Source organism: Chiroxiphia lanceolata, chromosome 8 (genome assembly GCF_009829145.1).
Source record: "Chiroxiphia lanceolata isolate bChiLan1 chromosome 8, bChiLan1.pri, whole genome shotgun sequence".
In the NCBI taxonomy this organism is placed as follows: Eukaryota; Metazoa; Chordata; class Aves; order Passeriformes; family Pipridae; genus Chiroxiphia; species Chiroxiphia lanceolata.
In genome coordinates, this window is record NC_045644.1 from 25,554,969 (window position 1) to 25,667,026 (window position 112,058).

General features: G+C 40.2%; 4 protein-coding genes across 8 annotated transcripts; 2 read left to right on the top strand and 2 right to left on the bottom strand.

The window, feature by feature from the left end:
• Window positions 1-10,681: 10,681 nt before the first annotated feature.
• On the top strand, window positions 10,682-33,371 carry ANXA11 (annexin A11). 2 transcript variants are annotated; one of them, XM_032695106.1, is made up of 15 exons: window positions 10,682-10,794; window positions 19,698-19,758; window positions 20,847-20,959; window positions 22,299-22,640; window positions 23,160-23,247; window positions 23,644-23,738; window positions 24,177-24,290; window positions 25,401-25,491; window positions 25,608-25,687; window positions 25,861-25,917; window positions 26,823-26,916; window positions 27,676-27,771; window positions 30,383-30,441; window positions 31,039-31,161; window positions 32,307-33,371. In XM_032695106.1, the coding sequence occupies exons 2-15, from the start codon at window positions 19,707-19,709 to the stop codon at window positions 32,364-32,366; spliced, it is 1,464 nt and encodes a 487-aa protein (XP_032550997.1). In that variant the 5' UTR covers window positions 10,682-10,794; window positions 19,698-19,706; the 3' UTR covers window positions 32,367-33,371. The 2 variants fall into 2 exon arrangements, with proteins under 2 accessions (XP_032550997.1, XP_032550998.1); XM_032695107.1 differs by having other exon boundaries at window positions 10,721-10,794; window positions 22,299-22,625; window positions 32,307-33,023.
• Window positions 33,372-33,971: 600 nt separating this feature from the next.
• Window positions 33,972-47,113, bottom strand: PLAC9 (placenta associated 9). The gene is made up of 4 exons (XM_032695108.1): window positions 46,922-47,113; window positions 36,316-36,416; window positions 35,288-35,408; window positions 33,972-34,155 (listed from the first exon to the last, which is right to left on the bottom strand). Exons 1-4 carry the CDS (start codon window positions 46,977-46,979, stop codon window positions 34,145-34,147), a joined length of 291 nt encoding a protein of 96 aa, XP_032550999.1. The 5' UTR covers window positions 46,980-47,113; the 3' UTR covers window positions 33,972-34,144.
• A 10,899-nt stretch (window positions 47,114-58,012) lies between these two features.
• On the top strand, window positions 58,013-91,483 carry LOC116790402 (putative threonine dehydratase). Of its 4 annotated transcripts, none has more exons than XM_032695298.1 (12): window positions 58,013-58,188; window positions 62,478-62,504; window positions 65,783-66,125; window positions 71,178-71,294; window positions 72,199-72,440; window positions 76,690-76,855; window positions 77,311-77,407; window positions 78,307-78,382; window positions 79,091-79,216; window positions 80,452-80,619; window positions 80,930-80,987; window positions 88,824-91,483. In XM_032695298.1, the coding sequence occupies exons 1-12, from the start codon at window positions 58,088-58,090 to the stop codon at window positions 88,920-88,922; spliced, it is 1,620 nt and encodes a 539-aa protein (XP_032551189.1). In that variant the 5' UTR covers window positions 58,013-58,087; the 3' UTR covers window positions 88,923-91,483. The 4 variants fall into 4 exon arrangements, with proteins under 4 accessions (XP_032551189.1, XP_032551191.1, XP_032551190.1 ...); XM_032695299.1 differs by having other exon boundaries at window positions 58,093-58,382; XM_032695300.1 differs by lacking the exon at window positions 62,478-62,504.
• A 5,736-nt stretch (window positions 91,484-97,219) lies between these two features.
• Window positions 97,220-102,848, bottom strand: TMEM254 (transmembrane protein 254). The gene is given in 5 exon segments (XM_032695401.1): window positions 97,220-97,401; window positions 97,403-97,457; window positions 99,836-99,895; window positions 101,113-101,216; window positions 102,700-102,848. Coding segments are annotated over 5 exon segments (390 nt in total). The 5' UTR covers window positions 102,805-102,848; the 3' UTR covers window positions 97,220-97,335.
• Window positions 102,849-112,058: the final 9,210 nt, after the last annotated feature.

Sequence of the window (112,058 nt, forward strand, 5' to 3'; positions counted from 1 at the left end):
AGAGACATGATTCAAATTAATCTCAGCAGGTGAAAGCTATATCATTATTTAAAACTGAGTAAAGATTTGACTGAAAACAGATATTTTGCTCCAGAAATTATCTCTTCTGGACCAGACCAGTTCTCTGCTCTATGTAGTTTTGCACCTGTCAGGATGGACTCTTGTCCTGCACAAGTACAACAATAGGATTCAAACCCTTTTCCTAGCAATATCTCAGGTCATGTTCTTTGAAATACAAGGCCAAGGATTTATTTCATATTAAACTAGAATTAGGGGAGGAATATACAATGCGATACCCCAAAATCTACATTCTACTTTCCATAGAAGCTAAAAGCTACAATAATTCTTTTTCAAAGGGCCTGGGAATAGATTTAAACTTAGAAACCTTGTACACTGTGAAAGTTTTATATATTCCAACTATAAAGCCTACTACATAGAAATGTGCTAAATATTTATGGACAGACTAGTATTAATATCTTCCTTTAAAATTTTGGTCATTTCAGTAGCATGTGTCTTCACCTACTGATTGAAAAATATTACTTTAGCAGCCTTTCTGTTAAATACAATGCTGAAGTTATTCACTGCAACATAAACATTTAGCTCTGCAGTTTAGTCTGTAAACACTTGAAAGGTTGGAATGTTTATCTAAAATGGCTAGACGTCCAAAACTTGCAAAGCTGATCTGTTTGCAGTGTTAAGAGAAAGTAGGAAACAAAGAGTTTTACTTATTTGAAAGCGAAGAAGAAAAAAAAATCTCAATTTGGCTCCCATTAACAATTACATTCAATTTTGTTGCAGTTTCCTTGGCACTAGTTTACCTATCCTGAACTAATTTCAGAAGATAATTGGGTGGGAAGAGGACTGCCACTGAAATTTCAGTGTAAACCCAGGTCCCAGTGAAATGAGGGGAGGGTATGGGATGATACAGGTAATACTAGTTTTGTATTTTTATTTTTTTTAAAGGCTCACTGGGATACATCAAGCTGAAAAAAACCTAGAGGTTTCGGAGTTGTTTCATGAGCACTTCAGTCTTAACTACCATAAAAATGTGAATTTCTGTGAGAAGGGAGGAGCTACTGTCCCACAGATATGAATATAACCTCATATTTTTGTCCTTATGACACTGCTAGTGATCATCATACCTCTAGGCAAGTGAACGGGATCGCTCCTCAGTTCTTGGTTTGGTTTCTTCATATTTCACAAAACTCTGCTAGCCTAGGCAATATATTGTAGTTGTAAAGTGTTTACTTTCGTGTAGTCAGAATAAATGCTATTTCTGCCTTTTTTTTCTTCCTTAAATACACTAAGATGCTGAGTCCAAACTAATCTGGAACAGGATTCATGTCATCACCAAATCAGCTATTAAAATGCTCTCATCAACTCGAAAGGGAACTGGCCCCTGAAGCAGAAACAGTAACAATCTAAACAGTGGCTCCAAAATACTAAATTAACATTTTCATAGTTCACAAGAAAGTTTGGTTTATGCTGTGATGAAAGAGCAAGCGAAGTTCTGAAGGTCTTACTGTATACGAGTTAGTTCAATTGTGATAAAAATTACATGATACTTTAATGAAATGACAATGTAGACGAAAAATTTTTTTTTAATTATTTTTTTCCCTCTAAACTACAGCCCGAATAGTTTGTGTTTGGCAATTGATAGCTGCAACAACAGGAAAGAACTCAAAGGAGTGTTATAGTTAAACAATGATTTGCAGACATAGGGGAACTATATGTTTATCTGGCATAATTCTTCTTAATGTATTTTAAAGTAATTACTCTCATAGATGTTTCATTGCTGTACCCCTAGATATAATTGCTGTAATAACACAAACGGCCACTTGAATCCTCCAGTGCATTTCTAGTCATTAGATATCTGATATTACCCCACATTTTGATCTGCTAAATACCCTGAGGTGACTTTATTTTGCAAACCTTTTTCATTTTTGCAATTCGTGGGTTGAAAGCTGCACAGCAGGGACACTGTCATTATTTGAAACCTCTGTGAATATTCACTTCGATAAAATTTTGGTAGACAGTAAAAGAGCTCCCTCTGTTGGGAAATCTATGTGTAACTGTGAGATAAAATTAGAGTTATTGTGTGCATGTATCTTCCTAGGATACTTGAATTTTGTGAAATCTCAGCAATTCGATTAATGCTGTTGTGATCAAACAAACAAAAGCAACCAGCCACAACTGAACTGTAAACTTTGACACTGCATAATTCTGGTCTATTTACATCTCAGTATCATATTCAGAATTTTCTCTTACACATTTTTTCATTCCCTGCTGTAGAAGCAAACCAAAATCGAAGGAAGCAGGAATGTCAGTGGCTCATATCTGTCAGTGTTAAGTATTTTTGAGGTGAAATAGCACAACTATGTAAAGAAAAGAAAAAATTCCTTTCTTTATTTCTAGGAGAGGGCTCTGACTCATCATGAAATGTATTAAAATAGACCAAAGTTCTGAATCTTAAATGTTAGCACTGAACCGTTGTTCCTTTGTGCTTTGAGCCACCTTGGATTCCAGGCTCTGTTTGTGGCAGCTGCTTTGTAGAAAATATCTATTTCTTTTTTTTCGTATTGCTTCTAAATACAAAAATGAAAGTCTCTAGTTCAGGATACAATGAGGCTCCCTTCCCTAAAACTTCAATCAAAGCAGGGCTTAAAGTAAGGGTGAGGGGTGCAAAACAAACAAACAAAAAAGCATTTGAGGCCAGTTGTAATCACCTGGGACTGGCTGAGTTGCAGAGAGAAGGAAAGAGAATTCCTCGGCAAGGGTGAATTACCATTGTACCTGAGCCTGTGTTTTTCACGTTTCCCTGGCTCCACAGCCAGAGCTGCAGTGAAAGGACACAGTCGGGGTGCTGGGTGCAGCTGCAGGAAGGACCTGTGTGGTGCAGCGGGGCCACCCAAGGCTGCAGAGCCGTGCACTCCCACGCCACCAGGAGACTCTCACTCCCTGCAGTTTGAAGGCAAGTGAAGATGTGCTGATTCAAGGTAACAGCTGAGGAGGCAGTATTTGTTGGAAAAACTCTGAATTTATCTTCTTCCTTTTACACAAATGCTGCCTCATTGCTGTCAATACCAAGAACATAAAACGAATTTTATTCAGTTTCAGTTAAATACTGTGTCATCCAGCTCTCTCAGGATCTGGAGAGCTCAGGTGCTTGCTTTTCTTAATGCTTGCAGAATATTTTAAGCAATCTTGGTTAAAAGGTCAACCGTGCTAAAGATGGCTTGAATTACAGGGTTTTCCCTAAATGTGGGAAAGGCTCCTGGTGAGTCAGGGCTGAGTCATGGGAAGACTATGCTCCTTCTATATATGAGACCTAGCTTATTATGTTCCAAGAGTTATGCCCCAAAGAACTGTTTCACCACAGCAGGACACTGTGCAGCTGGAGGCAGAGTTTGAGGAGGTGCTGACTCGTATCATTAATGAGGTGAAGGAGCCCCTCAGAGCTTGCTGTGCACAGATGACCCCCAGAGGCGTCAGATTCAATGATCAGAAGCTCTGACAAGTTACACTTTTAGCTACAGTTTGTACTGTGTTTTGGTAGTCTTGAGAATTTTTATTAAGCCTTTCAATTTTGACTAATAATTACATACAAGTGTTGCACATGTAGAATGTTTATCTTTGTATGGTCCTCTTGGTTTTTATCCTCGCATTGAGGACAGATTTATGGTATTTATCTCCAATTTGAGGGAAGGATATCTGAAGAATGGACAGGCTAAAATCACCCAGATCTTGATGTTCACTGAGTAGTCATATTTTCAGCTCCATGATTGTTTTGACATACGTAATATATGAATAGGCTACAGGCACTCCTTTCCCTAAAGAATCACCACACAAATATGAAAGAGGGGTATATAGTAGATGAGGGAAAAGAAGGATAGTTAAATATGGTGTATTCTGACACTTAAAGGTGAGGAAAGAAGAACAGAAGGTAGGGGAGAGGGTTCAGTTCTAGTAAATAGCCCAGGAAAGGTGAACAGCTGTGGATGTGTGACCCCTGAAAGGAGGACCTAAAAGGTGTCAAAACCAGATTCAAGGCTAAATGGAGCTTTATAAGCGACTCCAAATCCCACCTTCTTCTTTTATCAGAAATGCAAAGTGATAAGAAAATAAGGAGGAGGCAATAATAGAAACATTGCTTTAAGACAGGAGTATTGAACAGTTACCTCGGAAGCAGCGGGATATAAGAATTGAGGTATTTGTTTTCCAAAATTGTTTCCCAAACTGTATGGTGTGATGGGCACACCTGCTCTGACGTAATGGTACATCATTTGTTGGCATCACCAACAAAGAGGCTTGGCTGAAGCCAGCCCTGCTGTGCAAACCTTGAGAAATTATGCTAAGCTGTATCTTGGGAACCTAAAGAATTTAGGTCAGGTCTGATCAGGAGTCAGCAGGACCAGCCTGAACCGGGACCGGACAAAACTAAAACTGCTACAGCTGCACACCTGCACATACATCAGAGAGGAGTTTGACTACAGACCAGTCACTTTGCACTACAAATATCTGCAGCCCCCAGAGCCTGTGGAGCTCTCCTGCACGGGCTGCACAGCGGTGATCTCCCCATGAGCAGGAAATCTTTTCAAGGTTGCTCCTCACCTGGCATCTGATATCTACAACAAGGTAAGTGACATGTTAGATCTAAAGCATACTGTATACAAAGCCAGCTTAATTATTAGAAGTGTAGTAAATTAGTAAATTGTGGAGTGTTTGACCACCTTTTCATTATTGTTTAGTCATCATTAAATCATCATTTAATAACACCTTTTGGTTAACCCTACAGTGATGACTTCTCTCAATAGTTCACCTGAGACATGGAAATCGGGGTCAGGTAAGAGGACAAAATGTCACTTGCATGACTACACAAAACATTGGCACTATTGTTAATAATTTCTTCGTGTTTTTGGGATAGTCTTTTTCTTCCAAACCTCTAGAAATAGGGAGAGATGGTATCTGTAAACACAAGGATTGTGAAATCTCTGATATTGTAGGTATATGTACTCGTAACAGCTCACATTTTCTCAGTTTACATACAAGTCATAACGAAAGTCATTCTTTAATACTTTTATCTGCACTTGCAGTATGGAAAATACCAAAGAAACAGGTACTGCTTAAGTAATAGGAAAAGCAGTGCAATAATTTGCCACTGAAAATGATGGCAGACCAGTAGTAAACAGAATTAATCTAATCTAATACAACATCTAAATCATAGATGTTGTAATCACTGGAGTTACCTGCTGCCAGCTCAGAACAACCCTGCTGCCTTTTGCAGACTATAATAGAGTATAGGAAGTGCTAGAAAAACTGTCTTTATTTAAATTTGGCTTACATTTTCACAGAAATTCTGCTGCAACCCAAATATCCTTTAATTGAAAATGCAAATTTTGAAACATGCTGTTGAAATACAATATATGGTTGGATAAATCTCTTTCGCTTCTGTGAATTTATCAGAGAACCTTGCTCTTCTTCTGCCCTAGAGAAATCATCTGCTCAACTATTGACCTGGTTTGGAAACTCTTTGATTCTGCTGAGTGTTGGACTGCCCAAGCTGCTTTGCTCTATACTTCCTGGAGATGGAGGATAAAAAAAAAAACAAAGGTAGGTATGTGAGTTTACGTCATATAAAGCTCCACCCAGAAACTTTGTGGGGCTGGAAAGTCATTTACAACGATGAAGCAAACAGTTCAGAATGTTATTACAAACTGCCACAATTGACACATAAGGATAAATGGCTCATCTAGAACCCATTCAGATGGGGTTCCCAGTCACCCCAGTGTATTGCGTTCAGAAGTACTTTAAATTGCAAGCAAATATTTATCTATTTCCCCATAGTGGGAGCTTCAACTCTGCAGGTGTAGGTGGAGTGTATGCGCCAGGGCCAGCTCAGTCTGTTTCTGTGAGTTCCTTTTCCTGTTGGCTAACTCTGCTACTTAGAATTAAATGTTGATTGGAGTTCAAAATTCAGTTTTACACAAGATACGACTCAAAGCAGAAAATCTAAAGAAATAGTAGAAAATCTGACTTCTAAAGGGCTGAACTAGTGACTTCTCTGAGTGTGTGTGGTGAAGTGTCAGCCCACCAAAGTAAGCTGGGTTATACCCACCGAGCAGTAAAACACAGAGCTGTCCAATTGTAATACTGTAAGAGTTTAATAACAAATTTCTGTTAATACAAAATGGAAATTAAAGCACTTGATCTGTTACTCCTTGATACAAATGTTTATTTCAAGGCTATATTCTGCTGCATGTGAAGGGTAATTTTTTACATACAAATGCATGCTCAACACTCCATAACTTGCACAGCCTGGAAAGCAGAATTTGCTCTTACCTTAATGTGAATGCCTTTAGTAATAGTGGAAGGTGCTCAGATTGAAAGACTCAGAGATCAAAGCTAACAGCATAATTGTTTTGGGGTAAACACAAGACAAATGCAAGAAAATTATTTCAGCAAAAATCTTGTATGCTGAAGACCTACACAGGCCTAAGGTAGATGCCCTTTGATAATGCAGTCTGCACAGTCCATCACAAGTTCTATCACCTTTATTCCAGACTAGTGGCAATGCATAGACATTAAGCATTGCAGTCTCCCATTGCAACACCGATGCACCAGGGAAATGAAGCTGGACTGCAGAAGTCAGTTCAGCTAAGCTTGCCTCCAAGCAATGGATTTTAAGCAGCAGAATTTTCTCAGGAGTGTAACACCAACTGAGGGTAATGCTGCTACCTAAATATCAGCAAGCCTAATACACCAGCGGGTACAAAGAACCTGTGGAGCAACAAGCAGGGGAGAAAAATACAAGCACATGATATTGTCTTGCAGGGATCTGATTTAACAGTTATGAAGAAGGGAAAATGTGCATTGAAGAGTTGCAAGCTGCAGGAGTTAGAAACCATGTGCAAAAACCAGTAAATATAAAACCTACAGAATGCTCAGGAGTGGTAAAAAACCAAGGAAGGGAAATAAATGACTTTTGTCACTAAAGCAAAGTAGAAATATTTGGGTGACTGTCTTTCCAAAATCTCCATCACCTAACAGGACTGTAAAGAAGTGAACTACAATCTAGAATGACTGTGAGAGAACTCCCTTTCTTGTAAGAGGGAGTTGACAAATGATGCCTATCAGTTCCTTAGGGCTCAAAATGAATGTAGGCTGTAGGGGCATGTATCTTCAGAGCATCTGAACCTGATCAAGTTCATGCAGAAAGCCTGTGGGGTAATCTGGACCATTCAGATTCCAGGCTAGAACTCCCCAAAATACACCACAGCCTGGCTGGTACTCTACATTCCTAGGCTGCCTGAAAGACGGTGTTATAATACTTGCAAATTTTATTTTATTTTTTCTTTTGTACTTTCTTCTTGCTTTTAGTGCGTAAACACTCAGTTTTTTGTTGGGGTTTTGGGTTTTTTTTGAGTTTTTACCAGTGGAATATTTTAGCAATGGAAATGAAATAATGCAAAATAAATATGGAAAAAAGGAAGACAGTGCCTGTGAAATTGGGAGTGTTGATGGTGGTTATTGTACTAGTTTCCATCACTTGGTTCTGGTTTGTGTCCTGTTATGGCACAAATCCACTTGGAAATGTACAAGGTTGGAACTAAAGTTTGGAAGGGGCACTAGGAAAATGCAGTGCTTGCAGGAAATGCTGCTGTGATTTTTGTGGTTCTTCCACAAAGGCTTCTCTGTTTGAATTGGTACTGAGTCAATATCAGCACAATGTCAGTATGACTATGCTTGTGCTTGAGATGACATGCCAGCTCTCACCTATCCCAACACCAAGAGTTCTAGGCCTCACCTCTGCTGTCTTATCCTGATTGTGCCATCACTGTCCGCATGCACTTGATTTGAAATGCTAATATAGAGTGACAGTTTTTAATATGAGTAAATATAAGCCTCTGTTCAATTGCATGGCACGTGAGGTTTGGCTGTTCTGTCGTGTTAAATACCAGTTTAAATATTAAACCCCAAAAGGCTGAAAAAATTAAAAGTATATTAAAACTTGCTGGTAGGCTTCTTGTAACTTTAACTGGTGAAAATATCCTTGTTTTCCTCTCTGTATTAGCTGCACAGCATGGCTGCCACAGTTACCTTAGGAACTCTGTGCTGGAGTGGTTCCACTTCGAGGCTGGGTTTAGGACTCCTAAACTGAACTGACTGAAAACCAGTCTTAAAAGGTATGTATACAATATACATATAATAAATACAGGTAACACCGTATGTTATACTGCATGTTTCTGCACTTTTCCTCTTGTAAACTCTTAAGGAAAATGCCTGCAGTTACATCCTGCTCTGGAGAAATAGTCAGTCCACTTGTGACTTTATATTTACTTCACCAATAAATTGTTCTAATGTACTTTTGAGATTAAATGTGTTACAAAGATATAGAGGACAGTCCTAGTCAGAAACAGGAAGGCTCCTAGGTAGGAGCTGCTGGTAGGAAACCATGATACAGTTAAGCTGATCTAGTAAGGGTCAAAAAAGCCTGGCTGGAAGTGAAGGGTGGAAAGGAGAGGGTGACCTTGTCACTTTTTGGCAGCAACTATTCTGTGAATGTCTCTGTGGGAGTATCAAATGTAATGCTGCTGAAGATGAGCAGAAGTGGGCTTTATGCTGCCCATAACAAGTTCTGCAGGGAGAGGGATTTGCTCTAGCCAAAGCTCCCAAAAAGTGTGGGCTAGGAGGTTATCATTCCTGTGGAAAAAATTTTCAAAAATAAAATAGATTAAGCAAATGCCTCATTCCCTGACTGTCTGAAAATGACAGGTAGTGAGGTTTCTATACACTGATTCCCTTGTCAGAAGAATGTTCCGTATGCTGCCGTAGCTAGTCCAGTTTTCTGTTTATGAATGGAGCATCAAAGGTGTGGGGCTTCCAGTCACTGAGGCTGGATAAATAGAGGGATTCATAGAAGTAAGCCAAATCTGGACCTTGGTTAAATCCATGGAACATTGCAACTGACTTTAAAGTGAGCACAACCTGGTCTGGAATGAATACCAGGCTGGTTGCAGCAGTACAAGCTTCCTCATACATCCCTTCCAGCCTAGGCATGATACTCAAAGGGCTTTTCTACATGAAAAAATAGCAGTACTGAAGTTGCAGAAATATGGGTTTGGTTTTTTTTTTTTCTTATCCTGCTGGAAGAAGAAGTAACCCTTTGTGTAGGGTCACTGTGTCCTCATCCAATGGGAGTAGCAGCTCCCCTGAATGGCTCCTAACCTGTTTCAGTGAAAATTACTCTAGTTAACAGAACTCTTCTGTTAGAGCTCATGTGGCCCCTTTTGGCTGACACAAGTGAGAGGAGTTAACTCCCCAGAGAAGCAATACCAGCATACTGAGAGGACAAGATCCCTGGCCTTCATTCGATGTGAGCTACTTTGTGGGCACGTCTTCATTTTTCCATCTGCATCAAAACCTGTGTCGATGTTTAGCTTTGCCTATTAATCAGAAGTGTATTTATATCAGTAAGGCTTAAAATAGTCTGGGTATAAATTCATAATTTGTGCTAAACCACAAAAAGCCAATGTGCTGGTTTTGGCTGAGGTAGAGTTTACATTCTTCACAGTGGCTAGTATGGGGCTGTGTTTTGGATTTGTGCCGAACACACTGATAATACAGACATGTTTTTGTTATTGCTGAGCAGCTCTTACATAGAGGCAAGGCCCCTTCTGCTTCTCACCCCACCCCACCACCGAGGAGGCTTGGGGTGCACAAGGAGCTGGGAGGGGACACAGTTTAGCTGACTGCAACTGACCCAAGGGATATTCTGTACCACACAGTGTCACACTCACTGTATGAAGTGGCTGAACGGGAGGAATGCTTTAAGAGGCATGAACACATCTATCCAAATTAGTTTCATTCTAAATGAAATCACCTGTTAGAATGCATATGTATTAAAGAAGCAAGTGCTGTAAAGGAGGTTCTGGACTCTGTTTGCAAAAATCCCAGCTGCAAGGACAAGTTCATTCCCCACCCAAGTTGTATAATGCTCTGATTCAGTCAGATAATGCTGTGCTTGCTATTTTGATTAGTGTCTTGGCAAACAAAATGTAGTTGGAAAATGCCCTTTTCATTTTTCCTTTTTATTATTTTGTTTTGTTCCTCTAAATGCTTCCATGTGAGCAATTTCACTCATCTTTAAAGAATGCATGTAGGAAAAAAAGATGTTTATTGAAGCCTTTAGCTAGTACTATTTGTACTAGAAAAGGTCAACATGAACGATCTCCTTCCTCCAAATTTTTGGTAGAATTTTACTCAAGGAACACGTATGTAACATATGACGAAAAATGGGGGTTTCTGTCCCATCTTGCCTGGAGAGCATGTTTTCTGAAAGGTCTTATGAATTCCTGGTGAGAACAGGCAGTTTACGGGTTTAAATCCGATGTCAGAACCTTGAGTTGCACCGTAGCGTCCTTGCTTTAGCCGTGTCACCCGCTCCCTGGGGAATGCCCAGGCTGCCCATGTGACGGGCAGAGCTCCTTTCTCCCCCCCTCCCCGCCGCGTGTTTTCTTTTTATCAAACGGGCCCCTCGCTGGAAGCCGCCTCTCGGTCGGACTTGCTGTGCTGTGTTTCCAGCCCCGGCCGGTGCCGCCGCCTCCCGCTGCCGGCCCGGGCGCCTCCCCGGCGCTGCCACCGCCCCCGGCCCGCCCCGCACCGCGGCGAGGAGGGCGAAGGAGCCGGGGCCGCAGCGGCTCCTCCTCCTCTTCCTCCTGGCACTCCCAGGCCCCGCCCGCAGCGCCACGAGCAGCCGGGACGGGCGGCGGCCGCAGCGGCTCCCGAGCACCCGCGGTAGGCGCGACCCCCGCGGCGGGACGGGACGGGACGGGGCGGGGGGCGAGGGACAGCCCGTGTGCGGGGCCGGGCGGTGTCCCCGCCGTGTCCCCGCCGTGTCCCCGCGGTGCTGGGGGCCGGGCCGTGTCCCCGCAGGGGACGGGGACCTTGGGGCGGCAGGAGCCGGGGTGACGGGCAGCGGCCCGGGGCTGGGCGTAGGGGAGGTCGGGGCGTCCTGGAGCTCCGCGGTTGGTAGGAAACATCTCCTGTTTCCTAGGGAAATGGGGTGGTTTCGGAGGAGAAGGGGTGTGTTGCTGTCGTCGTTGCAGTTCGGTACTTTGCCTGTGCCCGGATCTTATCTCGAGCTTGTAATTTAGATGTGTACAGTTAGAAAGCAGCCTAAGATGGTAGGCTGGACATTACGCAATGCTTTTTTTTTTTTTTATTCCCCCCCGCCCCTCGAAGGTCTCATTTTGCAAACTGCAGAACTTTACTACCTCGTATACTTTACTACTTCTTATACGGCATGTACTTAGAGAGCCTTCGAGACACTTAAGTGTCTTAAAACCAACACTCTTCAACTCTTGCTATGTGTGTGCGACATAAAACCCCACAAACATCTTGAAGAAAGATGGAGTTCCCTCTCTGTCCCCATCCTGTTTCTGGGCAGGGATATGTTTTTCTTTTTTTCATAGATTAATGGTAGTTCCTGGAAGCTCCTTCCTGATAAGGAGGGACAGCTGACGGACAGCGTTCTGGAGGGAGTGGCAGAAGCATGTAAGGCAGCTCAGCCTAAAACGGAGTCAGATGCACTGAGGCAGAAAGACTGAGGTGAAGGTGTAGAGAGAAAGCAGACTGGCGAGAGAGAAGAAAAAGTGCTGGTGCACTGTGTTTTGATGAAGGAGCTCGTTATTAGGGTTTATGCATCTAAAAGCCTGGCTGCTGTAGGAGGTGGGAGGTTTGTTCCCTGGCAACCCCAGCACAGTTATTTTCTGTTGAGTGAGTCAATGCTTTACTGGAGCAGTCACAGTAACATCAGAAACAGTACAAAACTAGTATGAGTGTATACCTGCTGTAAGGCTTGAGTGTATGAACGCTTTCCCCCTAGCTTGGCTATTTCTATAATTTCCTGTTTTGCAAGCTGCTGTGAGAGTCATGTGGACCACTCTCCTCCCACTGATGCAGCAGGGTAACTTGCACTGAGCATTGCTTCCCGTTTCACCTGTGGCCCTGTCCCCACTGCATTTCTGCTGAATTTTTTTCTTCCTGAAAGTGCCTCTGTAGCTACTTTTTGTGACTTCTTTCCCCCCTGCTCCCAAAGCACTGGGAGAATTTGTGGTATAGAACACCATAAAGATTTGGCAAGATTTTGAAGGGCCTAATGATTTTATGTCAACAATATTTATACATCTTTCTCATCTGACCTCATGAGGTCAGAGGCCAAAATGTCTCTCTGAATCTGTACTTAAAGTTTCTGGAGTAGTCATCGCATTCATTCATATGCTTTGTCACTTTATTAGTTTGTTCTTTGTAGTCCCCAGAAGTTTTGACTCATTAGACTGGAAATTCTGTGAAATGTTAGAAGTCACTAAAAGATATAATGAAATGAGCAGTGGGATGAATATATTTCATGGGGGCCTTTAAGTAGTCAAATAAAAAACATTGTAGAGATGTAGTGTTGGGTAACAACTTAAAATATTGAACTTGATCTAATACAAAAAGTCAAGCCAAGAAACCTGTCTGCTTTGAAGTTCACAGGAGATGCTGTTTCCTAGACCTCTAGCAAGTTTCGGAAGATGGAGCTTCCAGAGGGTCTGTTCAGTAACATTGCGTTAATCAGAGCTAAGACAGAGGTTATATAGTTCTAGTTCTGTTCTAGAAATCTAGGGATAAAAAAAGGAAGCTGAAGTTAAAGTGGAGTTGTAATTGAAAACAGCAGGTGGTTTAATTGTGGCTACAGAAATAGCAGGACTTCTGAACAATTTGAAAGTTTCATTTATGTTTAGCCAAGGCTTTATGTAATCATCCATAGAAACTTTTCTGTCAGCTTCAAATTGCAGTTAAAGGCTTCCATTACATTAAATATGCAACTGAATAATGGCACCAGTGTAATTCCTTTTTTTATTTCATACATTTATGTCAACTACCTTGAAACATGTTTCTTATTGGATATATTTTAAAAATGTATTATGTAAACTGTTGGAAATAAGGACAGAGACTTGTTAGCTCTCTGTAGTGACTTTTGTTTTGAGTTTCCCTTGAAGAATGTGGCAAAAGACTTTTTTGGAGGGAAAAAAATGGAGGAAAAAGCTGCATGTTTACCCTTCAGTGAGCAACACTTTCACCTATTTGAAACTGGAGTTGTTCTCACGCACAGAAGTGAAGGTCGTCCCTTTGCTTTTTCCAGTTTGTTTGAAAGCAGGTGTGTTTGATGTAAATGCTGAATTTCCTTCAGGCAGTTGCCCAAGCTGGGAAGAATGTAATGCAGTGGTAAAAGCAAATCAAAGGACAGCAATAACAGTGGAGCTTCTATTGTTGCTCCATGTTTGTTCCAGATTTTATCAGAGCTCGCTGCAGAATCTTGATAAGAGGTTAGATGCTGGTTGGGCCAAGCCTGAAGTCACTTACAGGTCAGAGTTGGGACTTGCTGGTGCCCATCTAGGACACAATTTTTCTTATGTGCTTGTGATTGACCGGGCAGCCAATCCTGCCTATGCTTAGCAGCTGTTTTTTTGTTTGTATATGTGAAATTGTATCCATACTGTTCAGCTGTCACAGATGCTGAGTGTGGACCAGTGCTAGTCACTAGATTGTGTAAAGTTAGCCTGAATAAAACAAACACAAGCCCACACAGCCCCACTACTTGGCTGTTCCCTGTACAGTGCAGAGTGTCAGTGGTGTCTGATACATAACAATGTTCTTTTATAAGATACACAAAGAAAGTGAACTAAGTCCCTGCTAGATACTACCTTCTTTTTTCCCTTATGCTTTCCCTGACTGAGAGAGGAGATACTGTCTTATTCTTAAGGGAGGGTTAACAGTGTTTTAGTTGTGGGGTTTTTGTTTGTTTGTTTGTTTTTCTTTTAGTACAAAGTGTGGGTGTGGTGGGGTTTTTTTGAGGGCATTGGGGAAGTGTCGCTGGTAGGTCATTCTGTTCTTTAGCTCAGCCGTTCTCTTGAGGAAGCACCGGGCTTCACCATTTCCTTTCTTTTTTGGAGTCATTAATTCAGTTCAGCTGTAGGAGAGTCGGGCATCTGATTCAGGCTTTTGGATCTGAACTTCTGGCAGGCTTAAGAACTGTCAAACAAATCAATCTCATATTAAAAATATAAATGAGTTTTAAAGCTTCTGAAGGCCTGTGTTTGTGCTAAAACTTTACTGTAGCCATACAGTCAACATGCATATGAAGTGATACTCTCTGTGATTAATTTCTGCATCCCAAAGACCTCTGGCTCGGGTAAAAAAGCATGTTAGTTTTGAACTTTGGACTTGCCAGTTGCTCTAGGTTAGGTGCTTAAGTTACCTGAAACAGACAGCACAAATATCCGTGTTATTGTTGCTAGAGATAACAACTTTAAGCTTGGAAAATTGCACTTATTGTGTAAACAGTGCACCTCTCTATAGTGCGAGTAACTGGTTATTGGCTACATTTGACAGTGTTTTAAAAATACTCAGTTTTCTATTAGCTAGGAGAATAAATGCATCTTACAAATGTTAGGATTTAGGGGTAAGAATAGTTACTTTTCAGTGGTACACTTTTAGGACCAAAGCTTGCTATATCAAGTGCAGACTAGGTTTGAAGGCCATTGTCTTGCTTTCTTTTCACAATGCTTGTTTATGGTTGTTGTGAAATACCTGTCTTTCTAGTTCACTACCCTAAATTCGCTCTTTCTTGAGTAAGTCTGTTCCTGGAAAGGATTAATGAGCTGTATCTTTACAGTCTGGAATGAATGGGGGTGTGTCCATTTACTCACTGATGAGTGGTAATCTTCCTGGTGTTGCTGGACAGCAGCGTGTGTAAGCCTTCCCTGTCCAGAAAGCATGAAAGCCATCGCCTTTGTGAAAAAGCTGATGTATTTGCACACTCATATTTACCTGTTTTTCATCTGTGGTGTCCCGAGGCTGTCAGCCTGGTGCTGGGCACAGAGGTTTTGTGCACAGTGTATGGTACATGCATACAGCCTTTAGCTAAGGTCCTGTGCAGGTCCTGCCAGTGTGCCTGGCTTTGGAGAGTTGTCACTTGAACAACTTGCTGTTATTTGGCTTCTTCTGCAGCCCAAACAGCGTAAATGTGGGAAGTATTGTCAGAGGACTTTTGTCATCCTTTTATTCTGTTGCCTCGCAGAGCTGGGGAACACTGGAACCCTCCTGCTTTTGCAGTGGGGCCACTCCCTGGCTCTGTGCTTCAGGCTTGGGCACAGCAACTAATTAAAAATCGTTGGTGTGAAATGAATAATCAGGTATTTTTCTAGTAATTGTTTTAGGGTACTGAATGTTACACTATTGCTTTAGTTCATGCAGGAATTGGTATGTACCTATTCTGACTTGCACAAACGATTTAAAAGCTTTGTTCTTGCATAGTGGAACTTAAAATGGAGGAGCATAAATCCCTGAGGCATTAGTCAATTGGGAACATAATTCAGACTATTTATAGCATGACTGGTTTTTGCAACAAATTATTTCTATGACAAGTTATGAGTTTGAAATAGAACAATCCCATTCCATTGTTTCTTCAAACATCTCATAAACTTAATTTGGTATTATTTCTTGCTTCTTACATTGTTTGGAGAGTGTATTTGTGTTGTCATATATGTTTTGACTTGCAATACTGTCCGTGGAATATTTACACTACAAGAGTGTGCTACAAAAGGAAACACTCGGATCAGGGCAGAGTAGGAAGCCAAAGTGAAATCACCCTCTTGGAATTAACTCATGTTTTTGCTGCACATGCATCCTGAAAGTCCTTGCAGCTCAATTAAATTCTTTGGGTTTTGTTGCCTTGAGCATACGTGTAGGGCTTCTATCTCTGAAAAAGTTGCACGAATGTTCTTATTCAACATTTTTGTAGCTCAGTTGTGGCTTGTGTGTCTGTCTTCCCATTCAGCTTTTCTTTGTTGGACTGGCAACTGCTCTACTTTACTTTGACTAGATTTGCAAGTGCTACCTTTCTGATGCTCTTCCCTGTTCCCTGCTTATGCCAGCAGGTCAAAAAGTGCTAGATTATCTTCCAGTAAAGTATTTCTGTAATACTAATAATTATGATGATATGAATTAGAAGGATCATTGAAACTGGCAGTGCTCCTGAGTTGCAATACTAGCAAGCAATTGAAATGGACAGTTTTTTTAAAAAAACCTTATTTGAATTTGTTTCTGTTTTGCCATCTATTCAGAGCTGGTTAGGGTTTTTTTAAGGAAAGTTTTTCTGTAGGAAGTGGATGATATACTAGTACTCTTTAAATATATGTTCTTGGATGAAGCCCAGTAAAGGTGAGCAATGAGTGATAAGATCTGTGTAAAAGAGTTTTCCTGAGTTTTGGGTGGCATGAAATTAACCCTGTTGGAAGAGGAACCCATTCTACTACATTATTTTTTTGATAGTGAAAAGAAGACTAGACAGGGAGTCACATACACAGAAGACTTAATGAGAAACAAAATTGCAGGGCTTTTTATCTGTCAGGATGAAAAATATTTCACCTGGTACAAGAGAGAACAACTTGTGTGCTGCAGTGCTTGAGTCAAAGATGAATCTTGCTCAGGCTCGTAAAATAGCAGTTAGCTGGTATGATGCTGAGACTGTGGCTTGTCCTTGTCTTGCAAAAGCACGGTGGTGGATGCCTCAGTTCATATCTGATGAAAAACGACAGCGTATTGTAAGGTGATAAATTCTGTTCTGCTGGTTTCACAAGCAGGGATCAGTCTCGGAGCAGGCACTGTAATTTATAGCTTTAGGCTGCCTTTTCTACTGTATCCTGGTAATTAACCTTGTGGAGGAGTAAAGGCCAAAGGGTTTCGCTTTACTCGATGTTCCCTGTGAAATGGGCATAATTAAACTAATTATTTTTGACAAATAAAGGTCACGGTTTTTCATCCGTTTTTTGTCCTCAAATTATTTGAACCTTGGCATAACTGGACCCTGAACAGCAGTCACTAAATAAATTCCAGCAATGGGCGTGAATGCAGTTGCTGATCTTATTTCTGTTGTACCTTGAAACAGAAGTTTGCTGGCAGCCTTACAATTTTAGTCTTTGCTTCTGCCATCGTTATATGTAATTTGTATTTTTGATACAAATTTCTTCAGTTGTCATCCTTTTTGTGCCGTGCTGTGTCTTAGAGAAGCATATTTTCAAGGTTCCCACTGAAAGTATATTACAGATTTAATCTCTTATGAACAGGTCTGTTTCCCCTTACCTTTGCCAAACAGCAGGAAAATGCTGAAGAGCCTGAACACTTCATGGCTTGCAGTGTGAAGCACGATAGCGATCAGTGTTCACTGTGGGAGTAAAACCTCAGATCTTTATTTATAGAGTCCTGAGGTCAATCTCCAGGACTGAACACTGGGAATAGGGAGAGGAGCTTAACAGTATTTGTTCTGTATTTCCTTCAGGGCACTCCTTCTTTCCATGTGTGGTTTGGTTGTTTGGATTTTTTCCTCCACTACTTTTTTTATGACTGAGCAAACACAGACCTTGCTGTTCCTGTATCCTCCCACGCAATATTTGTATAGCAGGGTGGATTTCTGTATCTTCTGTTCCCTGGCCTGTGTCACCACTTTATTGTCAGCAACCAACTGCTGCTCGTCACTGACAGTTTTAGTAAGATGTGGATGTAGCATCAGAAAGTTTGGAAGATGGGATTAGAAGATGAAATGGAGACAGGATTGTGGGAATGGTTGGGAAACTTACCTTTCTATGTTAATATTTCTTAAGTTAGAAAGTTAGCCAACAGAGACTTGGTGAACTACAGAAAAGATGGTCATCAGGGAAGTTTTTGAACACGAGAAGTCAGTGTGTTTGTGTATCTAGTTTGCCTGGAATCAAACCAGTCTGGGAAAATTTCCCCTTGGAAAGGTCCTGGATAAATACAGTGTTTGAAAGAAGCAAGTGGAACATTTTTATATAGAAAGTAACATTTTTTTTCAGATTGTTGATGAAGTTAGCTGTTACTTCTCAACCTCAGCTTTAATTACCAAAAGGCTCTTTTAATTTTTTTTCAATTTAAAAATTAATATTCTACATAGGATTAAAAGCAAGCAAATGACCCTACTAAGAAAAACAAGGTCTATCCCACCCTCTGCCACAAAAAAAAAAAAGCCTTTTGCTTTAAATTTGTACCTAAAGCTTTATTGAAAAGGCATCCTACAATTTTTTTGAGTATCCTGTCATTATTGTATTTGCATGTGAAGCTAAAAAATAAAAAATAATTATAGTTGCACCTAAAGAAATGAAATTCATTACAGTGCTGTAATAATTTGTATCTAAAAATGTACACACTGACATTATGCATGCTAAGAACCTAGATTGTGTGGGGGTTTTTTGCTTGGTTTTTTTGAGTGACTTGGTAATAATTGTCTTTTATTTTTTATGCTTTATTATGTAAAGCCTATTACTGAATTAGAGAGGCTCTGAAGTGCCAGGCTGCCTTCTCTTGAATTTTTTTTTTATCTTTTTTTCTTCTGACCTCTCTCCTGTCCCATACACCTCTATCTGCTGAGAAGCTGTGTTTGCTTATTGAGTCTGTTAGAGACTTTACATACTTTAGTAGGTAAGGTAGGGTTATAACTTCTGGTCTCCTTTGTTCATTGCAATTTCTCTTAGATAATATCTCTCTCTTTAAATTTAAATTAGTGCATGCAGCATGAAGTCCAAACAGTTTTTAAATAAATTGAAGATTCCCTAATTGTATTTTCTTTACTAAAAATAAAAAAAAAAAGGTGTTTTTCCATTCCACTGTTGCTGTGCAAAAGAGCCATGCAAACCAGAAAGGAAAGTTAATATGATCATGCAAAATGCCAGATGCAAAAGGTAGTGCTTTAGGGGAAAGAGGGGGGGGAAAAAGCAGAGGAACAGTTTGCACAGCAGTTCTAAAAATAGACAATAGGAATTGTCACTAAAAATAACCTCTAAAAAGTTAAGATTCACTGTGGATGTTTTCTTCATCTAGAACAAGCTCCTTGAGTTACTTTTACCATTGTTCCTGGGAGTTGTTCTGTTTAAAATAAGGCCTTTTGTATTCTGGAAGACAGTTTTAATTTTGTCCTTCATTTAGCTGTTCTTCCTCTTTGTCCTCCACTTCTCTTTTGAACATCTAATGACTCTGTGCACTTCTGTGCTGACAAAGGCACTATCCATTTTGAGAGATCCAATTCGTTCTAGTGATCTTACCCTGTCAGGAGACCTTTCATATTTTATGACAATGCTGTAAGCATGAAGGTGTATCCCTTGTGCTTCTTACTCTGACCTTGCACGTTAGCAGATGTCTGCATTTAGATGCCTTCTAACACTTCTCATGCAGTTACTCACTTGAGATGTAGCTTGTTTGTCAAATGATTTTCTACTCTTGATTAATCAGACTGTTCTGTATGAGCTGCAAACTTATGCAGATTTTAATAGCTCAATAAAGGAAGCGTGTTCAAGTAATACATCCTAAACAACAGAACAGACCAAGTAAGCAGTAAGTAGCAACTGGAACAAATAACTGAAGTAGTCTGAGGAGTGACTCTGCAACTACTTAGCTATCTGAATATGTTTATTAGTCCAACAAAAAGAATGGTAAAGAGGTTTCTCAGAGGAAAGCCTGGGCAGAGTGGGCAGTTTATGTCTAAATTTTGGTAATTGGCTACTGCATACATGTTGCCTCTTAGTTGTATGTGATGTAACGAGTGAAGCATTACAGAAATTAACTGTATCACACGTGCTTTTCAGATCTTTGCAATGAGTTACCCGGGCTATCCCCCAGCGGGTGGATATCCACCAGCAGCACCAGGTAAGTTGCTTAGATGAAGTAAACATTAAATGGCAGTGGTGGTCTGGAGTGGAAAGGTGGCATGGACGAAGAACAAGACTGCAGGGTGTTTTCTTGACTCACCAAAGCTCTCTGTGTGCTCTTGTTAAGTCCTATTTCATCTGCGCTAGGGATTCTGATTTATCTAATGTGTGTTCTACCATGTGCTCATATAAAGTCCATTTTCATTCATCTCAGATGAAGCACACAGCACTAGGAGATGGTCACAGTTTGAAAAAATTCAGAAAGTGTCGAGGATCTGTTGGTACTGAGTCGTGAAGGTAGCTGGTGAGAAAAACAAGTATGGGGAGGAATCAGTCACACTACTTAAAACCATATCCCACAAAGAATTAGAATTTTTATTATGAAATTATCCTTAATTCACTATTCTTAGGGAGATGGTTGCATATGGAAGGCAGAGTGCTGTTAAAAAGGATAGCAATTATAATAATACCAAGCTGATGAAATATGTGACTACTGCTTGGTTATCAGGGTGAACTTTACAGTTTTTGGTATTGTTGGTAGAAAGAAAGTGGCCAGTTGGAGTTGGGCAAGCTAACTCAGGAAGGGGAAGTGATGTACAGTGAGAAGCCAGACTACTGGGGAGGATAAACTCTATTTCTCAGCAGAGCATTCTGGCTTAAGTTGGACCATACTGCTGTGTGCAGCCAAGTTTTATGACTTGGGTATCTGGGAATGGACTGTCGTGCTCTGTGAGCATCTTTCACATTTGCAGCATCAGTGGAATTAATACTATCTTCCTACTGGAATACCTGGACAACTTGATAGTTAAGTGAAACTACTCTCTAGTGAAAATATGGCGTTAACAGTATTAAGTCCTGAGTTTTAACCTTGAAATAGGATTAGAGTTGTAAATGAGACCTTACAGATTTGGACATGACTAGAAATATCCAGTGAAATTTCTCTTTATATAATAATTGCACTGCTACCCTGCACCTCTTCAGTTGATTTTCCTGTAGCGTTGAACACATATTATATTAGAAATTTAAGTGGTAAGAAGTTTAAAAAGGTGTAGCTTTTTGTTTCACTGCAGCTGTGTTTGATTTCAGGTAGCAGTCCTTGGGGTGGTGCTGCCTATCCACCTTCAAATCCACCTCCAATTGGTCTGGAAAATGTGTCTGGCTATGCCAACCAGTTCAATCCCAACCAGATGGCTGGAATGGTAAGTTTGTTTTCATTTAATGTGTTTTACTGTGACTTCCTTAAGTGCAAAGTTGTGTTTCTGGCACTGTCACTGTCAAATTTATCACTTGAATTCTGTGCCTTTATGTCTAATCTGTTTAGGTAGTGAGCATTCAATATCATCTCTTGAAGAAAACGGTTGCTGCAAGCTATTCCTTGTTTTAAGAAAACAGAGCACTAGTTAAATGTTGATTTAAGAGTCTAGCTTCAAAAGTCACGGGCATAAAACAAATATAACTTGGCTTTTGCTGTGTAGAGGAGTGGGAGAAAAGACCATTAACACAGAGTATCCTCTGTTAATATATTCACATTGGCACACACAGTCCAGATTTTGCCTACTACCTGGATTTTTCCCAGTCACAGTAAGGAGATATCAATGACTCATCCTTGTAAAGAATATAGGATTGACTATCTCTTATAAGCACTGATGTTTAACAGATGGAAGTAAAAACCTTTTACATTGATTGAAGAAAATGCAGACGTTTCCAGGATGATTTTTTTTTTTGGTAGAACAGAAGTGAGTGACACTTCTGACAACTTTAGTCTTCAGAAATCCGTTCTGCTGCATAACGAATGCAGTTTGTAGGAAGACATTTGCATTATAGGTGCCTTCCTGAGGCAGTGATTAAATGAAGCAATTTGGCAGCCAGCAGGCAAAATGAGCAACAAACTATCTGGGGTGCACATGGCAATATCCACAGCAGGTAGTTTTTGATAATACTACAGTCACTAAATGTCAGTTCTGGTCCCTCTGTAGAAGAGGGGTCGAGCGTGTCACGTGGGGAGATGATATTGATGTGATGTATCTTTGTGGCAGTTTCTGCAGAAGTCTTTCCAAATGTAATCTGTGAAATCCTGCAAGTTGTAAACTACTAACACATCGAATGTCTATAAAACAGCCAAAGGTTGCTCAGAGGGGGTTGCACTCAGGGGATGCTGTGATCATGGAAGGCAACCATGGACAGAGAAAGATTAAGCATAGTTTTGTGTTGCTGGGATTATTTGGGTCAAGTTTTTAGAATCAGAGGTGTGTGGCCATGGATGTGCTTTGGTGTGAGTGGTGTGGGATGCAGTGGCAGTTATGTGTCTGGCTCTGCTTCTTTATGCATGGCAGCTGATGGTCACAGTGAAGCAAGAGTCAACTGAACACAGGCAGGTTTTATCCATCCTCCTTGCTAGTGAGGCATGATCAGTGCAAAGTTCTTTTGTAGATGTGTGCCTGTCTGTGTTGGTGAGGGGGGAGGTTGTATTGAGCACATTACTGAAACTCAGCTGTTTGTACCCCTTCCCTTCTCTTGCTGTGTTGGCTGTCACTGCAGGCATCCAACCTGGCAGGGACCTTTGGAGGAAATGCACCACAAGGCATGTATCCTTCAACACCTGGGGGTTATCCACCAGTCCCTCCAGGTGGCTTTGGGCAACCTCCACCAGGACAGCAGCCCTCCTATGGGGGGTATCCACCATCAGGAATGCCAGCTTACCCAGGATACCCAGGCCAGCCCGCACCACCTCCTGGTCAGCAGCCTATGAACTACCCAGGACAACCACCAGCAGCTTACCCAGGGCAGCAGCCCATGCCAAATTATCCACCAGGTCCAGCTGTGAATCCATCTATGCCCTCTTACTCAGGAACTACAGGGCCTGCAGTCTCTCCTGTAACAGTAAGAGCATTCACTGTTTTGTTTTTTTTCCGAGATGTATATGTTTCTCTACATTTTCTTCATTGTAGTAGTGTAAACCAATCCTCAAATGGAAAATAAAGTTATGAAAAGAAGTTTGAGTGAAGAGAGAGAGAGAACCTTTTCAGATGGAACAATATAGGAGCATATGACTGGAAATGAATGCTATTTTACTGCATTATTCAAGAAGAAAGATTTGATGTGAATTCAGATTTAATGAATCTTGCCTTTCCTTTCTTTATGAAGTATTGCCAGTTATATGTACAGTATCATCAAACCTTAATTATTGGACAGCAGATTTAATATCAATGAACCTTCTTGACCTTGCATTAATTCATGTGTAGAAATGAGCAAATTTTTTTAGGTAGGATTGTTTTGAGTTTTCTCTATTACTTTACTAACAAAAAGAAAATTGGTAATGGTGGGCATCTTTCCAAAGTAGTAAAACACAGTATTTTACTGTTTAATGCTAATATGCAGCTCCATTTGATCTCATTGTAGCATGGAAACCGAGGCACAATCACCGATGCACCGGGTTTTGACCCCCTGAAGGACGCAGAAGTCTTAAGGAAGGCCATGAAGGGATTAGGTGAGCAGTCTGTGGATTTACATTTCAGTTAAAAGTGGAATTGCAGCTTGATTCAGCACCGATCTTTTTCCATTGTTACACGTGTACTGAGTGGGGTAGTTCACCTGTGATTGTCTTTGGTTATTAGAGAAATGATTGGAAGTTCATGTAGGCATAAACAACATAATGAGTTTGGTTTAGTTTTTTTGTTGTTTTTTTTGTTGTTCTTACTGTGTTTGACTGGGGGTAGAGCTTGCAGTAGTGCTGTGGCTGTAGGCAAGAGTGGATACTGTAGATGAATTAAAGGTATACATGACCTTCAACTGGGTTCAGAAGAGTTTAGGATCAAATGGAAACAGAAAGCTGAGTCCTCACATGACATGATGCTCATTCTGTGGTGTCTGTGTGCCTGTACAGGAACCGATGAGCAAGCCATTATCGACTGTCTTGGAAGTCGTTCCAACAAGCAACGGCAGCAGATAATGCTGTCCTTCAAAACAGCTTATGGAAAGGTAAATACATTGGGAGAACAGAGGGGAGATGGAATATGAGCCTACATTCCTTCAGTGGAAGTCAGAAGGCTTAGTGTTGGGGAAAAAAAGGATTGGAAAGAGCTTTAGGGGAAGATGGTTTGTAAGCCATAGCCTGCTCAGGGTGCTACTTTTTACCCACTCTTGAATTCTTCATGCAGTGTTTCAGATAAAACATGTAAAGCAGTTTCTCTCCTTACTTTGACTCTTTGATCTGTGCAGTCTATTTAATTGGACCTTAATTACCTCAATGTACATATTACATTATTCTGATTTTAATGTTAAGTGGAACAGCTTTACTTTGAAGATACATTATTGGTGCTTGTGCATAAAGAATTCTAATTAAAATGCATATTTTTCATGTTTACTTTTGTTAAGTTTGGTCTTTATGCACTTTTCCTTGTTTTTCCTTGTCATTAGGATTTGATCAAGGATCTCAAGTCTGAGCTATCAGGTAACTTTGAGAAGACAATCTTGGCAATGATGAAGACACCTGTCATGTTTGATGCTTATGAAATCAAGGAAGCTATAAAGGTTTGTATAGGAGATAAAAATTTATAAGATAGAGGAAATAGTTGAGCTGATAAAATATTTGGTTGCCATTTAAAAGCTTGGACTTACCTTCCCTCCTCTCTATCCAGATGTTCAGCCCACTGTTTGACTGTTCTGTACTCTGTTTCTTGGAAGTATATGATAGTAAAATGGAGAAATGTTGTTCCCATAGGTTAAGGGTAGAGACTTATTTAATAGGTTTGTGTTGTAACAAAAAATATATTGGTAAAGAAATACTCAGAAAGGGCAGAAACCAAGTTCTAACACTCTCTGCAGTTAACTGTTACATAGTCTTGAGTAAGGCACTGAGGCACCTCTCTTCTAAGCCAGCCACTGTATGGGGAGCCTTTATTTCTGGGGTTTTGCTTAGAGCTGTAATGGAACTGGTTATAAACCCACTCAGGGGTTTCCAGGGGCTTTACACTTCGTACTCAAAAGCAGTTCAGAACATTATTTTCACAAACATTTTGGTCAATGTGTACCTTTTTTTTTGTCATTTTGCCCACCTCAAAAGTGTGTTTTCCTATCTCATGCTGAACCTTCTCTAAAATATTTATGGAAATTTTGAGTACTTTATAGCAATCAGACTATTTTATAAACATATAGATTTCTTTAAATAAAACCAGGTCAAACATTTGTATTTTAAGACAATGTTTGAATGAAGGTCAGTACATATATTTATGTGATCTTTAGTCAAAATATTAAACTATCTGTGAGGATGAAATAATATTAGCTGTATTTTAATTGCAACTGCTATCTATTAGTTAGTGATAGTTACCTGTTAGAATTAACAAATTAATCTTTAATGGTAAAAAAAATGGATTCTTAAAATGTCTTAAATCTGGGATGAAGGATGACATTTTTTAAATGAAAGCTTGTTATTATAATTTCAATTATCTGTTCAATTTTGTATCTTTAATACATATCTGTGTTTTAGAAACGTCATTAGTAACATTTAAATTGCTTTGTCTTTTTCTATACAAGGTTATATTCTGAATTTTTTTAATATAATTTTATTACATTTCTTTTATACTAGGTTGTAGGAGAAAGATGAGAATCTGAAATCTGTTTTCTCCTTATGCTTTGTTTTAGGGTGTTGGCACAGATGAAAATTGTCTCATTGAAATCTTAGCTTCTCGCAGTAATGAGCATATTCAGGAACTCAACAGGGTCTATAAAGCAGGTTAGATTTGCTCCATACAAATTTTCTTCCTTTTCTTACTTAATCACTGACTGATAATATGAATTTAGGAAATGAGCAGAGATGTATGATGATTCATGATTGCATCTCTTTTCCAGAATTTAAGAAAACTCTCGAGGAAGCAATAAAAAGTGACACATCTGGACACTTTCAGAGGCTTTTAGTTTCACTTTCTCAGGTACTTGCCTGCTGGGATTTTGGAATTTGGTTTGTGTGTGTGTTTGTAGGTGAGGGGTTTTTGGTTGGTTGGTTTTGCTTTGTTTTTGTTTGCTTGTTTTTGTTGTTGTTTTAATTTGAAAGGATCCCATCAAAGCCCATCAGTAACACTTCTGTATCTTCTAATTCTTTCAGGGAAACAGAGATGAAAGTACAACTGTTGACATGTCTCTTGTCCAGAGAGATGTGCAGGTCAGTAGAAATGCTTCATCATTTCTAGGTACAGTGAACTCAATACACTGAAATTTGACTGTGTGGTTTCTGCTTACCGTTAGTTTTGGACACCTTGTGACTTCTCCTAATGTAGTGCTTAAGTTTCAGTGGATGGTAGTGATATGAAAAGCCCTGACAGAGCATTAGAGCCATGTAGGTGCATTACAGGGATGAAGCTCTTGGGTATAGAGTCCATAGGATATTTTACTTCCATTCTGTCAGCTCTCTGGGTTTTCCAAGTGTTGGATGATGCCATTGTGCTGTTTATTAAGGAAATTGCCCAAAGAGATTTGAGGTGATACGTGTATGCATTAAATTTTGATCTATTTAACACCTGCTTTAGCTTTTGTGTGTTATTTAAGGAACTCTGAATTTTTGCAGCAAATAAGGCACTTGTATTTGGTAATGCTTGCCCTGTTATTTTTCTTGTATGTTCCACTTCCCCACATAGCAAAGGGAAAACTTGGTTCATTTTAGCTTACTACTGTCGTTTAAATAGCAATGTAATTAGCTTTCTACATAGTATGCCTTAGCCAAAAGACAGGAATGTCCCAGAACACACCTAGAGGTGTAGAAAAAAAGCTAGATGTAAGGACTACTAGGAAGAACAGTTTTCAGGTACTTTTTAAACAATTTCCCTTCTTTTGGTAATCTGGAGCTTTTGTGTTTGAGCACTTATACATCAAGATGGAAATGCAAGCAGAACATATTATTGGAAAGTTAGAATTAGTTGCTGTTTATTGCTTGCTCCTGTTTTCCAGCAGTACATATGCTAAGAAATAAGTATAAAAAGTGGAGAGGCTGTAAAGAAGCAAATCTGTAACTCAGCTGGTCAACCTGACTAAGTTTCTGAGTAATGATGTGTGAATTCCCTCCCTGCTTAGGAGTTGTATGCAGCTGGAGAGAACCGTCTAGGAACTGATGAATCCAAGTTCAATGCCATTCTGTGTGCAAGAAGCAGGGCCCACCTCAGAGCAGGTAATGGTGTCTTAAACAAGCGGGAACTTGATTCTGTTGTGTATAATGGTGAAAATGTACAACATCGCTCTGTCCCTGAATTTCCCCCATCTGTAAAATGAGCACAATGAGATATCAGTGAAAAGCAGGGTGAATTCTACTTTGAAAAGGCTGAATAAATGCTGCACATTGTAGTCATCTTGTTTAAATATCAGAGCAGGTAGAGGTCATACTTGTTCAAATGTTTCTCTGACAAAAGAATTGAAAAACTAGAGTTGTTTCAGTTTTGCATACTTGTATGTGCACAAGACACTTGCAACCTTCCCTTCCCTTTTTACTTGTTAGTATTAAGTGTTACATCAGTCTGTAGTGGTGGGAATGTTTTAGTAACTACATAGAACTTTTAAAATGTTCTATTGGGGTATTGAGGTACTTGAATCTAGGAAAGGGGTGTGTATGAGAACCTGAATATTTTCTTCTTAATTTTATTGACACCCAAAGCCTTTCCTAGAAGAATTTTCACTATTTCCCTTACAATGGTTTCTTGGTCTAGCCCTTTAACCAGAAGGACAGAACTAGACAAGCTAGAAAGACCAAGATAAGGTGTAAATGGAACAATATACTTGATAGCACAGTATGAGTCTTTTGAGACCCTAAAACTTGTGTGAATGCGTTACAGTATCAAGTTGAGCAACACGATTTAAAGTGAAGCCATCCAGCATGTACCAGCACCACCCATTTTTGCAAAACCAACTCCTGAAAACTCTCTTTTCTTAACAGTCTTCAACGAGTACCAGAGGATGTGCAACCGGGACATTGAGAAAAGCATATGTCGCGAAATGTCTGGAGACCTGGAGAAGGGCATGCTGGCTGTAGGTATGTGTCATCTCAGCAAGTTCATTTCTGGTATTCTGCTGCAGCTGAATTGGCTCACATGACATCTGTGGCTTCAGATAAGGATGTTCTTGTTGGTAGTAATTCCAGTTTCCTGCTTTTCAGGTTGAGCTTTCTGTGAAGTCACTTGTGGTTGGTAAAGTGGGGCACTTAATTCACCTCAGAATGACAGATCAGGCTTTTGCTGCAGGCAACTACAGAATTTAAATTTCACGTGTTAAAATGAGGAGAGAATAATTAACTGTAATTGACACTGTTTTGAGAAGTGAAGAGAACCTGTACCAACTGCTGGGTCAGTGAGAGTGGAGTATTTGGGACAGCCTTGGAAATCCAGCAAAATATAGGCATTGACTCTCTGATTAGTTACCTCTGCCTCTTTTTAATAGAAAGAAAACTTAAATTTGATCACAAAGGGGTTATTTTTTTCACATTTCCTGTGTTTACAGATTTGTTAAATCTTTGTTTTTAATTGCCTCCAGTACTGAGGAGTGAAAAATCTTACCTCAGATCTACTGTTGTCCCTTCAGAGGTTGTCATTGATTTTCATGAGGTTGGGGCAAGACCTCCAGTTGTTGTGTAGTAGTTTTATCTGAAATGTTTTATTCTAGATATAATTGTGAGCCACTTTCCTGTCTTTTGTCTTTACATCTCCATTTCTTTTTCTGTTTATTACTGTAAACATACTATGGTACCTAGAGCTCCTACTTTAAAGGTGTTTTTCTTTGGTTTTGAATATGATAGTGATGTAACAAAAAACCATTAAAAAATCCCAAACCAAAAACCAGACACAATTCCCCCCCCCAAAACTCCTACCAAAATAGGAAAAATGAACTTTGCATCACTTGGAAATAAGATACGAGAGGATATTTGGCTGAACCACAACAAATTTTTTTCACTGAAGTTTCCAACAAAATCTTTCAAAATGGGATTCAGTTTTAAAAGCCTAATTTTTTTCTCACCTCTTTTGTACATATGTGAGCTATGTAACTGCTGTTCTTACTCTGCTTGCCACAGTGGTACTATACTGGTCTTTTAATGACCCAAACTGAGTTTAGCTCATTGTGTGTGATACATTTTCAGACCTTTTCCAGGATTCAAAATTTGTCACCTCAGAACGTACTGTTAGAAAACCAAGCTTAGGGAAAAGAGGTATTTCACAGTGTTTATAGTAAAAGATTGCCTTGGGAAAGAAACTTTGTTCTCAGAGTTTGGAAGTCATTTGACTTAATGGAGCTGTGCAGTGACTTGACAGGTCTCCATGTAGATACAGATTCAAAACTGAGACTGTATCTTGCACACAAGTCAGTAGCCTTCAGAACAAGGCTTGTCATTAATATTCACTGAATAACTCCCTTTATTGAATAGATTTTGTGGAATTTTTTCTATTTATATGTATATACACATATCTAAATCAGTCAAGGATGTTAACATCATTTGTTCTGTGAACCTTATTTGCAGGAAAAAAAGGTTTTCTAATTGAAAATATTTAATTTTGCTTTCTTTTAAGCTTTCTGGATTGTACAACTGGTAACTAACAATAACATCTTTAAACATCTTAAAGTGCAAGTGTGTTGTTTTAGCTAAATACAGTGATACAGAAATGTGCATTTCATTTTGTCATTCATTTTTGAGTAGTATTATATGTATCATTGACAGTTGTGTGATGAACTGCTCTCATCTACATTTTCTTACTTAGAAAAGTACTTCCTATATAGAATGTGTGTTGCCGTGAAGTAATATTTAGGTTTACCCCTTTGGTTCTGTATTGACTTTGTGTGATTGATTTTGATATCCTTCTGTGCTGTAAAATGTCAAGCGTGGTCTGTGTTCTCTGTAGTTTGCCACAGATTGCATGATTGTTTACTTGTAACCAACATTGCATCAATGTGCAGATTTCAATTCTGATGAGTGATGGAGGATTCTTTCATTATCCTGATTAACATGACAGTGATTTGGTTTTAGATTTTGCTCTTTCAGATTTCTAATGAACTGTGCTAATTAAATATAAAATCCAGTCATTACTAAATGAGCATATTAAGAATTTTTAAGTCCTAATGAACTTGGTGGCTCAAATAGAACTTTAAAATAAGGGTTATGGCAGCTCACCCTTAAGAGGAAGGAAGCACATAAGATTCTCTGCTATCATAGGTGGCTACCGAAGTTATATTAGGCAGCACTCGAATTGCCACACTTTGCACACACATGGCTTGAAAATTCAGAACTAAGAAGCAGCTAGGGGCACTATATGTTCTTTCAAGTCTTCTGCCACCTTCCCATCCCCTCTTTTTCCTTTGTAAGCAAGAATCTGGTCATTTGACTTTGAAGGTTCCTTGTGGCTGCTTCATACTAGATGGTTTCTAGTGACAGAAAAGCTAGCTTTGAGCCATGTAGTGTAGGTTCTTTAACTTTATTGCAGCTACTGTTTGGATTAAAAAACATTTCAGTGACGAACAGAAGGAGTGGAAGCTGCATTGTATCAAGTGTATGTTTATGTAAAATTAAAACATGTGACTGTGTAGGATAAACTGAAAAAATTACTGAGTTCTGATTGAGGAGGAATGCCTGATTTCTGTAATACTGTTTCTTTTTACAGTTAAGTGTCTCAAGAACACACCAGCTTTTTTTGCAGAGAGATTACAGAAGGCTATGAAGGTAAGTGCCTGTGACAAGTTACATAAACTTATAGTGTGTTTTTTTTTTTTAATTCTTGTACAACTCATTGGAATGAACTGTTCATCTTGAAGGGATTACATTTTTTAGTGGGCAGATGACTAACACGATGCAGTCATTATTATGAAAGGCTGGAAAAATCTAGCTAATTTAATCCACTTAACAGAGAGATGAATACAACCATACATAAAACAAAGTCTTCACTTGGTAAAACATAAATATGCTTAAAACTAATTGAAATTGGTATCTCTTAAGTAGGAACATCTAGCAGAAATAAATAAATAGGCCATTAAACTCACTAAATTTTCCTGTCCCCTTGTACCACTGCCAGTCCTCTTCTTTTTTTTCAAATTGATCTTGTGCAGAGAAATTACTTAGTGTCCTACCATGAAATTTAATCTGTTGAAGCATGATAGGCCAAATTCTTTTCAAGCTTATTGAAGTCAGTGGGGTTATGCTGGTAAACAGGCATTTTTTTGGGGGGGGGGGGGGTGAGTTATTTTATTTTTAACCAGTGCTGTATCATACAGCATTTCCACCCATCGTTAATACGTTCCATTGCTGGTTGGTTTGTTTCAGGGAGCAGGAACAAAAGACAGGACTCTGATCCGAATCATGGTGTCGCGCAGCGAGGTTGACCTGCTGGACATACGCGCAGAATACAAGCGGATGTACGGCAGATCTCTCTACGCAGATATCACTGTAAGACTTGGAGATTTTTATATTCCCTGCCACGACATCCTTTATGGGGGTAGAATGTGGATACTGATGCTGAGTAGCTGTTAACTGCTCTGAGTGTAGCTGTCTGCGTTGGCTTGCTGCATTCATGGGGAGAGCGGAGGCTGATGTGCCAGAGAACAGACAGCACTTGCTTTTGCATGGGGGTAGATGAGCTAGAAATGGGAAGGAAGCTAACAGACAAGGAAGGAAAGGGAAGGGAAATTGGTCCAGAGGGGTTTCAGAGACCTGGTTTCAAGTCTGGTCTCTGTCCCAGCCTCTGAATATGATCTTGTAGAAGCCACTCAGTCCTCCAGCTGAGTAACAGTGGTGCTCTACTTCATATGTGCGTTGAAAGAACGTAAAGCTCCTAAAAATCTTGTAGAAGATTTTTTTTCTCTTGAAAATACAAGATTTTGGAAGGAGACTAAACTTCAGATTCTTTCACAGTTGATCCACCATCCTACTGTTGTTAAGAGCCGTAGCAGCAGTCAGGAGGGTGCCTGGAAAATGGCAGAGTAGTATGAGCTGGAGGAAAGTGACTGGTGCCACTTTCATTTACCTTGTAATGAGGGTGCCAAATCTGTTAAGCCCCTTTTTATTACTTCTGCTGTTGACACTGAGAGGCTGTAACTTGGTGGCATTTAGGAAGAATCCTGCAAAGATTCTGAAGGTGTGTGCCAAATGTCTTGATTTGCTTGCCAGCAACTATATGGTGTTGCTGCCATTTGCCACAGAGGATTACCCAGCAGGAGCTTTTCCCAAGTGTGTGTAACTGAAGGTGTGCTTCTATGACAATATTTGCATGCCCTGTAACCACCAATGTATGAGTAAAAAGCAGTGAGACACTGGTGGGAAAACTGTGCATCTTTCCTCCCCACACTTCTCCTTTGTTCTGACATTCAGAAACAGAACAGGCCATACCCATTTAATGGATTGAACTTAGTAAAAAATTGGTTTCAGTAAATATGGAGCATGCATGTGCACAGTTATGCGTATGTAAACTCTGCTTCTTATTTCTGTAATAGTAGAGCCCAATCATCCCTGGAAAGAAAGTTCTTAGTTCTTCAGCCCTGGCTTCATCTCTTTTGGTTGTTCTTTAACTTTTCTTTTTCTGCATTCCTTTCCAGGGTGATACTTCAGGAGACTACCGGAAAATCCTACTCAAGTTGTGTGGTGGAAATGACTAAATGGAGCATTGAACTTTTCTTAAAAAGCTTCTATTTTCATGTTTTTGCTGTAAAGCATCTTTTTTTCTCCAAAAGTAAATGTGTAATGACCTGTTTTTTCTAAAGCAATTGCATTTTAAAAGATAATATTGCATATATCTTCAGTTCAAAAATAGTAGGTAATAAATGCCAAAAACACCCAAAATACCAAGCTTATGTGCCATCTGCTCAGGATTCTGTATAGCACTCTCAGCAATCCATGAATGGCAGGTCATTATTTCTTTTCTGCTTATATCATGCTGAAATACTGTTTGTTTTATAAAACAAAAATCACAGTTGTATGATTTAAGGTGTTGTCATTGCATGCCATTTTAATGCGAGTTTTATATATGCAGTATGCAGAGCTGGTTTCAGGCTGTCTGACTCTCGGATATGGGGAGATAGCAGCTTGAGTTTTTGTGTCTAATTAAGACACAAAAGAAGTTTTAAAGAAGTTTTGTCAAGTTCTGTTTTCTTTCCTTGATTCTTTTCAAGGAAGATGTGTTCCACATTTCATTCTTGCCAAGGCAACCTGTCACGAGGCAGTAGTAGTGTTTACAGCAGTAAGGATTCTCTGGTTAATGTTTAAAGGTTTTGCACTGTGCCTTAAATATATGTATGTAAGAAGAGATTATGAAATTAAAGCTGTCTAAATCTTTGCAGATTATGCTTTTTGGTGTTCATGTTGATTTATTGTGTGAGTAATGACTCACTTTATGTCACTTTCTTTTTCCATTGAAGTTCTCTGCTTGAATCTACAGGATTATTAGGAAACTGTTGTGTTGACGAGAGCTTGGTACTTATGTGCTGTTGATGAGCAATTGTCTGTACATGATATATGTAATCTGTAGTTATTGCTCAGTATTTTCATTTTTGCATGTTGTATTTTATCTTATTCTTGGAACTCTGAATTTCTATTCTCTGCTAGCATGGATGGCATCTATCCAGCTTGTCATTCTCAAAAATAGAAACATGAAGAGGAAAAAAGTACAAGGGGGAAGAGTTTCTTCTAACTAGGTCAGTGAGAATAGGCTGCTTATTAATCAAGAACATGCAAACTCCTCTTATTTCACACACATAGGCATGCACTCTCTCTATTGTGTAAGGGCCAGGCAGGTCCTTTATCCTAGCAGTTGTGTTGCTGTTTGTCTTGAAAGAAAATAGTGATGTCGTGGATTTAATTCTGGATTGTATTGTTACTATGGCAAGGGAGAAGAGTGTAGAGATTATAGAATATGGTTGCTGTGTGTCCACATGACAAATTCTGGCCAGGATGTGCTGACAGGACTCCTGTTTCAGTCAATGGCAGCAACGTGACTTATGTCCAAAGCCAAACTACTCCATACACTCATTTCTGTCAGACAATCTGAGCATGTCTTGAGTGGAAACTGCAGCTGAAAGTGTATCATCATTGGTTAGCACCAATAGCAAAAGTTCATTTCTTTGCCAGGGAAGAAGGAAGCTTTTGAATTCAGGGAAGTTTGTTAGCTGTGCTGTAGTCACAGACACCACCTGATCTTGTTTTCTTACTGACAGTGCTGTATTTGAAATGCAGTTTTGATAAACATAAAGCTTTGAAACACTGTCTAAAAGCAAATACCTGTTTATTATAAAGCACAGGAACACAGAAGGCGAACTACAGCTGAGGATGGTTCATCCCTACACGAATTCTGAAATCGCAAGCTTATTAAATGAGCAAAAGTGCAACTGTTGATGACAACCACACTGTTACATTCGGGTGTCTTCTGTCTTTGCAGTGCTCAGCTGGTATCTGTATAAAAAGAGTTAATGTAATTATTTTTGGTTATGAGATCAGGATCCGTCTTTTTTGGATAAATCTCATTTAAAGTATGCTACTCTAAAGTGGGGAATTGTTACTTGGATTCATGAAATCATAGAAGGAAGATCCGATCTGTAATTCTTGAGCCGTTTGGCAGTTGTTGCAAGCTCCGTCTGAGCAGTACTTACTATAGATGTGCTGCAGATGTGCTGGGGTTGACCCAGGATTTCCATTTTAAATTCACTGTTACGCTTTACTGGAATACTTTTTCTCTTTTTTGGAATACTATCTTCCATTGCAGGGGAGTAACTTAATTACTTAGTTACCTGTTTACTGCCCCTCAGAGAAAACTGGAAATTTTAATGGGTAACAGAGTTGGTGAGGACGTATCAATCATGGTGACCAGATCAATATAGCAACTGCAAGAACTAAAAACCAGCATCAACTCTACTGTCTAATTTGAGCCCACCTTCTGTCATGTAAGTGAACTATGGCATGCCCATGTACAGCTATCACAAATAAACAAACAAAAAACCCCACACTGACAAAACTGACTTCATAAACATGTCTGTGATGCTTATACCTTTCCACAAGTGGTTTGTTTTCCACCAGGAGTGTGTCTCGCCTTGTTAAATGCACTGTTGATATTTGGGCAGAGAAGGAAGAAGCTGTGTAGAATAGGTGGTCTCATCCAACTAATTTCTATTGTGGTTTAATTTATTCCAAAAACATCTATCCAGAAGCACATTAAGTGTGAAGGGCTTGCATTTCAAAGTTGGATTTAAGATATCAAAATGGTAATATCTCCAGTACTTTTTTCTAAATTTATTTTGTTACCCTCCTTTATCTTGTCATACATGAAGCTAAAGAGTCACAGCATCTTAAAAGTGTAAGAGACCTTGAGATTGCTTAGTCTGTCCCCCCCCCCTTTTTTTTTCCAGCCCTTTCTTCAGTGGTTGTTGAAACCTGGTGTTTCAAAGTGGACCCAGTATTTCAGCTGAGGCCTTAACTACCCTAATTGAACGAAGGAATGAGATCATCTTGGGGAAGAAAAGATGGCATATTTGGTAGTAACATATGTAACACTTCTTTCAGCTTAGGTTACACTCAGCTAGATACTGACCATCAAAAATGTCTATAAGTGGAGTTCCTGGAACGATGGGGATGTTCGATGTTGTCTCGTTGATGATGTTGAGGAGTGATTTGACTTCTGATTCCAGGTGCTCCACTGTTTTTATTACTTTCTAATGGAAACAAGGGAGACAAATGGATAAAAGGAGGTAGTCAAAGGGTCAAGTGAAAGGAATGTGTAAACCCAGTGTCCCATAATGCTGACAGCTAGTTTAATTTATATTGCGCATTGCAGGTTTAAATATTTGTTGTGTTCTGCTGGCCTCTAGTGGCACCAAGTATTAGCACTTTGTTTTGCAAGAGTTGCATTACAGCACTCCTGTATGAAGAATAACCCATCATTTGACTTCTTGGAGGGAGCTTTACATTAATTTGGTTTTGATTCTTTATTATTTCTGAGCCACCATCGTCTCCAATAAAAGAATCTGTGTGGAAGACGAGAGGATCTAATGAGGTGTAAAGAAGAGGGCTGGGACTAGAGCAGAAGAAAGGTAACATTGCCATTTTAAGAACCAACAGCATGGAGTTTGGCAACTACCCAGCTGAGAATAGTTAGCTTGTATCTTGGGAGTGCTTAAGACAGCAGGGTAAAAAACCCGAACTTGGCAGCTTTCATAGAATCCCAGTCATAGAATTCATTTAGCTCTTGAGTGTCAGCAGGGGTGAGCAGAAACTCCTCCATCAGTCTTGAAGTCACCTGCAGAACCAGGTGTGAAACTTTACCAACATCAATTCTGAGATTGTTGGATTAAAGGCACAATTATAAACATTTTAGAAAAGTCTGATATACAACAGTCAGTGATTGGTTAATCAGTTTTTTGGAATCATCAAGATTATATATTTCTAGTGATAATGGCTTTATAGGTAGTTACAAGCTATGACATCTGAAAAAAAATTGTCTGACTTTGACTAGAATGAAGTAATGAAGGGATGCTGTCTAGAAATATTATTCTTTTTCTTGGGCCAAAAGAATAGGGCAGAGGTCTGGTAAGGTTCGGGAGCCAGCACAACTGCTCTTACCTCTTCAATAATATCTAAGCGTTCGTGGATCGTATCATGTTCATCGCACCAGCTTCCCCTTCCCAAACTTCCGGGTAACGCGTCAACAGGATCTGCAGCAGCTGGAAAAACAGACACAGGTGAATAGCAGGAGCTTTTAAATAGCAGTCCTTGCCTTTCTGACTTCTGAATTGGAATTTTGCATGCTAAACAGCATTGTTTATGAGGCAAATGTACGAACTGAACCTCTCTTCCGATGCCCCAGCGCTGTGAGTGTCTCCCTGCCTGCACATGTCACGGTTCATTAGAACAAGGTGTTTTCTCTTGCCATGGGTGTTCTTGTTTATCTGTGCATTTGTTTTACATGATCTGCTTTTTTCCTACCTGTGTGGGGTAAGTTTATAGACTGTAACTCTGTGTCTGCAAGTATAAAATATAAGTGTTGGGAAGATGTGCCTTACACAGCAGTTACTCTTGGACTTTCTTCAGAAGCAGCTGGTACAGTAAAGCTTTGAAAAGTAGCTAATTTTGTCCACTTTCCCAAATGGATACTGATGATGGCTGATGATTCCTCTGCCAGAAAGCTGTCCCTGACAATCTGACTTTGCAATGTGAAGGGAAACAATGAAAGAATGTACAGCTGATGTTATTTGCTGACCAAGTCACTCATATATGCTGCTATACACAAAATCACTTATCTCTCGCTGACCTGTGTTTACCTCTCAGTACTCAGGAGCTCTTGCTCTTTGAACTTTTCATTCTGCTGGCTCTGTTCCATGAAAGGTCAGTACCTGCTGGTGTCCATGATTTAGTGGAGCCAATTTCTTTTCCATAACTTCTGTGCAACATTCAGTAACATTTAGATTTTAATACGTGTGTAGAACTGTTGCAGAGTATTTTAAGCCTCACTAAAGTGATAGCGTATCTTGCCCCATGTAAAGTTAGGTCTTGCTCTTGTTTGAGGCTTGGAGCAGCTATGGTAGTGAGAAAGCAGTAGTAACTCATTCTGTCATCATTTGATTGTAACAAAGAGAAAACTATGAGCTTGTGTTATAACAAACAGTAAGAAACACAAGAGCAGCAACTTCAGTACTGTTGTGCCAGAGCAGTGGTTTGGAACTGCTGCAGTGCTTCACTGCAAGTCTGTGCCAAGGTTTCTGGAGTGCGGGTGTCAAATGACAGCAAACACATTGTCAGGAAGGATTGTAATCATTGCAGTTTAGTGGGATGAGAGATGTACTCTGAGTTGGAATGGCATCCTTGGAATTGGAGGGCAGAGAGGAGGAGAGAATTAAAATGTGACCTGATACACTGAGTATTATTTAGAAATTGGTTTGGCAGAGGTTTGGTTGGGGATTTTTTAGGGCATTCACCAGGTGGTGGTGCTGTTAGGATAGAATCCTGAACACTTCATCTACTGAAGAGTGCAGAAATACAGCAGGTACTTCAGCAACAGCTGCTTTGCAGTTGTCCTTTTTTTCTCCTTTGCTGCTCGTGGTAGTGGTTTATGAGTGTTGTTACCACCTAACATAGTGGTAATGAACCATGCTACTTCTCAAAATTTTTATTTCTTTATATTTTTTTTCATGACTGCAACAGTGTGGAGAGACTGAAATTGTGTTAGAAATACAGGTTACAAAACAGTGGCCAGTTTTTGTCTACAAACCTTAGTTTTCCTAATAATAGGACAATAGTAAGGTCTATTTTGCTGTCAGAGGTGAATAAAATTTCCACCTTTCCAGTATTCCCAGCCCTAGCTCTCAGTGTCAAGTCCAATGGCCCAATTCAGCTGTATGCTGAACTGCCACTCACTGTGTTGGAGACAGAACCAAGGGCAAGCAGAAGGCATGGTGATGAGGTAACTGTGGATCAGTTGGCTGCTGGGAGCATTCCCAGATCTAACTACAAATGAACTGTGAAAAGAGGCAGCAGAAATCATTATGTGGACTGAGAGCAAGTGGATGAATTTAACAATCTGCCAGGATTTTATTTTTCACGATGTTACCCTAGATGTAGATGTCTGGATCACAAGGGTATAGGTAAAGTTTGGGTGAAGGCCAGCACCAGCTGTATGCAGATGTTAAAGGAGCTTTTGGCCAGCATAATCTACATGCCAGGCTTGCTTAGTTTCATCCTTTCCCTAGAAATGGAAATGCGAGAGAGTTAATGTTGGCTAGCTCAAGTTAGTGTTGGCCACTTCTCTGACCATGCACCTTATACCATGCTCATCCATTAAAGAAAGCTCAGACCTGTGCTGTAGGAGAAGCAGAAGTGTGTCCTGCTCGAGCCAGATTGACCCAGAGACTCTGGCCTTTTGAAATCACCTAAAGACATGGTTGGCACTCTACTGGGACTTCTTTCACCTTGATTCTGATACAAGGCCTTAAATTTGCAAAGTGACTTTTTGAAGCAGAAATTTTATATGGTCTTGCTCAAAGTACTTTAGTCATTAGCTTAGCACTCCTGTTCAGTACAAACCTCAGCATTGTGATGGCTGATTCTCTAGGCGGGTGTACATAGGTGGGTAGGTGAGATATGATGGGTGGCTGCCACTTGTTCAAAGCAGGTGTGCCACGATAAGTATGTATAGCCAACATAAGGTTGTTGCATCTCACTGTGAGGTTAGCAAAGCACTGACAGCTCTGTGTGCATCTAGAGACCTGGGCAAAGGGGTTGCTATGAGATGCAGGACCCAGTAGTGCTTGGTTCCTTGGGCTGGTTGGTTCTGTGGGGTGGTTGGTTCCGTGGGGTGGTTGGTTCCTCTCTTCTGAGACAGAGGGAGACAGCTTTCTGGCACTCAGAGCACATTTTTGCCCTATCAGCTGTAATGGGCTTACCACAGAAGGACAAAGTGTCTCATCCTCGTTTGACAGGGCTGTAAGATGTCACTCAGAGCCACAGAACTAGTGCAGCACCTAAAAAATTTAACGAATAGCCCAAGCCTGTATCTCAGGAAGCACCTGATAGCTGATCTTAGCAAGACCTAAGAGTTAGTATAAACCAAAGCATGTCTGGTTCCAGAACTCACAGTATGGAGCTGGCTGAGGGCTGACCTAGCAGAAACCCTTTCAGGACCTGCACCAGAACAGGGTACTTCAGGTAGGTGGTTGCCTTCCTGGCTGGGCAGCAAGTGCTTTGTCAGCAGTGTAGATTTCTTCTGTTTTCTGAGTTCTAGCTTGAGGCTTTGGCTACTCAAAAACCTCACTGCTGCTTTGTTGTCTGGCTTCAGCTCTTAACCCACAGCTTTATCTGTGAGATGGGCTGTTTGCAGGACACATCCGGTCCCTTGTAAATACAGCACACATCTGGGTCACTATGGTCAGGCAATTCAATCCAAGCAATAATTTCCGTGTGTTCAAAGAGAGTCACATGTTGCTTATGAGCACTGCCCTTCTCTGTATTGCAACTGGTGAAAGAAAACGACACAATATGCCTTTGGCACTGACCTTACTCCAGCAGCATCTCTACCTCACATAATAGTAACAGTCACCATGTAAAGGAAGTGAAGAATGGAAGGCTGCAAACCATGTAAGCAAAAGGCTAATGGCATTTTAGGATACTTCCACGTGCTTGCTTTCTCAAGGTGCTGAAAAAAATTTATATGTAAATTGGAATTTTTGCTTGCCTATGTTTCAAATCACATGCATAAATACAGAAAACTTTGGTAGTAAGCTTTAAAGCTAACCACTTCTAAAAGTGAAATGTTCTTTGTATGCCATGTAAATTACATATTTAAAATGTGTGGGTGTTTGCAACTTCTGACACCTTAGGCAAGTGTGTAGGAGGCATATTGCAGTGTCTTAAATCTCTCATTTGAAACTTAATAGATTATTTTGCTCAGACAGTTGTAACATTTCAGTATGGCAGAGAGAACATTACCTTTCAGTTAACATCCCATCTGCAAATTTCCCCCTGATGTTTCCTGCAAGTGAGATATTTAGTTAAATTCTTGAAGTCCATTTCTATTTGGTATATGGATGGTTATTTTTAATCAAGAACCGGAACTGTCTTGTTCAAGATAAGAAAACCACCTGTGCCTTTTTTCCTCTGATTAAGTCCTCTGTGCAACCCTAATGGTGCCCATAAATCTGGGTAGTTCTAGCTACCCTGTGCTGTGATGCAGTCAGACACCAGCAAGGAAATGGAGCATCTCTGAGTTGGTTGCTAATAAAGGATATGTTTAATAGAAGAACATACCTAAAGTTTGAAAGTAGCATGATGAAGAGTAAGGATCTATGTACAATGGTCAGCCTGACCATAAAAAAGCTGATCTTATAGCAGGGGATAGACAGAGCAATGAAGGAAAAATCAAAACAACCTTAGCAAACGGGTTAAGAGCAGAGGCCTTAGACTGATAATATCTCTCAGTTAAGCTCCTCTGCCTCCTCTACATTTGATATATATTCCCCCCCCCCAAGATATTGCTTCTACATGCTCCCTGAAGATGTCCCCTTCTAGGACTGTCAAGATTCTGTGTATCCAGATGCTGCAAAGTGGTTCATTTTTATCATCCAAGCAGTTGCTTATGGTAAATATCAGAATAAACCTGAGCAACTGTCTCTTTTGCTGTCATTTTCTGCTCTTAGTAGGACCAACAGCACTGAAGTATGTGATCATACAGATCTGGTAGGTCTTTATGAGTATCCTTCCTAATGACACATTGCTGGTCAAACTGAAGTTACAGGCTCGATCTAGAAATCGCTGGTTCAGGTTCATCGGTCTGTGTGACAGAGAAGGTCAAGGTGAGTGACCACAATGTTCCCCATTGGCCTTAAAATCGGTAAAATTCCTTTTGCCTCATTGTATGATCAGTGTGGTTTTGAAAGTTAACTGCGAGTTCATGTTGCTCTCAGTGGGGCGGGAGGGGTAAAACAAAGCAGGCTACAAGCCAAGTGAAAGGCATGTGAGATTGAAACAGGAACCAGATGGCAAATGAGGAAGCCTGGAAACATGCGATAGAGCAGGGGGAATGAAGAACATGTATAACTCTTCAAGAAAACATACTATGCTGTGTTCTTGTTTGCACTGCCTTAGGTTCAGCAGTATCTTTTCATTCCTAGAGCATATAGCATAAGGTGGCCAGGCAGCTTTTGATGAGAAAATGAATGGGAATCATGAACTCAAGGTCATGAAATGGAGTATCAGGTCAAATAGTGAACCCACTAACCAGTTTGGGAAGAATGCAAGAGTGCTAGATTCCACTTTAATATGTGCACATAAGTTTGAAATGTTAGCTCAAGAAATTACGTAGTTTATAAAAGTAGTTGGTGAAGATAACTTTCAGCTGAATTCAGGAAAGGTCCAATTGCTTTGAACCTGAGTTGATACTTATACTATCAGTACTAGTGCTTTCAGACCGAAGAGCATCTTAAACTAAGACTGTTGGTCATATTTAATTTTGGGGGCTGTTCTTGAAGACATCAATCTTAAGTCAGCCCTTAATTACATTGACATCCTTAGATATGGAAGTACTGAATTAACTTTCTGTAGCACTCCCAGTTTCATTATCACCAGTGTGCCCAAATTCATTTTAAGCTGTGTTATATATAACTCAAGCCATATCAAATTTTGTTGTTAGGACATCAAAAATAACTGTGTGGATAACAAGTGTTTTATGGAAAATGTTTTTTAATGCACAGATTCCCTTCAAGTTCTTATCCACTCAGGAGTATGTCTTTAACTGGACATAGAGTATCTTTCAGGCTGTAATCCATAAAACACTAATGCTTAGCTGTGATTTAGGCATCCGTGAACCTCTTTTTACAGTTTAGAGTCTCTATTTGCTTAAAGGTAAGGGAATTCTTGCCTTTAGTAATTGCATTAAAGACTACAGGAATTGTAATAAATATTTAAAAATGTCTTATCAGCTTATACACTGCCATAGGTTACTATGCTTCACGTGTTTGCTTATATCTGGATGCAAATATATATGTATATACATGTAAATATTTAAATATACACACACCATTGTTAGGCTCTAGCTTTTATGGCAGAACTACATTGCAAATTTCATACAGGGTAAATATGGTCTGTCTAAAGTGGGAGATGGAAAGTAGGCATTGTATATTAGACAGCAAACTGATGGTAGAAAGATCTGAAATTTAAGGGTTGTGGTAAGATTGGTTTGTTTAGGTTTTTTTAAAAATTATTTCAAGAAGGTACATTGAAAATGTTTAATGCCTGATTGGGGGTTAATCTGTAATCTGTATATTCACTGAATACTTCAACTGGTGCCTAAATGCCAAGTTTTGGAAAGATTTCAGACATGGAAGAAAACCCAAGGGATTTTCTGGTATCCAAGATTCACAAGCCTCTGATAACAGAAGCATCTTGAAGTAAATGTCCTCCATGAAATTAATTATTTTTAATGTTCATTTTAGAAGCTAAATAACCATATCAGAAAGTCAAGTTCTGGACTTCCAGACTGGTTCATACTGTGTTTATCAAGATGTAGAATATGCTACTATGAATATTATTTCAGATCTTGGATCGGTTAAGATTGTACTTATTTTAATTCTTTTTTTCCCTGAAAGAGAAGGACCAAAGGGGAAATCTCATGCATTGTAGAATGTGTTAGTGAAGGTGGGTCAGGTATCAGCCTACCAGTTCTCACATCTCTAATTAGTCTGTCCCATCCATCTATGTGAGATGTCATGATATGATGTGTTCTGGTCCTACTGTGCATCACCTGTGCTCGTGCAATATGCACAATCAGAAATGAGACTTGTTAGAAGTTGTTGTTTACATATTTCTGTGTAAAATTATCTCATTTGGAGGAAGCTTTTGGTATAGTGATCCATGTAATTCTCATTTCATAAGGGAGGTTCATCTCTCGCTTACCCAGCAGTGGGGACAGATTGCACAAGGCCAGGGATGGTTCATGCTGCCAGTGGGCACCATTTTTTTCAGGGACATCAGAAGCTGGCCCCCTGCCATGGCTGTCTGCCAGAAGCAAAACTGCCACTTGAAAAACTACTTTCCTCTTTCTGCTGTGTGACTGTATTTATGATTTTAAGAAGCACTTAAGTTTTGTATATTTTCATTCAAAGGAAGAAGGATAGCAATTAAATGTTCCCGTGAGGGAGCTGTTGGCTTGGAGTATGATTCCAGCATGATGGTCTTCTGAACAAGCAGCCAGGAATATCCTCTTGCACTTGCTGCTGCAATGGAAAAGGACTACAGGGAATTGGATTGATAAGAGACATGAGCTACGTAATTTGCAGGTACGTTCTCTAATTCATGGTGTAACTTACAATGATGCTTTGGGCTGCAAAAAACTTTGCCTTTATTATGTGTTTATTTCTGTGTGAATATATATTTGTCATGGAGACTGAAGCTAAGTGTTAGGAATATGATAGCTAGTAGCTGTAGAAGACTTACCTGTGTGTGGAGAAGGGAAGGAAGAAAAGGTGTTTTAGGAAGAAAAGGTGCTCTGTCTTAATATACATAAAAAACTCAAGTTGTGTAGAATTAGTGAACTTAGGGCTGGCTCGAGAGTGGAGGAAGTGAGATGCATAAATATTGGATGCCACCATCAATTTGAGGGTGACAACTGGATCAGGGAATAAACAGTTTTTCAACTTTGAGGACATGGCTTTTGATCTGCGTTTAGTCATAGGAGCTACAGTCATGGGGAATGGGTACACAGCTCTGTGATCGTGTAGTTTGCATATGGCTAAGTCACAGTAGTAGAAAGAGGTGAGTACAATGAAATGATATTGTAGGTTTTTTTCTAATACTTAAGTCTAAGAACTTTTTTGAAGATATTTTGTTTGGCAGACAGTTCATGTGTTTTGCAACAGCTCAAGAAGTAGAATAGTGAGAGAGGGGAAGATACATTTACATACATATGTACGTACTAAATCTTGGCATTCATGGCCAAGATTCACGACTGTTTCAACCAGAGTACATCAGCTGCATTTGTGAATAGAGCCACATCCTGCAGGTGAATAGCAGGAGTCCTGTATTTCTCAATTCCTGTGTTTTTTTTAAGTTTGGTATTAACTTTTGCTTTTACACATGGAGGTTACAAAGTCCTCAGAACTTAATAAATTCCTTTTACCTAAATGTAACAAATCATAGGGTTTTACAGATATGTAAAATCTGTAAAAAAGCTCACTTCTATAGAGAACCCTATCTTCAGATGTTTCATGGTCTTAACAAACACACCTATTTCTTGGTACACTTTGTTGTGACAAGCTTTATGTCTCCTTCCTAGCTGGATCTCAGAGATGAGTTTTGCAAAGACTGTAATCCTTGCATTGGAGACAATAATGCTGTAAGGACAGAAAACACCTACAGTGTGGAGTATAGGTTATAAACCATTACTACTTTGTTAGTAGAGAAATATGAGTCCAAGTATGATTTAAGATAGGACATCTATCATAAATTTTTACTGTGGCTTTAATTCTACAATGCATTGGTTTAATCTCCTGGAGACAAAATGCTCTTCTGTGAGAAGACAAATGGTCCATTTTAGGGAAAAGCTGACTGTTCTGAAGGGATTTTTTTCTTTTCAGTTTCTAGGCAATGCTCTAGGTTATAGATCTTCCCAGCTTTGATACTGCATGTAAATATCAGAGGATTCAAAATATCCTAAGAAGTCATAACATGTTAGCTGAAGAAAAACATGAATACGCTTGTTTTACTCTAACTTGTAATTAAAACCGAATGAAACTTCTGCCGTTTAAAAGCAAATCACAGCACAGTGTGGAGTATTGAGCAGCAGTGCCTCCACTGAGGCCCTCCTGTTGCTGCCTCCCTAGCAGAACGCTCAGAGTTTGGTTTGCTCAGCTGAATGGCACATGTCAGTGGGGTCACCCTGCATGCCAGGTACTTGTTTACCCGAGGACTCCAGGTCACCTCTCTGCCATGGATAAACATGGAGCAAAGACTTTGCTGTTGGGGTGCTGCACCCCTCGGAACAATTTGCCTGGAGGTTTTTGTAGGAATGGAAGCACATTTAAGTGGGGCAGGTATTGTTCCCCAGGCTATATTGTACACTATGTTTGGGCAGCACCCCACAAACTAACCCAGCACCGAGAGCAAAGCACTATGAACTGTGGCCATTAGGCAGGAGCACATGGTTGCATCCAGAAGGGCCCCTATGCCAGCCTCTTCTCCTGAATGATTTGGAGGCTGAGCTCTATGAATATGAGATTGTTTATATTAATGGCTGAATTAAAATGTAAATTCTGATTTGGCCAAATCTGAATAATTTCTAAGAGGAACCTGCAGGAGTTAGTATAGGGGGATCTGCAAGGAAATCAAAAGTTAGATTTCCCACAAGTCAAAGGTAGCAAAGGGAAAGTGGGGATGATTTTCTTAAGCCTGTCAGCCAGGCGGGGTACTCCCCTGGCCATGACAGACACAAAATTTTCCGTCTTAGATGAAGTATACCATTGAGACAGCAAAAGTGATTCCCTGACTGAATAGCTACCACTTGGTATTATATTGGGTACTAGTCTCCACTGCAGTTATTATTCAAGTACTATTCTGTTTAGCTGGATTTTATCTGATTTTGCTAATGATTTTAGCTTAAAACCATACTTTTTTGGGGAATAAACCCAAACATTCTTCCAGGTATTTTTTATTTTTATTTAGTTTCACATTTATTTTGGTGAAGCTTGCAAAACTCACAAGAGGATAATGAATTCTTGTGGAGTGAAACCAAGAATGCATTTGCTGGGGCATTGATATTTCAGTTCATCACTGATAAACATTACAAAGCCGGTTAGGTGGGAGGGAGTCAGGGCAAGGAAGAGGACCAGGACCTGGGGGCAGAAGGGGGTAACAGTTTTTCAGGAAATGTTTTGAATGTAATAGGATCTTACTACCCTGCCATGAAATACAACCTTTGTGTTGTCACGAAGTAGGAGCAGAGGGAAAATAAATCTGGGCCTTAGCTGGAAAAAAAGATGTAGTACAAACAGGCTGGGAAGCCAGGTTTGTGGTTACACGGGGACTATAAACCCTTGAACTAGCCAAACTGAATGGTCACACTAATCAGTGTGATTACAGGTTATTCGAGCACTAATCTCGTGTTAATGAAAGTAGAATTCAGATGCAGGCTTATCAGATATTCTGTGTTTATGCTTTGTATTCCCAAGTTATTAGGAGAAGGCATTAAGTGCCTCAAAATCTCATGAATAAGTAATCCAAAGCAGAAGAAAGAAAAATGTAGTGCTGTTACCAGCAAATTTTAAAAGAAGGGTATGACTAATGGAGAATCTTTCTCTAAGCACCTTGAACTGCAGTCTCATTTCTGAGTGGATAAGTTAGTATGTTAATAAGGTTGCCAGAACAATAATGATGGGGATTCAGAGCACTGGCTGCCGCACCTCAGTGTGGTTCTGAATTTCTGAAGATACAGTGATAGTATCTCCTGTAAGAAGTAAAAAATCTCTACCAAAACAATATGCCTACAGGGTGGAGTTTAATAGCATAAAAATTGAGTTTTTCTGTTAAAAACAATATTCCCACAGAATTTTGACACATACCTGTGTCACCTTCATATAAAACCAATACAGCTAACAATTATTGTCCTCCCTCTCCCACCCCATGCAAAGGCTTTAACAATGCTACGATTAAGCTGTAGTTTCTGCTTTGCAAGTTCAGAATCACTTACCTAGATGATCTTGCTCCTGCAGGACTAAAATAAATGCCATTGCCCAAAGGAAAAGCATGGTTTCAGCCTCGCTGGGCTCTGCTGCAGTTCTGGTGGAGAGCCCTGCAGCCTCCCTCCCTCCCCAGCTGTGTATCCACTCCTCATCCAACCGTTCGTGCTGAGGTTTAGCCAGAGTTAGGCGGAAATATGCCCAGGCTGAGCCAAGATTCTTAAGCTGTTCTCTGCTGCTTCCCTCCTTTTAAAAAACACCCTTCCAGCTCCATGCACAGCCCAGCTATCCAGGCAAGCTGGCAGCGGTCCAGTCTCCCCAAAGTTGTTTTTTTACCCTTGTATTTATTTACCCAGACTACAACTGGAATGCAATAAAAAGCTTTGGATCCTATAAAATACAGCAAGTGGGGCAAGGAAAGGAAAGGAGAAAGGAGGAGGAAGGGGTGCTGGTTATTTCTTTCCCTGTAGGTTTTCATCTAGGGCAGGGAAAGCAGGAGCACTGGAAAACACAATATCTTTAGGTCTTGTGAGCTTACAAATTTGAAGAGTGTGGAAACATCTTTCTTGGGCAGTACATGGGAGGTGGCAACTGTCTGTGATGCTTTATGTTTGGAGAGTATCATAGGAGCTCCTGAGGAGCCATTTGAGCTCTCCTCAGTTTGGCAGATTTTTGAAATAGGTTGGGCTTTGTAACATCACGTGCAAAAGTAGCACTGCTCATGGTAGTCTGACAATGTGTGTGATTTTTAGCAGGATCTTAATTGGATGTTGGTTTTGTCTTGTGGGTTCCTGGGTGCTGACTGGATAAGCATCGACCTTTGACCCCTCTAGACTTAAGGTATCTCCTTCCTGGTATTGTTCCTCATATTCATTTGAGTTACCTTTTTCAAAATGTTGCAAGGAAAAGGTGAGAGGCCATTAAGGCATCCTACTTAATCCCAAAGGCCATTGTCCAGGATAAACAGTGTTTTAACTATTGAAAACAAATCCTGCAAACTAGAACAGATTTCTTTGGTCATTACCACCTCCCAAACAGTCAGAAAATCAAGTTATTTGAATAACTGAAAGTGAGCCTGTAGAAATGCTATCTTAGAGTTCAAAGTATAATCATCCTCAGGGACTGCCATAACAAATTAGGTTGTGAGCTCAGTTGCAAGGCAAAATAGCCTTGGTAATAGGGATTCTGTGATCTGATAACTTGAATGAGGCACTGAGCAAAACAGAGCACAGAACAACCTCGGTGTTTATTGACCTCTCCGGGTTGGTGTGAATGAGTTAACATTTTTGTGAAATGAAAATTAAATTAGCTATGAAAATTGGAGTGGCAGTGTTTTTCTGGGTGTTTTGGCTTTTGGCTAAAATCGCTGTGTAGCAATACTGCAATTTTAATTCTTGTTTTGAGAATAAATTTGATCATGCCTGGTGAAAAGTTACATAAATCTTAATTTTGTTACAAATACACCTTTAAAAGGGAACTGCAAAAGGTAATGGTGAGTCCACCTTCAGTTTTGCCCTGTGTTTGAATGCGAGATGCTGAAATGGTAGGATATGATTTTTGAAGTGGGATATTCTCTGTGTGTTGCCTGTGCTTTGAAGAGAGGAAACTTGGGAGCAGAAGAATAATATTTGTGAATAGCTGGCTGGTGTTTTCTGAATGTCTTTATCCTTTACCTTTGTCCTTCCTTAAGCAGAATCACCCACTGCATCAATGCAAAGGGAGCCTGTTGTGGATGCTTTTCCATGTGCTCTCTCTACCATCCTCTATGCCATAGTATTAAAAAGCAATGAACGTTCATTGAATCAGTTTTCCCTTCAACACACTATAAAAAAAATAAGGCAATTTCCATTCCAGACCACCTTTCCTGAGGCTGCTCACCCCCTTTACAGCACATTTCCTTGAGGTTCCTCCTGAATTGCTCTCAGGCTTCTGGAACAGTTCAGTCCCTCTAAGGCACTTGCTGCATATTTTTGTGTACTGTGTTATGTTTGACCATAGTGAGGTGCTGGTCTGACAGCCATGGAGAACTAAACAAAATAGTGTGGGTTTTCCTCTAGTGTTATGCTCCAGGGGTTGTTTCTGTAAGCAGAGAGAAGTTTTTTCCACTGCAGGGAAATGCAGCCAGAAAGAATACTTCTGCCAAGTGGGATTCTGGTTTTCAGGAGGATTACCTGTCCTGTGATTTTTAGTAATCTTGGTTAATTACCTCAGATTACTTTTGTTATTTATAAATACTCAGAATGAAGCTGCAGGGTAAGACAACTTAACTAGCAATTGAAGTATAAAAAATCCAGAGTGTGTGACAACACCCATTCAATTGCAAAACAGATTTTTCAGTGTAAGACAGAAGAAAGAGTATTATACAAATGTCTTTGGTTTTGGAAAAGTTAGTAACTGATTATCATCAGAGAAAGCATTCTTCAGCACATTCATCTTGGAAATGGCCATATATGAGAACACAATGAGATCATATGAATATAGGTTTGCACAAAATCCAGCTGTTGAGATGTTCCCAAGATACCAGCAGCCAAAAAAAGCATACCAGTGAACAGGGATGTGAATTTTTGCCAGCAGGCAGTTTGGTGAAAGGGAGAGCAAACATAAGGATTAAGTCTATTTTGGGAGATGCTTTTTTTGTTTGTTTTTGGTGCAGTCTTTCTGTATCACTTTCTTGGACTAGTCAAATGCTTGGCAAAAGCAATGAATAAGTGCACAGTGATCCTACAGAGTGCATAGGGAGAAGGAACAAAATAAATAAAGGATATGTGTCAATAGAGGACATAGGTGCCATGTGAAAAAGATCATATTGTTATTGGGCATGGAATCCTGCAGCATGGGCTGACAGAGGATATAGCTGAGCAAATACTTGGCAAAAGTAGGAGTGTACTGTACTGCAGTCCCTTGGGACTTTATGTTAGACATAGAGAAAATCAAGTGGAGATTACTTTGGGAAGAAAAATATGGTAGAAAACTCATCCTTTTAGGGAGAGGAAAGTGCCTTACCCTGAAGAGAAGGAAATGAAAGAGAATAATCTCTATCCTGGATTTAACACTGGTGGATGACGAAATCAGTGCAAGGTTTGTGTGTTCTGCCTACCTGCCCCTGAGAGAAGATTTGTCTTCATTACAGACTGTGGAGATTGCTTGAGCTCCTATCACAGGCTTGATTTCTGTCAGCTGCTCATGACCAGTTCTTGCTACTTGGAGGCTACTGAACACTTGATGTAAAACAAGGCCTGTTTTGTGATCAATTTAGAAGAGGTCAATTATTTTCAGTCTCTCAATTCACTCAGTTTCTGGCTGCTGGATTGTAACAGTAGTTGAATGGACATAGAAGCAGAATTTTATTAACTGGAGAGGTTGATTTCCACAGAGCAGGTATGCAGCTTTTGGGCTGCTTCTCAGGGCAGATGAAGGGCCTCTTGCAGTGGTGATTTCATAAGAATGAAGTAGACTTTGCCATTTAAAGCTTTTGATAGTAGTGACTCTTAGCACCACATGCCTGGCAGTCTCTACAGAGCCTCCATCCCTCTGTTGTTCATGGGGCAGATTCTGCTGGTGTTACAGGTCTTGTGGGCCACAGCCTTCAATGTGTGAATACCTTCAGGTTCTGTGCCAGGGCGATCCCCTCTGTAGTCTGTTATATATGAACTTGTATTAGTGTTTATTACCTTGATTTGCAAGGACATCAAAAAGCATGAAGTTCTCCTGCTACTGTCATAAAGGCATAATCTTTGATGCTGTAAAAAACCCCCATGTCACACGGTTCATAGTGTGAAGTTCATAGTGAGACCAGCTCTGTCTCTGTGGCCTCCCTGGAGAAGTTAGCAAGCATATGTGTCGTGGAGCAGACAACTCTGGTCCAGCCTTCTTCAAAACAATACATTTTGTACTATGCCTAAAGCCAACAGTGAGTCAGCTGTGGGAATTGACTCTCTGGTGTCCTCTTGGTGCCAGCACACTGGGCTGGATTCTATTTGCCAGCATTAGGTAAGCATCAGATGGCTTCAGCTTCCTGAGCACTCATCTGTCAGGAAACTGACTCAGAAACCTGAAGGAAAAGGTGGGTCACACGGAATGTTAGTGAATTATGTTTGTTTCGTATTTTTAACTAGTTGTTATGGCCCTCCATTTGGACAGATTTCAGGCTGGCCATGTCTCAGGACCCCCTACGAAATATGGTATGCAGTGCCTACCCATTTTAGAGAAAGGAAACCTTTGTCCTTACAAAGGCGGATTAAATGTATTCCCAGCTAAACTAGTGACTCAGGAATAGACTTCTGACTCCCAGTAATGGATTTCACACACGGTGATCTGAGAATATGTGCTATATTTTGTATTTTACAGGGCTGTGTCATTTTGCTGTTGTAACTTTATGTCCACCCATCTGAGTCGCATAAAAATGTGAAATAGATCTGTGAGTCTGTGGCGGATAATATTCGAGGAAAATAATACTCATGGGGGAAGTACTTGATTATTCCCAAATTAGAATTACTCATCTAGTGTCTTTAGCAGATCAGTATTGCAAACCACACCAATTAAATGAGATAATTACTTGAAATTGAACCAACAGTTTCATTCTGTGAAGGAGCAGCTAATATCTGAGAAGCTATTCATCTGCTGAATAGCACCTTGCTGAACACAAGTCATGACAAACAGCAGTATAATAGAGGTTTGTTACTTAACAGCTCTGTACCTTTCTCTATGAGGGAATGCATCAACCATGTATGTGAAGCCTTTGAGTATGGGTACTATTTGCCATATGAGTGGAGATGTTTAGTGAAACAGAGAAACAGTTGGAAATAAATCACATTTTTGGTTGCTTGTCAGCCTATTCTAGTTTCCTCTTAATTACCACAAAGTCATGGAAAGGTGCAAGGGGAAGAATGACTTGCTAGAGAGAGAAGCCAAGCTAATCATTCCATTGCAGTTCCTCTGAAAATTTACAGTACATGTATAATTTTACAACCAATGTAGTAAAAATCCCTGGTTAAGACTCCTTTTAAAATATGCGTGTCAGAGAATATACAATCCTGTAGCAGGATGATAGTAGTTCCTGTGTTATTACAGATCCCTCACATCTTTAGCTGCAATTTTTCTTCAAGCGTGCTTCTGATACATGCTTCCAGGCAGAGAGTGAGCAAGAATGTGTATGGATTTTTTTCCTCCTGCTGCCTGTGTAGTTAATCACGTGGTGGACCCTGTCCAACAAGTACAGCTAGTTATTACTGTATGGTACTGGCTTCTCACCTCTTTAATTCCAGCTGCAAAACTGCATTAAAAGACAACTTAAATACTTTCATAATGCCACTACTTAATAGGAGAATTTGTGGTAGTTGCCACTGGGAAATTGTGTAACCATAAGAAGGAAGAGAAGTGCCCATGAAAAGAGTTCTATTAAAAGTTGATCCAAGGCATGAAAAATCTTGTGAGAGTATGAACAAATGAACAGATTAGCCGGATTGGCACGCTCCACACACTCTGGAGGCAGGGCATTAATTCTGATTGTTAGAAAACAGATGTGAATTTGACTACTGTCTTTTACCTATTATTTTTAACTTTTTCCTAATGAGATCCTTAAAGTGCAGTTGGCTCCACATTTGGGGGGGGGGAGGCTGATATTGGTTACACCTGCTATTAGTTTGCTGTGTCTGCATGCATGATTTAGTTAGTGTTAAGATGAAACAAGTAGGAGAGAGAATTATCACCTGAAGCAGCATCCTTGTAGGAAATCAGGATGGCATGGATGGTGTTTCTAATGTCAGATTTTAGGACATCCTTCCTTGCTTTAAGAGACCAGTTGGCTCTAAGGAAGTTGAAATATCTGTTACAATATTCTGTCCAGATGTAGTAAAGTGCTTTCCATTATCTGACCCAACCATTCTTTAATTTAGACCCACCACTGCAACTCATTGTACTAACAGAAATCTTATGTCTTAATGCGGATGTTAATCTATGTAATTCTGTATTTTTACTTCTGTAAATGCTATCTGTTTTTTCCTTCTTGAATACTACTTTTTGCCATCTACATAGTAATGAAGGGATGACTTCTTTTTTTAATGTCTCTGCTTATTAACACTGAGAAAAGAGGAAATAGAAGATTAGAGGATACAAAACATGGAAGGGGAATAGAGGGCTCATTGCATGTGTTTGAGGAATGAGAAGCATCAGAGGTGAGGACAGAAGAGCCAATTGAATTGCAAGATGCTATAAATATTCCAAATTAATCTCTTTATCCTTAGGAAAGTGAATTAGGGCAACCCGATAGGGCAAAAGCTGGTGGTTTGAATTTAGAAGAAAATATAGCAGTCCAGGGTGCACAAAGTATTTTGCTGGTGTTAGACACCAAGTCCGGGAAATGACTGCTGGGAGGAACTGATTGCACAGCTTCGATGGAGTTGGTGGAAGGAGAGCATAGGAGCAGGCAGAGGGAGGCGAGATGGTGGGAGCAGCCCAGCAGAAGGGCGGGGGAAGGGGCACGGGGAGCGGATTGAAGAACACGGGTAAATGTCCGATGGCAGCTGGGGAGCCGCCTCACAGGTGGCCAGTGAGGTGATCTATTTCTGGCCACCAGGTTACCCCAGGGGCCGCTCCGTCTTTGACTCAGGCGGCTTCTTCGCTTTCCTCTTCCCACAATAGCACTGGACAAAGCTGTGGGCAGGGCTGGGTACAGCCCAGGTGAGCTGATCTCCGGCACAGCGTGAACTGCAACCGAGAGTTCAGTGTTTTAATTAGGCTCAGCGGGAGGGGAGGGAAGAGGATTTAGATCAATGAGTGTCTCGGACACAAGTAACAGAGCCCGACTGTTACGTACTTGACCTTGACGTGCTTAGTCTGTGGGGAGGCAGAGGAGTTCAGTCAGTGAGGATGCTGAGAGGGGCTGGGAGTGGCACCCCGGCAAAGCGGTGATTTACGTTCGGCAGAAACCATCATCTGTTCTTCACTGCTGTTGGATATCTAAGCAGTGACATGCCAAACACCTTTGAAAGCTTTTTAAGCCTCTGAAAGCATCATGGAGTAGTTATCTACAGATTGTGGCAAATCAGAATCTCTTTGGCAGTTAAGTCTGTTTAAAAAAAAAAAAAAAGGTTGTGTTTCAGCTCACATTCACTTGCCATTTCTGTTAGTGAAAATAACTTTAACGATTACAGTAGTACTTTGGAATTATACGGTACCACTGTGATGTTCTAATGTGTCTGAAAGGGAGAAGTGAAGCTGCACAGTTGCTGTGCTCTGCACAGACAATCCAATATGGATTTTCAGTGACTCCCTGGGTGGGCTTTGGCCGATGCACTTTCACTCTATGTGAACACAACTGCGTGACGAATACTTTAGACCCAGATGGACAAAAACACTGGAGTCAGTGACAACATAAGGTATCTCATGTTATTCAAAGGTATCTAGATACACTCATTAATATAATTTTATGAGATGGGTTAGAATAGATTATTGGATACTTTCATGCATCTGCAATGCTAATCCACTGCCTCTGCATGTATTAAAAATGTTATCCTACCACTTGAAACTGAGATAAGCAGATATCACAGAGTTAGATATCCCAAATAGCAACACGAAATGTTTTCATGGTCCTTATCAGTTATTTAGTCTCAATAGTAGAGAATGAGGGGTTTTTTGGTAAGAGAAAAACATAAGCTTTGTACTGGAATTCCCAGTGCTCATCTGATGCTATTGGTCCAGCATCTTAGAATTAGACCTCTTATGGATATACTGTTTTGAGGACATAATTTTTGGACCTCTAATGTAAACTTTTGCTCTTTGTCTTGAAAAGTATCTCATCCTTTCTGCAAAATGTTTACCTGATAAACAGACACAGTCTGTCCCACATAGTAACTTTACACAAAGCACACCCAGGCTTCTCCCTTCCCTTTTGCTCCAGAAAATATGTTCTTTGAATTGATGTGCCTGCCCTTTCTTTCAACCACTGCAAAATATAGCTTGAGTAAGCTAAATCTGTTTCCACTGATTTCAGTGTACCTTGTCAGCCTTTTCTCAGCTCCCTACAGATAACAAATGGGAATGTGAAATTCTGCTGCCATGGGTCAGCTGCTATCTGACAAATACAAACACTGGAGGGTGAAACTCTGGTTTGCTCTATAAATATTGATTTATGAAGAACCTGAGATGGAAGTTAAATTATTATCCTAAATTAGAAGGAAACGTGAAGCTTTTTGGTGTCTATTCCTTTTTTTCTTTTTTTTTTTTTTTAAATTGTCAATTCTTTATGAATTGTCTGTATTTATTTATCCATACTGATTATCATAGTGGTTTACCACCGCATTTACAGCAATACATTGCATAATCCTAAATGATCATTTTGGTTTTCTGGGTTGCTCTTCTCTGAGCAACTTTTATTGCTTTTCTTGGCTTAACTGCAGACTGCCTCCACCCTCTTTCCTTCTGCAAATGATCAAATTCTGTAAAGAGTTCTCTACTTTGGATAGACTGTCGCTTCCCACCCATGCTGTTCTCACTGAGGTTGGAAATGTTATTAATCTAATTTAGTGTGGGGAAAAACTTGGCTAACCCTTCAAAACAGTCTTTCAAGTCCTGTAATTCAATAAAGTCCTTATTTACAATGGCAATAGCTATTTCTCCCGGAGATGTCCAAACTGAGTTCTCTCTTGTTACAAGAGAATGAAGCATTGTTTTCCATTTTCACAGCAAAATGGTGCTATTTTATTTTTCAGTTTGGGAAAAGTGCAGCATAACAGGTTTTCTAATGAAAGAAGCAGCTGTTATTTTCCACATTATGCTATCTTTTAACAGCTTTTGCACCAGGGACCAAGAGAGGAAGGCAGGCAGTCGTATACAACCTGAGGAGTGTAAAACTGTTATTCTGAAACTTGGATTTTCCACTCCTTTCCAGTTCTAATCATGCTTGTTCTTACACACCAACACATGAACATTGAATTTCAGTTTTGTGCGTTGATTAAAGCATGTGGTGTATTTCTTTCTTTGTACTCAAAATTCTAAGTACAAGATAATGTTGTGTGATGATGTGGATAAAAGCACTTCTCGAGAACTGCCATTTCAGATGTATACAGTGCCCCTGACCAAGGGTGGTTTTACTGAGGTCTTGGTTAGGTATGTCTAAAGCTGATTTCCTTACGCAAACACGCAAAGTGTGAGTGGTGGCAATGTGGAAGTTCTAAATGAAACCTTTGGAAAGCAATACAGCACTGAGGTGTTGGCTGTCTTCCCTTAGGACCACCAAAGAGCAGGTGGGAGGAAGTAAGAAACTCTAGATTTGAAAAGAAATGTCATCTGGGGTGACCTGTAACTTAGTGTTGTCCTTGATGGTTTCATGGCAATTATCTTGGATATCACTTGACCATACCAGCAATGCAATTATATCTTACCTATCCCCTTCTTCCCCCCATATAAAAGAAAAAGTCAAAGCTGAAAGGTAGCTTTTCCTTCCTGTGGTGATTCTGGTGTTTTTCAAAGCACTGTGGACATGTTTGGAAGCAATAAGGGCTTTGAATGAGTGTTTGACATGGGCCTAAATCTACAGCAGAAATTTTCCGATATCCTTTTTCCCTAGTGGGCTTCTTGTTTGGGAGTGTAGCAATTCTGTGCTTTGTATACTTCTGTCCTGCAGCTGGTTGGTGCATTTTTTCCCAACTACTTGATGAAATGGTCCCCAAAGTAATTTTCCTCATTCTGCATAGTCTGTGAGTGTCAATCGCAGATCAGAGCCTCATTTGTGAGGAACTGAATTCATGTCAAGACATCAGTCTGGACTCCCAGACACCCAAAATCTAGGATCTACCATTTTCAGTGCTTTTAGGTTCCATTTCCTGCCCACCATTGCAGTTCAGACATTTATGAACAAAGTAGTAGCTCCATACACCTCCTCTCTGTGCTTCAAGGCACCAGTGACTTTGGCCTGAACTTAACTCAGGAGTAGGGCTGTAAGTGCTGACAGCAATGTGCTGCTGGGCTGGGGACATTTGTAGCACATGGCACAACCACAGCCTGTCCATTTACTGCCTGGAAAGGGAAGAATAAAAGGGTTTTGGTTGAGAGAAAGTAGAAAAAATTGTGAATCTGGGGCTTCATCAGTACTGATGAAGTCAGGGGAACATGGGCCTGCCTCCCACACCAGCGTAAGGAAGGCTTCACCAGCATAGCTCAGACTTTTCTAGAGATCTCAGAAGACTATTTGATCATTTATTCTGACTCTCCCATATAAATCAGATTATAGTATTTCTCACGATATCCTGTGGGAAGGGTTATGTGTCTGTTCTCTACCTTGGAGATTAAGGTTTTGTACTGTACTGGCAGAAAGCAGAGGGAATTGAGGGTACACTCATTCCTGGAAAGGGACACCTGGTCCATCTTCAAGCAGCCTGGAGCCTGTGTTCCGTCAGGACTATATACTAGAGGAATAGTTACCACAGAAGGACTCCCTGCCCCATTCCCACTGCACAGCCATTCTGCATCTGGAACTGTGCCTTTTGCTAGTGCACTCTCAGGGCAATGAAAAACAGATTTAGATGGGGTTTTACGTACATATATATATATGTATATATATATACACACACCACACACATGCGCACACACACGCACGCATATGTATATATATGTTGCTCCAGTCTTTTCCATAGATGGTTTTTTGTATCTGTATGATCTTGGTATCTACATTTCTCTGCTACAAGGACTTGTGCCAAGAGAAGACCCAAAGGAATTAATCGGTTTCCTCTGTGCCTCAGTCATGAAGACCCATGTCCCTTGGTGCTGCCTTAAAGGATCCCTGCAGTGACTCAACCACCCCAAGCCTGGCATCCCTTTCCCGCTGCTCTGCCCATCCCGGTGTCTGCCGCTTGGTTGCGGGCCCTGCAGCAGGTCGGGATCATGCTCCACAGCTAAGCAGTAAGTAACTAAAGCTTCAAGTGCCCTGCTAACAGAGCGTCACCCAAGCATAATCCAGGCCCTGACTCAAATCGACAAGGACAGGTTGGGCTCTGAAATAATCTCTTTAAATAGCAGCAGCCATGTCTTTCAAAGGCACTTCCCCCCCAGCCAGCGCTGAGAGCTGCTTACAGCACGTCACCTGCTATTTCCCACCCAGCCAGTGCAGGGCTGACACTTCTCACAGGCAAGTGTGTCCCCTGCCAGCAGTCTCCCAGCTTTGCTTTGCAGCAGGAATTACAATGAATTTTGCAGCACAGTTTCTCTACTCCAGGGTGTTAAAAAACAGAAGTCCCAGGGAGCGCTTCAGGGAAGATGAAGACTACGACCCTTTCTGGCAAAGGTTGGAGAATATTGCTGTCTGACTTAGAGCTAGAGCTCTCCTTTATCCCCCTCAGGGGTCACGGTCAGCTCCTGGGGTCCACCCAGGGCCAGGCCAATGGACATGACAACCCCTGGACCCCTCCTGCCTCCTTATGGTGTCGTAGTTGGAGTTTTGCTTCGCCTCGTTGCTTATTTAGTCGCTCTGCTGTATAGGTAATGCTTTCTTTTTCCTTTCCTTACTTTCTAAAAAAAAAAAAAAAAACAAACAGGAAATTGTTTGTGATTTTCCAATATCTCCAAGGGTTCTGTGGGTATGAGCTGCTCTTGCAGTCATCCACTAGAAGAAGGGGAGATTTGAATACTTGTAGCCCATGGAGTTCAGCTTTTATATTTCTTCATGAGCACAGTATCAGAAATAATCTTAGAGAGGCTAATGGACTGCTGAAAATTTATCTTGGGTTAGCCTGTGTCAGATCCTGTTATTACAGGTGTTCTATGGTTGTCTTTGTTACGGTGCTTATGGTGGTCTTGAATTCCTGTTTTCAGGAGGATGCAGATGGAATTTGAGTCATTTAGTGCCCTTGTGTAGCATGAACTGAGGGTATGCATCCACATGGTATGGTTGATTTGTGCAAACTCATTCTTAACCTTTTCCGTAGTTGTTTTCTCACCCAATTGTATTATTCTGACACCACTAGCAAGATCACAACCTGCTTTTGCCAGATGTAGTACAAATAAGAGACAATTCTTTCCTGCATCCTCCCAATAGTCACAGATGTTGCTAATATTTAGAACACAAATTGTTTCAGTGGGTTCAATGCTGTTAATAAACCATCATGGAAGACCAAATGGGAAAGACAAGACCACATTTCTGCACTGCCAAAATGGCTTGCCCAAAGTTGCACATGATGTGACCTGCTCTGCAGTGAACTGAGAATCTTAAACCAGTCCTTTCAGCATAGGGCCGCTCTTTCCTCTAGTTTGATTTATGCTATTTGTTCTTTATTACAAGTGAATTATGGAGACGTGTTAGTCACTAGAAAACCTCTAAACTCAGAACACATTCAACTTAGGGAAAAAGTTTAATTACTGCCAAACCTTAGCTGCCAAACAGTGTGCAGTGTTTGATAGTGATCATTTGACATTCATAGCTGTGAATGTCCTTTATGAACTTTCAGGAGGGCTGGGTCTGTGTGAGAGACAGTTGGTTACCTCTGCTTTACCACCTTCTATGAGGGGTGGCCTTCTGATTTGTTCTTGCGTTCAGATTACTTTAGTTCTAATGTTATGTATTTGGCAGCTGACACCCAGTTGCCATTGCCAGCAGTAAGCAATGACATTTATATAGCACGTACAGGAGACTGGCAATGGATTATGACCACAGATGAAGGCAAATATAGTGCTAGGCTCAGGCTCAGTCTCTGCTAAATCTGACAAACTAAGGAGAGATTTTTTCAGAGGTGATAATGCAGCTTAGTTATTTCTTGTATGAGCCTGAGCTTATTTTGTTGCTGGTGTAGCATCACATGGTTTTGTCAGACCTGTGTAAGGGGAGTAGAGTTATAAAGGCCTGCTCAGTCTCAAGGCTTGGTTATTATGCACCCATCTGTGCTGGATGGTCCCAGTGCATACACTTTTGTCATACAGGCTAGTTACTAAGCCCTGATCTCTTTGTCTTTAAGACACTCTAATAAGTAACCCTGCGGAAGTCTTAGGCAAGTCACTCGATCTGTCTGTGCCCCAGTTTCTGTCAATAAAGTTGAGCTAATGTTTGCTGAATTTGTCTCTCTGTTAGAGGAAGATGTTGGTGATTCCTGTATGATTTAAGAACAACCACCTTTTATAGGGTTTGGGGATATAAACGTCAGATGTGCATTTTAAATTTCCATCCAGTTCGTGCCACTAGTTGGAGTGATACAGTCTCAAATGGGTGTTTCTAAGTACTAGTGTTACACAAAATACTGATAATTCAAGGAAGTAATGTTTGAGTGCAGTATTGCCTTTGGTTTGTTTTAATTGTACTGTCAAAGAGAGATCTAGCATATTTCTTCCCTGTGCCTGCAGGAGCATACTTGTCACCCTGTAGAGCTGTGGGGGGTACTCAGACACTATACAGTGCAGTAACCTAGAATTCCTGGCAGTGAAGATGATTGTTATGATGCTCCTTGCCATTTTTATCTCAGCAAGCTTCAATTTTTCTACCATTTCTCTTTCATGAAGTCCCACTTGCACAAATTGCTAAGGTGCTTTTGATAGTTGCTGCTATTGCAGCATTTGAATGTGTTTGGGGACAGAGAGAAAGGTAGAAGTTAGTATGGAACACAAATGTTTAGGAGCTCTAGGGAAAGGGGATTGCAACAAACAAGGAAGGTATCAGAGGAGTGCTGGGACATGGAATTATAAGGATTAACGAAGCTGGGGAAGTTCTGGGTAAAAGGGATTTGGATGAGGGAAAGGGTCCTCTCTGTCATATCCTGGGATTACCTCTTCCTCACTCCTTTGAGAGGAGATCCCAGCTGCAGTCAAATTGCAGTCATAAACTGAGCAGGCTGCTACTTGCAGGAGGCTGCTCCCCCTGCCTCACTCCCCCTACATGACACATCTCTGCTCAATACATTGAGGAAAGAGGTAGAAGTGACTTTAAAGAGGTCACCTTTTGTTGTAATAAGTATTCTGAACTTGCAGGCATAAGACCTGAGCCTGTTTATCCAGAAAGCAGATGACAAATATGTCTAAAACTGTATCTTACCAATATCTGTTGGTCCGTGTGCTCCAAGAAGGTGTTCAGGGGGCCTGAAGATGACAGCAGCATACAGGTATGAGCTTAAGAAACCCCTACACCCAAAACATTAAAGAAGGAAATAAAAAATCCACATATAGAGAACATGTGTATATGTGTGCTGATGAGTTAATTACAGGCTAGCCCCCTGTTCATTGAGGCAGTTTGAAGTGGTATTCAAGTTTAACATTTTGCCACCGATCAGCTCAAGCAGGGCATTGGAGTTAGAAATTCTTGTCATAGCAAATGGATATATGGATGCTACAGAACTTGTACCATACTGTCAGTCCCTCTTAATGGTGAGTATTATTGTGAATGCAGATGATAAAAGCTGCTGGACAAATGACAAAGAAATGCCAAGTTTTCAGTCTTACCCTACAATTTGTTTCCTTTTGTGACAATTTCATTTCCATCTGCAAAGCAGTACAGTAACATGGGAATATATGTCCATAATTCCAACTCCATGTCTGCCTGAAAATGTGTTGTTGTTTAAAAGAGGTACAAAGGCCGCCCAATGGGTCAAATGCTGACGTTGGTTACATCTGCAATTAAAATGGCAATGCTGGTCAGGCCAAAGAGCAATCTACCTCTGTGTGCTCTCTAGCAGCGATCTGTAATGGGAACTGGGAGAAAAACAAAAGCCACCTAAGATGCCTTCTCTCATATGCTTTCATGGAGTCTGCCAAGTGAGTGTTTAGGGGCTTCCTGAATCTCGGATTGATTCTTGAATGGTGTGTTTACTGGTCACTACTTCCATGTAGTTGCACAATTCTTTTAGGAGCCCATTTATACTGTTGTCCTTCATAGAATCCTCTGACAATGAGTCCTGCCAGGTTATTATTTTCCCTAAGAAGGCAACTTTTAAGTCTTCTGCCTGATGCTTTCAGGCATTCATATGATCTCCTCCCTAACATTTATATTGGGAGAAACAGTGACTAATCCTTCACAATTTGTTATTCCCTGGATGACTGTGACTGCCAGTTTTTTGCTGCTTCAGTTTTAGAAATTGAGGGGATCCAGTACATCAGTTTAACTTGTTTAGTCTGTGTCATGGATCCTGAGGGAGGCAGTCTGCATGTGCTTCACTCAGTGGGGGCAAGTAACTGTCCCTCATTGCAGGATAACTGCTTGGACACTTCTTTCTCTGTATAACAAAGGCAACAGTTGTGGTCCTTAGGTATAGCATGCACTACTGCTTTTTATCTTCCTAAATTATTTTTGCTGGGTTTATTATTTTCTTGATTTATTAGTATTGTTATTTTTTAAAATTTGTTTTCCCTAGTGCTATTTAACTTGATGAAAATTTTCAGCATGTTCAAAAAACCAAACTGGAAATAGAAAAATTATTCATTTCGAATTGTTGCTTTTTATCATTCTAAGAGCACGTTCCAGTACACACTGTCTTTGCATTGACTTTGAGACTTTAAAATACATAAAGCTATCTGCTTAAACAAATGATATTTTTTCCTGTGCCTTAATTATTTATGGAATGTCAGCATTTGGATCGTCTCTTTTTTTTTTTTTTCCAGTTATGCTGAGCAGCTGTTCTTGAAAAAGTAGGTTTATAAACTGTATTTTCATGTTTGCTTTTACTAATCACTTTAAAGGTAAAATGTTGCAATTTATAACCATGTAACTAAGCTTGCCAACTGGGTATTTGTCTTATGGCTGGAAATAAACAGATTTTTTAATGAAAACTTTCCTAGACAAACTCCAAAAAAGGAAAAGCTCCATTTGAAAGGAGCAATGTTTTATAATGCTGTGGTTTGTATTTATGTTGGCTCAGATCTTCATCTGGTGGGCATGATTGCTGGAATAGGGGCTATATTTTGTTACTGTGCATGAGAAGTCACATGCTGTCTTCTTGTGAGTACTTGCTGCCTGCTTTGACTGTTCCTGCAAAAGAAATCCATACAGAGATAATCTCTGCCAAACATATGAGCTGCTTTTGAGGCAAGAAATTCTTTTGACCCAACAGGGTCATTAGTTGCCCATTTCTGATGTGTTACCAATCCTCAGCCACTATTACCTGGGGAGTTTGAGAGCTCTAGGAGGGTCTGTGGCAGAGCCAGGTGGGCTCAATATGGAAAACCACCATTTACTAATGTAAATGAAAGATATGGGTGTAGAAGGAGAATCAAAATTATTCTGAAATAAATACATACAATACCTAGATATACAGTAACATGATAATAGTCCTTCTGTAAAGAGGCTGCTGACCTTTCGGATGCAAATGAATGATGGTTTCCATATTAAATATTAAAATGGCAATATTTCAGATATGCTTTAAACCCAGCTCAAGCTTGAGAAGCTGTTTGACTTTTGTTCTTCTTCTCCAGTGGTCACAAGGTGTTGTCCCCATCAAGGTCCTGAGCAGATACTCACTGTTCATGAGAGTGGTGCTGCAAAGACCAAGAAACTGATTTACTTCTCTCCTTTTTTTTCTGTCCAAAAAAAAAAAAAAAAAAAGAAATCCAAGAGTAGGACAAAAAAATCAATATCCCATTTTGGTCTTTCTTTTCGCAGATAAAAATATTTGGTGGCACTAAGGTGGTGAGGCATTACCCTGTCGTTTTTACTTTCTCACAGAATCCTGCTTCATCAGTAGAGCTATTGTGGTCATCTTTGGCTAGTGTTTTTTTAATGGGCTTTTTGTAGTTCTTGCAACAGATACAATGAAAAAGTGAGACTTTTTCTCCCATCTCAAATGCTAGTCAATAAAATTAAGAACTGACCCAAAAAAATCATGATTTTTTGATCTGCCTTTTTTTTTTTACCCTACATGCACCTTTTTAACTCATTTCCAGTGTAAGAAATATAATTCATTGCTAATACTTGCTAAACATTTTAGATAACATGTTCAGAAATAAGATGTATATGTTCTTTTTTTTTTTTGAGTGGTTGTGGGTTACTGTGATATGGAAAAGGAGGTTTTTGGAGGGAGAGGTAGGGAATGAACTCTAACAGTGCTGTGGCCTCCTAGATGATGATGCTGTTGTTTATGCCAGGGGCTGTGCTGTAACTGGTCTGTTACTTTACTGTGCTCTTTACTGTGTAAAGCTGATCTGGTTCTTAGCTTTGCATTAACCTGACTAATATGCACCAGAACTAACACTGGAAGGTTAACACCTTTATGAAATGTTTCAACCACCTAACCCCAATGGAGCAGAAATGCAGAAAAGTATAGAATAGATCTACTTGATAGTTATTTGTTTTGAAGACAAAATACCTTCTGTTTGGGTGTGTCAGCTTTAAGATACAGTATGGGGAAAATATATTGAAACCACAAGTTTATATTGAAACCACAAGTTTCAATATAAGTAAGTTACATGCATATACTTTATTTATCTAAGAATATTAGCGTTCCCATTAATTTTGGAGAGAGAAGACCTTGCCACGAATATTGTCTCCTGTGAGGGTATACAGAATGATTGATGCTTCTTGGTATATTGCTTGATTCAAATAACAAAACGTTGTATGCTGCCCATATTATTATGTGAATTCCTCTGTTGAACAATTGGAAGTGTAATAGGAAGCAGAGCTACTGGCACAGATTATTCAGACCATTAATAAAATGAATGATACTGCCGAAAGTGGGGCAATTGCTCAAAACCCAGCTGTTTCTAAATATTTAAAAATTCTCTTTGGAATTATAACAAAGGATATTACAGTACTGATCGCTGTTGTAAAACTAGGATAGCATTTGCTTTAGCCAGCTCTGCTGATGAATTTAACTGCATAACTTAAACATAAATTATTTTATGAAGAAGGTAAATATTTTTTTTGTGGGAGATAATGGTGAAATCTCCGACATAATTCAACATGCTTGTTTTTTAGAAAGCCCTTTCTACCAGATGGATTAATACTGAGTCATGTAGAGGAGCTTATACCATCTGTGTAATCGTAGCCACAGACCAAGGGTGGTATCAGCTCTTCTTCAAATCACTGGTCTTCTGCTTAATGCTCCTTTTTCTCCACATTATTCTCCAAATTCCAAGAATTCCTATAAGTTCTGCATTTATTTCTTAGTAAGGGTGCAAAATCCTGCACTACAGTATACTGTACATTGTGGACCACAGAGTTAAGCATTTGAAGGTAGGAAAACTGGCAAATTTTTGTAGCAGTGTTGTCTCTCCTAAGTTCCTCGGGGAAGGAGGTTTGTGTGGCATCACACTGCTGTCTTATCTACATGTGTTTTTATCTATGAAGTGTTAACTCAGAGATCAGGACACGTTATTCTTCAGCTCTGTACTAGGATATAGCTGTTATCCCTTATCAAAGTAATTTCCTTCCCGCCATGAAGCGGCTGCCGGCTGTCAAGACTGTGCTCTGCAAGTATGCAAGGGCAGAGCAGCAGAACCTCTTCTGTACAACGTAGTGGCATTTGTTACTGCTATTAATAGTTTATGGGAATGGTCTGCACAGCTATTTTGCCTTTTTTGAAAAAGATAGAGCTGCATACAGAAATTTTGGTTGGAATAATTCCAGTTATTCCAAAATTTCTGGAAGCACTGAACTAGGATCATTGCCAGTTGAGTGCTGAGTACTAAGGAAGGTCTGGCTGCCCAGACAACATAGAATATATATTTGTTATTTTCTTGAGTATGACAGTTTCCCAGTTTGTCCACATGTCAGGTTATCTGTGGCTTTTCTAACAGCTGGAAAGTTACAGTAGCTTTCAGTGCACCTACAAGATAGGTAATATGACAGTAATAAATTCAGTCTATTTAAGGCTTGCAAGGAGCAACTGAGATGTATATCCTTCTTAAATGCTAAATTGTCAAGTCTTTAATCATCCAAGCTGTCCTAACAAGTTTCTTTAATTTGTTTTTAGGGATGACAATAAAATAAAGAAACAAGATGTCCCAGGACTTTGTGATCTTCACCGCTGTGAGGATGGGTTGATGAGAAATGGCCTTATTGCACAGAAACCACCCTCTATCAACCCTGAGAGACTGAAGGATTTTGGTGAGGAGGATTACCTGAACGGGGATGTGAAGACCTGGGAAATGAAGATAGTAAGCCGAAATGAGGAGTTACTTACGGATACCCTTTCCCGCAACCCTCAGTCAAGCAGTGCAACCATCCTGTCAAGCTGTAACAAGCTGATTCGATTTGAAGATATCAGTGCAGCAGCCTTCAAAATCCAGTGCGGTGTTCAGAAAACCCCCTGCATGGTAGGGAGTCTTTATGGCTTTGCATTCTCTCACTGTTTCTTTTCTTGTTCCTTATGGAAGCTGATCCGAAATGAAGGAAGAGCATGTGTGAGCTGCAGCAGATAGATCTGTGTAAGAAGACTCATGTTCATACTAGTTGTATTTAACTGTCAATTTTCTTCTTACCTGTTTACACTAACCTAAATCCTCAAAGATATCAGCAACCTGTAAACAAAGGATAAACCACATTAGGCATAGACTTAATGCACTGTGGTATTACGCTCCCAGTGAAAAACTCCTGCTACAAGAAACCTGAGTTTGTGACAATGGGCTACCGGTGTTTGGGTAAAGAGTCTTGTGGGAGGGTCTGTTTTGGAGCTAGCCCTTATATTTGGAGATTTTGAAGGTACAATTTCCCTTCTCACCCTGGCCAACCTGGCAAGGCTGGATATGTTCTGTAATGAGATGGTTCTGCCATGTGTGTCTTCAACAAAATAAGGATGTGAAGATGGACACACACAAATGTGTGCACCTGGGATCAGTCTAGGAACGAAAATGACTGAGGCGCTCCTATCGATGTAAAGCTTTTGCTAAGGCATAAGAGAAGTACAGTGGCAAGCTATATAATTCATAGTGTATTTCTACTGTTGGGAGCTCTTCAGAAAGTCTACTCTGGGCACTCTGTGGCTAATCTCCTCTGTTCCCTTTGGTGTGTGAAAAGAGTGTCTTTGCCAAATGGCAATTCCTAGCAGCAGCCCCAGATCGCTCTCTCAAATGAATTCTTCTCTGTTGCTGACCAGGACACCCCACCAGCATCAACAGTTGTGGATTGTTTTTCTGGCATGCACAGGGAAAGGACCTTACAATCTTGGTCCCTGCTTGGGGTTAGCTGTCCCTGGAGTGAAGTGGTTGGGTCCTCAAGGTGCAGCAGTTTGCCCTGGTTCTTAGATAGTGCCTGCTGATCCAGAGATATCATAACTACTTTCAGTGTGATTTTTTTAGCCTAGAGTTCCCAAAACAAGGATAGCTGTGCTTTTTGTAGCACACTACTGAAGAAATGTGTCTTGTGACAAAGGACATGACATAAGACCATTTGGGGCAGTAAGGTGGCACAAAAGGTTTGGCTGGAATGCAAATGGAAGCATTTTGCATTCATATACTGCCTGCTTAGAGTGACACAAGAGTAAACAGTCCTGCCAACTGCACCTGGGTTTCCTTTCAGAGTGGAAAAGCTGGCTTGCTCGGGAATGCAGCAAGGCAAGCGAGCAAACATGTGCAGCAAAGGTGGTTGGGGGGTCAGTGCATGGGTGAACAGGGGGAGTGTACCAACTCTTCATATGGCATCTTTTGTCACCAAAACTCTCACTGTCATGCTTGAGAGTAAGACAGAAGTGTAAGTCTTCTCTTTTTGTGGAGAGACTTCCCAGGAAGATAAGATTTGAATTTATATTGCACTGCCCTTCTCTGTATTTGGCAACTCTGGTCATATTTGTTAGATGGGTTTAATCATGCTGTAAAAAAATTAGGTCTATGGGTAGGGAGCAGGAGAGTGTCATGGCTTAATTTGGAAAGCAGAACTATCTAACACTTTGCCCTTTGATAGCCATCTGTTCCCTGCACCTCATGGCATTGTGCACTTCTGCCAAGCAGTTACAGGATACTGCCTGTGTACATCTGCCAGTGTGAGACTGCAGCAGCTTTGGCCATGTGAGCTGCTGAAGGACCTCATTCACACCTTCAGCTCTGATAGATCAGATCAATAGCTCAAAACTAGTAAAGTTTGTCTTGGCCCCATCCCTGAGCCATCTACTTGCTCCCAAGGTATGACATGAAAATGGTTGGTATGAAAATTAACCAATCAACACATCCTAATGCAGGCAAGTCTGCACCATAGAGTCCAGTCCATCAGGTGTCTGTGTAACACAAAACTTTTCATAAACTGATGGTGCTCCTGCTCACAAATAGTTAAGCTCACTTTGGCCAGTTCACACCATTTGTTCTCAGACTTTACCCCTTGTGCTGGTTTTTGGATAGGCTGGAGTTCATTTTCTTCACAGTAGCTGGTATGGGACTGTGTTTCAGATTTTTGATGAAAATATTGTTGATAATTCAGGGATGTTTTTGTTACTGCTGAGCAGCTCTTATACAAGTCAAGGCATTTTTTGCTTCTCACCCCATCCCAGTGAGAAGGCTGGGGATGCACAAGGAGTTGGAGGGGACACAGCTGGAACAGCTGACTCCAACTGACTCAAGGGACATCCCATCCCATGTGACATTGTGCTCAGCAACAGAATTAGGGGGAAAATTTGCTGAGGGGCCTGCTGCTTGGTTGGTTGGTGGTGAGCAATTGTTTTCAACTGCATAAATTGTCTTTCTTTGGTCTTATTTACCTCTCTTTGTTATTGCTTTTAATGACATTGTTGTTGTAGTTGTTAATACTGTTGTTGTTATTATTATTATTACTATTATTACTGGTTTTATCTCAGCCCAAGAGATTTCTCACTTTAACCCTTCCAATTCTCATCTCCCCCCTAGGATAGGGGGAGGAAAATGAGCAAGCGGCTGGATGGGGTTTGGTTGCTGTCTAGGTTTAAGCTGATGCCCCTCAACTTAAATAGTTCTTTTCTCTTGGGTGTCCCTGGCAAATTTATGCAACCCAGTTGTATCCCCTTTCTGCATTTACTGTGTCAAGCTAAATAGGCTCACTTTCTTTGGTCTCTTTTTATGAACATTGGTTTTGAAAATTATCAGAATAGTGGAAAACATATATCCCCCCTTGTTTTATTGTGAAAATAGCCCATGACTGTTGTTATCCAAAGTAATGTTCCTGCAGAAGTCATTAGTGCATTTCATGCATTGATTCAAAAGCACAGAGTGGTGTCAAGAAAAACACAGATAACCTTTATTTTAACTCATCGTTTAGAAGTAAGAGCCCCTTTCAGGGACATTTGTTTAGATTAAAAAGGTGAGCATGACTATAACCCATTCAGTTAATTGAATGGAGAAACACTTTGCAGGGTGATTTCTAATCTGCAGGTAAGACCATGGATGCAGCATCCTGGTTCCTTATGCAGGAGTTTGCCTGGAGATGAGATATGGCATCATGAGTGAATTTTAACATATCAAAGAGGTAGTGAGTATAGGAAAACAAGGAATTGACATTAATTTGGACACTTGGTTTGGTTACTGGTTTAGGAATTTAAGGGTTGTTTTGTGTTAGCTTTGTGGATGCCAAATGGAGGGTGTGTTGTGTGTTGTACCTTAGACATGGTATCTGTAGTCCTTAGAAGATCACAGTGACAAAAGGGAGAACTTACAGGCTGGTTCAGTCAGTCTTACAAGGTCACACATTGGGTCAGTACAGCTGAAAATAGCACTGACAGCTGATTTGTTAGAAGTAATTGCTATATTTAGGCTATATGAAAAGGCTCAGTTAAAGGAAGCAGAAAAGGATAACCTAAAGAGTTAAAACACCGAGTATCAAGATTAAAGAAAAATAACAATCTAAAGTACACCACCTCTGTGGTACAGAATGACTTAATTACACATTTTTAATTGTAGGAGGCTTAGCAACTTCATAAATTCACAGGATTCATCGTCTTAAATCCTTTTTCTTATCATTCGCTCTAGGATCCAAGATTCTGCACAAAAACAAGTACAGGATATGAAGAACTAGTAGTGTTTCTTGTATAGTGTTCTTGTTCTATTTTGCATAGGCATTCTCCGTAGATTAGGCTGTTTAGGGTATAAACTATTATCCTATTAGTGTACTAAGCACTTTCCATTGTTTCAGTTCTGCAGCCAGATCTGCAAAGGAGCAGCAGGTGGTAGGTCCTGCCAGGATTTTCAGAAGCAAAATAGAGAATCTGGCCCCACCTATGGGTGAGGAACTTAACACATGCTTGTAAATCCACTAAAAAGCCCTGAAACATTCACCTGAAATATTTAGTTTAACTGTATATTTTAAAGCAAATGTCTGTTTCAGATATATTTAGTTTATATAAATTGACTTTGAAAGTCCCACAGTCTGAAAAATGTATTGGTACATATTACACTATATGCCTGACACTGCCAGTTACTGTTTGAGATAAATATTTTGTCATAGTGTCTTTTAATCTCTCTCTCTTTGTGACTTATCATAAATGAGTACTTGATCCCCTAAATCCCCAAGTCTTTGTTTGCTTTGGCAGCCAATAGAGGACATGGAGCCAATTATGAAATAGAGATGCAGTAAGCCCAGAGAGCTGGAACCCACAGGCTTACTGCAACTCTATTTCATAAGTTATCTTGTTTAAAACTCTTGGCTTAGTGAATATGGTAATAGGAAATTAATATGTTGATGCATTCTGGGAGTATCTTATTATAAAACTTAATATATATTTAAAAAATATTTAAAAAATCATGCACTTGGGCACTGCATCACATGTCATGTGCTTGCTAATTCCTCTCAGCTCAGGGATCCTTTCTGTTCCAAACAATAAGCATTTTCAAACAGCTACTGCTTACACTTGCAATCCTGGGAAATAATTTTTTAATTATTTCCATCATTCTTTGGGTAAGAAATGCCTGTACTAATGTTGTACTGGCCTTAGTGTGCAAAATAGGCAACAAGTAGTAGTGATTCAGTGACAGAAAACATGGCAGAGCCATAATGGGGCTCAAGGAGGAATTTTCTCATGGCTTTTCTATCTATCAGATGACAACCTTATTTTTTTGAGTATTCAACATCTAGTTCTGGCAAGTGCTGGAAGCATGGGCTTTTAAATAATTGAAAATACTTATTTTAATATCTGTATTTGAACAATAAGACCAAAACAAGTGCTCTTTTAGGAATTCCTAGTGGCACGTGGTCCATATTTCGCTGCTGCGAGTTTGAATATGACTTCCAGAAGCCAGAAGAACCTGGTAGGTAACAACACACTGCCATGTGTTTCTAAAGAAACAGATGACAAATTTTACTTTTTAGAGCTCACATATAGCAGTGGAATGCATGCCTCACCAGGCAGCTGATGAGGCGCGGAAGATTTTTCTTAATTTTAGCTACATCCCCATAATATTATTTATATCCTCCAGTATTCTAGGCTATCCAAGCAGTATGGAATGGACATCTACTTGAAGAAGGAGTACCTCCAATACACAGGATCTGTGAAGGAACGAGGTGTACTTTACCTTCTGACATCATTGCCTCAGGTATAACAAAATGCCAGTGCTCAAAAAGAAATAGATTAGTCCTGCTTCACAAAAATGGAGCAGAGTTGAAGATAAATTTACCTGTAATCTCCATGGAATCACAATGTTTCTTGCCAGAAACCATTGTACTGAACACAGCATGTAAACATAGATAGATCTGCAAGTATCTGAATGTAAAATACTACTTTAGTTATGACTGGCCGATCTGCTGGCAAAATGCTTGAGAATACTTGAAAGAAAATCTTGCAAAAAGCAAACACCAGCGTTTTTCTGTGGCATTTATGTGCGGGTGTTTCCATGTGTACTGTGGTTCTGACATGTTGAAACCACCAAACTCATGACTGATGACGAAACTGAGTTACAATGAGTGATGTGAAGGATCTAGATCACCGATTGATTTTGTAATGAATTTCAGTATCATTACAGAAATAGCTTGTTTATCGTTTGTCATAGGAGGTTATTGAGTCTCTGCAGCAATAATAGTCATAACTGACATGATACAGCAGCCCAGAAAAGTGGCTATTCCTGCACTTTTATAGTAATATAAATGAAATCTTCTGTTAAAAGGAAACCTGAAATGAAATAATTTCATACAGGCAGGGAAGAGTTATCGGTTCTAAAGGGACCAGATATCAGCTCTTCTGTGATCAGCTGGATCAGCTATTCCCAACTGAACAAGAATTAAACCCAGAGGAATGCAGGAATGGGGATTGATCTTGTGCTATTTTAGCTTTGTGCGTAAATCTTGAAATGACACCAGACATGAATATAGTGTACCATGATATCATGATTTGATCAGCTAGTAGAGGGGGAAAAAAGGAAGTCAGATCATTAGAATTATCCATATTCATATGGGACAACAATGTGACAATATAACGTGCAATAAGCAACCCTCTTTTTTTAGGATCAGCAAAGAAAAGGGGTGATCGTGGCTTCGGACAGTAACTTTTCCATGGCTGTTGCCTACCATGCATCAGAGCTCCGTATTCCAGTCTTTGTCATCATGTCAACCAGCACGTCTCCGGTCAGGGTGAAAATGTGCCGTGAGTATGGAGCCATGGTTATATCCTACGGAACCACAGCTAAGGATTCCCAGATACACGCAAGAAGGTTGGCGCAGGAGAATGGTTACCTCTACCTTGAAGAGTAAGTGGAAAGTCAGGTTGATTAGAAAGAATAGATTAGATGTTTGCACAGCTCTGCAAAAACAATTAGTTTTGTTAAATTGTGGCCACAGGTCATCAGAATGTTCCTATTACCAGGAATATGGACTGTTCCCAGGCACAAATCATGTGTCTTTCTGTAACAGCTGGGGATGGAAACCAAAATGAAACTGTTTCCAGTTTAGGCAAACTTCCCCCAGATTAGGCAAACTTCCTTATCAGGAATTTCTATGGGCTAGTATGACAATGGATATATGTTAATTCTTTTGGAACTCTGTCAGAAAGCACTAAGGCTAGTGTTCATTTTTGGTCTTGCTGTTTGGAGTTAGGTGGGTAAAAGTTAATCTTTAATGCAAAGGGTTCAGTGGCATAATGTAGAGCAAGAGAAGGTTAATACTGTAAAATTTTCACATATCTGATGTGAGAGACGAAACTGTGATTCCGCCTTTAAAAAAAGATGATAAAGAGGCTACTTCACACATATATTTAAAGTAATTAAGGATAAGCATAAGTCTAAGTTTGAACTATTTGAGGCCAGCACACAAGTCAGATCTAATAAAAGCATGACTAGAATAAGACAGGCAAAAATATTTAGAACAGATAGATTTTCCCTTTTTTCTCTGCAGTCTCTTCTTCCTTTTCCTTTCCTTTTTCTTTTTTCTTATTTTTCTTTTCTCTTTTCTCTTTTTTTCTTTTTTCTTTCTTTTTTTTTTGTTGTTTTTGGGTTTTTTTACCTTTCTTCAAGTAAGATTTCCTAAAGCACAGAGGGTTGAATCATTAACATGAGGTAGCCAGCAGTTCTCTCTGATGCACTGAGCAGGAATGTTATTCTCCCCCCACCATCACCACCTCTGTGCAGGCTTCATCCACCCCCTCATGTTTGTGCAGCATCTCCTGCAGCGAGCGCCCGTTCCCCTTTGGCTCCTGGGCACTGCTGTCTTGAACATGGTAATAATGAGTGATGTTGCTTGGAAAGAGGATCCCAGAATGATCAGAACAGAGGAATTCCTCTCTTCTTTCCCAGCTGGTGTATTGAGAAGACCATATTAAAACCCGTACTGTTCAAACGGTGCTGTTAGCTCTACCAGTGACACACTGGTTCATATGCCCTGTCTGTCACCATGGGCACAGCCCTGTGCCAGATTGGGACTTTCAAAGAAACACATGAATGAGGTGTCCTAGATCCCAATGAATTTTATACCCTTTTAGGCTCCCTTGAAAACCACAGCTTCCATAACTTTGTGATTTCCAAATTTCTCGCAGCCATTTTTCAATCAATGTGTTAACTCCCAGCTGGCTTGCATCAGCTATCACGTTTGCACATAAGAACTAAACTGTCTTATTGTAACTTCATCTTTAAATCTTTCCCTCCTCCCCAAATAATTGTTTGTTACATAAGGTAGATATTCTTCAGTGTCATGAAGCTCCAGGGACAACGCATGTGAAGGACTTCAGCATCTAGCTCTGAGAAACTCTAAATGTACATGCTACCATTAATAATATTAAAGCACTCTGATTTATTTCAGGTTTCAGATTGCAAGAAACAGAGTTATTCAGTCTGTTAGTATGTTTAACTAAAACCTCTCAGATGCAATTTTTCACATTTTGGATTAAAAAAAAATAAGGAAAAAAAAAACCCACCACAACTGCAAGCCTTTTCATGGTGGGATGTCTGAAACATATCTTGTTTGGTGTAGACTGGGAGAGATGTCCCAGATAAATGTATGCCTATATGGATAGCCAGTCTTCTTCAGTGTGTGCCTGACACACACACTTTGTCACTTGCCAAAGCTGTTTGTAAAACAACAGCTGATCTCCCATGCTTTAGAATGGAATTTCTGAAATGTAATTTTGTTTCAGTTTAATTCTAGCTTCCATAAAATCCCTAGCAATTTCGTCTCTAGGTCTCCTTACCCAATAATTCATTCTTCCCTTCCTGAAGTAGACATTATGTGACTATCCTTGGTTAGTACCTGCACGGGCAATGCCCTCTAGCTGGGTGTGTCATTGTCAGTTCTTCCCATTTCTTGAGTGCAATTAAAACACTGTGTTATGCAAATCCCATGCAGGAGTTCAATTAGAGGTAGGGCACTTTTTATACAACTACAGCTTCCTGGGAAATTCCAGGAATGTGATTTTTCAAATTGGAATTCAATCATTTAGAATGCCTAATTGCTGCCTAGGTGACATGAAATTGTTCGTAAATACAGGGGTTCAGGACCTCATTATAAATGCAATGTGACTATAGCCAATAGGTAACTCAGTACCTCTGCAATGATGTGAGAAAGATTCCTTTGTGAATCAGAGAGGTAAGAGTGCTGCAGATTGAATTACACACCTTCCTTCCTTGAGAGCCCATTTTTTTCTTGTTTAAGTCCATATTCAAAAGCTGACCAGACCTGATTATTTGTGATTCGGTTGGTCTGCTGCTCTACCCGATGGCTTCTGAGCCCTTTACTTGGAATGGATGGGAACACTGTCTTCTAGCTGCCACACCAAGATTTTATTGGGAAACTGAAGCCTGACAGCCTGCCTTTGATTGCTGATATATCACACGTTTCAGAAGACAAATATCCATATTTCTAGCTCTGGCTCAAAAATGCTTGTTTAAATTTACAGCCTTTAGATTTAGCTGCCCTTTTCCTTCATTTTGCTTCAATGGCATATGATACTTAAAAGAGATATGTTAGCTTTCACAAAGCAAAAGTAATCAACCACAGTGCAAAGAAAATCACCCATTTTATTATGAAAACTGAAGGCTGATCAGTGAACTGGTGTTTTCACTGGATGTTCGCAAGGAACACATTGTTATCTGAAACATTGATTCAAACTGCTAATAGTGCTCCATGCCCAGAGCAGTCTCCTCCAGACAGTTTTCAATTGTTAGAGAAGCTTTACTCCTAAATTAAATATCCCAGATCCTCATTCATTTTTGCAGGTCCCTGTGGCTTCCCATGTAATCACAGCAGAAGTAGCTCCACAAACTCGATTCTGAATCTTATTTGGGAATAAGACTCCAGAATTGTTCAGGAGACCACTGATACATTCTGTCACGTACAAGAAGGAGGAGAGAACTCCTTCAATACCTTCATAGGGGCAATAAATTCAAGGGTTCAGTTACCCATCCCACTATTATTTCTTGCCTTTGTCTTTAGCTGTGCTACAGGAGTGAAAGTTCTTTACTCCCATTCTTTCTTATGTAGTTATATAGTCTCTTGCCCTGAGGAATTTTCTGTGCTTTGATATATACGTGAGGTAACTTCACGAGGGCCTTGGTCTCTACCTTGCAGGCATTCTGTGCTCCTGAGCTGAGCCTCCCTGTACGTGTCTAACAGTAATAAAAACACAACTTCCTAGTACCCAAACATCCTTGGGTCAAATAAATCAAGTCAAGTCATCGGATCTATAATTCGTTTTGCATGTCTGTTTGCCTGAAAAAGCAGACCATACAGAGAGCTCATATTTTTTTTCTCATATATCATTCTACATTTACATCATTGCTAACTTATAAATAAAATGCAAAACAGCTTTTAGAAATAGATCCAAGTCAGTTGTGTGACTGTCTGGAGGAGTTTTCTTCAATCTTTTGACTCTGTCCATGTTCTGCTCATTATATTACCTTTGGCTGATAGTGTTTTACCAGTGAGTATTTTGGCATGACTAAATACTTCTCTTACTCTTCCACAGTCTTTCAGAGTAATGTGATGATATCAGATATTGGCCCTGGACTGTGGAAAGACAGCTCTGTAGCAATCTGTTTGGAATTTGTGATGCTGAACACAGTGCTTAAATTTCATGAAAATTTCTATTTACCACAAACACTAAATGCACTAATAAATAAAGAGAATGAGATTTCCTTTTGAGACTTTGCTTTTAGTTTGGACTGCAACACTTAAAATTTGTGAAGCTGAAGGAAGTGATGGCAATGGAAACATGACTTCTGCCCGCCAGCTCGGTAATCACCTGATGCTAGTAACAACAGAGTTAAGTGCTCTTCAGCCTGAACTCTATTTGAGGGGCTCGTCAACAGCAGGAGTTTTCTCCCAGTAGGTAACAGCATGTGATGGTCTGTCTGATGGCACCGTTCTGTTGTATCCCCTCCTCCCCTCATGTGCTGGTGATTTACTTTCACACGTGTTCTTCTGCTGAACGATGCTTTGAAAGTGATAGATTGAATTACTATTGCACTGACAACTGTGACCCCTGCTGATCTGTGCCCTTCCTTCCCACAGGGAGGATAGTGCTGTGTACCTGTCAGGCCTGGGGACCGTGGGGCTGGAGGTGTATGAGCAGGTGCCAAAGCTGGATGCTGTGATTTTCCCTGCAGGAGGCCACTGTGGCTTGCTGGCAGGGTCGGCCGCTACCCTCAAATACCTCAACCCACATATTTCTGTAATTGTAAGTTTCCTTTTACCTTTTAAGTGTTGCATTTGGGCACCTTTCACCACAGATGCTTTCAAAAGACAATAGTATCTAGTGATACACTTGCAGAGACTGAATATGCGGGGGATAGGAACTGTCTGATCTTGTGGGGTTTGCCTAGGAGAAGAGCCTCTGAGAGACAGGGAAGCTCCTGTCTCTTGGCTGCTTGGTTTGATTTCAGAAAAAAAAAATGTGGGAAGATGTTTCCAAAACAAATGAAATCCAGCTCTGTGTTTTGAAATAATTTCTTACTGGAAAAATTTGGTCCTAAGTAAGCCACGGAAAAAGTTTCTGGTAGCACAGTTGTTACGTAACTTGAAATTAATTGTTAATTTGAACAGGAAACTTTCTGTAGGTTTTGGTGTCTACTTTGGTGGTGACTTCTATTATAACCGGTTCAGTAAAAAGATGACAACACTTGTCTTCCTCAGGGGGTTGAATCTGAAAGTTTCCCTGTATTGCAACATTCCCTAAAGGCTGGCCACCCAGCTGAAGACCAGGCCTGCAACAATCATCACTTTTATGGAGGTGAGAAAATGTGTTATTCTTTTGGAGGTAAAATAAAGGTTGTAATAGATTTCTTCAACTTTATTATTTTCTCCTTCAGTTCAAACATATATTAAGGTAAATCTCTGAAAACTCAGAATTTAGTTCAAGCTGTGAGAGCAACTTCTGCCACACTTTCCCCCACCACCTCCCTGGATTACAATGCTATTTCCAGTGCACACGAACACTTAGAAATATGAGAATATTTATCTGACCATTGTGCTCACAAACAGCATCTAAAACAGTGAAATCAATGAGAAAGTTCTTGTGCAAAAGATTGAATTGTGAAAAGGCAGGAAAATGTAGTGCTTAAATATTTAGACACACAGAGCTGTTCTCAGAACAACAGTGTTTATAAATGACACAGTTTTTTCCACATCATTTACTCAAAAAAATCTAAACTGTTAAGCAACTTAAGAACATTCTGTTTACCTGATGTCCAAATCTCTGGAAGTTCTGGGTTAAATGGGAGTTTTATAAAAAACTTTTTATCCCTCTTGGTAAGCTCTGCCTGTGTCTGCACCCCTTTGCTAACTGTCCTGCTGCAGCTAACAAGCCCAGTGCCGTGCTTAGGTCTTCTCTCCTTCAAGCCACATTGAACAGTGAAAAGCATTGGGCTGCAGAGACGCTCTCACAGTGCAACAGAGCCAGTGAAGTATCAGAATTTTCTTGGAGGGATCCAAAATGGCAAACTCTTCCTGTGAGATTTGGTCTTTCATTACCAAATGAATTTTTGTCATATAAAAAAAAATCAAGCAACCTAAAGTCATCTAACAGCAGTGTGCTGCATTCATTAAGGGCACAAACCAGCCAGGATGCCAAAAAATGTTGAATATGTCTAAAGCAGCCAGCTTCATAGTTTTTTCTTTTGAAATCTGCAGATGTGAGTGGAGTTTGCTTTGGCAGCAATTCTTTGCAGCTGACTGGGAAACTTGTGGATAAAGTTGTTGCTGTGAGGTAGGTGAAGAAAAACAGTGAAATGAACAGCATTAGATGAACATTGTTGTAAATGACAAATGCAGTGTACCACCAGGGTATGGTGGTTCTGCTTGTGCAGTGGAGAGCAGGTTGGCAGGACATGCCACCATGCATACATTGTGAGAGCATGGGGATGGGGTACCTTTCATTTCAAGAGGGGCACTGAAGACATTGAATCCAAACCCACATATCACAGAATCATAGAATATCTCATACTGGAAGATACCCATAAAGGATCATCAAATCCAACCCCCTGCTCCTCGCAGGATTACCTAAAACTAAACGATATACTAAAAGCATTGTCCAGACTGGCCCTTTGGCCAATACTTCACCTGCTGCCAGTACCTGGTCATGCTCTGGGTGTAAAACTTGTCCTTATTGTGTTCTTTGACACTTGAAGGCAGCCCTTGGCAAAACTCTTCTAAATCTTCACAGAAAGGCCAAGTTTGTGGAACATACTTACTACTAGGATTTAGTTAATATTTATAGTAAAAAAACCCATCCTGTCTTTCAGTTAATAATGATTCTGAGATGCAAAGTCAATCCCAGCAGCACAGTGTTCTGTAACGCTACCTTGAGGTCATATGTACCTGGGAAAATGGAAAGTACCTAGTCACACATAAATGTATTATCTTCTGCTTTTGGTAGCTCTTTTGATTTGTTTTGACACAACTTTCCTGCTTTCAGGGAAGAAGACATCCTCATTTCCATGCTGAGATTGCTGGAGTATGAGCGAGCCACAGTTGATGCAGAAGGAGCCATTGGACTTGCAGCATTGGTGGCAGGGAAACTGCCTGAGTTGAAGGGTAAAAGGTACAGCAGCTGTTTCAAACAGGGAACCATGGCAGAAGCATGGGGCTAGCACTTTGGCCCCAGGAAATGGTGAAAAGCTCCTTGTTCTATGAGTGACAAGGCAGTTCCTGCCCCTGAACTGGCAATGGACTTGTCAGTGGTGCATGATTCAGGCTGAATAGATCAGTCACAGGTCATAAGACTATGCTGAAGAAGACAAATGTCAGCCAGGAGACCTGAAAAATCTTGTCGTTTTCCTCTATTTTCAAATGGTTGGGGGAAAGGCAGTTACACACAGCTCCACGAGGCATGGCTGCTCCTGCCAGGGCAGTAACCTGCTCTTGTCAGCCTGTTGCCTCCTCCCACTCCACTTGTGAAAACCAGCCCTGTCTGTGGTGAGACAGAAGCTAGGCTATCTTCAGTAGTCACCCAGTGGCATCTACCTTCCAGTCATGAGAACTGTCCACACAGTCAGAGGGATTATCCTTGTGCTTGGTGTTGAACATGTTGGGTAAGTGCTGCCTTGCCTCTCAGCTTGAGGATTCAGCACTTAAGTGGATTGAGCCTTGTCTCAGGACATAGTCCAGGATGTATTTAAACATACATGCCCTCAAGACAAAATAAAATTTCCAGTGCACAGCATTGTACACTAAAATACTGCTGAGGCAATTCTTCAGAAGAGGCTGACAGAGTACATACAGAGCAGTAGTGCATTCCAATTCAGTACAGCTAAAATAAAAGGGAAAATGCAAAGATTCGGTTTTAAAGAGGTCAGGTTTGACTCTGCAGAGAGAGATTATCGTGGACTGACTACGTGGCTCTTCACTTGCTCTTCAAACATTTCTGCACTCATTTTTCAAGTTGAAGTGGATTTAATTAATGGGTACAGAAAGCCTTGACATATATGTTGTCTGATCATTAAGAGGCTGAAACTTAGAACTTCCAGGGGAAAATTATGTCAAACTTCAAAACTTGAAACAGACCTAGAATTCTCCAGCTAATTATCTCTAGCAAATTTCAGATCTTCAGGAAATGCAAACTGAAAACATTTCAGACAAACTAATGTAGCCAGTTTCTAGGCTCCCCCTGCCTGCTCACAGATGATACTGAGCACCAGCAGCCCCTCTGACATATAATACATATTTATTGTGGTAGGTTCTAGCACATCTTAAGCTGATATTGAATACAGTCTGTGATTTATGGTTCCTTTACAGACAAGTGTTAATCAAAACTCCTATTTTTCTCTCTGTTTTCAGAGTGGCAGTTGTTATATGCAGTGGAAACCTGGAATTACATTTGCTGCAACAGTGCATAGCTCGTGCCCTGACCCTTGACAACACAGTGTGCAGATTTTCCCTTGTGATTTCTGACTGCCCAGGAGACATGTCAAAGCTACTGGAAATTTTGGCTCGGGAAGAAGCAAGGTAAATCAGACTAGTAGTAGGGAAATATAGTCACAGAATAGCACAAAGATTATTAAAGGTTTGGAAACCTTTCTAAATGTCTCTGAAGGCAAGTGTGTAAGTAACTAATTAATCAAAGGTTTTTTCTTGTTATATTTCAGAAAGGTTTTATTTCCTTCATTTTTGTTCTGACCTGAAAGCACCTTTGTAGCATTGAATTGTGTCTAATTCAGAAAGAAGCAAAGCTAGTAGCTGTCTAAATGCTTACAGAAGCTATTTTGCAGTGACAGGGGACTGTTGTGATCTCTAATTTGTCCCTTATTTGATCTAGAGTTTTGGATATCAAACAAGAACGCACATTTGTGACGTCTGAGCTCTTCACCGTTGAGGTAAGATGAGGTGCAATTCCAGTTTCTTTAGTAGTACTGGCCTCCCCTAGTTCACTCGGTTTTCCTATGTCTCTTTATGTTATGTTGAAGGAGTCTGATAGAGTGTGCACAGTGATTTGGCGAGCAGTGTGAGAGAGAATTTCTTCTATGTTATACAGCACCTTGCCAAACACTTAGTAGGCATATAAAGAACACAGAACCAGTTTTACCTGCTGTTGTGACACCCTGGGTGAAATACTCCAGCTGTCGTATTGCGATGCTTCTCTTGCAAACCCTCCTTGCTGGTGTGGCAGTGTGCCAGAGGTGGTGAGCAACCTGCAGCATCCGTCCAGAACCTGAAGAGCCAGCTATGTAGGCTGCTGTAATTGTCTGAGGTATTTGCCTTAAAGCAATGTGGAGAACACCCTTACTCTTAAGGAACCCTCACTTTTAGCTAGGGCCCCAGTTTTATTCCTTATCCACAAAGAGCACAGAGCAAAATAGTTATTCCTTTGTTGGGTGTTGGATATAGCAACAGTCAAGAGGTGTTAACATGACATCTCTTAAAAGGACCATTTTTCTCATGGCATATCTCTTACTTCAACTGGTTTGGCAAAGGTGTGGTCCTACTGATTTCATGCTACCCCTGTCCAAGTCCAACCTGACTCAGTTTGTGAAACCACAAGTCAAATTAAGGATCTTTGCTAAACAGTCTCATAGCTGAGATGCAGTAATGCTATTGAGTAAGCTAGTTCTTCGATTTTGGCCTTTATATCTAATTTCCTGCCTGGATACAGAAACCTGCTCTATATTTTCACTTGTGGATATAAAAAAAGGTAGATTAAATTTCACTTTAGCAAGAGTACAATAAAGTTCATAAACATTTTTCAGAACATGATATCATCAGTTCTCTCAAGTATCTGGAACTAAAACTTCATTTTTCCCCAGTATGCCATAATGACAGGCCAGCTTACAGCTTTGGGTAACTTGGGGATAGCATGACACTGCAGGGGTAGATAAATCCCTCTGAGTGAGTGACTGACTTAGCTCTGAAAACCCTTTTCACTCAAGGTGAGTTTCAACAAACCCTGTAACTCTTCTAAAGTTGTCAGTGCAATTTTTTTGAAGTGAGGCTTGTAGTTTTTGTTACTGCTACTAAGTAAAATAAATGACATCCACTTAGTTTTCAACTGAGAATGTTAGAACAATTTTCTGTTGCTCTTGCAACCTCTCCCAATGAGGCAATTGTATCAGAACATGTAGTAAATACAGGCCCTGAATGAAAACAGTGCCACGTGCTATTCTCTGCCCTTTAAATACAATGTGTTTTCACTGACTGTCCACTTCGAGAATCTAACAGTGTTGTACTACAGAAGGGTCAAAGGGAGGAATTTGCGTTCCTGAATATTTTAACTGGATGTTGGATTTGCATGCTGTCTTTTAATGGGAGAGGCTATTGGATAATCAGATGTGAAGAACAACGTAGTGACACAGATGTACAGAACTCAATGCCTTTGGAGGCAGCTTTATCTGGTGACACCTGGTGAATTGGAAGGCTTTTCTTTGAAAACTAAAACAAGTGTAATCAAAAAGGATAAAATACAGGATTTATCTTTCAGCATCAAAATGAATTTGCTCTAACCAGACGCAGAAAAAATACTTACTTTCATAGTAAAGCTAATACACATGAGGGAGGTTTTGCTATTTTCTTTGTTGTTTCTAAGAGCCAAAGCCCTGTGTCATCAAAGCATTTTAAACATTTGCTACTAAAGCAAACCTGAAATGAACTTTAGCATTTTTATCAGTGTAAATCTCAGCACATAAAATTAAGCAGGTATTAAAATCTGAACCAAGAATCAAAATGACCATATATTGAACTGTGGTAATAATAAGAAAGGCATTACAGCTATTCCCACTCCATTCTAACTTTAATGCATACTTTTGACTGTGGATATAGATAAAGTGTTTGACAGAACAGAGCAGTAAGTGTAGTTGCTTATTTGAAGCACTAAATCAGTCCTGTCAAGATTGTCGTCTCAGTATGTAATCATTTTTTTAGATTTACCCCTTCATTTCCAAAGAAGAGAAACTTGGCTTCTAGTCACTGCTTATCAGGAAGATAGAGCTGCTGTTTTATTTTATTTTTTTTTCATTCTAATGAAATGCCTTTCTCAGTTAGTGTTTATTCATCTAATGCATGCTTGGAACACTCTGTGGGAAGATCCTTGCTGATAGTCTGACTTCACGGAGGAGTAAGGACTTTCCAAATGAAACTTTATGTTCAGATTGCATTTCTGGAAAAATAACTTTTGAAATGTTTTACTGGCAAAAATAAGAGATTTAAAAAAAAAAAAAAAGAAGGAAGGAATATGGCAGATTAAGCTGATTCTTAATGAAGTGCCTTATGCAGTGGGATCAGCTGGTCATGTTCTTTGGAACGATATGAGAGTTTCTGTAGGATTCTGCCTGCTCATTCCTCCAGTTTAGATTCTCTTCCCTTGTGACTTGTACTGGATTTCTTTCTTGCAGAGGTCTACACCCTACTTCACTCTTACCTGAGCAGTTAGGAAATTACTTTCAAAGTCCCTATATTGAAGTAGATAACTCTTAGCAAATCATACAAATAATCAGTCTGGTAGGCTTCACATTTATAGCTATTGAAGCAGGTTAGATGACTGGGAATATCTAGACAGAAATAAAAATCAGAGCTAATGAAAAAAATCAGCTAGTGTCACTAGTTAACTGGATGCAGAGGTCTAAAGGATTATCCAGTTCATAGGAGGAAGCTACAACTTGCCTCTGAGAACTTTCTCTACTCTCTATCAGTAATATTCTTCAGATTCAATTGGGACAGTTTATCACTTAAATTGCTTTCATCTGTAAACCTCTTTATAACTATTTCAATTCCTTTAATTTCATATTATTATTGACTCAGAGAGAAGTCAATGAGAAAAATCAATAAGCACCTTAATAAGGTAAAGACAGTCTTTGCTACGAAGCCATGCAAGGCTCTGCTGTAGATCAGCATCTTGCCTGCTTAAGGAGTGTCTCATTTTTGGATTCAGGCAACCCAGTTGAAATAAAATATCTTTGAGCTCATCAATTTTCTAGAAAAGTCTTCTTCTCACCACAGAAACTGTAGTGTACTCAGACTGGCAGGTACAGGAGCGTCCTGGAACAGAGCAGTGAGGGCCTGCAAGGTCTTGAAGTGCCCCAGGAGCTTTGTAGAGCAGCTTTGGTGGCAGTGCTCCTTCTGACCTCCCTTCTGTCTCATGTTGTGGGCTTGTCTGGTTTGTTCACCTCAAACCTCTAGGGAGCATCACTCTGCTGTGGTTTTAAATAACTCAGAAGAGATTAGTTGTAAAAAGAAGATCCATCACATCACTCCTCCCTCTGACTGGGCAAGAAAATTCTAATTCATAAATCAAATGTTGCCTTTTCAGTAACATTGCACATTATCTCAGTGGTGCTGGAGTTCCTGGCTTGCTTTGTGTGGTGTAATACCTTTTCTTTCCACATAGTTTATTCACCTCAGGCCAGAACTCAGTAAATTATTTTAGTCTGCTCTGGTCAACTTGAGTAAATTCCTTTGGGCCAACTTGTGTTTTGTAAAAGGCTGGAGGGGAGTATTTTGGGCTAGAGTCCCCAGTTGCCAACATATTCCATGTTTTTGCCCTGTGAAGCAAATACAGAGGAGCAGGCAGCTGTACAGCTATGAGAAGAATGCTATCATTCCTAAAGCATTTCCTGCATGACCCTGGGCAAGGCTGTGTTTCCATGCTTCACTTCCCCAACTACAAAATGGAGACACTTGGAGTGGGAAGTTCAACAATGCATTTCTTCTGAGGCCTCCAAAAGAATTCGGTCATGGTCTTTAATGGCATTCCAGAGCAGACTAACAAGGTACAGAATATCCTGCCCTAGTTGTAGAAATTAGAACCCTGCTCTGGGGAGGGTAAGAGCAGACCTGTTGGATTATTATCTGATTTACGTAATGTGTCAGTCACTCGTTCGTGCTCCTGCTCACCAACAGAATATGCCAAAAGATAAGGGCTCAGGTTGCACAACCAAGTGACAGCTGTTACATTCTTTCTCAAACGTTCCATCGCTCTGACCCTGGGGACTATCTGGCAGCTGATCCCCAAACCATAAACTGAAGTGCTGTTACCAAATAATCTGTAATGTTCAGTAACCTACACTGGGTGTTTACTGAATAAATCAGAAAATTGCCCAGTTGCTAATTTTTTCGAATAGAAATTAAACCCCTCGCTTTAAATATAAAACTGAAACTAGCCTATATAAATAAAGTTTTCATTCCTAACTCCAGTGATTTTCATTCAACAAACCTATAATATTGCTAAATGTAGTGTATCATGAATATTAAGTTACGTGAACATCTTAGAAAAAAATGATGAATATGGTGTCTAGGACTGAAGAAAAGAGGGTTCAAAGGATGAGTCAAAGACATAAAGAACTGTACTAGCTAGTTAGGATCTACCTTTACATGGAGCCCGGAAAAGAACAAAAGACTGAAATCTCTTGACTCAGCAACACTGCTCACATTCCCTCTATTCTCTAACATTGGCTAAGCATGTCTACCCAAAATCTTTATTTGCACACACAGCCTACAGATAGGAGGCATCAGGGAGCTGAGAGGCATGCCAAACTCATTTTTAAAATCTAGGAAAATAGGATCTAAAAGGCAAAGTGCCCTGACTATGAGACTTGCAGTTAAAAGGGAGTAGAGGTGCCCACTCTACTCAGTACAGAACTTTGCAAATTTCTTCCCCTTGTGAAGTTATGAACTTTCCTCTCTTTGAAATAAATTTAATTCCTATAAGTATGTAAATTTATACATCTGGACTTTGGTATTGCACAGTAATAACTTGTGATCAATTTTTTGCTTTATCTTTTTTTTTTTTTTACCGTTGTCCTGTTCTCTCAATTATTCCTAGCCATTAAATAAAACCCACAAACCATCAATATTCAGTGAAGTCTCTTCTGTCTTCAACTACTTGTAGGCTTGCTACAAAAAAATCCACCAGGCTACCTAAACCCTTAGGCTGGAATCAATCTTCAGATTACCTGACACAGGGAGTGGAACTCTAAATACAGTACAAGAACCATCTGGTTGGTTATTTTAGTGGTCTTACTGGACTAGACAATTTTATATTTATTTAATCGAGCAAGGATATAATATATGGGAGAGAAATGCATAAAATGTACTCTGTTGTTGGTTTTGTGGGATTTTTTGATACACAGGAAAGAAAGGTCTACTGTGCATAGGTGGCCCTGCAGCCAATGAGAGCTCTGCAAGGCCAAAAATCCCATGTATAGTTCTGAGAGCTACTGAGTTTGAAGTAAAAGTAAATTTTAAACTAATTTTTTCTCTAGTTGTCATGTGTTATCTTACCTGGAGCACAAGAAACATCAGGTAATAGGTTTTGTCATTTGTTCTTAAATAAGAGCACTTCGGAGCACTTACTCTTAGTTGTCAACAGACAGACAACCTCCTGTAGCAAGTAGTACCTGGGTGACTCTTTATCCTAGATAAATATAAACTCATATACCTCCCCATGAATATGAGGATTGCCCTGTTGGTCACTCATGTAAATTATACTTCCCAGGTGAAGCAAGTAAGAGAGAGCAGTTCTGTGAAAATAAAACTGCAGTGTAAATTGGCTTAATCTGAGCAAGAACATAAAGTCTTGCCTTCCTTGCTGTGAGGTAGAGTGTGATTCTCTCTTCCCTCCTGCTGTGAGCAAATGTTCTCTGTTCCTCAATTTGACAAGTGTGAAAAATCGGGTAAATTTCTGGAGCTGTTTGTTGTCGCTGCTCTTGCTGTTACTACTTTATGACACACTACAAGGTATTATCTCCCAGATCACATGTTGGATGCAATACATGCACAGAACAAAAAGGACAGTATTTATCCAAACTGTTTACAAGGTCTCTGACTCCGATCTAGCCAAGGCTATCTGGCTTCAATCATTAGCAGAAAGGAAAGGGCAGAGAGGATAGTTAGTTCTATAAATCAAAATACCTTCCCATGCTGGCACCCAGTGCAGAGCAACTGCTTGCTACCAGACATTCAAGGTTGAACCTGGCAAGTTCAGACTGGTTCCAAGAGCAGCAATTTATTTACTTGGGACAAAGCAGGCATGATTGCTTTGGCAGAGGGAAAATGTTGCTTTTTTTAATTACAGACGCCACGAGAGATGTGTGTGCGCTCTTGAAGATATGGTTGCAAAGCTTTAGGGATTTTATGTGAACCAGGGAGTGGATAATGGGTATTGGTACATCGGTGCCTTTAGATATTTTTCCCGATCTTTGTGTTCTCTCATCTTCCCTCATTATTAATTGTCCTCTGTGCCTGTTCGTCTCTTGAGAATAAATCCCACTTTTTTTGGAGGAGGAAGAAATTAGCATCCAATTTGCATTCCAAAGAACCAAAAGAATAGAACTACGTTCAGCACAAGAGGCGAAGAATTACAAGACCAGATCAGAAATGTGGCTTATTTCATGATGGATATTTAAGAAACTGTAGCCAGTTTTCTAATTAAGTGAGCTCATGGCTGTTTAGAACAACCTGGAGTGTTAGTGTTCTATCCTTTCATTCAGCAGTTTTGCTAAAGATTTATTGTTATTTTAAGATCGTTCCATGAAACATGAATTCACAAAGTTCTTATTTAGAAATCTGTTTGATTAGATAAAATTTTGTTTTTTTGCCTTGTTGCTTTCTGAAAAGGATGCAGCTCTGACAGCAACATTATACAGGGCATCTGTCTCTAGCAGCCCAACATCAGTTGTTTCTCTATTCTCAGTAGATTTGCCTGTTATAATGAACTCTCTGTACTTGCACCATGACTCATCTTGCATCCTTTCCTTGCTAGATTTCCATGTTTCTGTGAGGTCTTTTTTGCCACGTGGTACTTTCAACATCAGTGATAATTCCAGTAGGACCACCTGTGATGGAAGTTAGCAGTCTAAAATTGTGAGGTATAATTTTCCTTCTGCACCTTCACATTGGTGCCGCATCTTTGGTAGTGCCCAGATTTTCAAGTGATGTGGCAGAGATGTGAGTATGTAGAAAAGAGAGATTATAGAAGAATTGAAAAAATGACATTGAAGTTATTATCTTCAGTGGCTGCATGACAGGATTGTCAACAGTATTTGTGAAGACAAGTGAGGAATTAAATAAACTTCAAGATTAGTTTTGCCTGAGATTAGTTTGATTTAGCAGCAGAACACCCGTAACAGAAAACTAGAGGTGACGCAGTAAGCAAACAAAAATCAGAATAAAGGAAGAAGGTGCATGAGGAGATGAAACTAGCCAAAACACTGCAGAGATTAAAAAGTACAGGAGAATAACTCCATGAGTGAGAAGAGGAGGAGGAGAATATAAAAAGCTTGAAGGATGGAGGCACTGGAACAAATACTTCCTAGAAATACGGAAATGTGGTGAGGTAAGAGTCAGAGGTGGTGAGGTGGCAGCAGTGCCACGTACATACCCCAGTGAACAGAAAAGAGAAGCTACTAACAGATGACTTCAGGGAGGCCAAGAGCAGACAAGCATCTTGTCCAGGAGCCAGCAGAGGATCAGCCTGTCTTCTTTAAACTTTGAAGGCAATAAAGTAGGGCTTTTGGAAGGTTTTATGACCACGCAGAAGGACTGGAAGAGCCCCAGATATCTGCAATGTCAGTTTTCTTACCTGCGTAGACAGGAGATGTGAGGTCCAGAGGTTTTATGTTGAACTGATTGTTTTGTTTTTACTACTGTATTTTAGGATTAAGTTGGAAATGCCTTTGTCTGAGATTGCTGCCACGCATCAGGAATGGTCCTAATTCTTTTTCCAGGTCATCTGCACTGTGGAGACCAGAGACAAGATCCACACAGCCCAGCTGAGGAATGCGCTCTTGGAACGCTACCCCACAACTACCTGGACTCAGCGGTGATGGGCACAGCCCAAGGGAAGGGACCGGGGTCCTCTGACAAGTATTTTACAGAGCCCTAATCTTGAGGCTTTCAGAACACATGTTATCTTTCAAAGCTGAACAGTTAGCAAATAGTTTCTGGATATTTATTTCCTGCTCAAAAGGTAGTGAATGTCTTTGGGGAAAAAAGTTAAATGCAAGACTTTAGCTTAGCTAAGGGAAACTTCTAGTCTCTGCTGGTGTTGGAATTCAATAATTCTTTATCAGCTGGCTGGTTGGATTTTGGCTAGTGTGTAGAATCCAATGATACTCAGTAAATAAACAGGGAGAAGGCATTTCTCTTTACACCTAAATATAGATCTCTCAAAGGTCTTCTGATTTTGATGCTCGTAGTTAAAGTAATACAGCTCCTTCTGCTGGACTTTGCCATACTGCCAGTACAGAAATTTTCTGTTTCCAAGCCAGAAGCAGTTTTCCATTTGATAAATCTGCTTCAGGAGGTATATACATGTGTGTTTGAACACGCTTCTGTTCTATCTTTGCTATCATGTGAGGAAAAATTATGCTAATAAAATGTGATTTAAACAAAAGCAAAAAAACTCATTGGAAGATAAAAGCCAATATTGTAATTTTTTTTCCCAAGGGAAAATTATCCAATTTACAAAATAAGATTCCAAAATATGTTGCAGAAATAATAAAAAAAAAAGTGTTCTGAATACAATTAGACCTGATACACAGAACACAAATGTAATTCTCTCCTCAATTTTTGGAGACTCAGTATAAAAACTAGCATATAAAATGGATTGTGTTTCTATATAAAAAGGGATCTCTCCACCTATGCGAATTTTGTAACTAGCATTCCACTGATCATCTTAGTCTGTCTAAAACAGACTCTATCCATCTCACCTGACAGATTAAGTACACAGTTAAGAGTGAAATATATTTAAAGACCACATGTTAATAGCCAGAGGCAGTGCTGGGAAAAGAGGAAGCCTAAGTCTTAGGCACATGGCTAATACAATTAACAAAGAACACATTGACCTAAATACCATTTCATCAGTGCAGGCAGAGACCTATTGATAATATAACAGAGTGGGATGGTAAGAAATATAACAGAAATTCAGGCTCACTTCTAAATGTGTGTACAATGGTTGCTTTTCCATTTGGGCAAAATTTTATTTAAGCCCAGCTACAACAGAGCAAATATGCTGAATTTAATTGGGATTTACCACAATTTTGGGTATAGGTATTTTAATGAGAGATCTTAATCCTGCTTCTAGCATCAAGTTTATAATTAGGTATGTAAAATAAATATTATGTATTTAGCAGTGCCCTAGCAAAAGCCCAGGGGAAAATCCAGCAGAGTGAGCGTCCTCACAGGATGCAGGGGATCAATACTCTGTTCCTTCTTATTGTGGCTCATGAAAAAGCAGGAGTATAGAGTCTCACAGTGGTGGACAAAAAAATAGAAGTTCACTGATTTGGTCTGGATTTGGAAGAACCATATTGGTTTGCACATGAAACTGAAAAGTATTGATACCCCAAAGGTTAGTTTTGTTCCCTTCTTGCCATCCAGTATGATGGGTATAGGCTTTGGTCCTGCAAATCAAAGCCTGTCAGACACAGCTCCTCTCTTCATGGTCAGAAGAGTTTAAGAAATCTGTATGGAAATAGATGACACACTATATATTACATAATTGCTACTTCCATTGAAACAAGCAACGAACAACATCATCAAAAATGTAAAGTCACTATAAATAAGGGTATAATTACCCCCTCATGTCTTTTGCAAAACTCTCAGGAAATTTTGAGGATGTCTCAGGTATCCACATGAGAAGAAAATGGGACTTAATAACCAGTGTTCTCAGTAGTGGCTTCTGCTGCCTGAGTACTTGGTTTATGGTCTTGTATTATCCTGGACTCTTTTTTAGAAGCTCAGAGCATTAATGACTTCCTTTCTAATCAGTTTTCACAAAACTGGGGCAAGAAGATGTAGCAGATAGAGGAACCAAAAATCAATGCACTTGAAATCACCACAGGATTTTGAAAGTGTGTTCAGGGTGGGGGAAGAAAGGAAAGTGATGTCTAGAAGCTACTTAAAATGTCAAACTTGATATGTGCAGTTTGGTTTTATTTTTATTGTTTTAAGCATGAACATACATAAAAGTCTAAAGTGATAAACACTTTATATGTAAATATAATGAAACAGAATTGATTATTATTCTGTATTGCCTTTATTCAAGTCCATTGGCTTCAAAGATAAAATTATTATCTTCCAAGGGGAAAAAAATATCAAAATTAAACATTTAAAGGAATGTATGCAATTGGAAAGAGTAATGAAATAGCTGTGCTACTAACCTTTTTGCATTATAAAATATAATAAGATCTATGGCATTTCAAAGATGTGGTTTTGAATGCTTTATTTAAAGAATTTTTATAGAATGTTCTTATGTACCTTGAAAAAATAACTTTAATGGCTATGTAAACATTTCTCAAATTATTAAATCAGCAAAACATAAATATAAGCATTGTATTTATTCAAAAAATAATTAAAATTGTGCTCTGCCACCTCAGCAAGGAAAGATTTGTCATTCTCTCACGTGGTACTGATAGCAGTCTCATATTAAAAAAATCAGAGTTATTTTTTTTCCCGTGTCTGTCCTTGACATTGACACAAAATCCCCATTGTTCGTGCACGGGGGGAGCTCTGAGCTGCCAAGGAGGTGAGCACAGCTGGGCAGTGTGGCTGCTCTTGCCCTGGGGGGTGCGATGGGAGATTTCTGGGGTGCTCCCCAGCATGGCTAGGTAAGGATCTCTCCCCACTGGCTTAGAAGGAGGTTCTGTTTCATGTATTAGCCCAGCTGCAAACACTGCCTTGCTTGTACCTGGCTATGGGGTTGAGCTGTAATTCCTGCCAGTCATTTATTTGATGGCCTCGGTTCTCCTGTCACCTTCTTTGCTGTTTGTTTAACAGCAGTCTGCCATGTATGGGATAATGAAGTTTGCAGAGTTTCCTTCTATTACAAACCTTTGCTTTCATATGCTTCCAACTTTTTGCTGCATCTCAGTGGAGGGGGAATCCTTCTGAATGCTGTACCCGCCTGAGCAGGTGAATTTCCCATGGTTCAAAAGCACTTATTTATTTTAAATAAAGCTACAGCAAAAATTGGTGGCTGTGGTTGGAAAATATTCTAACAAAATGTGAATGTTTTGAAGTATGTCAACAGTGATCAACAGGGTCCCTAAGCCTGTACAGCTTTTCAGTCTGAAGAAAGGAAGAGTCCTTAAGGGCCAGAGCTGGATCAATCACACCTGAATGCATCCACCACAAGGATACAAGGGGCTTGCCCTGTGCTGTTGATGTCTGAAAACTCTTCTAAATGCAGGTATTCTGGTTTACTTGTTTGTAGGAGGATTTTTGCAACTATGAAAAAAAACCTTTTTTTCCACACTTTTGAAATTTTGGAGAAGAATGTGGTTTTCCTTCTAATAAGAGGTCTAGAGAGTCTTTAGAAGGACATTTTACCTTGTATAGTTCTAGGCTTGGTAAATTGTCTCCCTGTGTATTCCCTCAAGAGGCACCTAAGTGTTTTTGCTTTGTGAAATGGTCTCAAAGAACATTGATAAATGATACAATGATGTTCCTTATACCTCTCTTTCCTTCTCTCTCCTCCTTCTTCCCAGTCATGCATGTGCTGTAGTTATGTTTGGAGTTGCAGGGGCCTTGTAAAGTCTAGTAGAGTATGTGGATTGTGCCGTGTTATTACTTCTCTTCTGAAGAGCAGCAGTAAAGGAAATGCTGAGGGATTTTTTGTTTCTTTTGCTTTCAACAAATGACGGTAATTTCTTGAGCTGTTCATGCAGGGCTTGCATACAGGCACCAGTCTGAATAAACATCTTGCTTTCAAGGTTAATTGAATGTAGAGGCTGTTGGCCATACAGCAAAAGTTTTCATTAAGTCTTCAAATGAGTGGAGTCACTAAATAATCTCTAGAAATATCTCTTTATTTGTATGTGAATATCACCTACTGGGAGGCTGGGGAATAATTTTTATTTGTACGAAAAAATTTCTTTTGATCACCAATGCAGGTCAAGCTTGTAATGAACAAGTAAAAAAGCAAAGCATTTTTTAACTGGGCAGCCTTGTAAATAATGAAGTGAGACTGACAGCCTTGTTAACGAGGGCTTGTATACAGCAGTACTGTAATTAAAAAATGGAAATTGATGTTCCCCTCTCTTTATTCAAACATGCTATATAAACAGAGAAGGAACCTACAGTTCAGATTCTCTCATTCATGGAAGCATTGCTGCATTGGTTAATTTTTTATTTGTAAAGTTCATTTGCCTGGAAACCTTAAAATCAGTGAGCTAACAGTTGCTTTCCATAACCTTCCTCTAAAATCTACTGTATTTCTGTGGAAGGTTTGCAACTCTGACCCCCATCCCCTACCCACCCCCCTGAGATTGTGCTCACAAGCAACACACTGTAGGACCTCAAAGACATTGCCTATAGTGGTCAAATTTACTGCAGACTCTATGACAGTGACCATAGAGGCCCTTCCCTCAGCTTTACCTGGGCTCTGTTGCTCTTCAGGAGACCAGTGCCCGGCCCCAGAGGAAATTAACTGTCCTTAACTAACCAACACTTGGGTTTTTCCAAAGGCTGGCTCATTTGACTCCTGTTGTGTTTAGAAAAGTCTAGGTCAGCATGGAATAGAGGCAAAGCAAGACAACATATTGTGATTCTGAGAAAGACTCCATCAGCCCCTCACAAAAATGAGCTACAGCCCTGAAGGCTTTGGAAGTAGTTCTTGAAAACAGGTGGGAAACCTCCTACTGCCTCTGTTCAGACTCAGCAAAGTTTCTGAGATGATGTTGCCTATCCTGATCCAGATTCTCCTCAACAGAGCTTGATTTGAGCAGTGATTTGCCAAATATGCTGATCTGGATTACCTGCCTTACTTTAAGGAGTACATTACACTCGTTTCCATATATTCCCATATATTATGACTTAAGGGTGAAAAAGGACCTGGGTAGTTTCTTTGTGTTTTCTTCTTCAACAAAGCTACCAAGAAATCACAGCATAAAAGTACTGTTTTAAGTGATGTGGTTATTTGTGACTTGTATGAAAAAATTTCTTTTGATCACCAGTGCAGGTCAAATAAATAATGACCTTTTTTTATATATGTCTAGAAAAAAACAGGCATGGTTGTTTTAAATTTTTTTGGCATCTACTTTAAATTATTAGTATAATGCATACCCAGTCTTGCACACAGACTTTCATAGCAAGAGTTGTTTTGTTGTTTTTTTCTTGTTGCCAATTTGAAATGGATGTCTAAACAGTATTTATTTCCCTTTAGTGATGTCAACAGCCTAGCTGGCAGAAATACCCATTCTGAAACCTTCTGAAGCCCTTCTGTAAGTTTCACTGGAGTTTCCTTTCAGTGGGAAGTAATATTTTGAAATATTTTGTTAAGTACTTATGTTTGCAAGTGTTTTCTTTCGGCAAGCAGGGCGGGCTGGGTGTTGGTGTGGACGGTTTGACACTCAGCCCAGCCTTTGGGAACACACTTCTGTTGCTCTGCCCCTCTGTTGTGGAAAGGGCATTTTGATTGCAGTGGAAAGAGTTGCTCCATGTGATTAAGAGTAATCCTTTGTTGTTGCTATTAGGATAGCCTGGAGCTTAGCTTACACCTGGTGTAACCAGCACCGTTTTTCCAAAGAGCCCATCATAGCCATGCATGTTATGTCTCTGTGAGCTGTGGCAGGTGCTGATTCAGTCCATGCCTCTGCTCTTTTTAACTAAAAAATTTTGTGAGATGTTATGGTGTGTTTATCTTACTGTGATGCTAGAAACACTACAAATACCTACTCAGAAATGGTATCTCAATATTATTTTGAATCTTGCCATTCTGTGGGTTTCTTCCTTTTCCTCAAGGCCAGTCAGCATTGCTTATCCCCTGCTGCTCAGACCTTCAGCTGGGGAATCTTGACTTGGAACCTGAAAAACAGGCCTCTGGTCTGCTTACAGCTCTGGGACAGAGAGTGAGAGTAAACACTCCTTGGTTTTGTTTGGTTTATTTTTTCACACAAGTGTTAAAACTGAACTGCTGCCAAGCAAGGGTTGGGAAGAGAAAGTGTCTGAAGGTAGATAAATATCTAGTAGCTCTATTTCTAAAAAGCTTGAAAAGCAATGCCCAAAAACCTCCATGCAGAGAGCTGCTGAAATCTGTCATGCTAAGCAAAAATCCCAGACAGGCTTCAAAAAATGCTGAAGTCAGTGTCTGGTTAAAACTTGTTCTAACTTGGACACACTTTTTAACCAAAGCAGTTATAAAATTTTTCTACTATAGCTTCCTTGGGCTCCACTGAAGAAGCTTTTGCCATTGCTGCTCTCAAAGGAAGCCCTTCTAATTGAGTCTAACAGCACGTAGACAACTTCTCAGAGCTTTTACCTGCAGCCATTCCAGAGTCCAGGTGGAAGGGCTGTGAAGGTGAGCATGACAAGTGCTTGGTGTGCAGGCTGGTGGTGGGAGAGGAAGGTAGTGGAGTAGTTCTGACCTTACTTCCAGCCTCACTGATGGAAAGCAAATAGTGGGAAACAAGAACACACAAAAATGCCTCTTGAGAAGAAAGAAGTATTTTGCCATTTTTCCTAAGTCTTGAACTAGCCCTTAACATTATTGTTACACCTTTACCTTTGTACAGGAACAATATCATGAATGCTAAACCAAAGTTACTTCTTTTATCCTTTCATATTCTTAAGTTAAGGCTCATTAAGAGTCAATTAGAATTCATCTTGAGACACAGCATATTATACCAATACTGCTTTTAGTACCATGGAAACTTTTTTTTTTGGTAGGGATAAGCCCCATCAACAACTTGCCCTGTTAGAAATGGTGGACTGCGGTGGGACTTACTCTGTAGAGCATAGAGCCAGCTGATCCTGTATGTTCCAGGTGTGGATACTGATATTTGCAGGTATAGAAATTATGTATTTAGTATAGGCATTTATTGCTAGGATAAATTAAAAAGAAAAACAACTTCTTCACTTTTTTAAAATCTTTATTGGGTCACAGACTATGATAACAAGTTACACAGTAAAATGCAGCTCAGGCTTTTGACACTCCTGTTGGATTTTTAGGCACTAAACACGAGTTTCTACTTCTCTACAAAATGTTAACCAGTTTACCATTAAACAAGAAAAAAAACCAGAAACAAACCACCATTTCAAACCCTTCAGTTCTTCATGCTTTCAGTATGCACTGAAAGCAAAAACTTCATGTACCTGTGCTTGAATAAGACTTCTTCATCAGAAGTGTTAGTCTGTAGGTACTGCACAAGGTACAAGGTTATTTGTTACTGCCTTGTGGAACTCTTGGTTAGAGCAAGAGCAACCTATTCTTATCCTTTGTTCCAGAACAGCAGCACAACAAGTGGCATGGTAAAACTTCTCCGACACCAGTTAATACTTTAAATAGTTATTACTTTTAAAAGTGCTAAACCTAGACGGGCTAAATTTTTGTTCAAATATCCAGAAGTAAAAGACAGTATGATAAAAGATTCACTACACATACAGGAAATACTCTGAGGGTGCTTAAGATGATCTCCCAACAACAGATTCCATAACACCAGCACCTGGGAAACAGTGGTATATGTTTATTCACTACACTTAATTTCATTCAGAAATATAAACTTTTCAGCTGGATTTTGGAATGATAATTTTTTTCCTTAGATAATAAATTTCTTCTCAAAAAAGCTGCCCTCCAAGCTAATTTATATTGTAATAACTTATAGATTAAAATCTTAATTCAAAAGATGAGGTCATGCTGCATGAATTTTAAGGCACATGTATTAAACCAAGTTAAAATGCTTTATGTATCCAAGCTTGGTCTTTTTGATGTGCTTGCAGCAACATAGTGGTCTGTCCTTTGTGGAATAAAATAAGTTGACAAAACAAAGTACAAAGACCAGGCTTTCACAACAACAACACCAGTACTGTAGAGGAAATATAGTAAATTTAAATCCTATTGCAAAACAGGTGCAAGTTGCCTTGTAGCTGTCAATTAGCTGTAGAAGAAAAATCCTCCTCATGGAAAGGTAATTTTTCAACCATTACTACCAGATGTCAGTGACAGAGTATACAGCCTGTGTCACAAACTGCAGAGAAGCAACTTTCAGCTTATTGCATAATAAATAGGATTAAACTTTGGCAGTGCCAAGACTGAAGGGCTGAATTTCTACTTATCTATCCACAGGGGCCTGTGAATTTTAATTGTTTTGCTTAGTATGAGGAGAGTTGCTTGGGTAGAAGGGCACTGCATCATGCAGCAGGAATGTAAATTAGATAATTACAGCACCTAGACATGTAAGTGAGGATCTTTTCTGAAAAATGAGGATGAAGAATGTGAGAAGCGACATCTTCCACTGTCTTCTAGTACTGCTTCTTGGCTGAAGGTTTGTAAGCCACCAGAAGACCAAAGGAAGCATACCCAAAAAAAAACGGTCTGAACGAACCATTGGAACTGAACTGATGGGTTAGTGATTCCTTTAGATCTGCAACATTAACAAAAGCATAAAATGGGTCAAAAAACTTATGCTCCTGCAGACTGTGATACTAACAAAGTGAGGTTAGGTATCTCTACCCACCCTGGATATTCAGACTTGATTAGAACATTTCAACTTAGCATCATTAATTCCAATCTACTGAGACTTGTTTCCTGTGCTAACTAAACATATCAGTTCCTGTGATTTTAGTGGATTTTAAGCTACCTACAGAAAAAAAGTTCTTTCAGACATTTCATCCTTATAATTTCCTCAACAATATATAAATTGTAATCTCAGTGTATGCTATTTGAAATGACTTATCCTATAACAAATCCTATAAGAAACTGGAGTAGCTTAATACTAATCTTAATGCACAAGTCTGAATATAATTTCTTGTTGACTGTAGTCAGTTAATTAATACATAGTAATTAAATATATATTCGCTTATTAATAAAACAATTACTACATAATAAATAAGTCAGTTAATACATACTACTGTATACAAGCAGGGCAGAGACCTGACAAATGCTGTGCAATGCAGGATGGAGAAGCACTCTTATCTAAATTCGTGGCTAGAAAAATACAGGTAACAAGGCTGAAGACACCTGACTTAATTTATGAAGTAGAAGTTTTCCTATGTTAGTTAGTTTTAAGTTAACATGTATGAATTTTTTTGTCTTTTACAGAAAATGTCACTTTTTTCTCCATTTCACTGTTCTTGGGAAATACTACTACTGAAAGGAACACGTATATGACAACAAAACCAAAGGATTTCACATTTCTAGTAAACAAATACATCAAGTACAGCTGTGCTCCACCTCACCAGTTTACAAGGAGGCTCCCTCTACTGACCTTGTCCAGAACAGTTCAGCTGTCCATAGTACCAGAGCATCACACACACAAAATGATTGTCTAGCAAGTGTTAGCACAACATTTCTAGATGTTCGCTCTTAAATTGTCTTATCAGATGTGAAAAACTTTTTTGTTTAGAATCACAGCTGCAGTGTTCCCAAATGAGTGCAGGAACTGGAGAACTAAGGCTTAAGAAATTTACCTGTTTCTATAAAGCAAGCTTACTTGAATAGACCACATGCAGCAATACAGGCCAACAGCCAATAACAGTACTACTATTGATTAACAAATTTGTATCTCCTTTCTCACTAGTTTTCCCTTGTGCCTCCTTTGTGATGTTGCCAAGTAGACATCACTTTTACATCAGTAAAAATAAATGGTGTTTGATGCTCGTAGAAGTACAACTGCTGGTCATGTACAGCAGGGTGCCTGAAGAGACGACTTATCTATGCTCCCTCTTTCTTATGGGCTTTAACACTACTCTGTAAAACTTCATTAGTTAAACTAATTACAATACCCTGATGTGGTATGTTCACTGGTAGTCAAGTTTCCTCATACTTAAAAGAATCACTTTAATATACCCATCTATCTGCAGAACTAGACTTTTAACTTCAAAGCTACATAACTTAAAACCAGACCCCCATAAAAAAAAATATTACTAGCTCTCATTCTGAAGGTGGAAATCATTAATCCATATTCTACTGTCTTGAGAACCACCTTAAACAGCGTTCTGTGTAACAAAATCCCTTTGCTTCCAAGAGCTGTTACCGGAGAAGCCTGGGACAGACAGCTGTGAACTGAACCACATGAAGTGGAAAACCACCATTTTTATGATGGCAAACAGACTGGCCACCTACTCTCTAGAGCATGAGAACCAGTATCTACATTCTTCTGAAGTACTACAAACAAAATTCAAATGATCAGAAGGACCACGTGTTTGGACAGCACACCTTTCCAGGTAAATTGTTACCCTATTGTAAGAATTAGTTGGCCTTGCTTGTATAGTCTGATTAGTCCAAGTATTTTATCCCACAAACCTTCAGACACAAGTAGATCTTAAATAGTCCCAAACTGAAGTGTCCAATTGTATTCTTACAATATAGACGCAATTAAGTGTGTAATTAGCAGTACTGAAATTCTGATGAGGTAAGATCTGCTAAAGTTGTAACACCCGAAGGTATCAGACTATTTCTACACTATCTATTGTTCCCTCTGCTCCCTGAGGAGCAGTGGTACCCCACGAACAGGGAGCTCAGAGGCAGACAGACAAGCTCTGGCAAATCTTGCTGCTGCCAGTTCTGCAAGTTGCCACCCCTTGGTTTTGCCTCCCTGTACACCAGTAACCACTAGAAGAATCTGCAGTAACCAGCTGTGGAGGTCAGCAAACTATCACTGCAGCCAGAATTTTATCATCAGTATGCTCTGAATTCATACTGATGCTGAGAACCACCAAAATCAGTCTATAGCTTATGTCACTTGTACCAAAGATCCTTTTCAGAGAACCTATGTTGGAGTGAAAGGAGGGAACAACTTACTGGCATAACTTAATACCGTAGAGGGCTTCTACTATGTGAATCAACCAGGAAACCCAGAACCTAATGGAAAGAAAACATGTTTTATTTTGTTGAAAATTAGGGAAAAGATGGTTGTATCCAAGATGCATTATGCAGAGAATATAAACCTGGAAGCATAGAAGTGACATCTTACTTTAACATAGAAAGGGAGGGGTATTTTTTATCTTAGAAAAAAATATGTGTGCACTTAAAAGAAACTGAAGTTTCTCAGAAAATCAGAGGCAGTGTAGCTCATGTAATATCCCTCAACCTGCTATTTCAAGTATCCACTGCAGACTTCCAAAACTTTCAGCATTTAGATTAAGCCAAAAAGACAAATGCTTAGTGAAAGCAGTACAAGTTAATCTTAGCTAAGCATGCAAAATCTATCCTTTTACTTACATGAGTATTTTTAGTGGTCCTAAGGAGCTACTTCAGTTTTTATGGATTTAGTTCTATGAAAACAACTGTACGTATAGATTCAGAATATATAATATGACTCGATGAGTCAAACTTGGTCTACCAATTTTCATATGGAAGCTTTTAAAAATAAAAAGTTACACAAGATATTCAGTTAAGCTCAATTCCATACATTGCTAAAGCAAAAGGTGCTAAAGCAAAGATGAAGGTTTATCTTCTACATGATGCATGGTAAAATAAGAGAGAAAGCCCTGCTGATTTGTCTTTATAGGAAGTCAGCAAGTGACAGACCTGCTCACAAGGAAATATTTTCCAGCTCTTATGTTAATTAAGGTAACAAAACCTAAGTTTTGTAACCCAGCAAAACTCAGTGCTATGCAGTTTGTCCAGCAGGTTATTTCTCATGGGGACAGGATCAGGATAAGTGAGTACGAGGGTAGAAAATGTTCTTTAATTGAAGCTGGAAAAAGAAGAATCCTAAAGAAAGAACTGGACTACTCAAGTAACAACTTGAGAAAAGAACCACTTTTAGGAGGTGGTACAAATATAACTTTACAAATGGACAAACAACTGTTGTCAAAAGTAGTATCTTAACATTTTTTCCCTTTCTTGCTATAACATCACTGATGCCAAATTCTAAGCTGAATTTTTAAACTTTCATACTGGTCTTAGCCTGTGTAGTCTTCTACATACTTTTTATTCCACATCCTTAATTATAATGAGCTTGAAAGGAGAGCTCTTTAAATCTAATTAACGATTGGGTTACAGGAAAGCTTGTTAACACAGACTAAGCACGAGAGACAGAGACAGGCAATATAATACAGTCAAATATAACTTACATGTAGCATACCCATTTGTGGTGGTGTTCCACTAAATAATTAAGGAAGGTACCAAATATTCCCAAATAACTATAAGGTATAGTCGAAGGCCAAAGTGTTACCCACTAAAAAAAAAAAAAAAAAAAATCTAGTTAGCTTACTTCAAAGTAGAATTACTGTTAATTTAACCTTTAATGAGCTTTATTTTTGCTCTCCCCAGCCCCCATACCCATCAAACGTGGTTTAGGGCTTATTTATTCATAGTATTTAAACTCTTTCATTCCATTAACCTTGTCCAAGATCCATATTCTTCAACAAGGCAACTGGCCTTTGAAAGTACACTTACTTAAAAAGATTCAAACTATGAAATTTCTTGACATACGAGGTGCCAAGGGATAATCTTAAGGTTGCTGTCTGGGTACCAAGAGTGCGTCTGCACATTAAGTGGCATTTCAGTTGTAAGCTCATTACCCATTAGACATGGCAGCTGCAAAAAACACATTGTCTCTGTCCTGAAGAAGACAATTTGAGGAAACTGACCTGAAGAATTCAAACAATATTCAAACTAAACTGTTTAGGAGGAATAACTATCTAAAACTAGGGGACCGGTCTTTCTTCTTTTGTCCCTTCAAAAAGAAAATGCCAGATTTTCTTCTGTTTTGAACAGGGTGCAGAGGATGACTGCTGTCCCAAGACCAAAGACGCACATGGTTTGCTTCCAGGTCTCTTTCCTGCCGCTGAGCTGTGCGCAGTGTTTGCCGTGGAGGAGAAGCAGGCGTCAGTGAGCTGTGCCCTGCAGAGTCCACTGGGGGTGTAAGGTGAACGCTAGGCTAGACCAAGGTTCACACTCTGGTATCAATGCTCCAGTTTCTAACTACACTTAAACGTAGCTATGGCAAGGACGTAGCAAGATGATGCATTTAAACAGGGAATCTGCTTAAAGCGCATTCTGTTTCTTGAAACAGTCCAAAAGCTGTTTTGTGAGCTGCCTGCCCTGACCATCATTTTTTCAGCGGTGGTTCTTATGCTTAGAAAACCCAAATAGAAGGAAAACATGTGAAAGGATGACTTTGATAAACTTGTCAGATATATCAAAACTGTCGTTAATATCCCTGCTCCAGCAATCTGACTTATCTTAGTTGATGTCTGGTTTCAGGGACTCGCCAATTTTCCAACCACGCCGTCAGTTCGCACAGTTCGCAAATGCACTTTAAGGACTGACCTGCCGCAGGGCTGTCCCGGAGCGAGCTGTGCCGATACTCGGCAATGTCAGTTTTGGGAACGCTGGACCCCTCTCCCAGGGCACCGGCACCGCCAACCGCGCCCGGGATGTGGCCTCACCGCCACAGCCTCGCCTCCCAATCCCACTGCTTTTTCCCCTCTGTACTCCCTCCATGGCTCCCTCCAGCCTCCTCACTGCCTGGCCTGGCCACAGTAGGACGCTTAATTTCCTTTTTCTGCCGGCTTATTTTTAGGAAGAGCCCTTCCCGCGGACACCGGCACGGCGCGGGGAGCCCGTCCCAAGCACCGCGCGTCTTCCGACCGACGTCCCGCCCGCCCCGCTCCCCCCCACCCCGCTCCCCCTCCTCCCCCCCCGCCGCTCCTTACGCCGAGGAGGACCATGCCGAAGATGATGGCGACCATCCATATGAGGCGGGAGCGCTGGAAGTGGCAGCTGCCATCGCGTTCCCGCTCTGCCGCCGCCGCCGCCATCGCTCGGTGCGTGCTCTGCGCCCGGCGCGGCCCGCACGCTAAGGCCGCCGAGGACGGGGCGGGGCCGGGCCGGGCCACCGCGGGCCGGGGGGGGCGGCCTCGTCCACCCCCGGAGGGGAAGGGGGGGGCGGAGGGACACGGTGCCTGCCCCGCAGCCGGGGGGACCGCGGGTTCGCGGCTCGGCACCGCCGTGTGCCGAGTGCCACACTTGGGGCACAATAACCCCCTGCAGCGCTACAGCTGGGGGCAGAGTGGCTGGAAAGTGGCACAGTGGAGAAGGAGCTGGGGGTGCTGGTGGACAGTGGCTGAATATGATCCAGCAGTGTGCCCAGGTGGCCAAAAAGGCATCCTGGCTTATATCAGGAATAGTGTGGCCAGCAGTACCAGGATTGTGATTGTCCCCCTGTCCCACTGTTGAGTCCACATCTCGACTGCTATGTCCAGTTCTGGGCCCCTCACTGCAAGAAAAACACTGAGGTGCTGGAGCAAGTCCAGAGAGGGGAAATGAAGCTGGTGGAAGGTCTGGAACACAAGTCATATAAGGAGCAGCTGAGGGAGCTGAGGTTGTTCAACTTGGAGGAGACTCAGGGGTGACCTTAACTCTCCCTACAACTACCTGAAAGGAGGTTGTTGCCAGGTGGGATCGGTCAGCCTCTTCTCCCAGGCAAAAAGTGACAGGACAAGAGGACACAGTCTTAAGCTGCACCAGGAGAGGTTTAGGGTGATTAGACATTGGAATGGGCTGCCCAGGGAGATACTGGAGTCAGCCCTGGAAGTTGAAGGAAAGACTGGACACGGTATTGAGTGCCATGGCCTAGTAGACACATTGTTGTTCGGTCATAGGTTGGACGCAATGATCTCAAGAGGTCTTTTCCGACCTAAGAGATTCTGTGCCGAACGCGGTATGGAACAGCGCAGAAGCTGGAGAGAGCTTTCCAGCTTGACGCTTTGCCACTTCACCGCAGCGCTCCGCTTAGGGGTGGAGGAAAAAGCAGAAAATGCAGGAAATGGGACAATCTCAGGAGGTGCGGCCCGAGATGCACCCGCTGGTCCCGGGCACCCCGCAGGGATGGGAGCGCCCTCTCGTGGCACCGGGAGCACCGGGAGGGATGGGGAGGTGCCTCCCGCGGGAGTCCCCGGGCCCGGGAGGGCATGGGACTGTCCCTGGGGCAAGGGCACAATGTCCCGGGCTGTCCCTGCGACAAGGGCACGGTGTCCCCGCCGCAGCCCACCCGGGGGTCACAAACTGCAGCAGCGCTCACTACGGGGCTAAAATAGAGAGGCGTTGCCCTTCTGCCACTGAGTAATTCAGTCATTATTTGGAACAGTACATAATACCTTTTTGAAAACTACCAATTCAGATTGTACTAAATCCAGCATTTTCTACTCTGTGCCCTTTTGGGACACTGGACTCGGAGATGAACTTGTCCAGAGAAGTCACCAGGACCTTGGGAAAGGTTCCCACGGGTGGAACTGTTGGCAGATGGGATGAGGGTTCGTGCTTTCCTTTGAACTTTGCTACCTTTTTGCTTGACAGTGACTTTGACAGTGTGGAGACAGTGAGAAATGCTGACTGTGCTGTTCCCTCTCCTTACCTGAAGGCTAAACACCTGCTCTTTTAACTTTGTGTTAATGACGTGCTTGTAAAGCTGTTCTCTGCAACAACTAATGCAGCATGTCCTGACATATCCCCAGCATGAATCCTGTGTTTCAGAAAATGGTCACTATAGAAGAATTAGTTTTGTTCTGTCCTGAGACTTCAGGAAAGAAATCTTCTGTTTCCCTGTCTCTATTTCATTCCGGGCTGTTCCTGCCCAGAGCACCGTACAGGGGTTTTCTTGTTTGTTTGTTTGTTTGCTTGTTTTTCTGGGGTGTTCTTTGGAGATTATAGTAGGGTTTGGTAAGAAATTCCTGCAGTGGCAAAACTGTTCCTGGGAGCCCATCTACAAAACCCAGTGAGGTTGGCTATGTGGAATTCCACCTGCTTAATAAATTTCCCTGGTTTGCTTTGCTGATGCAGGAGAGCAGAGCGTGTGGCCTCACTTACACCTTAGTATCTGGCAGAAATTTCTAAAATTCTATTTTTTTAAATTTTTTTTTTGTTCCTCTTTAGAACATTCTACACAGACTTCTGCCTGCCTGTAATTCCATGTCCTAAGGTTGTACTGAGATCCTGAGATGGGCCGAGCTTTGTGGTAGAAGTGCCTCGGACTGCCCCACACCAGGAGAACCCACCTTGCCGCACCGCCAAATACCTCATCGAAGGAAGTAAGGCAAGTGTACGAGAATGAAATCCAAAAGCAACTCCGTTGCCGAAGGGATGGATGTGCTGCTGCGCGGAGGCGACTGGAGAGGGCAGTCAGTACACAGGAAAGATACAGGCTGTCAGCAACCCGGCGCTGCGGCAGCATTTGCTTTGTTAGGCTGGTTTTGGTGGCCAAAAGTGGCCAGGTGAGGTCAGAGAGGATGTCATGTCACCCGTTCTGCCGCACTCCCGTGAGGACTGACCTCACCGTGATATCGTGGGCGGAGGAGGGGGAGCTGGCCTCCTCTTCCTCCTCTGCTGCCAAAAATAATTGATTTATATTTTATTAAGCCATATTCTTCCTGGGCTGGATAGACCATGGTCACAAAACAGCTTCATGTGTGACAGCAGCCTCTACTCGCTGCCAGTGACACAGGCAGCTCCACCAGCCCTGGGCACGGACTTGAAAATGAAATAGTTCATGAAGACAACCCCCTGCTCAGACCTTTTGTGGGGGGTGGACTCCTGGAAGTTACATTTCAAATCCAGGACAATGGCTTTGACCTGACTTTTTTAAAAAGGCTCTTTCTTTTGACAAATATATGAGTCTTTAGAGTATTTAAGAAGCTGAATAGAGTTCCAGTTTTAATAATTTAAAGCCAGAAGTCCTCTTGCATTATCTGGTCTGGCCAGCACAGGCCATTCAGTTTTATCTTGTTTCTCTGAATTGACCTCAGTGAGTGACTTGCTTTTACTTAAAGCATACTTTTCAAGGGACATTTTATCTTACTTTGAAGATGGCAGAAGACAGAAAATCAACTGCTTTCAATGATTATTCTTTCTTGTGTTTCTTAGGTTTGATGTACCTAACAACTACTTTTGAGGGAGTAATTTTCCAGAGTAGCTGAAAAGCTTGATGTTTTATATTTTGCAAATATTTTCATTTCTGCCCTCATATTTTGGACAGACCAGTTATCTTTGTGGCTTCAACACTGGAAATCTGGTTTTTCAGTGAATTGCTTTTATTGGCAAGTATAATCTAAACTGGAAACTACAAATCCCAAACACTGTTACGTGAATTATTGAAAAAAATGCAGAACAAATTCACTTTGCCAAGTATACAGGAAGTAAAACTGTTTCACCACAACTTCAGAGATTTCTACTTTGATTTCCTTTCCTTTTCTCTTAATCAGTGCCAGAAAGCGACTGAATGAAGCCCTGGCACACCAAAATATCACCTGAGTGCAGACAGTGGGAAGCTCTGGCCATGCTTACTAGAAGCCAGATTTAGATTAATAGTTTGGAACAGACATGTCAGTTGTGACAGGATAACCACAGCTCCATGTTCTTTCTCAGGCCTTTCCTGTGCTAGAGAACATGCAGATATTGGTAGCTATCAATTGACACAGCTGCCATCATGGTGACAGAGCTCCGTAAGCATTTGAAGAAGACAAGCTATCCTAGCTTTGCCCGGCTTCAGGCTGCACAGATTGCTAAACTGAGTCTATTTTTACAGTAGTCAAGGCCATAGAAAAGAGAAAAAGCATAATCTTAAAAACAAGCTTGAAAGGGAAAAAGCATATTCCCTCATAATTTCATACAAACATTTTTCTTTCATTTGCATCGCTTGGTTTAGATTTCAAATTAGTTTGGTATTAAAGCCATGAGTACTTATTAAGAATCTAAGACTAATACAAGATCAGCAGATAAGGTTACTAACCATATGGTACCATGAGAATGGGACGTGTGATCCTCTGTGACATTTCAAAGACAGCTACATTAATTTTTAAAAATGTTTTTTTCACTGAAGCTCTGTCCATAAGGTCCTGAGGTCTCCATGGTGACTGGGTGTGTACACTGAGGTGGGTTAGTTCTGCTGAAAACAGTCAAATAGACCTTTGCATTCTTTCTGCCTAATCCCTGAAAAACAGCTACCTCATTTCCTATGATGTTTATATCAATAGATCACTCTCTTCAATTTTCAAATACTAAAGTTTCTGCTGCACCTAGTGGTGGAGAAAACTTGTTCCCTCTTCGGTTTAGAAACATTTGCTATCTCTAACTTAGAGATATTGACTATCTCACTTTCATTGGGAAGTACAAAGGGTATTTGCCAGGTAGTCTGCCTCTTTTGTTTGGTGTTCTTGGTAGATGCCAGAGACTAGATAGAGACATGTTAGCTCTTCCCTGTCTTTTAAAATTCCTTAAAATAAAGGGGGTGGGAGGATTAGTCAAATTCAGACCAAATTTTAGGGTGTGAGTCATTGTACTGGAGTTAGTGACGTGACTTCTTTAAACAGCAACTTTCTGTATAGGTAAGGATTAAGGGATTGGTCTTTTTTAGGAAGTTACTTGAAAATGAACTGCAGCCAGTTTTAAACTGGATTTGAAGCTGATATAAAAGAGATGAGCTGCATTCAGTTACCTAAGTTACCTAAGGAGATGGAATTATCAACAGGGCTTTTTATTATCAGGGTTAAATGACAAAATGCTATAATGAAACTAATGCAAGCAATGTCTGATTCGTAATGTAACTAGTTAACATGGCTGTTCCTCTATAATTTTTAATTTTTAATGGGGACTTAAAATTGTATCACCTTAATCGTTTAGTTCTAAGACCAGAGAAGCTGAGGAAAAGTATAGTCTTTAAAAGTATTTCATGTTGCAGTTTGACAGGCATTACAGTTTTGAAGTTAATGGTCAAGATTTTCAGCAGATTCCCATACTTGCAAAAAAAATGTGAAGTGTAATGAGATGCGCATTAGAAGAAACAATGTAGTGTGGTAATTCTGCTTCTTCTTGTAGTGAATAGTCTTTGCAACATGGAAGTAGGTATCCTTCTCATTTGTAGTTGGATTCCTTAGATGTTTGATAAAACTAGTTCTCTTCTAACACATTTATAACATAACTGTAAGCATAATTCAAGCATTGGAAATCGTCAGCTATAAAGGTCCCAGACAAATACTTTATTCTTTGTAAGGACTAAGAACTAGGTAACACTTACAAAGGTAAGAATTTCTCATTGATTTTACTACAAATTCAGTCTGTATATTCTAGAGGCGAATTTTTATCAGAGTTCCATATGCTCATCCTAACAATATCACTGTGGTTTTTTTCTGTTATTAAAATAGAAGAGAAAGGTGAAACAGCCGCCTTTGTCATTATGTGCTTCAGCCAGTGTTGCATTAATAAGCCTTTGTAAATAGACAGCCAAGGCTCACCAGTTTGAAGTCTGGGTTGCACAGAGATCTTCAGTTTTGAGCAGCTGTGCACTTTACAGTTCTGTATTTGTTTTTACCAATATCTTCTGGAAGTCAGTAACTTGAGACCTACTAAAAATGTTTTGTGAACATCTCTCATAGCTTTCTTTTATTATGTGAGGTAGCTTTAAAAAAATTAAATATTGACAAGTAACCTCCATTTGAAATCTCAGTTTATACATGTTGCATTTATGCTACAAATATTTGGTGGAATTTTTAAAATTGGATATGAGCTTCAAGTATTTGGCAGGATTTTTTTGGAAAGCATGTGAGCAAAAAAAAATTTATCTTATTTGGGGAGGCTATTTAATAATACTGAATGTACTTTGCAGGGATAAATTGTGACCAGAGAGCCCTGTTCATAGGGGTCATGCTGGAAAAACTTGAGTAGCTTAGACTGTATTACATAGAGATATAGGGCCATGATTCAGCATACTAGCATCCTACAGCATATATACAGTGGCTAAAACAGGCTGAAGGAGTAAAAGTCCAGCAAACTGTCAGCATTTTGATGCCTTGTTCTGTCCTTTCACCACTTGATGACAGTCCATGTGTATTTTAATACACAATGTTTGGTATATGATACCACTTCTTTTTTCTCTCTGAAGGAATTCCAAACTCTATTTCTGCTTCCTATTTTGAACAACACTGCCTTATGTTTGCAAATAGTATGGTAGTAAACACAGGAGTGCAGTGTTGGGAAAAAGGAAAGGCTTCCAATTAGTTCAACATTCTTGAGGGTCCATTGGGACTAACTAATGGATCTTTATTGTGTTTGTCAGTTAATGAAGAAGTCATGTCAACTGACAGTTTTCTAGCCCTGAATATTTTTTTCCCCTATATGTCTGGAATAGGAATATTGTGATGGACAAGCTAACTGCAATACAAAAAAGTCAACCAACATCTAGCAAAGAAATGGGGTCAGTCACTAGCAGATGGGTAAGATGGGTGGGAAGCATGTTTTGTTACAACCACATGGGTGGGGATATTATTTGGGAGATGAGAAGCAATAGGACTGACAAGGGAGGTTAGAGAAATAGTTCTTTGAACAGGGAGGAGAAGACTCCAGACAACTTGTCTCCAGTCCTAGCAGACTAGCCTTAAGGCCAAATTCACTCATCTTTAGGAGACTAGTTATCATAATCAGGTTCAGCAGGCCATGATGTTGTGGTTTGTTGTATTTCTATAGTATCATGTGGGTGCTTGTATTCTGTCAGCACAAGAAAAAGATAGTCCTTTTCCTAAAATGTCTGCAGTTCAGAGGTCTGATCCTCTCAGAGTCCACAAGTGTTTCTGGAGCTGATCAGTCATTGAGTATATGGTGACAGACACTTTCTTACAAAGGAAGGGAGACAGGGAAGGAGATGGCAGAGATCATGAGGAAAAGGATTACCATAAAGTAACATAGACTGTGAACCTGACTCTACTGGGCATGAAATACCGCTACATTTAAATGAAATCATATTTATCTCAGTGGTGCTGGAGCAAGAAACGACTTGCCAGACTGAACTGCACTCAGTAATCCTCTGGAGGCCTAGGCTAGATATCTGGAGGATATTTTATACACTAATTTATGTTTCTTGAGGCAGGATTTTAGTGGCCACAGGTTTCCTACTGCATGAGTTCCTATGTGGCTTTCCTACTCTGTGCTCAAAGAGGTCAGGAATACTCATAATCTGTTCATTAGGCTTATTAAAAATGGAAATCCTACTCCAGGCTGTTCCTGCACTGGTGCGGACTTTGCTCTGCTAATTTGCCCTTCCCTGTGGTCATCCTAATCCTTCACAGGCTCAGGCTCAGCCTGTCCAAACTCCAGATCAGTGCTCTGTGTGGCTGTGTGAGGCAGGTCTGTCCCACAGAACAGAGGTGTCCCTCCACCAGAATAGGAGACATTGTATTGCATGAGACTGGGGGCACTAATCACTACCTTCCCAACTATCCTACTTCCATCTCCTAAGACTTTTTTTCCACTGCCTAGAAAAAAATGAATAGTGTTGAGCACCACCAGGCTACCACTTAATAAAGACAAAATGTTTGCAAATACTTTGGCTTCAGTTTTACCTGGGGTCTTATTCCCTTTAAAAATTAAGGCAGCCTTCTCTTTTAAAGGGATGACAATATTTTTCAAGTTTGTCACAGGACTAAAAAACTCACCAGTAGGCAGCATAGTGACAGGACAAATAAGGAACTATTCTCAGGTTTCACAATAGATTACCATTACAACTCAAAAATGAGATCTTGGAGTTTGATAGATAATTCTGTGAGAATGCAAGCTCAGTGAGCATCAAAAATACAAAGCAAGTGTTAGGAGCTAATAGGAAAGCAAAGGAAAAAACCCTGCACCTCATCTTCATAATAGTTAAAACACCATGATTCCTTTCCATCTTAAATTCTGACAGTCATTCTATCTGCTTGTCTCAGGAAGGACACGGTACAACTGGAGAAAGCTCTGAAAAGGGCAATGTGAATGATCAAAGGCATGGAGCAGTTACCATAGGGTGAGTAATCATGGACCAGCTACCACAAGTAAGATGGGATTCTTCAGTCTGGAAAAGAGGTGGTTGAATGTAGAAAGTGATGGGGTTTGGTAAAAAAATGGGCAGTGGGAACTGCTGGAGTCAGTGAAAGTTACTCCGCACCTTGTGTGGGAGGCAGTGAGTACAAATGATTTTAGCAGGCTACATGTTGAGAACACATAAAGGTAAGCATTGTTTCACGTAACCCATGGTTAAGTCCTAGTTAGAGGACGATTAGGAAGCTAAAATTTTACAGACATTCAGAAAAAGACTGAATAAATTCACAAAATAGAAACTCTCATCCATGTCAGGAAATCTCTGGGGGCAAAACGACCAAGGTCATCATCATAATTACTAAGTAAAAGTACCATTATGTTGCTTACTGAGCTGGTTAGAGATCCTAGACTGCTATCCATTTTTGGTTATCACTGAAGAGTTAAATATCAGGCTAGCAGACATTTAGTCTTAGCAAGTATGACCCTTTTTTACCATTCCTCTAGATTTCAGATAATTACAATCAGTTCCGTGGATTATTTTAAGAGTTAAATATAAGAAACACTTAAGTGTGAGACTATTCCAAGTTATGTGAAACCGGTCTAATGCCTTTTTCACCTTGAAATCTACAGATTTTAGTGGGAACTAAGTCAGAGCAAGATTGGTGGGTCTCAAAAGTGAATGGTGTTTTCAGGAATATTGTTTTCCTCCACCCTGAAGTGTTAGAAACAACTTTCATTTCACATAGGAGAAAAGGCTAGAGCAATGCTTTGACATGATAAAGATGTTTGCTGCAAGGGAAAGCTCAGTGCAGGTGATAGCTCTCTCAATAGCCAGTTCTGGACCGGGCAATGAATTCTCTTGGAAAGCAAAGATTATCATAAATTTCACCCTCTTTCTGCTCAAGGTCCAAAATATGCCTCTACCCTGCTTGTCCTGATGACATATCATGGAAGTGTGCCTGTCTGTACATTGAATTGTTTTTCAAAACAAGAGAGGCTGCTGTAAGTGCCCCTTTCCCCAAAGAGCAGGTGAGAACACAGCCTCACTTGTCTGCTCATGTTCTCTGGAGGGTTCCTGGACACATCTGGCCATGACAGTACTGAACATAGAGTGAAATCTTTGTGGGTGAGACCCCACGTTGCTTTGCTGAATTCTACCATTTTCCATTTGAACATGAAATCTCTTTGCAGTTCTCCGGAGTTGTTTTGTAGCATTTTTATTTCAGTAAGAGCTGCC

Bases quoted from the DNA above. Each gene is read 5' to 3' on its own strand.
- LOC116790402 (XM_032695298.1), top strand. From the start codon at position 58,088: ATGAATTTTGCAGCACAGTTTCTCTACTCCAGGGTGTTAAAAAACAGA. The intron at 78,383-79,090 runs GTAGGTGAAGAA...TCCTGCTTTCAG, and splicing joins GATAAAGTTGTTGCTGTGAG to GGAAGAAGACATCCTCATTT. The intron at 79,217-80,451 runs GTACAGCAGCTG...CTCTGTTTTCAG, and splicing joins CCTGAGTTGAAGGGTAAAAG to AGTGGCAGTTGTTATATGCA.
- ANXA11 (XM_032695106.1), top strand. From the start codon at position 19,707: ATGAGTTACCCGGGCTATCCCCCAGCGGGTGGATATCCACCAGCAGCA. The intron at 25,492-25,607 runs GTTAGATTTGCT...TCTCTTTTCCAG, and splicing joins CAACAGGGTCTATAAAGCAG to AATTTAAGAAAACTCTCGAG. The intron at 31,162-32,306 runs GTAAGACTTGGA...ATTCCTTTCCAG, and splicing joins CTCTCTACGCAGATATCACT to GGTGATACTTCAGGAGACTA.
- PLAC9 (XM_032695108.1), bottom strand. From the start codon at position 46,979: ATGCTTTTCCTTTGGGCAATGGCATTTATTTTAGTCCTGCAGGAGCAA. The intron at 36,417-46,921 runs GTAAGTGATTCT...CTGTTTTTCCAG, and splicing joins GCAGGAGCAAGATCATCTAG to CTGCTGCAGATCCTGTTGAC. The intron at 35,409-36,315 runs GTAAGAGCAGTT...TGTTTCCATTAG, and splicing joins GCTTAGATATTATTGAAGAG to AAAGTAATAAAAACAGTGGA.